A 144,179-nucleotide genomic window follows, 5' to 3' on the forward strand; every position below is an offset into this window, starting at 1 on the left:
CAGCAGGCCGAGGGGCGCCGCGGCACATTGGTTTTCCTGCTGACCTCCTTCACCTTCAGGGGAACACCGTGGTCAACCATATGCTAATACATGGACTGTAGCCCTAAATGAGTAGCTTTTCTGCTAACCCTGCTAATAGCACAGCGTATTGGACAAACAGTTGGATTGTACACAACCTTTCTGTATTCTTGTACTGTTGAATAATTAGTTCCTTAAAAAATATATTACTTATACAAGCAAGAAAAAATATGATTATTGAAGTGCATTTACATATTTGATTATATTTTTATTTTTATTTATTTATTTTTTTTTAATCAACCAGTGATACTGAACTGACTTGATGTTCACTTTGGCTTGATCTGGCCTTTCATCATAATAATTGTTAACATGACTTATGCATGATATATTTATCCATTTATTTATTTATACATCTTAATTCAGCTAAATTCACAGAGTTATACGTTTTTGTTAATGTTCTATATCTTTACAGATGGTATTTAGATAATTATTCACTCAAGGACACACCATCTCTTTATCTAATTGTGCTTTGGCGCCATCTGCTGTTCAAATGGATGAAACAATTTACTTTTTTTCCTCAAGTTTTGAATGTCTTCATTGTGAAATCAAGAAAGTTTCATCTTATCTTATCTTTACTTACACTTGTGTCTTTAGTTTGTGTTATATTCTTCTTATTTAAACTTTTTTTATTTTAAATTATACATTTACATAAACATGTACTTAGACATAAGGAACCACACAGACAAAAAAAAAATACAACAAACCTATTAAACACAAAAAAGAGAAACAACAACAACAAAAAAGATAAATAATATTATCAGCTCCTCTTTACAATGCTCAGGGCTTCGCAGTTTTTATTCGCATATTTTTTTTCCCTCTTGTATATATAGTGTCTGTTTTATTAATTCCTGCTGCCTCCTGAGCCATTGCATCCACATTTCATTTTGATGTGAATCTAAATGACAAATAAAGTCTGTCTATGTCTGTTTGATTTTCACTAAATCCACTTTGTTCTACCTTGTGTTCATAAGGTTTGTCGTCCAGGCAACGAGTAAAAATCCAAAATCAGTGAGTGTATTGGACTAAATGATGCTATAACTCACCATAGTGTCGCAGATGCCTTTTGCCTTTTTGTCAGAAGATGAACGGCTCACATCCTGTAGAAATCTTCATTAGTGTCTGTAAAGGACAAAGATGGAACAATATTACATTTAAAGTGAACTTGAGGCCATGGTTTATTGGCAGGAGGCTCTTGGTTCAATCCCAACAATCTAAATTAATGAAAAGACACAAGATACTTCAAACAACTGTCAAAGGCAACATTTCGTCCTCTAATTTATTTATTCATTTGTTTTATTCTAAGTCAATGAACAGAAGAAAAGTAAACTAAAGCGGTTCCAGTGGGGCGGGTCCGGCACCTTTCCACATTAACCACGCCCATTTCAAATTTTTTTGACCAATCGCGCAATGGTTCTCGCACACTGCACGAGAAATCTGTTCTAACAGGTGGATAACGTGTCGAGATTCTAGAACAAGTAGCGAAAACTCCTAAAATCGCAGCAAAAATGACGTCATGTTCTCGCAGCGCTGAAGTGAGGAGAAAGATTTTTGAAAAGATACATTTGTTCGTCTTCTGGAGGCGGCAAACACAATGACGAAGTTCGTTCTGGTCTGTATGAAGACTCAAACGTCAAACTTCTGGGTAGTTCTCCGCTCTTCCGCATTAACCACGCCCACTTCGAATACCTAGCCAATCGCGCAATGGTTCTCGCACACCGCACGAGAAGAACGTTCTGTCCGAAAGGTGTAGTTTCTCACAAAATACGCGAGAACAGATAATTTTCTTCTCACTCCTGAGGCTGTGAGAATAAAATCGCGTCAGTTTGTTGTCGCAGCCCCCGTTTAAGAGTTCGCGTAATTTGTTCTCAACACACTGACATTCTTCTGGTGCGGTGTGCGAGAACCATTGCGCGATTGGTCAGGTTTTCAAAGTGGGTGGGGTTAATGTGGAAAAGGTGGGGCATAGTGATGAGAAATCTGACTTCTTTGGTTCAACTCAGATAAAGAACCGACTCTTTTGGCAATTGACAAATATGAAGGCTGTGTATGTTATAATTACCTGATTTATACAAGCAAGAAAAAATATCATTATTAAAGTTAATGTATTGACATGTTTTAGGCCTTTTGGGGTTTCATTTTATATTAATTATATCTTTTTTTCTACAAGTGATACTGAACTGACTTTTGACACTGATGTTCACTTTGGCTTGATCTGGCCCTTCAACACAATAATTGCTAACATGACTTATGTATGACATATTTATTAATTTATGTATTTATTAGGTCTTAATTCAGGTAAATTCACAGAATTATGTAAAGTAAATGTAAAGCCTGTCTTTGTGGATTAATAGCTTTTAGCTTGTGAAGTAAGACTTTCTATAAGCTGTAATTGTTTTTCTTTATTTGAATTTATGATTGAATAAATTCAATTTATATTTATTATTATTGTTGTTATTATTATTATTATTATTATTATTATTATTATTATTATTATAGATAACCACTTGTTCATTGTGGAATCAATAAAGTATCATCTTAACTTTACTTACAGTTGTGTCTTTACTTTGTGTCATATTCTTCACTGTCATTTTTATTACTACATTATTTACAGTTTTTATATGCATATTTATTTATTTTTTTCTCTATATAGTGTCTGTTCTATTCATTCCCGCTGCCTCCTGAGCCATTGCATGCAAATTTCACATATATGTTTATATATGACATATTTATTAATTTATTTATGTATTTATTAGGTCTTAATTCACAGAATTGTATGTTTTTGTTAATGTTCAATATATTTACAGAATGGTATTTGGATGATTATTAACACAAAGACATATTCATTCACATTTTGCCCATTCTCCTGCCCTATCTTGCAGGAGCATGTATTAAACTTGGCAGAACATTCTTCTTGTGCGGTGTGCAAGAACCAATGCGCGATTGGTCAGGTTTTCAAAGTGGGCGTGGTTAATGCGGAGAAGTTGGCATTGAGAAAAATCAGACGTTTCAGCTTGAATGATACGATTTCTTCTATCTGTGAGTGTCTGCCCTGTTTTTGGGAACATTCTCTAGAAGGAACAGATGTTCCTGAATGTACAGTGTCCTCTCCATCACCTTCACCAGGCAGGGGAACACTGAGGCCCTCAGGTAAAAATGACAAACACAGAGTCAGACAGGATACCCAGTGATACACTGACATTACTGAAGGTATTTGATGAATGTTCAAGGTAAAAGCACTCACCATCCTCATACACACTCATACACACTTGTAACATAAAAGGATGTATGGGATGTGGATTGGGGTGGCCCAGAGGTTCAACAGACCAAAAAATTATCCACTATATTTTTTTTCTTATAATGGATAATTTTTTGGTCTGTTCTCTTTTTTTTCTTACAGTGGGTATTTTTTGGGCTGTTCTCTCTCTCTCTCTCTCTCTCTCTCTCTCTCTCTCTCTCTCTCTCTCTCTCTTTTATTTTATAGTGGATAATTTTTTGGGCTGTTCTCTTTTTTTTTTTTTTCTTATAGTGGATAATTTTTTGGGCTGTTGCACCTCTGGGCCACCGTAGTGGATGGAGACATAAATAATTTAAGAGAAATCCTAATAGAGTTTTGGATGTTGATCAGTAAACTCTGTGACCTGATGGACACAAAGCATATGAAGTTAAAGGCTCAGATTCATCCCATACATACAGGGTGTGGTGAACGTCAAACCTGAGTTCAGAGTCTGTGGAGGTTCTCCTCATCCAGGTCATGGTCATCTGGTCCTGAACATCCTTCAATATTACATCAGTTTTCCAGTTTCTTGATGAGGAAACGGACGGTTTCGTGATGTTTAATCTGATTTGCAACAACAGAGACTCACAAAACATCTTCAGGCTTGGCAGGCCTTCCAGTGTCCTTCAGATCACATCATAAGAATCTAAAAAATATTTATTAAAAATCTTCCTTCTAGTGTCACCACAACAAGAACACATCGTCCACATCCACCTTAGAGTGGACTTTTTTGGTTTCCAAACACATATAGAAGAAGCAAAACTGGTAACAACAAACAAACAAACAAACAAACAAATAAATAAAATGTGGAAAACATGCCACACTTGACCTCTGATCACTGTTTACACAAAGTGGATCCACCTGCTGACTAGGATCGACACCAGTCCAACAGTGCCCTCGTGTGGTGGAGAACAGGTACTGCAGCCTCTGTTCCACCGTTCACAACACAGGATCTGAACTAAAACACACATTTGTTCATGCCACTGATGAGCTTTTCAACTTGAAGGTTCTTTTGTTTTACTTTTGGATTTTTTTAGCTGAGGTCCATGACTCTTTTTTTGGGAAATAAATCACTAAATATCACTTAAAAGTATGATTATTTATTGTAATGGTCTTTTTGTGGAGTTCTCAAAATAAAAAAACAAAACAAAAAAAAGCTTAAGAGTTTCATCCAAAGCAACAATAAAAATATTAGACCCAAATTTAACAAAACTGATCAAAATATACAATGAAAATGAACAAAATGTGCATGAATTCAACAAAACTGATCAAAATATGCAACAAAAATGAGCAAATTAAACATTAATTCAACAAAACTGATCAAAATATACAACAAAATGAACAAAATACCTGTTAAATGAATGAAAATAAAGAAAGTATTAAATCAAGCACATGACTTTTACTATATCTGACTAAAATCTCTAAACTGGGTTTCATTTTGCTGTAGAATAGATACTTAAGTCCTGCTGCTCATTTCTTAATAAGACAAAGCATGTTTTTTGTTTTTTTTGCTAAAACTAAATGTCATTTATGTGTCGCATCAATACACAATATTCTAAAACGCCTTTAGATTTAGCTTCACATAAACATGATACATAAAAATGAATTAAAACATACCTTTTGCCTGTTCAAAAGGATTTGTTGGGTTTTTCTCTGATACTTAGTGATCTGACATTGCTGTGACAAGTATCTTAAGATGGTTTTTGATGTGATTTAAAGCTTCTATAAATAAATCCATCCATCCAGGATTTGATTTATTTATGTGTGATGTGTGAGGCTGTAATAAATCATGGTGTGACTGCATTATTGTTTCCGAAAGTTTCCGTTTTCGTCTGTTTTTAATACTTATGTCTCAGTTTTAACAGATCCTAAAATTCTAGGAGAGAATTCTGCTTTTCTCTAAACCCGTCTCTCTGTCCTCTGTAAATCTTTTCTTTTTTTTTGGCCTTGGTTTTAAGTGCAGAAACCCTGAAACCAGCGGCTTCACCACAGACATCCTTTTTCTTGAGTCTTGTTTTGCAGTACCAGTTTTCCGCCACACGAGGGCACCCCAAGACTGGTGTTCAACCTGTTCAACTGGTGGAGTCCACCCACTGTCAACACAGAGGTCAGAGGTCAAGGCTGTGGATGCCTGCCTGGAAACTGACAGCGACTCTTGTTCTGTTTTTGCTCCTTTTTAAATAAACTGATGTGAAACAAACGGGAACTGTGTCGAGGTTTAATTATAAAGTAACATCTGAAGAAATCATTCTGACCTTTTGAATCAGGACACCACAGACATTGAGTTTTCTGTTGGAACTAAAGTAATCCAAACCTTTAAAAAAAAGAGACATTTTTTCCATAAAATAGGGAATTTTACACAATTATGCATCAATGTGACGACTGTATCATCAGCCACCAGGACATTATCTTTAGTGCGACTGCAGCCACAAGAACGTCAAACTGTAAGTCATTGTTTCTGGAAAAAAAATAAAAATAAAATAAAAATAAAAACTTTTATACCAAGACTTTTGGAGTGAGAAAATAGTTGTTTAGGCATAAATATGAGATCAATTTATGTTTATGTTTATGCATTTGGCAGACGCTTTATCAAAATTGAACATCCTTTATTTTATTTATTTTTATTATTTTTTTTAAATTTTATTTGAAAAAGTGACGCAAACACATATTTACACAACCAACACCTTACAAAGATAGCTACATTTTTGACAAAGACCCTCAGATTAGGCTTCTACAAGTTCAATTTAAGACTTTTCAAGGCCTTTTTAAGACCACTTAGAACTTAAACACAACACAGACGTCCTCAGAACACAAGTTTATCTGTAACACTGGTCTACAATTTTTTAGAAATGATTTGCTTCAGAGATTAAATGTGCTAAATGTTACGTATTTTAATAAGATTAATTGGAAAATAAATGACAAAAGTGCCAGTTTGCTGATGTTTTCAAGGTATATGATTAAGTGTTATTACACATATATATTGGTTTATGTACATTTATATAATAGTTTTATAAATCTTCCACTGAATAGAACCTGTAAAGTGAATGTATTCTAATGTGCAGACAGTGTTTTGAAGTAGGTCTTGTAGCTCTGAGACAAATATTCCTTTTGAGTCAAACCCATTCTGTCGTTAATTCTTGAATTTCACATTTTGACCCAAGGCTGTATCTTGGAAAGTTCAGCCAACCAGCATTTTTGACTCGATTTTTCTTTATCAGTGACTCTCATGTGTTAAAATTTCATTACTTTTATTCTGGAAGCATTTTCCTTGTAGACCAGTGTAATCGAACAGTTGTGTATTTGCGAACTTTCCTCCATCGACTCCCTAACGTATTTCCACAATCCGACACGATATTTGATTTCAGTACCATTGTGCTATTATTCACATGTCATTTATATTTTTATACATTTTGTATATTCTTCAAAATTGGATAAACTAATGTCTAATAATAATGTATTTTCTTGCTATTCTTGCTTTTGTTAGGGTGAACCGGATTATGACACCGCGCCAACACAACAACCCGCATCAAACACATCACACAACTGCTAAACTATTTATTTACTATTTGATTGGGCCGGGTCTGACCTATGGGGTCTAATGGTCCCTGGTGACCTAATGTAACTGGGAACAAGATGAAGTGACACCATGATCAGGGGTCTCAAACCTGCAGAAAATGATGTCCGCCAAAGGTTCCAAAAAAGCCTGTGGGATGAATCTGCAAAGTGCAAGAATTTCACTGTCAAAGCAGTCGAACTCATTTTAGTTCAGGTTCCACACACAGACCAATACGATCTGAATGATGATAATAACCTACAAAAAATAATAGCTAATATTTTCACTTCATTTGATGTGAAAAAAATAATACATTACGCCAATAAATAATGACAACTTCAAATTTTTGTCTTTGTTTTAGTGCAAAAAATAACATTAACCCTTTCATGCACTGTCCACTCCGGTGGACAGTTCTTCTCCAGCTGTTCTCTTGTATATTAATAGGTTTTGTTGTTTTAGTTCCATATCAGCCAACACAGTGGACACTTATGCACCATCCCATACACTGTAATTCAGACCATTACTGTAACTTTGCTGTTCTTGATAAACCTGATCTGCAGTGACATGTTTGAGTGTAAATCAATTATTTGTTAGACAAGAAGGGTTTTTTTTTTGCATATTATCTCCATGAAATGAGTAATAACTAGCATTAGAATATGTTAAAATGTGAGAAGACATCAGATTAGCTGCATTAAAAATGTTTTTTTTTTCATTGTTTTCATATTACTTTCTGATATTGGGTTTTAAACACGTTTCTTTACTTCAAAAATTAAATGCATGGATATTTTTGTAACTCCATAGAAAAAAAAAACAAACTCGATCGCATTGTTTTTTTCATGGCTAAGGAGGAATAAAAACACTGAAGAAAAAAATCTTGACTAAGGTTCTCACAATTCATGCATGAAAGGGTTAAATTATGAAAATATTTACATTTACAAACTATCCTGTAACAATAAAACATGAATAACCTGAAAAAATATGAACCTGAAATGTCCAAAGAAAATTAAGCACAATTTTAACCAGTTTCCACCTGTTCCTCAGTGTTTAGTGTCTTAGTAGATCTGGTCCATAATGCACATGTAGAAATGATAAGTTGAGAAAGAATATTGTTAAAATTTCACTTATTTTTCTTCAGAAATTTCTTTTTTTTTTCAGGTTATTCACATCTTTTTTGTTTGGATAGTTTATCATAGTAAGTAATTTCATAATTTAATGTTTTTTTCATTTTTTCGTTTTTTTTTTTTTTGCACTAAAACTCAGACAAAAATTTGGAGTTCTCATTATTTTTTATATTTTTATTTTTATACTAATATTTTTCTTGGTCTGGCCAACTTGAGATCAAATCAGGCTGAATGTGGCCCCTGAAAGAAGATGAGTTTGAGAACCCTGCCATAGATAAAGTAGAATTTGTCTGTTAGTCGTCCATGTTGTTTATCATTTTGTTTGTGGAGCAGAACTACAAAGGCTTTTTTTTTTTTTTTTCTTCCACTAAATGTGAAAGTGGTAGTTGGTTGTGATGGTCTGTGTTCTTCAGGTGTGGACATGTACAGCAGAGTCCTGCAGTTTAGTCCGTCCTAACGGTGCTAATGGTGCGGTGGAACTGCTTGTGCACGTTGATGATCCTCAGATGATCCTTTAGCTAATATTAGCGAGTGTTTCTGCTGTGGAAAAAACAGAAAACAAGAAAAGAAAAAGCAAGCAAGCAAAATTATTTTGATGGAAACTCTGACCTGAGTCATCTGGATAAGAGTCTGAGGACTGGCAGGTTCCCAACACAGTCAGCAGAGGACCAGCGCCCAGTACAAAGCAGACTCCAACACAAACTTCAGTGAGGGACACACACCTCCCACAGGACCTTTAACGACATTAAACCCTAATGCAGGCATCGACACACACTGGATGAAGACTGATGCCCACACACACACACACACACACACACACACACAGGTAGGAGATTGATTTCCTGTGTGTTTGTTCATCATCCTAATGCACCGCTCTGTGCACATATACTGATGAAATGCTGAGTGTGTGCATGTGTACTTATGCAGAAATCAATGGATACACACACTGCCATTGTAAACCCACCGCAATAGATTTTTTCCCCCCAGTTTATTGTAACTGAAGCGTACAGAGATTCCGGTCAGTCAGTCTGGTGTACAGTAAATGGAAAGCAGAAAGAAAAAAAAAAAAAGAAACTAAACAAATACAACTGTTCAGACATCACCGTTTAATCCAACAAGTGTGCACTAACACATTTCTAAGAATAAATATGTAGAAATAAAGATTATCGGAAAGACAAAAGGAAAAAAATGCATCCCAGAGTACTGACTAATACGGTCCATTTTGGCAAAAGTTTGGACAAAAACTATCATTACATCTTAAACCAGCAGAAAGAATGGCCTACAACTACATTATAGCGGTAAGGAAACGCATTTGAATATATAGAATATGGATCCTGATCTGGACAAACTGTTAAACATTTAAGAAAAAGGCATAAATGAGTGAAAAGAATTAACAAAGAGCAAGAGAAGACAACAACAGATACAGAAATTATTCTTTGCTTCGAGTTTTAAGTTACTAAGCTGAAGGATTAAAGGTTGAATATGTAAAATTTGCACATGCTTTGTGTGTTTATATGCAGTTTGTATTGGAGTCTGTGTTATTGTTTGTTAACGTTAGAAGCTAACAGCAGCTGGTTTTGGTTCTAGAGCAGGGCTGTAAAACTCATTTTAGTACAGGGGCCAAATTCAGCCCAATATGATCTCCAGTGGGCCAGACCAGTAAAATAATGACAGTAAAAAAAGTAAAATTCTATTCTGATCAGGTTTACATCTATGGAGTTTCCTTAAAAATCTGAATAACATGAACAACTTGAATTGTCTTAAAAAAAACAAGTGCAATTTTGACATTTTAACAATATTCTGCCTCGGTTTAACAGTTTATCATTTACACATGTGCGTTACAATCGCACAAAACACTTAGAATCAGGCAGAATATTGGTAAAATTGCATTTACTTTTCTTAAGACATTTCTGTTTGTTCATATTTGTTCAGGTTATTCACTTTTTTTGTAAAAGTATAGTTTGGTAATGTAAACATTTTCATGTAATTTTACTTTTTTACTCCAAAAAACGCAAAGAGAGAATTTGGGGTTGTCATTATTTATAGGTCATTATGATAATATTTTACTGGTCTGACCCACTTGAAATCTAATTGGTCTGTATGTGTTTGTACGTGGAACCTGAATTAAAATGATTTTGAAACCACTGATCATTAATATCTTCTGTGTAATTTTTGCATTTCACAAATTCATCCCACTGGCCGCACTGGAACCTTTGGCGGGCTGGATTTTGCCCCCGGGCCGCATGTTTGACACCTGTGTTCTAGAGGATAAGGAAACAGGTAGTTACCGCATCTCCATGAACACAGATTATGTATATTCTGAAGTTTTGCAAAATCTGCACAAAGGTTTCATACTTGCTTGAGGTGGATTTTCTATTTTTGAGTTAATCTGCATAAGGCCTACGGCTTTGGCTTGAATTAGCGAAGCGCCTTGAGACAATCGTATTTTGTAATAAAACTGAAATGAAATGATGTAATAAACACTGTTCCTGAATCATTTCTGACTTCATGAAACTTTTTTTTTTTTGTAGTTTTGCAGGTGTTTGTTTATTATTATTGTAAAAAAGGAAATCAATTCTGGGGAAGGTTTTTTTTATATATATTGCAGTTCCAGGAGTGGCCACTAGGGGAAGTGACTTACACATCCATCGTCCTAATCATACAATGATCACAGCTGTTTTAGATGAAAAACACAACAAAATACTCTACTTATTCTACTGTTATAATTCAGATGTGTAACCTAGTCCATAAAACACCTACTGACAGAGCCTAGTTTACACACTTCAAATTTGTTGGTGGAAAAACATAGAATTTGCATTTTCTTTTTTGCAACTTTTCACATTTTAATCAATGTACAGATTTATGGACGGAAGAAATGGACACAGGCGTTTGCTTAGTGATGGAGTTAACTCATATTATAGACTGTAAAATAGCATAGATTTAATCACAATACCATAAAAAATTTTTTTTTTAAATTCTCAATCTCCCCCTAGTGGCTGTCTGCAGTATATGCGATAAGGCATAAATCCCGCCCCTTTGACGGCTGTACAGACCAATTACTGTCATGAATCAATCCAAAAATGGTGTTAAGAGTGTGGATGTCACACTTGAAGCTCCTGTAACTGTACGATTTTTACATTTTTATACATTACGCAGAAACATGGCATTTTGATCATTATATGGAATCTATCAAAAACCTTCACGTTCTCAATGCAACACAGACTTCAACACAAACTTCACATAAACACATAAATGCAACTGGATCTTCCATACAGACGCCTTAAGTGTTTTCATCCAACACTTCCAGGTTTTAGTTACATACACACATACCTGTCATTAATCTTCTCTCAGTTTCTGTACATATTCATACCATTTTACATATAATACACAGGATGTTAGTATTATACATGTATCTATGGAGTGAAAGATTACAAAAATGACAGGGACAAGTCATTAAAATGTTTACAGGTAGCTTATTTTATGGCTGCAAAATGTATAATTTCAGCATCGTAACTGTAATGAGAATGTGCACAAGAGTCAAAACAACATTAAAAAAAAAAAAAAGTACTAAACAGGAGTGTTTTAGTCTTAGCTGCAAAAATAAAAGCAGCTTAAAATGTTTGGAGTGATTATGGCTGAAGAAAGGCTGATATTTGACCATAAAACCTTCCTTTAGTCACTGCAGAACTCACACTTACTGCATTTTGTGTATTTCGCAGAAACAAATTGAAGATGCTAGTTTTTTTCATTCAGTTCTTCCTATCTTTGCTGAAAAAAGTCACTTTTTCTTCAGTTTTCTTTGTTTCGGACGTAATAACCCTCAACTTTAATCTAAGCTTTTATGAACATCTACATGATTAGTCAATTAAATATAGGAAAATACCTGATTTTCACTCAAAAACCCCAAATACAGAGGATGATGTTATAATAAATCACTTAAGAGAGGTTAAATAGAGAAAAAAAAAAAAATGCGGGAAGTGCCATAAAAGCAGTACTAGGTATTTAAGGGTTAATGAAGAAAATGAAGCTAATCTTCCATGTCTGAACTAACCTATATTAGATTAAGAAGGTCTGCACATGCTTCTATTTAATAAGGAATATTAGAAATTTTCTGTCTCATGAATCCCAAAACTATGATTATTTCACTTAAACGCCAGAAGCTACTGAATTAGCCTCGTTTTTCCGCACATATGGAACAAATTGGATTCCAGGTATGGATGACAGCTGGTTTCCGTTCACACATTCCATTACATCAGATGTGACTGATTATCTCCTCCGCACAGACACTGGTTGGTCGCCAAAAATCTATCAAATTAGAGATGAATGAAGGAGCTGGAGGAGGGTTGACGTTAATTCACAGTAATGACAAGGACGATGTTCAGGATTTTTAGTGTTGTCCTGCACTTCTGGTCTGGAAAGAAAATCCTGAGTCTTATTTGTCCGACGCCGAGTCAAAATATGGAGTTTTGGAGACGAACTACGGCACGAAACGTACTAAGAAATCTCAATTTAACATATCATCTAAAAGAAAATAAACAGAACTAAAAAATCCGTTAGTCAGAGGCAGGTCTGGTACACAAGTGGAACACATGCAAATATTCACAAGAAGTCTTTGACATCAGAGAGGAGAGGAAAAAAACTTTTTGCACGAGAGGGAATAGAATTGATCTGCAGTTCAAGGTGCATCTGTTGAGTGGATCTAAGCTGCTCTGACCCCCCTCCCCCCACCACTACCACTATCATCACCATCATCAGTTTCCATGGGTGACATACACTCATCTCACCACTAGATGGCAGTAATCGTCCATTTCCTCCACGCTGTGACCCCTGCTCAGTTCATCTGGATTTGATCTGCATGGAGAGCATCTTATTCCATCCATATTTACAATGAATTAGATCTCCTTCTCAGGTCTGGAAATTCACAAATTGTCGCCCAATGAAGTTCCTCATTCGTGTATCGCTTGGGGTACCGCCGCTGCCGCCAAGTCTCAAAACCATCCTCAAACTCGAATGATGCTGATGGAAGATGAGGCTCTGTGAAGCTGTGAGAGACGAACACACGAGTCAACACCGACACATACATGAACGTGACTCATAAAACCTCGGCGCGCGTGCTCACATGCCGCGCCACATGTCCCCAAAGACTCCCATCATGCATTTATGAACTAATCAATGACCTCCATCGCACGTGACAGATCTAATGGAACTAAACAGCTCCCCGCGGGCTCGGGTTAGGCTCAGTCGGGCTTCTCGATTGCTTGGTTTTGGAGTCGCAGGGACCTAGAAATGAGCGGCGGAGGATGAGGCCCTCCTCGTTATCGCAGCGAACAGGCATCGGCTGATTCATGTCTGACGCGTCTTTGTTGTTATCGCTGCTATCGCTGCCACAGGACAAGTTCCTAAAGTGAAGGATTCGTGCCTGTAAACCTGCTCCAGTTCTGTTTCTTTAATTAACTGCTGTATTATTTCATACCCGTTTAATGCAGCGTTTGTACCTTTTAAAGGTCGCTCATGGGTCTGTGTATCAGTCCTAATTAGGTCCCACAGATACCAACGCTGAAGCACCCAATGATCTTCATAATCAATTCAACACATCGATTTGTTGTTGCAGGTGCAGTAATGTCAGTTTCGGGGACGGTGGATGAAGAATCCTGCATTTTAGCGTCGCAGGAAACCCACTCGGGGATGATTGTGTCCGCTTAAAAAGTTGGGAAAAGCCAAAAAGACGGACTCGTAAACATTTAAGGAGCTGAAAAAGCTGCAAATCTACAGCTACTTATAAAAGCAGCACTCGATTTTTGGAAAGTGTCCGACTTTTACACCTTATGTTTTAACACAGGCTTGTTAGTTTCGGGGGAAAAGATGGGACAAAAATAAACAGAAAAGACTATATCTCACAGAATATATAAACCAGAGCACAATGAAAACAATGGAAAACACGTGAAAAGTTTAACCTCCTGAGACACAGTGAGAAGTTTCACAACAACACAATTATTTCATATAAAAAAAAGCTAAAACTTTTACTTTCCTGGGGCCGGGAGGTGAAAATATGACGTAAAAGAAAACAGAAAAGACAAAAATCACTTTAAGAATGTAATAAAATGAAAACAAAAGCAAACGTAACATGGAAACTATGTCAATAATTTAATTAAATGAAAACAAATACGGATATGACATCTCTAATCTCATTTTTCCATTGATCGACTGCCTTAGTAAAACATCATTTTCACATGTGCGTTACAACTCACAGATCACAGTGGATCTACAAATACATAAAACATTTAATATCAGGCAGAATATTGGTAAAATTGCACTAACTTGTCCTAAGGCATTTCAGGTTGTTCATATTTGTTCAGGTCATTCATATTTTTACCTCCGCTAAGGAACTGCGAAGGGAATGTTTTCACTGGGGTTTGTTTGTTTGTTTGTCTGTTAGCAAGATAACTCAAAGAGTTATGGACAGATTTTGATGGAATTTTAAGGAAATGTTGATACTGGCACAAGAAACAAATGATTACATTTGGGTGGTGATCGGGGCGGGAGGCGGGGGAGGGGACTGATCTGCCTTGGTGGAGGTCTGCATTCTTCAAGTGCTTTTCTAGTTTATAAAACATAGTTCGTATTTGTAATCATCAACATACAATTTTACTATTGAAATGGCTAAATTACTTATATCCATGTATATCTGCATGTATTTTATATATCATATAGGCTTCTAACTCTATTCCAGATGTCTTCACGCACATACACACGTCACTGTGTATAGAGCAGTTTTGACCTCTTCTGTGTTGTGTCCAGAGTAGAAGGCCAGGCCGACACATGGGTAGGATACAGATGATTTCTCACAGGGGTCTTATCTCTAAGTTCCTGGCGCTAACCAAAACACTCTGGACACACCATAATTTTCTCATCTTTATCTTATGGGAGACAGAAGACTACATTGTTACTTGTGTTTTTGGGTTCAGACAGCCTCAGCCTTTGTCTGAGGTGCATCTCTTTCTTGGAGCTCCAATAAAGTGAATACTTATGACACTGAACACTTGAACTGACCCTTCTTTATTGAATAGAGTATTATTTTTCCATAACACTATTTTACACTAAAACAGAGAGAAAAAATTGTGGTTGTCATTACTTATAGGTTATTACAATAGTGTTTTACTGCTCTGATCCACTTGAGATGGAATTGGTTTGTATGTGGAACGTGAAAGAAAATGCTTTTTTCCACAGGCCGAGTCAGAATCTTTGAGGGGTCGGTTTTGGCCCGTGGGCCGTATGTTTGACACCTGTGATGTAGAAGTTGACTGTGTTTCCACGTTCACTACAGAGCCTCTGAACGTCCAAATGGGTCATATCTGATGACCATGAAAAGACGACAAACTGCATTTTACACCAATTATCTACACGTATTAATAGGATTATTGGATCAGCAGGTATTGAACGGTTTAGATCAATAGATGGATTTGGTCGCCGGTGGATCTTTGGGTCTTTATGGGTTAAAACGACTGGGACTAACCCCTACTGGCAACTTCATCCGCCTGTTTTCAGTTTCTTCACTTATATTTGGAACAAACCTCCGTTGTCAGACCCGACAAGCGCCGCTGCTGTTTTATATTTAGCCGCCACGGCAGCAGCTCTGGTTGCTAGGGGAGATCTCTGATGCAACTACCAAAGCACTTCAGAGGAAACAAAATCTTCCTGGCAGCCAAGAATGATCATGCATTATAGAGCGATGCAGTGGTTGAATAATAGCGATGTGGAAAAGGAGGAGGGACGAGTGAATCACCCTGCTGCTGCGAACCGCTCCGTTGTGGTAGATGGGCGAGCTGCCGGCCGAAGCGTTGTAGTAGGACGACGTGGAGCGAACCAGCGGCCTCTTGGCTTTTTCTTTGGCGCCGTTGGAGTCGTTGTCTTTAATGATGTCGTACTGTCGGCAGAACAGGGCGATGACGGCTGACGGAGGAGACGGAGAGAGTCAAAAAACGAGAACATAAAAGCACCGATGTCCACACATGTACAGAGGCTCACCACGTTTTAGCTAAGATTCTGTTAATGACTTTAACTTTTATTACTAATAAGGTTGTGCTTTCAGTTTAAGTGACATTTTAAGTGTTTTTACCTCATCGTCCCTCTGAGATCTGGAGACTATTTAATCTTATTTTCATCCTCTATTTGTAACACCTGACGACTTTTTTTTCTCTACTTGTTTTTAGCTTTTCTTGCAACTTGTGTAGTTCGTTTTTTGCTTACTTCTGTAAAATTTGTTAACTTTTGGATGATTTTTAACTCATTTTTAGCTTTTCTCTACAACTTCTGGATGATTTTTTAGCATTTTTGTTGCTTCTCTGTAAAATCTGCCAAATTTGGTCCTTTCTTCATAACTTTTGGACAATTTTTAACATTTCTTTATAATTTCTTTGTAAAATTTGCAGATTTTCAGACTAGTTCTTAGTTTCTCTTGCGGCTGATTTGGCTTATTTTTTTTGCGTCTTTTTGTTAAAATATTTTAGTATTTTAAAAAAAGTGTTTCCCTGTAACTTTTGGATGATTTTTAACTCATTTTTAGCTTTTCTCTCTAACTTTTGGATGATTTTTACCATTTTTGTTGCTTCTCTGTAAAATTAACAAAATTGTGTCTTTTCTTTGTAACTTTTGGACCATTTCTAACATTTCTTTATAATTTCTCTATAAAATTTGCAGATTTTCGGACTAGTTCTCAGTTTCTCTTGCGGCTGATATTTTTTGCGTCTTTCTGTAATAATATTTTACAATTTTAAAAGAAAGCATTTCCCTGTAACTTTTGGATAATTTTTGACAAATTTTTTGCTTTTCTCTAACTTTTGGATGATTTTTAACATTTTTTTGCTTTTCTCTGTAAAATCTGCCAAATTGTGTCTTTTCTTTGTAACTTTAGGATAATTTTAACATTTGTTTATAATTTCTCTGTAAAATTTGCAGATTTTCTGACTAGTTCTTAGTTTCTCTTGAAGCATGTTTGGCTTGTTTTTTTTTGCCTCTTTCTGTTACATTTTTTAGACTTAAAAAAAGTATAAAAACCTTCTAGTGTTTCTCTTTAACTTTTGGATGATCTTTATCTTATTTGTAGCTTTCCTCAGTAATATTGGCAAACTTTCTGTCTGTCAAACTTTCTGTCTGTTTTGGCAGCATTTTTAGCTTATTTTTTTAATATAATTTTATTTAATTCAATCTTTCTAACTTTTCTCTATAAAATTCCAGTTTCACATCTACACATTTTTCTATATTTTTAGCTTGTTGAGGCTTCTCTATATAAAGGGTTCAGACTATTTAACTTTTCATTTTAACTTCTAAATCAGTTCCATACTTTTTTTTTTTTGCCAGTTTTTAGCTTACATCTGTAAATTTGCAGTCTTTTTAGCTTGTTTTTAGCTTCTTATTGAAATATTTATGGACTTTCTAGCTTGTTTCTTGCTCTTTATTTGTAAAATCCTGAGAATTTTACCTTGTTCTTACCTTCTATTTGTAAAACCTTAAGAGTTTCGCGCTAGTTTTAACTTCTTTTATCAACATTTTAATATTTTAAGCTTTTCTCTGTGAAATCTGCAGACTTTTTAGCTTCTCGTTTTAGTATCTGAAGACTTTTTAAGCTTTCTTTTGCAGGGTTTCATCTTGTTTGCATGTCTTCTCTAATGTGTGGTGTTTCTCTTGTGTTTGGATGTTGTGTTCAGTAAATGCTTTCAGTGCACTGTCAGTCTGTCCTGTCCTTTCAATAAAGTGACACTCAGACTCTGACCTGCCCACAGCAGCAGGACGGTGGTGATGATGAGCAGCTCTCCGGTCTGCAGGTGGGGAGTCATACCCAGACCTTCCATCGCTGGTTCATCTGAGGACAAACACAGCATCACAGTCCCTAAGGTGCATTTTTGTACAATGAGCGGATTAAATGAAATTAATCCCTGAAGGAAAACAGTTGGTTGTCAAATCATACACCAGCACAACAAACAACATAAACACATGGAACTATATTTCAGACGCTTTGCCTCCTGACACTGTAGCTTTTTATTCAGTCATAACAAATACGGCATGTAAAACTAACTGAAGTTGGATTTTTTTCGCTCCTCCACTACACAAAAGAAAAGTAAAAAGCCCTGTCAACCTTTCAAAACAGATTCCAGCCATCAAGTCGCATCCAAATCGCATCCAGCCTCCACCGTTACCAACTTCAGCAACACAGCAACACTATATGTGACTGACTTGCTGTTATTTGACACATGTGGGGCAGTTCAGGATATAAAAACTACATTAAAAACAATGCAAACAAACAAAAGAAAACAAAGTAGTGAGTGAACAGGTGCTTATGTAGGCCTGTCTACAATATTTCCCATTAAAGCTTCTTTCACAGGGCTCCATTATTTATAACCCAACACTAAAAATACATCTTTTAATCCTGTTTTTAGCTCCTACAAATAAAAACCTCTGAGATTGTTTGTTATCCTGTATATGGAAAAGCTTTTACATGCAGAAAACAATATATATTACAGCGATCAACTCCTATGAATAATATATGGCTTGTTTTTGCAGTGAAAATATTGAATATATAGTTGTTTCTAAAGGAAACTCCAGCAATAAGTTCTATAAGGAAGCACAGAAGTGTAATATAGGCATATATATATATATATATATATATATATATATATATATATATATATATATATATATATATATATATACATATATATATATATAAAATGGAGACTAAGTTCATTGAAGAAACCAATTAAAACTCTGCAGAAAATGACTTGTTATAAATGGGCATCAGTGTGTGATTGCAGTCACATGTTCTACATCTTTTGCACAGATCTGTAGATGCAGACGTGCTGTATATATCCTGCTATTTTCTGCTGCAGTGATCTGAAGTTCATTGAAACTTTTTTGAACCGCCTTCTACCGCGGAGTGAGATGACGTTCATTTAGAGACTCAACAGTAAAGCAAGAGAATATCAAAAGTCACAAACGCAGAGAAGTAAAAATACAAAAAAAGCTGCGGTTCATCAGTGGGACATGGAGGTGCAGATGGGTTTTTAAAAGCTTTATAAAGCTCAGCTCCGACTCAGATGATTAATTTCTAACAGACTTAGTTCTACAGCACTGCAGCATCAATCCACTGGGCTTACAAGCACATCTTTATTTAATTCAGTTTTTCATATTTATTATTGTTTCATAGCTTTCTGCTTCGTTTCTGCACTTAACCGTTGTCTGAAGTAAATATTGACCAATACATATTAGACAAAAATTTAGGTTTAGATTTGTTTGGGCGTGTACAACACTTACAATTTGGAAACTATCAATAAAATACTAAAAAAAAATTCACCCATTAACGCTTAAAGACCTGGAAGTATTTTATGTGGGGGCTTCCAAGTCAATCGTTTTCCACATTTAACCATTCCTAAGTGATTTATCACCATTTATTATAATATTATCCTCTTCTTTATATAATATTATCCTTTTTTTAGTAAAAAAAAACCTGTCATTTTCCTATATTTAATTTCCTAATCGTGTAAATGTTCATTAAAGCTCAGACTAAATGTGAAGGTGATCATATTGTCACCTTCTTATGTCATAATTTTCAGGTTTCAGAAAAATATCACATACTCATATATTAGAAAAACTTAATAATTATAACTCAGTCCATTATTTTAAGAGAGTGACTATATCAGAAAAGGGGAAAAATGAAGAAATAGTGACTTTTCCAGCAGAATATACCATGAACTGACCATAAAACAAGCATCTATAACCATCATCATTTATCAAACTCCATGGGTTTCTCTGGTGAATCAAAGTAGAAGATGACGGTGTTTCCACGGTAACAACAGAGCCTCTGAACATCCACATAGGTCATATCTGATGACCATGAAAAGATTAGTTGAAAGATTACTAGTTCTAAAGTCATTAAACATTTTATTCTCGTGTAGACTTTTATCATCTTTGAGGGTTAAATGCAGTCAAATCTAAAAAGAGGTGTTTTCTCTTTCATACACGGCTCATGTCAATCAGTTAAGTCTGAAAATAACTCTAAAGGAACATGAGTGACAAGGCTCCTAATACTTATTTATTTTAGAAATAACGTCAAATTCACTTTTATTGTCCCTTCAGGGAAACTCATCCTCTGCATTTAACCCATTGTAGTTTTCACATAAGGAGCAGTAACACCCTCTGGGGACACCCGGGGACCAAGAAGGAGAATAAATCTAGCATATTGGAGGAAACTGGAGGATCTACACCAGGGTTGTCAAACTCATTTCAGTTCATGGGCCACATACGTACAGCTCAATTTGATCTCTAGTGGGTCGGACCAGTAAAATAATAACATAATAACCTGGAAATAACGTCAACTCCAAACTTTTCTACATGTTTTAGTGCAAAAAAAGAAAAATTACATAATGTGCATGTTTTGTACCCTTTTGTTTTAGCTGCTTTTATTTGTATTTGTATGTTTACAGTACGTTCTGTATATGGCACTTGGCACTTTTAATTTAAGTACAATAAAGATACTCTCTATTCTATTCTGAAATTTCTTAAGAACAGTAAGTGTAATTTTAATGTTATGATGCCTAATCTTATCATTTACACGTGTATTACAATTTACAGATCATTCATCTGGAACTGAAAAATATACAATAAAATTTTATGATCAAAACAAATAGTCAAGACTCAGTGACACTCTTGACTGTTATCTTCTTCTTCTGTGTAATTTTTGCACTTTCTGCGCAAAATGGGGTGGACCGGATTGAATGCTTTGGAGGGCTGGTTTTGGCCCATGGACCGTATGTTTGACACCCCTGATCTAGAGGAAACCAACGTGGCACATGTTATGGTAAACCAAGTCTGGTATCGTAAATTTATTGAGGTTTTTTTTCTGTTTTTAAGAAAAATATGGATAATTACGGAAAGAAATTAAGCAAAAAAAAGTAAGGACTGATGTGCTGCGTTGTGTGTGCATTTATTTACGGTGGTCCAGGACTCCGGCTGGGTAGTGGTCACTTCTCTCCAGGGTCCGGAAGTGGACGGCTCGGCTGGGCTGACTGTCCCCGTTGGGCCCGACAGACTGAACCTGAAACCACAAAACGGAAGGTCTGTTTTACTGCTGAAGGTGGAACCAGAACCCTGTCATCACATAGACCAGGACATTACCAGCTGACATTAACAGGAGACGGCGTTATGTAAGAACCTGGCTGGTGAGGGTATATTTAGTGAGCAAATGGTGCTTTGGTTTTTTGGCTGTCGTCCTGAATGATCACTGGAGGACGGGCGGTAAAATCTAGAGTCACAGCGAAAGCTTAAAGGAGAAAAAGAGGAAAGAAGAGCAACAGACTGCACAACACATGGACCACCTCAGGATTATTATGGGATATTCAGTCTCTCTTTAGACCTAAAACTAAAAGGCTGACTGTTTTACTAAATCCTGTTTCCAACATATCTATATTAAATACACACATTTAAGGAAGTACTGATGTTTATAAGCTATATGGACAAAAGTATTGGGACATGTCATGTCTACAGCTGTAAGACTCCGTAAATCATGCTGATTTACGATAAAAATATCAATATTTCATTAAAGTTTAATGGGAGATTTTTCTTCCTGAGCGAGATGTGAAGAAAGTTGATGGTTAGTTCCATCCATCCATCCATCCATCCATTTTCTTCCGCTTATCCGGGGCCGGGTCGCGGGGGTAACAGTCTAAGCAGGGATGCCCAGACTTCCCTCTCCCCAGACACCTCCTACCAGTTGTGGTAGAAAATTACTATTTACATTCAGAGCATGAAAAATATTTATGAAATTTAGAGGTAGAACATTGAAAATCGTAGCTATGGATAAAAAAAAAATGTTGACAGAAATTAAGTGTAACTTTGGAAGCAAAGATAACAGTTTAAACAAAACTAACCAATGCAATGATATTTAACCCAATACAAAACTATATTAAGGCATTTGTCATTATTGTTTTGTGTCCCTGACCCCTGTTAGAAAAGAAACACCTGAATTTAATGTGTCCCAATACCTTAGTCCATATAGTGGATTTCTTCTGGTAATGGTTGACATCCCTATTCAAGTCAATATTTTACAGACATATTGTGTTAAAATTGGTCAGGAAGGTTCATTTGTGGGTTTGAGGTTGTTTTTAATCCACTGGTATCCAACCTAGAGGTCCTTTCTAACCACAGGAAACATGTAATCTGAGCAACGTCACAGTAATGTATTATTTTTTCATACGGTTTGTTTTTAACTTTTTTTTTGCATTTCATCAACTTGAGCCGTAAACAAAAATACTAAATAATCACTAATTGGCATATATATTTTTTAACCCTTTAAATAACATATTTGTAATTAAACAAACCATATTTTTTTAATGCAAAAATAAATAAATAATATATAACAGGAAAATTTTGATTATTTATTTTATTTATTTTTTTTATTTATTATGCAGCCTAGAATAAGTCAGTTATGAACAGCAACACTGATGAATATGCATTATTAATTTTTGTGCAAGGTCAAATGTTCTAAAATGTGTCATTGTAATTTTTTACTCACTTTGGAGACAGATTTAATTTTAGTCATTGAAACTGCTGAAGTTGGAAGTAGCTGCATTGTCAGGTGGGAATGAATCATAACAACATGAAACATTTCATTGATTCGTTTGACAGTATTTTATGTACATATATTATTCTATTAATAATAATACAATATTCACTATGCTATAGAGATTGTTAATTTTTGCTGTGAAGTTGGACATGTTAACATGGAGGTCTATGAGGATAGACGATGTTCAGACTGCAGGCAAATGTGGCCCAAATCTGATTTTTTTGCCCATATGTGACCTTGTATCCGATCTGTTAAAGTTTGAACAGCACAAATACGATTTTTTCAAATCCGACCCAGATCACTTTAATATGTGGTCCTGAATCTGAAACACATCTGATATTTTGCAATGGGACTTCATTCTGAAGAGCCAGGTCGCATTTATCCAACCTGTATGTCACTGAAATGCGACAAACATCACAATTCTGCATCCCAGGAAGGGGAGCGGCGACAAAAACATATTTACTTCCGTAAACACAGTGCATGCCTGCGTGGTCACGTATTATGTCAGGACCTCTTTTGCGCATGCGTGTCACTTCAGGGTCGCATTCAGTTCATACTCAAATTGCATTTAATGTGTAATATGAACGAGCACAGAAAAAATCCGAATTGTGAATTAAGACCTGCTGTCTGAACGTAGCCTTAGATTCTTTTTTCTTAGATTCTTCCAGCTTTTTTCATACAGAAACTTAATGGTGCATTTAAAGAACACCCTGTAAACTCTAAAATCTACTCAAATGGCGATGGAGGTGGTTGAAAATATTGTTTAAATACATGGATTTACATTTTAGTTTACACTCAAAACTGATAGAGGTCGCATTTAATGTGAAATATGAACGAGCACCCTAAAAAATGGGATTTCACCAAAAAATCTAAATTGCAACCTTAGAGTATTTCTTATACTATGTCCAACAAAAGAAATTACAGCAAGGAGAAAACAATTTGCACATCATAGGTTTAGTCAGTCCTACTATATAATGCACGTTTCGGCCCTGCCCCGTGTCCCCATGTCCCATCGATGTGTGTCCCATCGATGTTTGTTGCAGCACGGGAGGGCGTTTGTACGGGTTTTCCTCAGCCTTCACAGGCCCGATAGCTGCCAAACTCGCCAAATGAATACAAACATTACCTGACTATCTACAAGGCTCAATTTCATGTCCGTATTCAAATGTTGTGAGGTATGTTGGATGCTTTTAGCCTCTCATGCTATCGTACAATGGCACCACGGGTACAATGCTGCGAGTGTGATAAAAAACACCAAATGTTGTGGTGAAACACTGAAACATTCCTGCAGCCACTGAGGAGTTTACAGAGTGTTTAGTATTCCTTTCAATGACTATTCAGTTAGAAAAATATATCACAAAGGCACAATTACATCCATAAGAGGCCGATCTCGCTATTTCCACCTACACATTGAACCCAGAGGTTGAATGCAAAGAGTTTTCTCCAAGTCATTGTGGGATATGACTAACTCATGCAGAAGCAAGGAAGGTAAGCTGAGTTAAAGTGGACGCAGAACAGGAATTACACCACGGAACGGGTCCTTCACTGAATCCAACGGGGCTCAAGAGTCTCGTCCATCTCGTGTCTAATCGAAAAGTTGAGCATGTTCTGTAAAATCGGAGAACCGTCCTTGAATAAACCCGTCCTCATTTGCCCACTCATTCCATATAATGAAACTTCACGGGTGGGAAATTCTCTCCTCTACTTTGCGCCTCTTCCCACAGAGGTCAAAGGTCAGCCCAGGTGGAATTGGCAAAGCGTGTGTGCGTTGCGGGGACATGTGTCTGCTGACGGGCAGATTTAACAAAGTCGTTCATCTGAAGGGCGGTCCGCACCAGTCTGTCAGTCTATTAAGCTGGAATGGATTATAAAGAGTGGGAGTTGGTGATAATAGAGTCATATTAGATCCACTCCCACTGAGATCAGACACACTTTATTCTACCATTTGATCTGAGACACTTTCAGCTCCTGTAGCAGCTCCATACACTGGTTCTGTATATTCTGCTGATAACACGTGTACATTTCAACAGGCAGGGTTTTTTAGTGTAATATTCAGTGTTGCCAACTCCTCAGTAAGGAAAGTATCGTCTGTTATGGATCTGTCCAAATCGAATGCATAGACTACACACCGACCAAAGGGTCCGATCAAGCGAAAGTGAACATCAACATGAAAAAGTACATTTGCACGCATCATTTATCAAGTGAGCTCATTTTTTTAGCTAAAGATCTCTATTTTATGGAACTGTTATCCTTTCTAAAATACCACTTGTAGAAAAAAAGTTACAACCAATTTTATTGCTTGTACTTTCTACACCATAGCTCGAATTTGACGCTATAAACTATATCTAAAAAATTTGAAAATGTATTCCATCTGTTGATTATATAGATGATTATTAAGTTTCAAGTTATAGATTTTTATTATTTTGTGAATATTATTGACATTTATGAGTTTGAACGTTTGTGAGTTGCTTAAAAGGCCTTGTCCGCATGTTACCATAAAAATACCAATTTTTAATTGACAAGTTCCTTATAATTCAGATATTTGAGTGAAATTTTCAGAAAGTAATGGTCTTTTGTGGGACCTTTCTGTGTGAAGATTGCATGTTCTCCCCGTGTCTGCGTGGATTCTCTCCGGGTACTCCGGCTTCCTCCCACCATCCAAACACATGCACTGATGGGTTAATCAGTTAATCTAAATTGCTCATGGGTGTGAATGTGAGAGTGATTGTTTGTCTCTGTGCGTCAGCCCTGTGATGAACTGGCGACATTTCCAGGGTGTACCCCGCCTTCACACATAAGTAGCTGGGATAGGCTCCAGCGACCCCCCCTGAACCTTGTAAGGATAAAGCGGGTTCAGAAAATGAATGAATGAATGAATGATCTTTTGCTACATTTTAGGTGATGCATACAACGGTAAAGAGTCGTCCATGTGTTACTGTGGCAGCCTGTCCTTGGCAACAAAGAGTGTGTATGTATATGTGTGTGTGTGTGTGTGTGTGTGTGTGTCTCACCTGGACGCTGTAGTGTGTGTCCTCGTCCAGGTCCCACAGCATACACCAGTGGCTGGACGTGTTCACCTCGCGGATGGAGCGTTGCATCAGGCCGTCCTGTCTCTGGAGGACAGACAGATGACCGTAAGCATCAGGATACACTATGACGCGCTAAAAACACACTGTCATGATGGACCCATGATGGACACACATAGATGGTGCTGAAGGGCGTAAACAGGTTTATTAACAGAAATTAAACAAGAACATGAGTAACAAAAAACCTGAGGGTGGAAGAAACAGCAGATTAGGTGGATGATGAGATGGAAAGTCCGGAAGAGTCTGTGGAGATATAAAGCAATGATCTGGAACCGCACTGGAACAGAGGGGCCCCTTATGTGGGCCCCTGAGGAAGATCTGCTCCAGGTGTGGTGCCAGCAGGTGCCGAGGTAATTATCGTTAACGAAAACTAATGAAATGACAAAAACTAGAATTGGAAAAAAAAAACAAAAAAATTTGTTAACTGAAATAAATAAAAAACTATTATTACTGTATTGTGTGCTTATAAAACCAACTAAAACGTATACAAATTATGGATAAAATTCCCTTCATTTTTGTTTTTGTCAACGTCAGATTGATATGAAATCAATTTATTTCGCTCGAGCTATTTTAGCTGGCAGCATCATACGGTACTTCACGGTCCGTCACTTCTTGTCACTTGTCCTTCAGAGTTGTCTTCTTGTCCCCACTCTACCTGACAACATGGAGACTAAAGTTGGGAGAAAGCTGAAAGCAGCAGAGTCTTGTATGGGATTTATTTGAATATGACAGCGAGGAAGAGAAAAGATATGAAAAAAACTAATACTAAAACTACGCATTTAGAAAAAACAAAAACTAATAAAAACTAGCAAACCTGCTCTAAAAACTAATTAAAACTAACTAGTGAAATCAAATCAAGTTTTTTTTCAACATGATATAATGACTCATGTAAATATACTCGCCAGTTTTAATTGGCGTGTTGTCTGTACGCATTATAAGCTTTCCGTGTGTATGTTCTAAGGTTATTAACGAAATGACGAAAACTACAATTGAAAAAACATTTTCGTTAACTGAAATAAATAAAAACTATAATTAAAATAAAAAACATAACTAAGTGAAACTGTATTGTGCCTAACACGTATAAAAATTATGGCTAAAATTCCTTTAGTTTTTGTCTTTGTCAAAGTCAGATTGATATGAAATTGTTTTATTTTGCTCAAGCAATTTTCGCTGGCAGCACTTCACAGTCCGTCACTTCTTGTCACTTGTAATTTAGAGTCGACTTCTCATCCCCACTCTACCTGGAAACATGGAAACTAAAGTTATGAGAAAGTCCTGTATGGGATTAGTTTGAATACGACGGCGAGGAAGATAAAAGCTATGAAAAAACTAAGAACTAACCTAAAACTAAGCATTTAAAAAATACGAAAACTAATAAAAACTAGCAAATCTGCTCACAAATTAAAACTAACTGAATTGGAGAAAAAAAAGTCAAAACTAAATAAAACTAAACAATGATGAAAAATCCCAAACTATTATAACCTTGGCAGGTGCTGATGAGTCTGGGGGAGGGGTCAGCGGTGATGAAGGAGTGGACCATGACACACACGTCAACAGGAAGTCATCCATACAGTACAAGCCGCCGGTAACTGGTGTAGTGGTGTTTATCAGAGCGCCGCCATCAAAGGGTTAACACCTCATTTAAGAGTAGAACTGATTTGTTGAATCGCTTGATCATTATTTCACCAGCTCGTGACAGATGTTGCAAATGCAAATACGAACTGCACTTTAACAAGCAGCTTCACCTCATAGAAATTCAGCTCCAACCTTTTCTGTCCCAATGGGGGAAATTAGGTCTGCAGGCAAGGTAGCACCAGCTATCATCTTTTGGAAGACAGAGAAAAAAACATGTACAGAGAGCGTCTGCCGGTGCAGGAAAGTTTTTAAGTGATTGACTATGAGACAAGTTGCCCTATTTACCAAGTTTCTCCAAGGTAAAAAAAAAAAAAAAAACAAAGAAGTGAAAGAAATCATGTGTAGTCCAGAGAGTTTAGAGTAAAATCATTGTTTCAATACATATTTGTGTATTTATATTAGGGATGTAAACAATTAATTGACTACCAATCAGTTGCCAATAAGATTTGCTCGATTAAATTATTAATTGTCGGTTAATTGCTCTTTTCCACGGCAGGATTTGTGAACTGAATAAAATCTTGCTTCACCATGTCAGGTAGTGATGCAAAGTCAGAAATGCCCATTTCCTCTGAAGTGCCCCTCTTCAGATCCATTTATTTGACTGAATTTCTCTGCAGAATTTATTTAGTTCTACTCCATAAATGTCATTGCCTGTAGTCTGTCACCAATGGGAAATAAATCAATCATTAAAGAATATATAACATGCTTTTTTCATGAAGTATGTAAACAATAGCTTTTATTCGTATAGACCCTATCGAATGAGAAATTCAGGTTCTCAGGAAAATCGCCGCTTATTAATTAATTGTTAATCGGTCGATAAGGTCCAACTTTATTTGTAAAGCACTTTAAAACAACAACAACCAACTCAACCAACTAAAGTCAACCAACTAATGATTAATGGATTAATCGATAATTTACATCCCTAATTTATATATGACCTAGTGATCCCAATGCCCTCAGACATTCTTACATTGCTGATCTTACCTATTAATCACACCCAAAGAACCAAGAGATAAAGAGACAAAATGCAATATTTTAGGTTCTGATGTAACTAGGGCTGCACGATACAGAAAAAACTGACATTGGGATGTTTTTTAACCCTGCGATATGTATTTTACGATATGAAAAAATACACAGGAGGATATAATAGCTGTGTGGCGCCGACGTAAACGGTCAAACAAATAAACTGATGTTGCTTTTCTTTATGGCACCAAGTCTTCCTTTTCAGTGATTTTCTCTTGTTCGTTGCTCATTTTTCAATGTTGTTACCAGCGACTCACTCCATGTGCAGGGGCGTGGTCTGCTACGACAAACTGATTAAGAATGACTGTGGTTGGTGGATCGCTGTGTGCAGTGTGTGTCAGGTACCCAGGTTGAAATTAGATGAGAACACGTTGAGTTCATTTTCCTCCTACATTGCAAGACCTGTGATGTGATGACTGCACACACGTACAGTACATTGCGATGACAACGCAGCTCCAGATGTAACCTGTTACCGTCTAGGATGCTGTCTTAAACTAATTTGAAAACGTAATCATCTAAGGCGGGGGTCGCCTACCATTACAATCTAAATAGGTGTTATTTTACCCAGCATTGGCCTCTTTATAAAGACAAAATTAAGTTACTGCAATAGAGAAGTTTTTTATTATTTTTATTCTTTTTATTGCAGGGTGCCATTTCCAAAACTGATTCACTATGCAATGTACAAATCTAAATTAAGTTTGTGCTATTAGCTGTTGTTAAGAGGCTGCACACATTTACAAATGGACAATATCACACTAGCTTTTGGCCTATATGATATCAAAACCAACTAATTTTCAAAAAATAATGATTCGTTTCAGTGTGATCCTTGTATTTTTGGACACATCAGCAGGAAGCTGGAGAAAAGTTTAAAAGCCAAGTTGGGCTCAGTGGTGATTTAAAGGTTCATATGTAGTATTTGTGCTTTCAAATATAACAAAAAAATATCTCTAATTATAAACAGTGTTGATAATGCAGAGATGTGAAATTCTTCCAAAGACGCCAATGTACAGGGGTTGGACAAAATAATGGAAACACCTTAAAAAATCAACAAAATATAATTTAATATGGTGTAAGTCCGCCTTTTGCGGCAATTACAGCCTCAGTTCTCCGAGGTATTGTTTCATACAACTTGTGAATTGTTTCCAAAGGAATTTTAAGCCATTCTTCAGTTAGAATACCCTCCAACTCTTTTAGAGACGATGGCGGTGGAAATCGACATCTTACTTGAATCTCTAAAACTGACCGTAACTGCTCAATAATGTTGAGGTCTGGGGACTGTGCCGGCCATACGAGATGCTCAACTTCATTAGAATGTTCCTCATGCCATTCTTTAACAATTCTAGCTGTATGGATTGGGGCAGTATCATCTTGAGGTGAAGGTGTTTCCATTATTTTGTCCAACCCCTGTATTACATTGAAGAAATGTGAAGTGAATTTATTTCCAGAGATTGGCCTGTGGATTTATGTGACCACTAGAGGGAGTAGTGAGTCAAAGAAAGTGATCAAAGCTAGAAGTGCTGTTGTTGTTTTCTCCACTGGACACAGCTCTAAATGAAAAGAATGGAGTTTGATGTTGAAATGGCAGTGTTTCTTCAACATCGGTGACTTTGATTCTGAGACTTATGAAGGTATAAAGTTATTATGGGATGTTATTATTTTTGCTAAGTTGCTGTTATTTACTGATACCACAAATCATACAGAAAACGGAGGTGATCTGTGGTTTTACTGTGGCTGTTTTCAAGGTCAAGTTTATTTCTACAGTACATTTACAACAAAGTGCCCAAAGTGCTGTACAAAGACAGAGATAAAAATAAAAGATATCGTAAAAAATATGGACATAGAAGATAAGATGTACTAAAACTGATAAAACAGATACACAGTAATAGGTTTTCAGTCTAAAAACAAGGCTAACAGAGCTATAATGTAAACTATCAGCTGATGCAGCAAGTGAGGAATGTAAGACACAATGCTATTTTGACCAACTACGAGTTTTAATTTGAAGAAGAAAACTTGATACCATCATACAGATGTAAATGAGCTTCATATTTTCTTCAGTGAGTGATAGAGTCTGTGGATACATAGGGTTGATTTATTAGTGGTTTTGGTTCTACATGTGTTCTGGTACCAGACTGACCCCTGCTGTTTGGAATTTCAATATTACAAAGAGCCTAAAGGTAAAAGGTACACAGTGACAAACATGAATATGCATCATGTGATCTACAGTAAGTGGGTTCCATTTTTATTTTCATTTTAGCTTAAAAACATCACCACGGTCAGCAATTTTTAACACATTCATTGGAACATTCTTCCTGTTTAAAGTCCTTTTTACCACACTAAAACCTTTAAAATTACTTTTTTTTTTGTAATTTAATGACTGACTGATTCTTTTTTTATGGACTGTATATATTAGCTGATAAACCAAGTCATGTAAAATTGTTGTAGGACAATATAAGCTCGAGTTCTTCCTACTCCATTTCTGACATTAAGTATTGTTAAAGAGAAACAATGAAATATCTATACATTTGTTGATATTTGTTCTCTTTTTTGGTATATTGGAGTGTCCTTTTAAATCTGGAATTTATTTTGCCTACTTATGTTCAAAATAAAGTCTATCCATATCTGAAAAAAAAAAAAAATCTATCAAGAACACCACAGAGAGCCCAAAGTACTGCTGCCTGAGTCTTTTACCTGTTCATAAAACTTTAATAACTTTCACCAAATAGCTTCAGTGTGATGTTCCAGTCCGATCACTCAGGTCCTTCACTGCATTTCTTTAAAAAGCTCCAGTATGTGTCTTGTAAAGGTACCAGTACGGCTTCTTTCCGGTTTTATGCCTCTAAATGATGAAAAGCGCTTCCTCTGGAGGAATTAAATTAAAGACGTGTCTTTTCAGTCTGGAGAAATATTATTCCCTTAGTTTTGAAATTTTAATAACGGTTTCTTAAATTATCTTTATCCCTGGAGTATGTTTTTTTTAATATATATATTGGATTTTTAAATATTTTTTAATTTATTTAGGATTAGTTCCTCCTGCAGGATTTTATTAAACGTCTGAATTTGGAGTTCAAATATGCCGTTAAAATGAATGCTGTAAGATTTTGTTTTGTAAGATTGGGTGATTGTTGTCATGGTAACCGTGTTCTCACAGTCGTCTCTCAACAGGACGGTGACAGTGTGAAGACCTTCAAACAAGCGACAGGGAACATGGAGGGAGACATTTGGACGGAATTATGAGAACCATCTTCAGTTAGAAAAACAGTTAAACATCAGCAATCTATTTAACAGTCAGAGTATAGTTTATATACCGATATAGTTTAGACACAAACTAAAAGTGGTTTCCTTTTAAATGAGGTCTAATACATGCATTTTGACATTAATGAGGTTCTACAGTTGCAGAAAAAATTATTAGACCACCCCTTGTTTTCTTCAGTTTCTTGTTCATTTTAATGCCTGGTATTACTAAAGGTACATTTGTTTGGACAACTATAATGATAACAACAACAAAAAATTTGCAAACAAATTTTTTTTCCATAAGCAATTTATCACAATTTATTATAATATTATCCTCTGTATTTTGTGCTTCTTCGATAAATATCAGGTGTTTTCCCAGATTTAATTGACTGATCATGTAGATGTTCATAAAAGCTCAGATTAAAGTTAATTATCATAATATCAGAAACAGAGAAAAATGAAGAAAATGTGACTTTTTCAACAAAATATATCATCATCTGAATATAAACCAAGTGTCTCCATCCACTGTCACTGATCCAACTCCATGGGTTTTACTGGTGAATTAATGTTGTAGAAGATGACGGTGTTTCCACAGTAACTGCGGAGCCTCTGAACGTCCAAATGGGTCATATTTGATGACCGTGAAAAGACGACAAACTGCATTTTACACCAATTATTTACATGGACTGATAGGATTAGTGGATCAGAAGTTATTAAACATTTTATACTGGTAAATGATTTTGCTTGCTAGTAGCTGTTTGGGTCTTTATGGGTTAATATTTGACAGTAGAAATACTACAAATAGAACCTTTAAACATTTTTTTATAACCTTCTAAGTGAAAGTTTGCCTAGCATTCCATAAAAACAGGGTAAAATAATATCCAATATTTGCTTCCAAAACTGAAACAACGGTTCTAGTTATTTGCCATCTTGCTGCTACAAGATAAGCATGTATTGCGTCATTTAAATGTAAATATATTGGATTGAAACAACTGTTTGGTCAGCAGACGATCAACTTTCACATAATGTAGATAAAATGTACCATCCGGAGAGAGGAAGGTGGGTGGGTTAGAGTCCAGTTTACAATGAGAGCCTGTAAAAAGGACTAAAAGCCGAGGAAAAGTCAATAAATAGAAGGCTGGCAGGATGCTCGAGGCTTTCCAGATGTCTGAATCAAAGACTCAACAGAGGCAGAGTGGTGTCTTTTGCCCCTCTGGCAGCCCTGAAGCAAAAGGGTTTTACCATCCCATAACGCTGTAAGACTGTAATACACTAACCTCAATCAATACCAGCAACTCTGCAAAGATTTGGCCAAATCCTGTTTCAATGTTTACTTGATTTGGACTCCAGACCCACAAAATAAAAAAATTTTTAAAAAAATGCTGAACTAATTGATTGGCCTTAGAGTTCTGCAGCCACAATCCATAATCCAAGCCTTAAACCTCAAGGCAATGAAAGGGCAATATTTGTGTCTGCGCTTGTGATAAGCCAACTTTGCGAATTGTAATTGCTGTATAGATGGATTGTGGTGTGGAATTAGTTAAAAAAAATTACTTGTAGTTGCAGTTTTGATCAAGTTGGGTGAACTTATCCATTTAGCATCCAACTTTGTGAAATTCTGAACATAATATAAAAACTACATCAGTACAAACATGGTTCACATTGTGGGAGAGATGAAAACAGACCAGTCAAAGGTGCAAAAGGATGATCTATGATGGTCTGGGGCTGCATCAGTGTCCACAGGTCTGATCTGCATTTGTGCGAAGGCCTAGATCTAATTTTACAGAGACATACGCTGGTATCAAGTCGACATCTTTTTGCTTGAGTACATAGTCATTTCAGTGAGACAATGCCAGGACACATTATGAAAGTCAGAGAGCATGACCCTCTATATTTACAAAATACAATTTAATCACTGAAAACATACTTTTGTCACCTTAACTCATAAAGACCGAAATGTCCACCAGTGACCAAAAGCATATACTGATCTAAAATGTTTAATAACTTTAGACTCACTGATCCTATCAATACATTGAAATAATTCAGATAAAAAGTATTTTGTCATCTTTTCATTGTCATCAGATATGACCCATTTGAACGTTCAGAGGCTCTGTAGTTACCGTGGAAACGCTGTCATCTTCTACAACATTGATTCACCAGTAAAACCCATAGAGTTTGATAAATGACAGTGGATGGAGACTTTGGGATTTGACTAAAAAAGTCACTTTTTCTTCAGCTTTTCTCTGTTTATCATGTAATAACCCTCAAATGTATTCTCGGTGTACATGATTTGTAAATGAAAAATACATGATTTTCAGTGAATAATTCAAAATACAGAGGATAATATTACAATAAATGGTGATAAATCACCTAAGAAAGGTTAAATATAGAGAAAAATTTATTTGGGAACTGACTCAGAAGTAGAACTGGGTTAAATAAATATTCAAATTAATTAACTTGTTAACTCGATCTAGTTGAATGTTTGGTACATGTGATCAGGACTGTACAAAGTCCACCAATTATAAAGCCAGGAAAAACTTTGATAAATCTATTGATGCTACACAAAAAAAACCCATGTTCCTGTTCTTAAAGGAGCTCTTTCAGCTGAGTGATGAAGTTTATCCTGAATAGAGTGCAGCTGCACAGCCCGGAGATTCGAGTCCCATCGTGTCAAACTGAAGGTGACCTCGGCTGAAATGCGTTTTTCGGTGAGGGCTGACCCTCCGAGTCCACAGGTGAGCAAATGTTTCCATTACATAACCACATTCAGGTCACAACAGAAGTAAGAAGCCTAATGGATCTGAACCGCACAAAAAAACAAACAAAAAAAACAACAACACATAAATCTGTCATAGACTTGAGAGGATGTAGATATAAAATAAACAGTATGTGCAAAATCATGTTACTCATCAATTAACCTTGAATGTGTGATATTTTGGGATGTATGAATCAGAAAAAGGATTATTGTCGGTTTGTGTGTCTGTCAGATGCACATTTTTAAAGTGGGTTACTTCCTGTGTATGTGTGTGTGTGTGTGTGTGTGTGTCTGTGTTAGTTGTGTGAATCTCAGCAGTCGGAGCTGTGGGATTTGGAACGACTTCAGATGAGTGAAAGCAACTCTTTGTCTGAGCAGATTCACTCCGTCCTGCTTCTCCTTCACAAAACAGAAGGCTGGGCTTGTTACTGAAAGATAGAGTGTGTGAAATAATCTTCTAAACCAGTCGATGGGAGTCAAATCAAGCATGACGGTGGACACGGGGGCAGTGTTTCCAACCATTTTTTTCAGTCTAAAAAGCAGAATTTGTTCCGAAGAACAACCCCGCAGATGGGTTTGATTGACGGAGCGGCAGACGTTTATGTAACTGCACATCTTTAGATTTGTTGACGGTTCTGATGAGTAACAACAGTGGCAAAAAAAGGTGAAGTTCGCCCGATGAACCCTCCTGCATCCCGCCGCATCCACCTGCTGCGTCACCTCCCCCATTAATATTTGAGTGATGCTTTTACATAAGTGCTTTCTGAGGTTACGGCAGAAGATGTTTTGCATCCGTGTCCGGTGTTTCCTTGAAAATGCCATGAGAGGCTGATGGATTCTGAGTCAGACATGAGGCGACTTTGTAGGAAAAAAAAAAAAAAAAAAAAAAAAAAAACAGCAGCAGTTGTTTGGCATGGCGACCGCTGTGGATGTTCCTCCTGTGAGACGAGTCCTGGCCAAATCATTTCCACTAATGGAGACAACTCCCACTCAGAGCTCAGCTAATGTCTGCTACTGCTTTTGCCAAACTGTGGGTGGTAAAAACTGATTAGAACGAGGCGAGCTGAGTGAGCAGCCTGGGTTTCAGGAGACGTGAGACCAACAAATATGAGCAGAACAAAATGTCTATTTCATGCTCTCTTCTTATTACTTAACGATATTTCAGGGCTGAACCGTATTACATTACTAATATTTATCTTCTCCACTTGGTAATGGGATATGTACAAAGTTCCTTTTGCTTTCAACTTTTCTACAAAGGTGGTAAAAGTACATGTATAAGTACAGATATATACAGCACTTCACAAATTTATTAGCCCCGAGACCATACAGCCTCATGAAGTGCTTTAATGCAATACTAAATTCACCTTTTTATTCCTAAATCTGTGCCAGCTCACTGGTTTTCTTTAAAAAAAATCAGAAATAAACCACTAAAACTATTCAGGAATGCAAGTAAACAACTAGAATTTCACATCTTCATCAAGAAATAATTATGTGCTTTACTATTTTTTCTATTATTTTGCAAAACAGTAACTCTGAAAATTCCTGGACACCAATAATAATTACATTTTATCATTAAAAATATCATTTCAGTTCAAGAGTTTCTACAAACTAGTGTATTTACCATGACATAAACATTAAAAAAGATGTCACTAATTACCGACGCTGTTCATTTAAGGCAGCTGTGGCATAATCCTTACACTGTGGTCAAATAAATTTAAGCTTTACAATGTATTCTTCTACATCTTTTCTGCTTTTTTCTTTCTTTGTACTTGTCTGATGTTTTGTTTTGTCTTTTGCATTATTTCTATTGTGTTCCATCTTTATGCATGGATTGCTTCCCCAATGCATCACCTGTTCTATATGTTACTGTTCCACCCATTTATACTGAAATTGTTTTCGATGCTGTGAAGGTGTGTGATGATGCAAAATATAAGTGTTGCATGTTTATTCATTTAGTGTTTATTTGTATAGAGACAAGTATGTAGCATAGATTATTGTCATTATTATTGCCCTATCTGTTTTACAACACAATAAGATAAAGCCTATACAATCAGACTATACCTACATAATCATAGCAGTTTGGCAAATTAATATTAATTTCCCTCAAATGCATTAAAAGTGAAGAAATAAGACTATTCTGAGAATCTAAAGTATATTTGTGTTAAGATGCAGGGAGTAAAAGGAATAAAGTTGCGTAAAACAGACACTTGAAAAGTCTACTGAAGTACAGAAAGAAATATTTGTACTTTACTTCCCACCTCTGCTTTTATAAGTAGTTCATTTTTTTTTAATTATACCTCCAGCAAGTGTCACATCATCTCTTTTAAGTCATTTAAGTAATTACAAGCCAATCCCTCTGACATTTACCGATGTTTTTTAAGCTCACACCTTCAACCCGTTGTGATTCAAAGTGTCTCTGGGCAAAATCCTGGAAGGATGATGCAGCGTTTTACATCTCCATATAGTAGGACGGGAAAAGAAAAGGATCAGATTCTCAAGAGATAAGGATGATCACAAAAAACACATAACTCAACTCTGAAAGAAGCTGTTTTGGTGGCGTTCCAGTTTTCTGGGCATTCGATTCATAATTTATATGCATTCAATTTGTATCCCTGCAAATTTAATTGGCCTTCAACCAAATGAGAGCGCGAGGGAGAAGGGCTGAGATCAGGCTATATTTGACACGAGACAGATTGACAGAGTTTAATAAGGCGGGGAAATTATTTTTCATGCTTTTCGAGGATTAAAGTAATTCTTAAAAAAAATCACTCTTTCAGCTTACTTGCCATGCATATTGTATTCACTCCTGGGAATGAACTTAACACACACACAGGGCAGTGATGCGACCGTACCTGCTGTGACAAGGCGTAGCCGATGACAGTGTCCCCCTGAGGGACATTCCAGGTCACCATGGCCGAGTCAGCCCTCAGCTGGGTCACGGACACGTTCACCGGGGCCGATGGCACAGCTGTGGAAACAAATACCACCAGGGACGGTCACTGACAGCGTGTCACACAAGGCTCTGTCCTTCTGCACATTCATGGACAAACAGTTGTATCTGAAATGACACCTTCATACGTGTAGACATACATGATTTATGTCCCTAATGTTCTGTGTAGAAATGTCTCAACCAAATATCCTCAGTCTCTGAATACTATATATCATTGTGTAGTATTCACAGCCCTTAGGAGTCTGAGGACATTTTGGCCTTTTTTGAACACATTTGTGTTTGACTTTATATTTTTCATTTAAAAGCTGTTTACCTCGTTTTGTTTGGCTTTTTTTTTTTCAGCACAACCTCATCTGTGTGACTTTACAGTTACTTTTTTTTATTTGACATGCTGTATTAACACACTGAACTTAAAAATCACACAAAAAACATGAATTCCAAGTGGGAAAAGATAGATTCTTAACTCTTTTTCACCAAAAACATGTTGGATACACCACTTTTCTAACTAAGAATGAACATATACAATGAAATTTTTTTTTAAAATAATCACAAATCTAGCAAATAACAAACTTATATACAACTATTTACACGGAAATGCAGGCATTACCTAAATACAACTATTAACAAACTAATCTGGTATCACAACAAGATGCCACAAATATGTTCAATTAACCATTTTTAAAAATCAGAAAAATATAGATAACTGTTTATAAAAACAATCAGGTTTTACAAGACGCTTGGTTGCTGTAGTTCACTTTTTCACCTAAGAAGCCCATTTTTACCATCTCTTCCTGCACCAAACGTGACGACAATATTGCAGAAAATTACGTCTGGTTTTATTTCACCTTTCAACTCAGTTGACTTCACAGTTTTACTTTGACATCTGCACTTTCCACACAAGTCGAAAGGAAGACTCAGCGAGGCTCCGTCTGCTGCTAAGTCATCTTAAATATGATTTAGTCCAGGGATTCTTGAGAGTTAAGACTCATTACTGGTTGTCATCGCCTCACTCACCATTGTGAATTATATCATGCCATCTTTGAGTTCTCCAAGGTTTACCCTCTGGTTGACTTTGATCCACAAGGCTCATCTTAGTTTGGTTCCATCTTACCAAAGTTCTCATCTACAAAGAACCAGTATCCATAGAGTTCAGACTGAAATGGGGAAAACCTTATAATCTGATCTGAAAATATCAGAACTCATTTCATTTCCAAGCTTTTTGTTCCATCTTATTGACTAGACAGCAAGAAGCAGAAATTATTGTCTGTTTTAATTTGTTTTTACATCCTGTCATTTTAACGAGTATTTATTATGCCATGTGCTGAAGACCTCTTGGCCAGGTCACCTTTGTAAAAGAAAATTAAAGGTTAAAAAAAAAAAAAGATTGAATCCCCTTCTCAATTTGAAAGCCATTTCCATGTTTTCTTTTTCCTACAGAAAATACCAGCTCTTGGTCTCATTCCATCCAATTACTACATTAAAGATGAATCTACTCTTCTGAATAATGCTGGCTGTTCCACTTCTACACGTTTATGATAAAAGACTGTGTATATGAGTCATCAGGAAATGCTGTCTACTGTGATAAGGTCTTGCAAAACTTCTCAGCTAAATTAATTTATGAATTTCCCCCTTAGGGTAAAAAACAGTTAATCTCTATCTAGAATTGTACGATTATGATACTATCAATATTATGTGCAATTTTGATAGTATCATATCATGAGTTTACTCCCATCTCTAATAAAACCTCAAAACAGAAATAATTTGATGAAAAAGGATGCATCTAAAATGATTAATATAAAAGACATTTATTTATTTTCTAGAAAACACTGCTCCTAAAAAGGCAAAAGTGTTTGCTCTCTGTTCTGGGCTTCTTTACACTCTGGTCCACACTCATAGGACACGTCTTAGGTGAAAGTCATGCACCCTAACGCTGATTGCATCACATTATAAAACAGGAAAAAAAGAGGAAGTCTGTTGTGAGGGACTGGAGGCAGACTGTGGAGGTGACCTGCTCAATCTGTAACTGTACAACAACGAAAACACAACTATTCTCATTTTCAGTTGCCTATACAGTGATTAAAATGAATGATCAGTTATTTATGAATATCATATCCCATTTGTGTAATTACATCGGAACTTTACTGTTGCAGAGCATGCAATATTTCATTTCTTTATCCTTTGCCATAATATAAATCGTGTCACTGGCTCTGTAGGCTGAGGTATCTTCAGTTATCCAAAATGATTTATCATATTTCATCAAATTACTATTATAATAACTCACATGGATTATATAACAGCTGCCATCGCCATGTCAGGGAAGCCAGTCTGAAGTACTTAAGTGTCACCATCGTCCCTGTCTACATGGAAGAACTGACCCAGAAGTTGATTTAAGCTGCTTGTGTTTTCGATTTTTTTCTCCTACACTGTAAACTGAAACGCCTGCCCACTGTTTGTGGAGCATGTAACCAAATATTCAAGCCCGAAGCTGCATGTTTCTTTCTGAAAAGCCCCTCGAGAATCCGAGTAAAGTTCAACATCAAAGTTTTATGTCCACAGGCTCGTACAATCAAGTTTACAACACAGAAACATATTTCACACACAGTTGTTTATCTGGATTGATAATTCAACTGGGACAGTTTTTAAAGTGATAAGATTTCTACTGTTTGTGTTATTATGTTTGGATGACTTGTGTCCATAAATCATGTCAAATGTTCCCAACAATTCAGGGAGAAAAAAACTGAGTTTTATTCAGTTTAACAGCCCATTTCATCTGGTTGCCTGTCTATGGTGTCATATCCCAAATGGATAAAACATTATGCTAGCTAACTTTTAGCCTACATAGGAATCATGTAAGAATGTCGATTTAATTGTAATTTACAGCAGAAATACATATGTTTACAACCTGATACAAGACATGCTTTTTGTCCCGACAGCTAATTCATTCATTCATTCCAACTGTTTACGTATGATAAATCTTAAAATTATGACTAATGGTAAAGAATGCTAGTGACAAGTGAGTTCTGCTAAAGTCTTCTACATGGGCGAGCTCAGCTGCTAAACTGAACATTCAGTTTCCCAAACAGTTGGCTTTACTGTAATTGTGGTTGAGAACTTACACTAACAACACTGTCTAAGGACTTATGAAGTTTACAGATACTGAATAATAATACCTGGCTCATTAGCCTAATTTTTAATTCTTAATGGATTATATGGCCTGTTCGCTTGCCTGCTAATTAACCTTAGCATTACCATCATAGCATTCGTGTTTTTGGTAAGTGGGTGTTACCTTGGTGAGTTTCATCCACAGATTTTACATAATTAGTGGACACAAAAAACAATAGTCACCCACTGATTTCTGAAATACTGTTTTAAAGCCACTGTTGCCATGTCTTTGTAGCTGGAAGTGACCGTAAGTTGAATAACTGTTGAAAAGCAAAGGGTCAGAGGCATCTGTAAGGGATTCTGACTGAGAGGAACATCAGAAAAACAGTAAACTTAATCAAGCATCAACTAACAAAGCAATTTTTACTGTCTTGTTAGTGGAACCTAGAAAAAACTAGTTACTAAAAAGATTAGTTTTGTACAGAGTGGAGGTCAGTGCAATTCTATGTGATCCAGGGTTTTTTGGAGACAACATTTAGTGACTGTCATCAGTATTACAACTTTAACCTCGTGAGGCCCAGCAATGCATTTTTGTCCTCTGAAGGGGACGAGAGTTTCACAGCTTTACTTGGACACTGTTGATTTTCTTCAGTACGTTAAGGTTCTCTATTTAGGATTTGCATGCACTTGTGTGCTTTTATTATGTTTGTGCTGAGGTCTGTCCTGCCCTAGATTATTTTCATTCATATACAGTCGCAGGAAAAATTATTAGACCATCAAAAGTCATCAGAAACAATGGTTATGCAATCAAGTACTAACTCCTGTGTGTATCATGTGACTACAACAGACAGAAAAGAAAACATGGAATGCCTAAAAGCACTGTTTTTGGCAGTACAATGCCACATCTATTGAAGTAAGAACTTAAGTTATTTTGGTTATTATCAAGAAAACCATGGAAAATGGCAAGATATCAGTTCTTAAATTAAACTATTATGAGCTATTTTTGTTGATATCATTATATTTGTCCAAACAAACATACCTTTAGTTGTATCAGGCATTAAAATGAACAAGAAATTGAAGAAAACAAGGGTTGTCTCATAATTTTTTCTGTGACTGTATAAGAGACTTGGCAGTGATTTCTATGCAGATGATTCACTTCCGTTTTATGCAAAAAACAGAAGTGAATCATCTGCACAGAAATTATTCCTAACATTGCCTCACTTCTGCTCCTCTACAGCAGCAACACTGTACAACACTAACCATTTTTTAGCTTAAAAATGGAGTTCGCTAATGTCAATAGACAGCCAGTTTCCAGAACAACACATGACCAAACAGGGACTTTATGATCGATATTCAACCTATTCAGCCTCGCCTGGTCGATTGATTCCCTCATATTTTATTCTTAGTGGCCATATAATGAAGCAGTCAGGAGTCTCTGGTCTGAATTAATGAGTGTTGATTTGATTTGTGGTTTCATGTTAAGTCACCTGTTCATGTGTTCACCGGAGTGTGAGGATAAACTTTCAGGCAGCAGCTGGCTTCTAATCTCCCTCACTGCTCGTGGTGCGTTGGATTAGTCGGATGTCTTGAACACATAAATAACACCCTCACGCTCAGTGCATCTCTGACCACAGCTGGTGTTTTCAGGGTAAATCTTCCCCAGTGTCGTGGACTCCTGAACACACCCTCGCATATGGACTTTTTTGTCATGTGTCCTTGAGCCGTGATAATCATGCCTGTGTGGAATTGAAGTGTCGGCCGTACATACATGGCTCATATTGATGACTCTCTGAGGCTGAGTTTGAGGTGTTTACTAAGAGAGTAGTAAATCACAGTAAAAAGCTTTGACCTCCATGGAGAGAAGGGAAGAGAAAATAAATTAAAGAAAAAAAAGTAATGGAAAAAAAGAAGAAATAAAAATGAAAAAGCCTCACTATGGTAGTTGCTGGTTCTGTTAATACTGTACACACTAATAAAACACAAAACAAAACAACACAAGCCGCTGTTTTCTTCATGTCCCAAAGGTCCCAAATTAACCCATCCCTGGAAGGAAGGAAAATGTGTTTTTACAGAAACAAAGAAGCTAAAAACAGAAACCAGAGTTTTCTCATTTTTTTTCTCTTTTCTACCAATGGATAGAAGGAGGACAAAAGAAAAAGACACAAGGAGACAGAGATTGTTGAATATGTTGCCAAGTCACAGAAGAAATATCATATGTATCTGTTTTACTGCATTTAATTTTGTCTTAATTGTCTATCATTTGCTTCTTTTGTCGTTATTTCCTCCCGCATTGGCTACTGACCAAAATGTTATTTTAAGTGTTGATATTGTATTAGAACTTTGCAATCGATGCATGCCCAGTCTTTATTTGTCCCTGTTCTATTGGTCAAGTAACTCTTTAAAAAAAGATTTTAACAACAGCTGCACGATATTGGAAAAAACTGAAATTGCAATTTTTTTAACCCTACGATATACTGTATATTGCAATATGAAAAAGTACTCAGGATATAATAGCTGTGTGGTGCCAATGCAAATGGGCAAACAAATTAGTTGTGTTACCTCTCATTGTGGCAACAGGTGCTGATCACTGTCGACACAGAACATGTGTTTCAATATCATCCTTCTTGTAGCCGAAATAATTCCATTAATTATTTTCTTTTTGGCACCAAGTCTTCATTTTCGGTGATTTTTTTCTGGTTCGCTGCTCATTTTTCAATGTTACCAGCTACTCACTCTATGTTAGACATTAAATGAGAGCACGTTGAGTTCATTTCCCACCTACAACGCAGGTCCTGCAATGTGACTATTGCACACATGTACATCGCAATGACGATGCTCAAATGATATATTGTGCAGCTCTAAAAGAAATATATACATTAAATCCTCCATTGCAAAGGACAGTCCATGAAAACTGTTCCAATCAAGACCATTATTTAAAATAAAAAAGCCAAAACCTTTACTTTCCAAGGTCCCAGGAGATTAAGGCAGAGACATCCAATGTATTTCTCTAAATCGTCTTTACTAATCAGTAAATGCAGATATTTAATATGGAATATGACCTTTTTATGACTTGAACAGTTAACAACACAATAATCTTAAGCCTGTGGGGTGATATTTTAACATATTCCATCGGGAAACGCTGAATCGATGGAAGGACTAACACAGGGATGTAGAAGCAAAAAAGGAGGATGGAAAGGTGGAAAGGAAAAAGAATTGAGTGACTAAAAAAAGCAAAAAGAGAAAAGATCCATGGGGAGATGTGCAGGCATCTTTCTATGACAGTACATTTTAGTGATGATATAACATTAAATGGAATCGATAAGTGGATTTTACTGCCAGTCAGGGAATATTGATGACTTCAGTTCATCCATGCCAGCTGCTTCTTCTCTTAGTGCCGGACCAGAATAGCTCTCCACATCTCTCATCAATTTCTCTGGCTACAAAAAGTCATTAACATGTGTCCAGTGGAGGTTCCTTCTGTGCAACTATGTGTGTGTCCTTTGGCTTGTGTTCGCGGATTGGAAAAAGAAGTAAAAAAAGCAGAAAAAAAGCGCCTACACAGCAGCCAATTAGAGCTTCAAAGCTACAAACGGACAGTAAAAGCTGTGGTTTTATGGCAAACGGAGGGAATAAATTCTGACATTCCAGCTGATTTACTTTCTTTCTTTCTATTTTCATTCCTTTAATCATCACAGCTTCGTATTTGAGCCCAGTTTATTACGTCTGTGTCCTGAGGAAAGTGGAAAATGACAGCGGTATCACCCCCTCCTCTACCTGAAATACCAAGACAACAGCTCATTTCCGGACTCGTGGAGGCGGTGGACCTGACACCGGTACTCCAAGAACTCAGTGACAGACTAAAGAAACTCGGCCCACTTCCAAACCAAAAAGCATCCAGTCAAGCTCTGTGGAGTATGACCGTGAATGTCAAGCTCTATCTCAGGCTAACAAGCGAACCACAGCTCATTATGCAAGCCAGACATCTTCCTCTGGCTGCAGAAGAAAAAAAAAACAAAAAAAACACTTCCCACTGCCAAAAGTGGCTCCGAATCACTCAAGGGAAAAGACATTTTCTTTCACTCGTTTATCCAAAAAGATCATAAATCAGTGTGCTTTGTTAAATGCGCCTTGGCTGCTTCATTTAGTGATTTCCTACATATCCCAGAATGCTCTTTGACAGTGAACAAGGCAGGATTATAAACCTGTTGCAACCCAGTGTGTGTAGGTGGACTGAATGGAGACTATAGTGGGAGCTTCTTCAAACCGACTTGTCATGTGGCTGCAATGCATGCTGGTCTATTTCTTAATATTGTGGGTGTAAAAATTGGCCTGTGCATTGGGGGAAAAAAGGAAAAAAGAAAAAAAAGAAGAAGAGAGAATCCACATCTGCATTAAAGGAAAGCCGTAGGAAGCAGCTCCTGCTATGGGAAGTTCAGTGCAGTTTGTAAAAATAGATGAACAGTACATGTAGAGTTTACACAGTATTCCACTGACAAAGGGTCTGGACAGTGACTCCGACCAATGTCCTCATCACTATTTTCCACTTCAAAAGAACGGCTGTGTGTCTATGATTTTTCTTCTGCATTCTGACCAGAAGACTAGAACTAATAGAGCCTTACATGTCTTGTTTGGTTCCAAAATTCACACTTTCCAGTTTGAGCTGAATCCAAATTGCAGTTGAACGTTGGCCAAGACATGGTGGTCATAGTCTGGGTCAAACTACTGCATGAAACACTTTTTGAATTGTCCAGGATGGACATTTGGACCGATTATAGAAGTCACAGAAGGTTATCGTCTGATGCCACATGTAAAAGTTACCTTTAAAAACATATAAAACAAATGACTATTTTAATACATGTTCGAAAAAGATGACAGGGATTAAATATGAAGGGACAGGAGAGAAGAAATAGCATTTTAGAGGAAATGGAAATCATCTTTTCTAGCGGAAGATTCCACCAAAGAGACAACATGAAGATTTTAAATGTAAACCAATCTACAAAGCGTAAAAATGGACAAAGTGACAGCTCCTCAAAAATGAAAGCAAACCATCTCTATCTCCCCCTGGTGGCTGACCGTTGTATGATTCATAAATCCCACCGTCTCCATGTCACCCACAGGGACTTCCATCAAACTACAAACTCAAAATACACATCTAATCCAGTTTTTCTAAGGTGCTTTCAGTGTTTAGATGTATTTCCTTAAGATTTATTTGGGCTCAAATCAACATTGTTCTGATCATTTTTCTCTTTAATGAGTAATTGACTGGCATATTGACCAATCGCAGTTCAGAATATGCCAGCTTCCAGGCAAAAAAGCCAATCGGGAAGTTGACCAGTAGGTGTTAAGTCTTTTACTCAACATGGCAGCTCCTATATCTGCATGAATTTGGTTATTTTTACAAAATGGGAGAAAATAGTACTGCACCATCATCTGTATGTAGAGTCTATGCTTTCAAACTATGGTTGTTGTTCTTTGGGTCAAACCTTTTAGTTGCAACAATGGTACATAATCTGCAGAAGTATATTTATAACAAACTGTACTATAACTTTTTTGTTTGATTTGTTTCACTACATGATTCATGCTTTGTTGCTAATTTAAGATGCTTCTTTTACAGTTAGTTGGTATTATGTAAACATAAAATCCAGTGTCAGTGTTTTTCAGCCTACATGGTGAGACCCAGATCTTGATGAGCGAGGCCTTCCTTAAACCATAAAGACCCAAACAGCCACTGGCAACCAAAATCATCTACTGATCTAAACTGTTTAATACCTGTTGATCCATTAATCCTATCAATACATGTAAATAATTGGTGTAAAATGCAGTTTTTCATCTTTTCATGGTCATCAGATAAGACCCATTTGGATGTTCAGAGGCTCCGTAGTTACAGTGAAAACACCGTCATCTTCTACAACATTGATTCACCAGTAAAACCCATGGAGTTTGATGATTGACAGTGGCTGTAGATGCCTGTTTTTATGTTCAGTTATTCATAGCTTTGCTGAAAAAGTCACTTTCTTCAGTTTTCTCTTTTTCTGATATAAAAACCTTTGACTTTACTCTGAGTTTTAATGAACAGCTACATGATCAGTGAATTGAATATAGGAAAATACACAATTTGCACTGAAAAATCCAAAATGCAGAGGATAATATTACAATAAATTGTGATAAATCACTTAAGAAAGGTTAAATATAGAGAAAAATTCAATTGGGAACTGCCACAAAAGTAGCACTGGGTCTTTAGAGATTAAGCAGATGATAAGTACAAGAAGAAATATTAAATATCTCATCTGCTATGATGTCATGTTATTGAAACCAAGATGCTCAAAAACATGCTAATAATAAGTCCACATGGTCCTATTGTAGGTTTTGGTCATTTAGCCAATTGTAGGAACAAGCTGCAAACAATAAAATAATCCGTAACCTTGTCACATCCAAGAATTAGGATTCCTAGTAAAATGCAGAAACTGTAAGATATTCCCTTGGATAACAACATGCATATCTGACTTACATTTCCTCTGTTTAAGTCTAACCCTAACCCCAGCTCTCACCAAACAGAGTGATGTTACAAGGCTGAAGTGAAGTGAAAAAGTTCACTTTAAGGACATGAGGGATACTGAGGATATAGAGACTAGCAAATGCATCAAAACAACCATACCTTTATTAGTTAAAAAATAAACAAATAAATAAATAAATAAATAAAAATGCAGACAAATTCTATTCTAAACCTACACAAACATCGCAGATGAATGAGCAAAAAAAAAACCCAAAAAACTCAAACTCATGTTCCCTTTTCTCTGCCAGTGACAGTAAGAATTCCCCGAACTCCCATCACGCTACATCTGCTAAATCCCCACCGCTTTCATCTGCCAGGGCTGCAACGGCGTCCACGAACAGTCAAAAGACTTCTGCAATTACATTATACACACCAGGAGAGGAGATGAGAGGGGAGGCTTAGATAGAGTCAGCAAGACAGAGGAAAGACAGGACAGAGTGGGAGATAAAGGAGGATGAAAGACGACGGGGATATGACGAGTCCGACCGACAACGAATGGGAAGCGAGCAATTATCTCAGTGGATAACAGGAGACAGCGAGTGAATATTTCAGTCTTTGGGTTTTAAGAGTATGACAGACAAAGGGTAAAGTGAAACGGAAGGATGAGAGGCCAGGAAAAAGATCAATGGAAGAAGGGGCGGCACGAAAAATCAAACAGATCGGTCAGAGGGTGGAGGCAAAACAGGAAGTAGGAGGACCAGCAGAGTGTGAATATTGATTAAATAATTTAATATAGTTGTTTATGTGGATGTAAGAACACAAACATGCATATATACATGTACACAATCAGTGTTTTATGGCAGCTTTTATTTTCCTTAACACATTACAATACATTTAGCCACTGTTCACGTATAAAAATTTCCCCAATCGAGTCTTAAATGTTTAGCTTGTGTATTCGCAGCTTGCCAGCTAGTTAGCACACACTAGTCTCATACACAACTGTTAGGGTGTAGCACATAGCTAAAAACTGTTGATAGCGTTTAGCTTTTAGAGTGTTTATAGCAACCTAATGGTAGAATTAAATGAGAAATTTTCATAGACTGTCCCTTGCTATTTCCATATGTTTATGGTAATGTAAAGTGATTCATGAAAATTATTTATTTATCCTAATTCATAACATATTACAATGCATTTAGCCACTTTTAACTACTAAAATTGCTCTAAAATAGTCAAATTTACAATGTTTGACTTTATAATTAAGTTTTGATAATTGATGTTGACAATTATTAATCACAACTGTAGTTTTAAGTTTTAATATGTAGCTAAAAGTTCTGATATAACTTTTTCAAGTTAGCTCAATTGTTTTCCATTAGCTGCAAACTTAGCTTAGTCATTTTTAGACATCTCTCGTTGCTCTTCATGTGTTCTTTTAAAATGATCTATTTGTCCACATTCATAATGTCTTTAACATGTCATGACTTAACCATTTTTCAGGCTGATAATTAGCCAAAAACAAGCCTTGTTTAAAATATTTCTCTCTCAAATTAGGTGCTAGCCTGCACCACTTAAATATCTCTCTGAACTTTTCTTTTTTTGCCATATCTGTAAATTCTTGAACATGTCAGGATGCATTTAGCTACTTTTCAGTATTAAAACTAAAAACCACATTTAAAAAACTTTCTCTTTGAACTTGGCTAGTCTGGTAATTTCTTTTCTTTATACATTATGTGACAGTGTCCTTCACCATTACAACTATTACTAGTTACTGATTTGTTTGGTTGGTGTTTTCAGTGTTAACGCTAGCAGTAGCTTAGTGAATTTCACATGTAACTCTCACTTTTGCAAAGTATGTATTTGCAATTCTAAAGTGGCGGAAATTACCCTAGATTTCACATATTATCTCCTGGTTCCTAGAGTTGAGTATTAGATATGGCGCTACCAGTCACACAACTTAACGTACTGCACCATGAGCAAGCATTTAATATTTCCATTAGATAAAAACCACTGCTCTACAGAAGACTACATAAACAGATCAAAACACATGAGCTAGTAAGTATACCTGGGTTTAAATGAAAGGTTTTTTCATAAAAGTAAGTCTGCACAGATCTGCTTCTAACCATATATTTCAGAAGAGCTTGCAGGGTTGCTACAAGAAAGGTTTTATCTCAGCAGGAAAGGCAGCGCTGTTTTAACACATGCATCATAAATCCCAGACAAGTCTCCAGTAAATGAAAATCCACATTAACCTCAACCTCTGGCACTTTATTTACTAGAATATACAGCAAAATGTGAGTTAGCAACTTTACATTTCCCTAAAGTAGCAGAAATGGAACGTGCAAGAGCTCCATGTTCATATGTGGTGCGTTAGAAACTGGCCCAGGGTGCATGATAGGAAAACGCAAGCCTTTTAAACCATGACGCCTCAGTGGATTTCTGTAAAATCAGTGAATTTCTGACCGGTTAGAAATGCAGTGGAATGCCATTACACTTCTGACCTAAAAGGTTCCCTCAAAACATGTGCAACATCCCAATAAGGTCTGAAATCAAACAGTTTCATAGATAGATACTTTTTAAAAATATATTTATTTGCAAGAAAGTTATGTTGTGCTTTAAATATTAGTTGTGCTGCTTTAAACTGAATCAAATGTGGAAATTTTAGAGCTTGTATTTTTAAAGAATTCATTTATATAGTCTCTATATCCTATGTTATTTATCAGTCTGATGGCATTTTTCCTGCTCATATTGGTTTTATATGTATTTCCCCACACCTCAACACAGTAACCAGGGTTCCTGCAGGGTCTTAAAAAGTCTTAAATTTAGAAATCTGCATTTAACACCTTAAAAAAAGTCTTCAAAAGGTATTAAATTTGATAGTGGGTCTATATAGTGTTATAGTGGGTCTTAAGTTATGTTGCCATGAACTTGTTGGCTGTGTTGTGTTTAAGTGTGTCTGGGAAATGTCCAAGCTGCAAGGAAAGTAGAGTTAGTCTAGCCAGTTCCACTCGTTCCAACCTGACATTTTATATTAAAATTAGGAACCAATTATCGCTATCTTTGCAGCCCCTGGTGAGAAATGATCACAGAACATTCAGCCCAATACACGTGCAGCCGTTACCCGCCCGAGAAAGCTAACTTTGAGAACTTTAAGGGACAGTTCGCAGGTGAAAGTAAGTATGGGGAAGTGCAAATGTAATCATGCCTGGTTGGAGAAAAGGCCATTCTCGAACTGGTGGACACAAGTTTTATTAAATTCTTGGAGTCATGAATTTTTGCCAGTATGGCTGAGAAATAGGCTATGAAATGGGCATGAAATTCTGTTCTAAGTAGTCTTAAAAAAGGTCTTAAAAAGTCTTAAATTCAACTTGTAGAAATCTGCAGGAACCCTGAGTAACTCAAATACGGTAAAAAAAAATAAAATATAATAATAATAATAATAATAATAATAATAATAATAATAATAATAATAATAGTGCTTTCTGCTTGAGGACATGCCTTGTTTTTCCCAGGACAGCAATACTTTTTCATTTTAACTATCAAAAATTTAGAACATAGTTGTCAAACATACAGCCTGTGGGCCTAAACCGGCTTGTGGGATGAATTTGTGAAATGCAAAAATGACACTGAAGATATTAACAATGAAGGACATAAAAATCACTGTAGTTCCAGGACCACATTCACCCTAATATGATCTACAGTAATAGAATAGCATTATAACCTAGAAATCATGACAACCCCATTTTTTTCTTCTCTTTGCTTTTGTGTAAAAAAAGCTAATTTACATGAAAATGTTTACATTTACAAACTATCGTTCCACAAAAAATGTGAATATTCTGAACAGATATTAAAAACATTAGATGTCTGTTACTAAACATTTTGTGTATTTGTAGACCCACTGTGATCTGTACGTTGTAATGCACATGTGTAAATGATAAACTGAGACATAATACTGCTAAAATTGCACTGAGTTTTCTTAAGACCTTTTCAGGTTTGTCATTTTATTCAGATTTTTCAGGTAACTTTGTTGATGTAAACATTTTCATAGTATAATTTAACTCCTGTCATTGTCATTATTTTACTGGTTGAGCTCACTTGAGATCATATTGGGTTTCATGTGGCCCCTGAATTATATTGAGTTTGACATAATTTCTGTTCTATGTCATGTACAGTTTTATCCACAGTGGAGATGAAAACATCATCCATAACTGCATGTTTTGTTGTTTATTACTTAGAGACCCCTACTGAAACATTAACATATTTTAATCTCAATATTTTGACATTAAAGAGTCAGCTGAGTTGATTAGGTTTCAATCAGACCAGTTAGATATTCATGTCTACAATGTTAGAAAATAAGAGGTGAGTGAATATTTCAGTACAAAAACATAAACTATTTTACAGCTTTCAGATACAAATTATGTGCTAGAAATGACATCGTTACCTACTAATTACATTGCTATTCCTAGAAATAGTTCTTTTGATGTCATCAGTGTTTTATTACAGTGTCTAATTAAAGGAGCAACAGCTATGGTTTGACTTTAACGCATAAAGACCCAAACATCCAACAGCGACCAAAATCATGTACTGATATAAAATGTTAAATACCTGTTGATCTACTATCAATACATGTAAATAATTGGTGTAAAATGCAGTTTTACAGCTTTTCATGGTCATCAGATATGACCCATTAGGATGTTCAGAGGCTCTGTAGTTACCTTGGAAACACCATCATCTTCTACAACATTGATTCACCAGTAAAACCCATGGAGTTGGATCAATGACAGTCGAATGGAGACACTTGGTTTAGGTTCAGTTAATGACAGATTTTACTAATAAAGTCACTTTTTCTTTGGCTTTCTCTGTTTTTGATATGATAACCCTCAAATGTAATCTCAACGTAATGATTAAAGTACATGATCAGCAAAATAAATATGGGAAAATACCTGATTTTCATGGAATTAAATGCAAAATGGCGAGGATAATGTTATGATGAATAGTGATAAATCACATAAGAAAGGATTCAGTGGAGAGAAATTTTACAAATTAACTCTCACAAAAGTAGCACTAGTTCTTAATGGGTTAAAAATCAGGTCTGTTTAGAGTGCCTGTATATTGTAATAAATGTATTGATGACATGTTTTGAGAACATTTGAATTAATTAAAGATTATAATGTAAATTGTGTCTCTTATCACACGTTTAAGGGCTCCCATTTATAAGCTAAGGACTGCTTTTGGGGTGTCCTGTTACAAAATGTATCTTGTAAATGAATTGTTGGATCTTAACTGTAATAATTTTGTAATAAATCCATTGATTGATTGATTGATGATGGTGCATCCACAACTTGATTGACTGTCCATTTCTGAATCCCTGTCACATGTGAATCTTCAGGGCCAACAGGTTCATTTAGTCCAAACACGTATTCAGTGTAACTGGTCGTCAAACCTGTGATGAACAGCGATGAAAGGGCGCATTATCCCTTTCAACCGATGCTCTATACTTAATTGCGCCGTGGTGAAGCATTTTGGATAAAAGCACCCTCTGACACCACTTTTCCCATCCAAACCTGTTCCTCTGCAGCCATTGGAACCTCCGGCAGTGACAAAAAAAACAACAACATGGTTTGTGACGGCTGTTGTTTACATCCCAGAGCGGAGATTTCTGTGTCTGCTGTGACATACGACCGGACCTGGACGGCCGACGGTAAATCAGATGAAGGTAACAGTTTGCTGATAGACTCGGACAGCCTAATCTGGCTAATGGCTCCATACCATTCTGAGTGATGGATGGATGCCTGTGCACGAGTGTGTGCGCTCTTACTTTGACAGTCACAAGCCACACATGCTGATTAAGATACAGTAATATTGCATAACGCTGAGCAGGGTGGGATTTTTAAAGATAATAGCTGTAACATTTCTAATTTAACCCATAAAAACCCAAACATCCACCGGTGACCAAAATCAACTACTGATGTACAATGTTTAATACCTGTTGATCCCAAAAGTTTATCAATACATGTAAATAATTGGTGTAAAATGCAGTTTGTTGTCTTTTCATGGTCATCAGATAGACCCATGTGGATGTTCACAGGCTCCGTAGTTACTGTGGAAACACCGGAATCTTCTACAACATTGATTCACCAGTAAAACCCATGGAGTTTGATAAATGACACTGGCTGTTTACGCTTGCTTTTATGTTCAGTTAACCCTTGTATGGTGTTTGTATCTGTGGGACCCATTTTCATTTTTTATTTAAAAAAAAAAAAAAAAAAAAAGATGATTAATTATTATTTAATGAATTATTTCCTCTCATATTTCCTCTCATATCTTGTCCTGCTCCTGTTTTTAAGTAGTTCTCTGTTTTTAATTGTCTTTTTTATTTTTTGATGTTTCTGATATGTCCATTGGATGTTTCAAATGTCTTGTTCTGTCTCGGCTATATTGTAAATGAGGTTGCGTCCTCAATATATCTCCGAGTTTAAATAAAATAAAGGTTATGATGGTTATATTACATCTTACTAAAAAAACTAACTAAAAACGAGTAACACTTTAATTCGTAAATGTATTCTAGCAAAGGCAAAAATTAAACATATATGCTTTTTATGTTGCTTGTAATTGGGATGAAGTAAACATCTGTTGAGTATTTTAACATAAAATTGCTTGATTATGTTGAATTAAAAACCCACAAATGCAGCGGGTCCACCACACCCACGAACACTGGCTGAATAACAAAAAATATGAACACCACACAAGGGTTAATGATATCCTTGCTGAAAAAGTCACTTTTGTTCAGTTTTCTCTGTTTCTGATTTAATAACCCTCAACTTTACTCTGAGCTTTTATGAACATCTACATGATCAGTGAATTAAATATAGGAAAATACCTTATTTGCACCAAAACACAAGCCAAATAAAGAAGATAATATAAAAAAAAAAGTGATAAATCACTTAAGAAAGGTTAAATATGGAGAAAAAATAATTTGGGAAGTGATACAAATGTAGCACTGGGTCTTTATGGGTTACAGTATAGAAATTAGTTCTCAGAGTTGTTTACAGCACTTGCAACCAGCAGCCATGCATCTCTTCTATCATGGTTTGGTTGGTGTCAGATTGGCTCAACCAGAGTGATACACAACAGAGCTGAAAATAGACATTTTGTCATAAAGTTACTACTATATCAAAATATCTGCCAATATCAGTAGTATTCTAATATATAAAGCTGCAGCAATTGATAAATTTTGTACTTGATGAATCTATTGATTATTTTCTTTGTTGTGATTAAATGATTATTTGAATAAGTAACAAAACTTGCAAAAATGTGAAAAGGACAAAACAACCACAAAAAGTATAAAAGTAAAAAGATATAATATAAAAAACAGCACTAACATACAAATATATATATATATATAAAATCATGTAGATCTGTAACAAATCAAATGACATTTACAACCAATACGTGCCCTTCAACAAATTTGTATACGACTCATAACAACTTAAGATGAACTAACATGTAACTTTGTGCTGATTCTGGCATCACGTGCGTCAAAATAAGTGTCCGTGTGAAACATAAACAGCAGAGCCAGTTTTTACCAGTAGCAAAATTAAGGAAACAAAGCTTTGATTCAGGAAAATTGTAACTGAATAATTTTTGAGTTGATTAATCAGTTCAACATTGCAGCTTTACTAATATGTTTTAACCATACCTAGTATCTGACATTAATAAAAATACACACAAAGAGGCATCTACCATCTTAAGCTTCTAATAAATCATAACATTATTCATACTTGGATTTTCTTGATAGAAACTGAGTTGCATAAGCTAAGGTCCCTTCAAAGATACCAGACTACCGTGACAAAAACAGTAATTTTACCCACACCAACGCAGTAGTTGCAGGTTTACTGTGGTGTCAATGGGTAATTTTACAACGTTACAATACCAAAGTCACACAGTAAAACAAACTAACCGACAGAAGTAGTGATATAACAGAGATATAAGTGATGTAAGTTCTTCCATCATCTTACAAATGATGCCTTTAAATTTTGTGCTACTTCCTGTGAACTGTTTATCATTTTCGTCTCCCGCTGCAGCAATTCTGAACTGGACCCAAATACCAGCAATAACACTGTTTTGATTTGGTGAAATTATGTCCCACAGGTTTTTCAAGCTGTTACAAGTCCAGTTCAGCTGCTTTTTATTTCCCGTCTCTGATGCTGCACAACTGAAACAACTCAGGTAGACGGGAGGAAGGAAGAGAGAAACACGGATCACTGGCATTGTCAGGTTATCTGGGAAAACGTGAGTGAGCAAAGAGAATAAATGAAGACAACCAGCAATAGGTGCTGAAGTGATGTGAAGCAGAACAGCAATGGGAGAGAGGCTTCGCTGCATGAATAACAGTCACTTTGCCCTGCTGCTTTTCAGTAAAAGCCTGCCGTGGCCACTGTTGGTGCATTTACATGATCCCCAATGTGCTGCCAATGTTCAGCTGTGATCTGGAAGCTCTTCTCCAAAAAACCTTTGTAGGGTTTGTGTCCAAAGAAAAGGAAAGCCTCTCCGTCCCATCCCCAAGGTTTCATGTGATTCATAAAAAACACAACCCAAACTAATTAACCGAAGCAACAAATGAGTCATAACTGCTAAGAGCTGCATGCCAGGCACATAAACGGCAGCAAAGAGCGAATGAGTAGTAATATTACAGTAACTTGATTGATAAAAAAGGAGCAAAATGTCAGTTATCAGAGCACAGAAGCTGCATGTCCGAGGAATTACCCTTAGCCCATAAAGGCCCAGTGCTATTTTGTGGCAGTTCCCAAATGATTTTTTCCTCTATTTTTAACTTCTTAAGTGATTTATCACCATTTATTCTAATATTATGCTAAGTATTTTGCATTCTTAAGTGAGAATCAGGTGTTTTCCTATATTTAATTTACTGATCATGTATATGTCCATAAAAGCTCAAATTAAAGTTGAGGGTTATTATATCAGAAACAGAGAAACAAGAAGAAAAAGTGACTTTTTCAGTAAAATATATCATTAACTGAACATAAAACCAAGTGTCTCCATTCACTGTCATTGATCCAACTCCATGGGTTTTACTGGTGAATCAATGTTGTAGAAGATGACGGTGTTTCCATGTTCACTACAGAGCCTGAACATCCAAATGGGTCAAATCTGATGACCGGGAAAAGATAACAAACTGCACTTTACGGCAATTATTCACATGTATTGATAGGATTAGTGGATCAACATGTATTTAACTTTTTATATCAGTAAAATGTTTGGACGTTTGGGTCTTTATGGGTTAAGACAGAAAACAAATCTCTGAGTATTGATGCAGAAAGATGGGCAGTGGGATATCCTGACATGTCAGACCATGAAAGTCAAAATGAATCATTTTAAATATGCAGGGTCTGTTCAACTGGAAGACTAACAGTCACACTGAGCAACAGAGCATGCTCCATGGACCCAAAAATGGCCATTTTTGACTCAAGCCATCTAAAAAGTACATTTCACAGTCTCACTTCACCACCAAATCTTTGATCCTTTTTTGACAGTCTTTGAAGCACATATTCAAGTATCAAAGTAAAGGAGTCACATCATCAGCTGCTATAGAAGACATTTCCCTTCAATGCCACCTTACCGAATATCTGACCATACACATTGATGACACCAATGATAAATTAGTTTTATGTCTAATTCATCTGTTTAACATCCATCCACCCATTTTCGATACTGGGGGTGCTGGAACCTATTACAGCTACCTATGGTTTCTTTGTATATAGTGTATGTCACAGGTGTCAAATATACAGCCCTGTGTGATGAATTTGTGAAATGCAGATATTCCACTGAAGATATTAACAATCATGGATGTCAAAATCATTTTAATTCAGTTTCCACATATAGACAAAGTAGGTCAGAAAAGTAAAATACTATCATAATAACCTATAAATAATCACAACTCCAAATTGTCCTCTTTGTTTTAGTGGAAAAAAGTAAAATTACTTGAAAATATTTATTGTCCTTGTATTGTCCTTGTATTGTCCTCATGAAAAATATGAAGAAATATGTAAAAACCTGAAAAGTTTTAAGAAAAGTAAGTGCAATTTTAACAACATTCAGCCTGTTACTAATTGTTTTGTGTATTTGTAGATCCACTGTGATCTGTAAGTTGTAATGTACATATGGAAGTGATAAACTGAGGCAGAATATTGTTAAAATTGCACTTATGTTTCTTAACCTCCTGAAATCCAGGGCAGTACAAGTTTCTGATTTTTTGATTTTTGCATGAAAAAACTGTCTTGAGTGAAAACAGCCCGATACAACATGTTTCCACATATATATATATATATATATATATATGTATGTGTATATATATATATATATATATATATATATATATATATATATATATATATATAGATAGATAGATAGATAGATAGATAGATAGATAGATAGATAGATAGATAGATAGATAGATAGATAGATAGATAGATAGATAGATAGATAGATTTTTTTTTTTTTTACTGAATGTCCTTTGCAGCGGACTTTTTTTCTTTCTTTTTTTTTTTTCCTTAAATAAAACTATGAAACTTGTCCACAGACAAGGATGGAACATCCATAGCTGGGAGGTTAAGACACTTCAGGTTGTTCATGTTATTCACATTTTTAAAGAAACTTATTTCACAGTTCTGGCCCACTTCAGATCATATTTGCTGAATGTGGCCCCTGAACTAAAATGAGTTTGACACCCCTGGTGTACATGGTGTATGTGTATTGGTGTGAAATTTCTGCACATATAGTGCACAGATTCTTGATTTATGGCCAAATATGTATTTTGTGAGATCAGTGACATTGACCTCTGACTGTCCTCAAGGTTTTCCTGAAATACTGCATCCATTAGATTCAACAGACACGAGTCAGGGCGTTTTTTTTTAACATCATACGAAAGGTTTGCATCCAGTGTATATGTAGTATTACAAATCTGAAACATATTAATCACTGCAGTAATTATCCAGTGGAAGAGTCTGACATATTGGTCCAGATGGGGTCTATTTTAACTGGTCAATGTAGGAAGTGTTGCAAAGGTTAACCTACTTAGCAGTTTATGGATGACTATTTACCAAGTCAAATAACTTTTTAAAGTTTACTTCCGATTAATTTTAATTTAAATGTTAAAAGCTTTCATGCCTGTGTATGTGACGTTTGTGTTGAGCTGATGCTAGTTGACTGCGCTAAGGTAATGAATGTTCTAATTTTCCATATCCCTGTTTCCAGCCTGTACACTGATCTATGCTGGGGACTTGGGTTGTTTATTTCCAGAGAATTCCTTACAGTCCCTTTTTAGCATTTCAGTGCCTCTACTTTGCATCTCTGCAGCAGAAACAGTGAACAACACTAACTACTATAAGCTTAGACACTGAGTCGGCTAATGTACTCTACAAAATTGGCTTTAATCAGAATCATGTAATACTAATAGACAGGGATGTAAGGATACACTCAACTCATGATCCGATACGATTTTCTCATGATTTTTGTAACAGAATGAGCTTGCAATTATGACTGAAAAAGATTCCACTCAGACAAAAAATACATTTCTGAGGTAGTGTGTAACTGCAAAACACAAACTATGCAATGAATACATATTTAAAACACACGTGTGTGTGTGTACAAATATATATATATATATATATATATATATATATATATATATATATATATATATATATATATGTATGTATATATACATATATATATACACACACACAAAAATATATATGTTTTCTCTTATCCCTGATGTCACACTCATAAAAAAAAAAAAAAACTACTGCATTCTGGGTAGTTGTCGCCATTTCAAAGGGTAAAGTGCTAAACAAAGCTGTGCATCACAGATCGGATGAGAGCGTTACGGATTGTTTCTTGCATGATATGAAATAACACTGACTTGTTATTTTTGGATCATCTTTCAATGTGAACATACACTTCAATATGCTTTAGTGCGAATGTGGGAAAAGAAACAAACCGTCATCACTGTTTGCGTTTCGTCATCACTGACTGGGTTTTCTCACCTTGACTGTGAGGACTGTGTTTGCACAATTGTCCAGCTGAAATGAGTAAAGATCCTGCACCCAGCTTTTGGAGAGGTGTCCATGAGCATCAAGAGATTTGGAATTTTTAAACTCTTAAAAAGTGTAAGCCAGATAGTTAGTAAAGTCCATGGAGGATGTCAGAGGCAGCAGTGCTGTGTCTGCTTTCCAGCTGTTTTTCTTTTTCAGGTTATACGGATCGATGTTGTTTATAGAGGCCAACTTAGCAAAGTACCGATCCCTGACATCTTTGCTAAGTTTCTCTTGATATCCATTCCTCCTTCTTTTTTCCTCTCCATTATTATATTTCCTCTCCTTTCCGTTCATAAACAGTGTTTATTGTTGTTAGCTTACCCACTAAAATGGCGCCGGGGGTGTGTCTGTGACAAAGTAAGACGTCGAACTAGTGAAATCAAAGGTACACTGTGTCCTCTGCTGTTCAAAAAGAGCATCACGATTCATTTTTCATCTCAGCCGATGTGAACCACCACACATTTGCATTGATTTTTAAGTGTCTCACGATGCATCTCTCCATTCCTACTATTAGATGTAACTTGTTCTTTACCAGTATTGGACACAGCTGAAACATGCAGTCTGAAGAAGACACCCTTCAAACCTGAGACAACTGGGGCAGTTTGTTCATGAGGAGTGCAGCAAACACCTGCCGACAGGTGCAGAAGTCTCACTGAGAGTTACAGAATCACTTAATTACAGTGATGTCCTCAAAAGGCTGTGCAACAAAATATTAAGTTAAGGGTGCCACCATTTTTGTCCAGGCCAGTTTCAGTTTGTTAGTTTGTTTTTTAACATGATTCTGTTGAACCTCAATTCAAAAGCAATGTCTGATTTATTACTTTTGTCAGTTTCAAGTTATTTCAGTGACCGTCATGGGTTTTTCTTCCTATAACATAATTTCTTCCACATGTGTAAGATAATACATGAGCTATTGTTGTGCTTGAATTGATAAAATGGGCATTTATCACAATGTTTGGTTTGTATTTTCTCAGTGTTTGTGTCTGTCCTTCTCTCACTTACTCAGCTGACTGGCAACATTTTCATTCAGACCCAAATGAAAATACTGGATGATGAAAATCCATATTTTTGCAGTTAGCATTCCTGAATGTCAAGCTTCATTTCTAGCCACAGCAGGGCTAAAGAGCGGCCCGATGCTGCGTGGATGATGAGCTCCCCAAACAATTCAGTGTTTAAGTAAGTGAGGGCCGTGTAGTGGAGGCACACTTCATTGGCTAAATCAATACAAAGTCTCATAAACACAGATTAGCCGCCTCTTGGTATTCTGCCAAAGCGAAGCACCTTGATCTGGTTTCAATGTCTGTTTTGCATGAGACCTGGTGCAGAGGTACGGGTGGGTGAGCGTAACGGCGAGTCCGACCAGTGATTTAAGCGCACATGCATTTCTGCTACAGCTAATTAAACAGGCCGCAAGAGTCAGAAGGAGATTGCTTTGAAATTCTAATCCCCTGATAGACATTCTATTAAAGGCCTGACAGTTTTACAACAGCTGTTTGTCTAGTTGAAATATAAGGCGTAAATACGGAGCAGCAACCTGCACTCACCCCGAATCAAACAGATGAACAGACCGAGCAATAAGTAAATGTAACGCTACGCTCCTGTCATGTACTTAAATCTCCCATTTTTCACGGCAATTATTAATCTTTCCATGTTAATACTAATCTATACTTAAGTTGCGCGCCGTCTTCTCTTTTGGCTCTGACTAAATGAAGCCTTAAGGGCGTTAAACATTATTCCTCATCTACCCATCCATACATCGTTTCTCCGGCTGCACCATTCAGTCAAATGCAAATACTGTAAATGTTTTATGCATCACTTTGCCGAGTGATAAAGTAAAATGCCTTGAGATAATCATGCATTATGGCGCTCTATAAATAAAACTGAATGGAATTGAATTAAGGTCACATATTTGGTGTTTTTGCATTTAAAACGTCTCAATAAAATCAGAATGAAGCTCTTTGGGGTTTGAAGTAACTGGAGTGAGCAGGAATGACAGGAATGATATGTGAAATTTGCAAAAAAGACAATATTGTAGCTGAAATTATGTTAAAATGTACTGTTATTTCCATTTACTTTATGTGTCTTTTGTATTTTATATATTTAACTGTGAAACAATTGTATAAAACTATGAATACATGATGTAAAGTTACCTCTTATATATTTTAAGTCCTAATAAATGATTAAGTGATCTATTTATTATAGTCTTGTGGGTTTATTATAATTATAATTATTATATGTTGTCATGAAATGTTGAAATGTTCTGGTGTTTTAACTTATTCTACTCATAGATACTCTGATTATTGAACCAACATTGTATTAACTGTTGTGAATGTTCAGTGTTTTCGCAGTGGTCCGACTCTTCCATCGTCAATATGAGAAGTTGATCAAAAACTAATGCAGCTATGAAAGGAAATAAATGATGTGATATTTATTGTGACACTGCATAAGCACTGTGTGGGATTAACCACAGCAAATATGTTGTGTTGGGTTTTTTTGTCTGTTTTTGTCTGCGCATGTTATACAATGTAATATAACAACATGGTGATACTTCATACCCATAAGGTCAAAGGTCAATATCTCTGGAAGATCTTCAGGGATTTGACTCACATTTGGTATAAATGTTGTCTCGAACTCAACAATGAACAGATTTGAATCTGATGGCCAAAGGTCAATGTCGTGATATGCAGGATAGTGGATACATCTATTTCAGCCTGTGGTTCTTTTCTAAACCTCTTCATACATGTTACAGTCTTATGTTTCTACTCTGGTTAAGACATTTTTGAAGCATATCTGATGTTGGAAAAGTGCTGTTTTTCTATCTGAGGTTCACTCGCTAAATGTCAGATGCTCAAATCATATTCCACCCTGTTATTACTGACTGAAATGGGTGGAAATTTTAATAGACTGGGAATACTCTGTTTGGCATCTCTATTTACAATTCCTCTATAAATTATTATAATTTCTTGGTTCCCTGAGCCTTAACAGTATTTATTCCTAATAACTAAATGTGTCCCTCTTCTAATACGATGCTAAATCCTAAAAAAAAGCATTAATTTTTCCACAGTAATTATGATCCAAAGTGTTACTGTATAACAAGAATGACCCTAATCCTGCCTGACGAGGAAATGCGACAATTTAGTGAGAAGGATTAGGAATGAAGCTTCAATTCAGTTTTATTCATAAGACAATTTAAGTAAAAAATGAGAGAAAAGAGCATCTTATACCAACCTGACAGATTCGCCTGTGTTTTTGTTCATAATTAGTCCGTTTTAATAAATGTATGAAGTGGAATTGAAAACAATGTGTCCAGTTGGTGTACTTATACGAATCTGCTCATGTCTGCCTTTTTTTTTTTTTTTGGCTTTTTTTTTTTTTTTTTTGGCTAAATTGTCTGAAGAAAATATGCAATTTAGTATGTGATGCAGGTAAAGAGGCTCTGAAAAGGCGTAAAATTACAGAGCTGTTTCCAAACACTCTGCAGGTTGGCTTGATTGCACCTACAAGCCTGAAATTACACAAGAACTCACAGGGATGTTACCAGCAAGGCTTTATCTCAGCTGGAAAAGGCAGGGCGGTTTAACCACACACATCACAAATCCCACATGAGACTCGGTGAAATGCAAATCCACCTTAACCTCAAACTCTGACGCTTTATTAGCGTTCACTTTAGAGCAAAATGTAAACTAAAGATTTGCAAGTGGTAGGCAGGGTTCATCTGCGCTGCTTTGGAAACAGGCTTAGAGGGTAATATAAACGATGAGGACACCCAAGCCGTTTAGACCATGACGCTAGGGTGCATTTCTGCAAAATCGGTGGGTTTCTGACCACTTGGAAATGCAGCAAAGTGACATTTACATCCTGATGTGGCAGCTTCTCACAGAAAACCTCAAAAACTCATCATATCATTGTCTTGTGAAGAATCAAGAAAGTAGCAATTTTGTTTTTGTTGCATCTTCAGCTGAATGTGGCTACCTTTCACGCAAGAAGGTTTCTTTTACTGGATGATTTTGTGCAGCTTTATAGTATCTAAAAATAGCACCAATGGCCCTGTAGCTCACCGGCATTTTTTTTTTATTTTTTACCAAGAATCAATAACAAGTTGAATTTATGAGGTTGTCAGGTTCTGCTGCTATGTTAGAGTCCTGTGGTCTGGATGCAGAGGATCAATCTCCCAGTAGAAGTGGGTGGTACTTAAATAATTAAATGAAAGTCCGTATATGACTTCTTATCAGTGCTCAATAGTAACTATATTGATATCTGTAACCATTCCCATGTTATAAGCCATGAAAATATGGCCCATTATAAGCAAAGGCAAATTCAAAAAGGTCAAAAAATGTAAAAATCAAAATTTCTGAAAACTGTCAACAAAGTTTGTAGACACTGTCTCGAGGAAACTACATAAAAAATTTGACATGAATCCAACCAGCAGTTTCGTCGGAGAAGATGTTTGAAGAAATTGCAATTAAAGATGATGATGACGATGAAGATGACAACAAACACAGCACCTTCACAAAAGCTCATGGCCTATCTCCAGAGGAGCTAAAACAGTTGGCTTCCATATGAAAACAATACTTTTAAACCTGTGTGCTTGATCAGGATTCTCCGATTGAACAGGTATTTTACTAGATCATGATCTGTCCTAAAGTAGAAAACATCAGAATTTAGCTGCAAATGATCTTAAATCATTATTCATTATGCACTTTCAGCAAAGTTCTCAGTCTCTGCTTTAAGTGATTGCATGGAAACAATTACAACAAAAGCTAAAACTCAGTACATACATCACGTTTACTAGAATGATGACCTGAGTTTAGAACTGTTGTGTATATTGTACATTTCAATATTAGTTTTTTTCTCTTTTATTATAATATTTTCTATCACACTGCCTCATGGTCTTCATTGTAAATGATTTATTTCTCATTTGCCCTACATGGTTAAAAACAGGTCAATAGAGGTACACCGATATGGGTTTTTCTGAGGCCAATGCCAGTTTTTAAAAATGTGGTCCACTGATGGCCAATATCTACAGTCCATTTTTAGAGCCAGTATTTAAGGCTGGTTTTCTTTTTTTTGTCTTTTAAAGCACATTGACCATATAATACAATTGAAACACTCCGACAATTAAGATTTTTTTGCAGCACTATAAGTGAAATTATTAATACACATAGTGCTCTTTTAACATTTACTGAACTTCAAGTGCTGCCCACACAGGTGCCTGATCAAATGTCTTCTAACACTTTTACGACTAATCAAATATCAGTTTCCAAAAACAAAATTAAGGCCAATGGCTGATATTGAAAAAAAATTAATATATCGATCTACCTCTACAGGTAAATAACAATCAAATCTCTATATTAAGATACAACCAAGAAAAGTTTCAAGAAAAAATCCATTTCTACAAACTAAACAGTCAAGGATTTAGAGTGACCTTGATTTCCTCTTAACATGTCTTTAATCCTTTTGTTCAGACAAACTGAGATTCCCTGCTATAAATTTCAGGTTTCCTTTAACAGGTGTTTCTTACTGGTTGGACTACTTTTTGTCAAAGGAACAGACATCAGACTAAATAGAAGAAGCTGTTTAGTTCTCATTTCTTATGTGTTTTTTATACTGTTTCCTGTATTTTTTGTTGTATCTGAAGAAAACTGACAGATAAATAATATGTGTGCTCATTATATCCTGCAAAAACAACAAAGATAAAAATGACATTTTGCAGAGTAATTATGTATAACAGCAGTAGATGGATATGCACATACATTTGCATTTATTTTAGCTGATTTGCTGAAAAATCAATGAAAATTTGCAATACTACATATACACTGGATGCAAACCTGCCTGTGTTTGTTACTTTGTGTGAGTTAAACACAGACCAAAAACCAAAATGACTCATGTCTGTCGAATCCTATGAATGCAGTATTTCAGGAAAACCTCGAGGCAATTTATCAAAATTCAGCACAAATGGGTGGTCAGAGGTAGAAGTCACTGATTTCACAAAATACGTTTTTGGCCATAACTCAAGAATCTGTGCAGAAATGGCCAAAAAATAAAGTCCTTACTCAGATTAAACTGAGCAAATAGTTCAGATCCTGAAGTAAGAATAAGCACAGGTGGATAAAGGGATTACCCATCATGCCTACTACCTAGAGTACAAGCATGTGGGGGCAGTGTTATGATCTAGGGTCTGGACTAGGCTCAACAACGTTATGTGTCCAAAAAATTTGATTGTCTAATTTCCTTAGTACACTGAATAACCAGTGGATTATTTTCTTTGCCAATGACACTGGCATATTCCACCATGACAATACCAGGCTCAAACTGTTAAAGAGTCGTTCAGGGAGTATGAGATGTCATTTTCACACATGGATTAGCCACCATTGAGTCCACATCTGAACCAAATTGAGACTCTTTTGGGGTGTGATGAAGACTTTATCCAAAAAGTAATGCAACTCTAGACTCAAATAAAATCTAGTGACATTTAAATGAGGGCAGTGTCGTGATCTGGGGTGGGTTCAGTTGGTCAGGTCTAAATTCAAGAACATTATGTGTCCAAAAATGATGGAAATAAATATGAAATTGCATAAGCTTATTGAAACAACGCCACAGGGAATGGCTGCCATAATCAAAGTTGAAGGCGGTCCAGTTAAGTATTAGAGTGAGTTTTATTTTGGCCAACCTTGTCAACTGTGCTGCTTTCTGTTCTTGGTTGGAACTCTTGTATTCTCCATTAGTCCTTGCAGATCAAAAATAGAAATATAAAATAACCATCCTTTAACTCACATGTAGGTCTATGGTAAATTATATTATATTATTGGGTTATTAGCACTGAAAAATAAGACAAAAGTGAAGAGAAAGCACAGCTGAAATACTAAAAAAAAGCCCCAAATGTCACCCATCAGTTCAAAAAGTAATATTTACTTAATCCAGTATATTACACAACAATTCACAGTACAACTGATAAGTAAATGATTGTAATACATCAATAAAACAAGCTCTACAGGAACAGTGTCCTCCTGCATGGTACATTCCTCCAGAATGATAAGCTGAAACTATTATAAAGCAGTGCCTTACTCATTTTTGTGATATCACCCGACTCTTATCTTATCAGTTGTAATAGAATATTCTCTGGCTTATGCAGTTAAAATGAATTCATGTTCCAGGTCATTTGAGTTGACGGGTAATTCAGCTCTTTATCAGCAAAATTTAAAGAAAGTAGTTTTACTTTTTGTGTATTTTAATGTCTGCCTTCACTTCTTCTTATAACAAAAAAGCCATAAAACAATCCTTAACCCATTCATGCGTGACATCACTACAGCTATTCAGTCTTTAATTAAAGCAACATTATTTGCAATAATGACTCCAACTCTTAATTGTTGTGTGTTTTCAAATATTTTTACACTCACTTTACTGCAAATACTGTTGTGCCATTTGATTTTCCCCACTGTGGGATGAATAGTCTTATTGTATCCTGATATATTATTTAATAAATCCAAAACATGTGGTTGCAAAGACATTCTCTGATAAGCTACAGTTTAGGGAATAGCTTATTCACAGTTTAATTCTCATGATGTTTGTCATTTTGAGTCAGGGACTGAAGTTCCATAGAATATATTAACACTGATTCATGTCATTATTTCAGTGGACAGTTACATTTTTACACAGAAATAATGTTCTATTGAATAAATAAATAAATAAATAAATATTCTTAAAATTAATACCATTACATGTTAAACTGTTGATGCATGGAATCCACTACAGTGAACAGTAGTGTCTTATGTTAATTATTAGAAATAAGATTCAATCTTTTAATCTCAAAAATACCATTAGTTTATTAACAATTCATGCATGAAAGGGTTAAATGAGGTGATTTCTTCTTTATGGTAAATAAATCCATAAATGTACAGAAATAAGACCCTTAAGCTGTCATTTATGTGCATTCATGTTGATAACTGATGGTATAAACGTATATTTACCCAGGATAATTAGGTATTTTATTCATTTATTTATTTATTTGTTTTATTTTATTTATTTATTTTATTGGTTCTTTTTTGCATGCGTACTTTTTCATCTGTCATAATTCCTCCCAATAAATAAAAGTCATCACTAATAAAAGATAAATGCAGGGTAAAGACTCACTTCCTCCGACCATGCCCGGTGTTTGCCAGCAGGCCAGCAGCAGCAGCAGCAGCAGCAGCCCGTGTTCCAGGTGGACACAGCCGGTCATAACCTTCTCCGTCTCGGCGCACAAAAACACGCACCTCTGGCTCTTACGCTCACACTCCTCCTCCTCCTCCTCTTCCTCTTCCTCTTCTTCTCTTATGTATCTTTTGTTTTTTTCTTTTTTTTTTCACTGGAACTTTCCCCACAGGTTCTCCACCACCGTGTCCACAGCATCAACACCTTTCATGGTCCAGACTCCTCTTCCACAAAGTGCACGAGAAAAAAACCCGCGTCTGTTTTATTTCCAACTTGCACAAAGTAGGTCAGTAGGCATGCAGCTGCAAATAAATTCAAAGATGTTGAGGGAATAAGGGATGTAAGGGGGGGGTGAAATGGGGATTCTGATGCCTTCTGTTATGGTGCGTTTTTCCCTCCGCGCAGCGCAATCCTGCAGCCCAGAGACCAAGAAGAAGAAGAAGAAGAAGCTAACAGGTAGTTCGAGCCTCTCCTCTACTTGTCCTCGGCTACAGCGGCTTCAGATCTGCGGTAAAACGCGCAAGATTGAGTGGAAAAACAGCCGCGGTGTGTGGAAGGCGGTCCGAGGTTTCAGCACCACGGACAGCGCTCAGGTCCGGCTCAGGTCTGTCATTCCAGCCCGGAGGACCGAACCGGATCCGGCGGCGGCATCCACGGATTCACCCCCAATACATGGACACAATAGAATTATAACATCTAGACCCCCACACCACCACCACCACCACCACGACCCCCTCCCCCCTGAGGTGCACGCGCGCAAAAGGTGGTCCGCTCCGGTTCCTAATCTGAGGATTGTGGGGGATCAGTTAAACGTCTCTAGCCTGCGGGAGCGTTCCGGGCTAACAACTCCATTCGCACGGGTCCGCACGGGTCTGCCTTCTCTCAGACTGACGTTACACAGCCTGTCACTACAGGGAGGATGGTGGAGGAAGAGGAGGAGGATGAAGAGGAGGGAGGAGGAAGGCTGCGTTTCAGCATCGAATCACCTGCAGACCGACTCTAATGTGATTAAACTGGTTTAAGTTCGTCCTGCGTAACTGGAACTCTACATACATGACCCTTTGCATCAGACCAAGTTTTAATCCACGCTCTGGACTTGCTGCCGCTTCACGACAAAACAGTTTGCAATGATAAGGGATCAGTCTGTATAATCAAAGAGAAGGAACAGTGAATATATTAGGAGGATGATGAAGAAGAGCAAAGAGGAGAGCTACTTTTGTATCGACTTTCAAATGAATCTTTATCTAAATCCAATCCTTCTTAAGTGATTCATCACCATTTATTATCATATTCTCCTCTGCATTTTGCATTTCAAATCAGGTATTTCCCTATAGTTAATTCACTGATCACGTAGATGTTCGTAAAAGCTCAGAGCAAATCCAGAGGTTATTAAATAAAAAGAGAGAAAACTGAAGGAAAAGTGACTTTTACAGCAAAACCTGTCATCAACTAAACACAAAAACAAGCATCTACATCCACTGTCATTTGTCAGTCTATATGGGTTTTACTGGTGAATCGGTGTTGCAGAAGATGACAGTGTTTCCATGTTTCTGAACATCCGAATGGTCACCATGAAAAGATGACAAACTGCATTTCACACCAATTACTTACATGTATTGATGGGATTAGTGGATCAACAGGTATTAAACATTTTACATCAGTGTACGCTTTTGGTCAGCGGTGGTTGTTTAGGTGCAGATCAGGTCGAAGATGTTGCTATTTGAAGTGATTGGAAATGAGCATACTCTGTATTTGAGGCATTGGATGAAGCATTTGTATTGTCATCCATTGGACGTCAACTCTTTCCAGTCTCCACAACCATCATCGCATCACAACACCAACAAGAGAATATGTTTCAGAAGAATGGTTTTCCATCCACTGAGTAGAGTTCAGATTGAAGAACTAATACCGAAGAGAAATAAAGTCATTCCAAGGTTTCACAAGCACACTTTGGTTTCCTTTCACTTGCTTTATCATTGTCAGAGCTGGCCTTTACTTGTAACATAAACTATCTCTACCTTTATAAAGGATCTAAAACTACACCATTTGTGACCTGTTGTTCATACATTATCAAGTTCACAGCTGCTCTGACATTTCTGTAAACTGAGCTAGAAGGAGGAAAAAGTGTCATGAAACCCCTGAGAGCAAACATTTTAACAACCAGGGAGATGTTAAAAATAGGACCAAGGGTTCTGTAGTCCAACGGCATATTTAAAGACATTAATTGACATTCGATTTACCTCTCAGGGTCACTCAAGGTCAAAGGTCATGGCACCAAATGAAAGTCCATATGTGACTTCCTATTTATTGCCAATAGTAATTAAATCAATATCTTTAACTGTTTTGAAGTTATAGCACTTTGAAATGTGTCTCATTGTAAACCAAAGGGGATTTTTAAAATTTCAAAAATTCATTAAAAAAAACATTTGAAAAACAATATTTCCCAATTCTTTGAACAAACTTGGTAGACCTTACCCCAAGGAACCTCTACTATGAATTTCAATTCATTCTGCCAAACAGTTTCAGAGAAGAAGCTTCTAGAAACCTGGGCATAGATGACCTTTGGTTTGACCTTTCAAGGTCAGTCAAGGTCAAAGGTCATGGCACCAAATGAAAGCCCATATGTGACTTCCTATCTATTGCCAATAGTAATTATATCAATATCAACTGTTTTCAAGTTATAACACTTTGAAATGTGTCTCATTATAAACCAATGTTGTTGTTTTTTTAAATTCAAAAATTCTTTTAAAAATCAAAAATCAATGTTTCCCAATTCTTTGAACAAACTTGGTAGACCTTACCCCAAAGATGTTCCACAAAAAATATCAAATCATTCTGACAGACAGTTTCAGAGGAAGATTGTTGAAAAATTGTTTACGGATGGAGGACAGACAAACGACAACTGATACCAGTAGTCCATCGGACCTTCAAGCCGTTGGACTGATAAAAATGCACTTAAAAAGGGTGATATAAAGTGTATTTACACCTTCATAATGCACTAGTTGAAGACATGACATGAGAAAACACTACGGTATCCTCTACAAAGCCTTATTCCTCAGGGTTAGAGTTGAACAGAATGGTTGACTATGAGGCTAAGGAGGATTTTTTCATGCTTATTTTTAAAATGGATAAAAATTCACAGGTGGTAACTACGAAGCCATAACACTTGACACAGCATGTTGACCTTGCTTGTATATTGACTTCATAATTGAAGCACAAGATTCCCGAGCCGCTGCAAAGCCTGGCAAACCTCCCAGACACAGCGAAAATAAAGGACCGTTTATGGATGACACAGTTTCAATCAACATGTAGTTTTTTTCTGGATTTGTATCCGCTGCTAATTTCGGGTGAAAGCTTTATAAGTAACATATGTTTTGGATTTGTTTTTTCCCTTTGCGTGTCATTTTTCAACAAATCACACAGCCTCTCATTTTTGACATTACATATTGATTCAAGGCAGATCAAAGGTACACTGAGCCTTTTTCTATTGATTTTCTGGGATGAAATGGTACTAAAATGTCTTAACAACCTTCAAAAGGGCACGCCTGAAAGCAGGATTTTTATTTATTTATTTATTTTTCTGTAAGGAGTACACTTTTTTCTTGAAAACAAAGTAGACAAGTGTTAGAGTTGAATACAGTTTTTGAGGAGGCACAACAGAGGCGGCAGGTTCAAAAAACATCTGTTGAGTTTCAACATGTGAACGGGATGCTAAAGTGATATTTTGTGCGCATCAGAGTTCTACAGCGGCTTCCTGCTGGGTCTGAAACTCACCTGTGAAAGCAAATAAAGGCCAGTATTTACTGTGCAAAGCAAAAAAACAATGGCACTAGCTCTTATCTATTCAAACCCATGTCCTGTGTTCTATGATAACAGCGGGTCATATCTGATAGAACAAGATATTTGATGTATCTTCGGAGCAATCATCAGGGGTGCTGTTACCAATTGTGGGCCCCATGAAAGGATAAACATTGTGAACCCATCATAAATTCAGTATCTTCTCAATCTCTGGGGGGGGTGCGGTCCATAAATAACGCCACTTATGCTAGCGTGAAACGAAACTGAAACTTAACATGCTTTCAACGTCCGACTCCCAACTTCTATGCCTCTCTTATACAGCGGGTCTTACATGAAATTTTCACAACTTCTAACCTGTATCCACTGGACCCCCTCCACTGCTCTATGGGCCCCCCACAAATGCTAGGCCCCATGAATTTGTTATGTTTACCCCCCACCCCCTTAACAGCGCCCCAGGCTATCACAGCTCAGCAGATGAGGGAACTGTTAACGTCACCCATTGGTCAGAATGGGCTGGAAGTCACCGAATTTGGACATAAGGGGTGGAGCTGCATGAGCAAAAAGGGGTCATAACCATCTGCAAGGGTTCAGAGCTGAGCTAATGCTAAATGTTTCCTTACTGACTTGGAAAAATGGTGAATTTCATCATGGATTGGACAACAAAGTGATTTTAAAGACTTACTAGTGGAAATTATTTACTATAATAGAGTTTTCTGCACAACAACCTGGAGGGGGTGGGGCGTGAAGTGGCTCATTTGCATTTAAAAGGCCAGCGCTCATAACAACCTTTCTGGTATCATTACTCAGAAATAGGGTTGAAGATGGACCTGTGGAGTTGAATTAATGAATAATTCAGACCCAAGCAGAGCATTTACAGTTTATGTAGACCACAGGGAAATGTTGGAAAATGCAGAATTCAATTTAAAAAAGTAATATATCACTCCTTTAAATTCCTTTTTTTTTAACAGAAAACACCAAATCAGGAGGAGTATTTATTCATATTTAACTATTTGTTTCATATCACCACTGTATTAAAAAAAAAAGGAAATTGATAGAACAAATAGGAAAAAACACACTCAATATAGATCACATTGCAGCTTCAACAGTGATACCGATCCACTACTGTGAGACCAAAACATGGTGAGTTCATGAGTACTGGCCCGGGTACTGGAATCCAACCCTGCTGCTTCAACACAGGAAGCAAACAGAGGAAGGAACACTGAGGACATCAAATAGTCTGACACACTGAGGAAACCACAGCACTAACAAACAAAGATTTAGTCTCAAGCCATCTGTATATCAGTGGAGATCCACATAACACCACAAATAACACCTACACATGTCACAGTAGAGTCTCTAAAGCTCTTCAGAGGAGAATATTATCTCTAAACCACTTACATTATGTTAAAAAAAAAACAACACTGGGGGAATAAAAGAAACCTCAACATCAGTTTGGAGGATCTGGTCCAGGCTCACACTACTTAATGGTCACTTTCTATAAGTCCATATTTCTGCAGATTTAGCCTGAGGGAATTACCCAGAGTTCATAGCACTGTGATGATAATCCAGGAGGAAGCCCCACAACTGTGGTGGAAAAAGGAGCAAATAAACAAGAGTGTATATAATGTTGGTGTGTTCATAGTGTTCAGTTCAGTTTGTACAAAACCTACAGAATTTCAGAATTTTCCTTTTACACATTGAATAAACGACATAAACGCTATTGCACAGGACGAGTATTGCCCAGTGATCTCTTCAATAATAGTGGGGAATGAGAATCAGCCATGTCTGTAAACTGTAAAGGACAAATTCCACTGTTCACTGGGTGTTATAAAGATGTACAAGTATGTGGTTTGTGTATATGTATATATATCTGTGTACGTATATATGCTATTGTATAATGTGTTTATGTAAATTACATTATATTTGTATGTAATAATATAAAGTCAGAAACAAAATTATTTAACAGTAAGTATCAGGCATTAGAGTATAGACATGTTTAGACTAGGAAGCCTATTATTGTTATTAATTATCTAAGGAGAGGGGGTGGGAGTTTATAAGTTGTATTTCTTCTCTCTCCTTTTAAAATATATATACTGTACTGTATGTCTTATGTTTAAATGTTTTGTTTGTTTATTTATTTTTCTTCTTTTTTGACATTCATATTCAAAATAAATGCATCAATAAATGCAATAAATGAAAGTAAATGGCCTTCATTATTATAGCAAATTCAGAAGTCCTTTGATCATATGAGTCCAGTACAATTCAACATTTTTTGTAATTTGGGATGTGCAACATGTGTTTCCTCAACACTTGGGATCAGCTTGAGATCACTGAGTTCCACAAAGCAGTGTCTTATCTAAACTTGTGAGCCATTAATCCCATCAATACATTTACAGAATTCAGGTTAAATGCAGTTACTCTGCTTGTCAGGGGAGTCAGATGTGTCTTTTTTTTTGGATGTCCAGAGGATAGAGGGGATAAACATTAGTACAAATGGCTTTGTCTGCATTAACTCTAACATTTTGCATTAGATTGGAACAAACCTGAAGGGAAATAATGGTGAGTTAAAGCTTAAAAACCTATGATGACTTCCAAATGATATTTTCACTACATTTAACCTTTCCTAACTGATTTATTAGCAGTTTTCACAATATTATCCTCTGCATTTTGATTTTTTTGTGTGAAAATCATGTATTTTCTTATATTTAATTTACTGATCATAGGACCTCAGAGTAAATTCAGCAGTTATTATATCAGAAATAGACAAAAATGAAGTGACTTTTCACTAACTGAACATAAAAATAAGTGTCTATGGGTTTTATTGGTAAGTTAATGTTGCATTAGATGATCATGTTTCCATGTTCACTACGGCCTCTGAACAGCCAAAAAAGACACCTCTGATACCGGCTGAGAAACAGCATTTTACCTGAATCATTAACATGTACTGATAGGATTAGAGGTCCAAACGTTACTAATCTTCGTAGATCAGTAGATGCTTTAGGTCTTAGAGGGTTACAGGAGTGTTTGATCCACATGCTGCAGCCTCTGAACCTGGTCGTCATCTAAATGTAATTATAGGACATTAACAGTATTGAGGAGGAGTTTAATGTCACCGCCTTGTTGTAAGCTCCGCCTCCAGACTCACCGCCCTCTTTGCTAAGCAGCCAATCTTTTTAAGAAGCACATTTTTATACTACTTTTATATTTTGAAATGTTACCCTTTCATACAGCATATCACGAATTTGCACATATTTGGGTTGCACACTTCCTTACATCTTATATTTTTCTAATACATTTCTGTATCTTATTATGTTGTTATTTAGATGTAAGTGCACTGTCACTGGCAGAGACCACCTGCAGTTTTGTTGCACATAAAGCCTATTCTATTCTATTCTATTCTATTCTATTCTATTCTATTCTATTCTATTCTATTCTATTCTATTCAATTCTCAGGGTGCTTGCTCTTTAACCACATAAAAATTCCAGACTTTTTCAAAACTGCTATTTTTTCCCCCCAGACCATGACTTTATGCACTTTTATACTTGCATGCCTACTTTTTTGGTTGCAATTGTACCTGTTGCGTGTAGTAGAAAAGTTCATTTTAACAGAAGTATGTATGAATCAATGTATAATTGGGAGTAAATTATGTTTTACTGACAGAAATGTTTTCAAAACATATGAAAATTACAAAAGTGGATATCACACAAACAAATGTCACTAGAATCATTCCAGTGCTGAGTGGTTAATGAAATCATATCAAGTTTTTTTTTATATGTTTTCCTTATGGATTTCTTATCGTACAAGTTTATGTGCCTTTGAGCATACTTTAATATTCAACTATGAGAGAAATTTTTTTCCATACTTTACTAAGATTTTCACACAAAATTCCAGACTTTTAAAGGTCTAAAAAACAGCGTTCAAAATTCCATACTTTTTAAGACTTTCAAGACCTGCACAAGAAACCAGATTCTATTCTATTCTATTCTATTCTATTCTATTCTATTCTATTCTATTCTAAGATGTTCCATCATGGTTAAATGTTTGTGTATGTTGGAGATATTTAACCCTTTGTTGTAATGGAAGCTCTGTAACTGTTGTAAATGTCGTCTTTACTGGTGAAACCCAACCAGACGTTAAAGGCTTCGCAACCAAAATACAGAAATGATATGATGACGTCACGTGACAGATAATCGAAATCGTTAAGCAAACAGACAGGCGATTCCAAGGAATTATGCGCCTGTACATGTTTGGTTTACAATAGACCAGGGTATAAACATGGACAACACTAACTAAAGACAACAAGAAATGTCTTCTATCTTTGTAAATTTCCTCCTTAAGACGATCATTGTAAATTAACTCAACACGTGTTCCACAAGCTGATTCATTGCCATAATTGTCTGCAGCTGTAACCAGTATCTCCTACACTCTGCAAGAATCAATCCATTTTTTCTCTCCCTCTGCTTACTTTTGTCACTTTGCCAGTCGACTTTGTTTTCTGCACCCCACCCCACCCCTCCGCACCCCACCCCACTCCAGATTCATTGCAGATTGTTGGCATAATTACAGCTTGTAATGTCGATGTTCTTTGTGAGTGTTCGCTGAGGAAGTCGACTATTAGTGTGATCTGATTCTGTCATGAACATTATGAGGCTTTTGTACATGTGGAGAATTAGTAACAGAGGGTTCAGCGTCATGTTTCGAACATTTGTTTGCATATAAAATGAACTGAAACTCATATTAATAGAATTTCAGGACAATTAAACCTTTAACAATGGCAATCTCTTCGATGCTTCAGTTTGCACTTTACAGCATTCAAATTACTGTAACTCCTGAACCGTTTGTGCTATCCACAATATTCAAATGGCATCGGAAAGCTGAGATCTGGAGCTTTTCAACACTATATAACACTTCATGGCAGCAATATGTGACTGTATTACAAGTAGAGACTTCCACACAGGCTAAAAAACGCCTGGAAATAACAACAAATATGAAGCCATTATATGGAAACTGAACATCCCAGACCAAAAAGCATGTTTGAGCAGATGGAAAATAGTTGAAAGTTTATTTCTACAATCTCAAAAATATTCGTAATGGACATTTACAGTTGTTTCTGATAATAAATATGCTAAATACTTCATGTCCATGTTTTTCTTTTGTACTAAAACACATTATTTTAAGCATGTATTATTTTTAATAATGATAATTAATGGCCAGATATTGAAAGTTAAGTTCTTCCTGAAAACAAAGGTGCAAAAGAATTGGCAATAAAGACATTGTCTGTGCAATGTAAACATGAAGACACTTAGGCAGTCTGTTATAATGGCTTAAAAGGGTTAAATCAGTCTTGTATAATGTTTTCAACCTGTTGCATGTTTTGCAATGTTTATGTCATTGCCTTTATTTTGTGTATTTTTATGTCTTGTGTTTTTTCCGTCAGATGTCTATTAAACAGTTTGTGCCTTTTATAATACTTTCATCTTGTTGCATCTTTTATTGTGTCTTTTATGAGATTTTCATTGCAGATTTTATGTCATTTCATCTTGTGTGTTTTGTGTTGTTTTCATCTCATACATCTTTTATGAAACTTGTGTCTTTTTACAGCATTTTGTTAAGTTATATTTTTTTATATTATTTACATTTTTTCTTTCTTCAATTTTTCCTTGTTTTTTTTTTTTTTTTTTTTTTTTTTTTTAATCTTTTACAACATTTTCATCTGTTTTTGTATTTTTTGTGTGTTCCATAATATTTTTTGTTATAACTTTGGTAATTTTCGTCTTTTGTATTTTGTATAGTTTCAGTATATGTCAGCATGTGTTATATTTTCATCTTGTTGCATCCTTTACCATATTTTTGTTGGATCTTTTACATAACATTTGCCTTGTTCCATCTTTTACATCATTTTTGTCTCGTGTACTTTATGTTGTTTCACATGTTGTCATTTTTTCCTTTCACATCTTTTATGTAGTTTTTTGTCTTTTACAACATTTTGTAGTTTTTATATTATGTCATTTATGCTTTTTTACATGTCTAACATAGACTGGGTCTTTTCCCATATCATCATCTTGTGCCTTTGACAACATTTTTGATTTGTTGTGTCTTATGTCGTTTTTGTCCTCTGCATTTGATACTTATACGTATATGTATTCACACACTTATTATTGCAAAGTACAATATACTCATGTGTTCAAGAAAGTTCTAATATTTACAGATGCTTATTACCAGTTACATGTAGGGAGAAAGTGTTAGAGGGGAAAATAATAAAATAAAATAAAAAATACAGCAAACTACATGGCAACATAGGCAAAGCAGTATAACAAAATAAGACAATATTGATAACACTGACTCGGAATGTGCAATGACACTGGGTGGTTTTATACTGTATTTATACATGTGTGTGTTTGTTCATGTGTAAATACTCCTCTATAACAGTCATCCATGTCCTTAGAGAGCCTTAACAAAAATAAATAGCTCATTGTGATTTTCTGATGAATTTTCCAAAATTGTGTTGCTACAGATGATTATTTAGGCATATTATTTTATTTTTCACATTTTTTTAAGGTCAAAATTCTAAAGTTGTTCATTTTTGTATGATTTTTAAAATTCTGATCCATCCAATAAAATCATCACTACAGGGTGTTACTACACTAACACCCTTCGACCAAGTGAGTACCAGTGAGTGAGTGAGAACCAAGTGCATGCAGTGAGGACATCAATAATAATAGTACTAATAATTCTTTGTATCTGCGTCACAACAGCAGTCGTATTATCATAAATAATGATGCAGTCGATCTGCACTAGTCGGAGGAGGAGGGGTTGAAACCACACAAAGCACTATGGTCTATTATGTTATGATTTTCTTCTTTTATTGCAATGATGAGTGTGTATTTTGTTGCATTTTTTTGTCAGTTTTGTGTTACCATGTTGCGTCTTGTTTTTGTCCTCTGTCCTTTTTTTTTTTTTGCTTTTTATATCTTTTACATCGTTTGGGTCTGTTCTATTTCTACTTGCTGTGTCTTCTATAACATTTTCATCTTGTTGCATCCTTCGCTGTTTCTTTTACGACACTTTAATCTTGGGTATTTTGTGTTTTCATGTCTTACATCATGTTTGCCGTTTGAAGTCTTTTACATGGTTTGGGTCTTTGACAGAATTTTAGTTTTATTGCATCTTTTACAACATTTTTGCCTTGTGTTTTGTGTGTTATTGTTGTCCTCTTTATTTTACATTGTTTTCATTGTATGTCGTTTTTATCTTTTGCATCTTTTACAACATGTCTATCCTCTGGGCGCTAGGGCTGTTTTAGTATATGTAGGGGGCACTAGAGAGCACGTTTTGGCACCAAAGGGGTTAGTTTTTACATTTTATCAAATTTTTTGACAGATGTGACATGCGTGCCAAATTTAGTGAGTTTTTGAGCATGTTTTAGGGGGTCAAATTCTAGCTTAAATAATATAAAAACGAACGAAATACTAATAATTCTACTGAAATATATTATAACAAAAGCGTAAGAGAATGCAGAAATTTGTGTTAAAATAAAGTGTGCAAAAGTGAAAAGTTGTAGAAGTAGAAGCTTATGTAAGGCACAGTTACCTGAAAACCTTAGTAATGAATTATAAAGATGATAAAAGTCATTAAATGAAGACCAGACCGGAGCTGAATTCTCTGCTGAAAGACAGTCAGGGGGCTTTGAGGAGGTATTCGGTCTCCAGATCTGTGAAATTATTCATTTTATGGGAGCGAAGGTGGAGCAGGCATCTGGTCGGGATGCCTCTGTGTGGTGGATCCTTTGAGCTGGATCGCCTTCTGGACCGGAACCGCCTCAGGTAACCCCGGTGAACGATCAATGACGCAGCTGAGAAACAGGCGTTGTGTTGCACCAAACTCTGATTTGATTCCACAGCAGTGAACAGATGGGACAGTCGACCAGGAAACCAACCTGGATGTGTTCATTACACTTAGTAAAGTTCTTCATTATGACGGGGCGTCTCCTAGGATAACTTGTTGGCAAAAATTAAGTTCTGCGCTGATGTTTGTTGCAATATGCTAATGTGGCTCTGCTGTGTAAAGCTCTTAAAAAAAGAAAAAGAAACAGGCCCCGAGTCATGATGCAGAGTAGAAGGATTAAAGACGAGGCTGCTTTGAATAACACACAAAGCAGAAGAAATGTGTTTCCAACTAATTTTAGGCTTTGGTCTGACACTTATTTGACTCTGAAGTTTTTTTCTTCAGATGAAACAGATATCGTTGCTCCGGCTTTGACTGATTTTGGTTACCAGAAATCTGACTGATGCTAATTATCGCAACGTTCCTCATGAATATTTTGACTGATGATTACTTAGTCAGCTTGAAACATGGACTGTGATGGATGGAGCTGAATCACTGCAGATTTTAGCTCAATTGGACTTAAATACAGAGACGAGGAATACCCCAGTATCATATTTCACAATAATAATTTTGCTGGTCAGGATAAAATATTATGTAAATACTTTAAGCCCCTAACGTTAACTGTCACAAATTTGCCTCAGTTTCCATATATTCGATGCGTACCAAGTCAGGACACTGAAAATAATCTCCTTCTCCTAGGATGAACAAATCAGCTTTTTTACTTTTTCATTTATATTGACCATTATGTCTGTTGTTGCAAATTTGCATCATCACCCAAATTCTATTTGTTTTATGTTACAGTCAAATTAACAGTCTCGATTTAATTTAGCATCTGCCTGAAAGCAAAAACAAATATTTTCTTTATAAATGCTTGTATATAAATTCAGGCACTACAGCATTAACACCTTACATTTCTGTGTAGCCTATTTAAAAATATTTAGAGGTTCAATATATAAGAAAGATTTGTGTTGCTATGTGTTGGTTTGTTAATGTTTTCTAACTCCATTTGTAAGCTAACATTGATTTGATTGATTTATTTGATTGATTTAGTGATTTATTCCAAACATGCAATGAAATTTAACATGTATGCAAACTAGCAAAACATACATAATAGTACAAATATCAAGAATCATAACAATCTTAGACAGAAGAACAGCACAATAGTTTCATTTACATGCCCGAAAAGGGGTGGGAAGAAGTGCAACATTAACTAGTTAAAGGGGTCATATTTTGCTAAACCCACTTTCATTAATCTTTGGAACATTTATTTGTGTATTTGGGGACCACTAATAGTTCAAAAAGTTTGAATTTGAACCCTCCAGGTGCTGCAAAGCTATCTTGATATTCATTTTGGCAAAAATCAAGTGGATTTTTACAACCCGTTTTAATCCCTTCTTCATTTGTTACGTCTATAACTAGTTACATCACGACATTTGCACATATAAGGTCAAGACTTCCAATGAACAGTTTAACAGTTTATGTAGACCACAGCGAAATGTTTTAAAATGCATAATTCCAATTTAAGAAAAAAAAACCCAAAATATCACTCCTTTAAGGTTAAGGCTAACTCTTTATAAATCCTGTAGGAAATTCAGTCTGCATTTTACCCATAACAATACACACACAGTAACTAGCATTAGCATTAGCAATTAGCATTAACATATACAAGGAATATTACATGGAAAATAATATTCCATTATTAATTTGAGTTTTGAGTGACAGGTAACATGTAAACAATCATTTCTGATTTGATATTCTGAATTAAACCCATTCCGTATATAGAGTTTTCTGATTCAGACTCAGGGGGACATGCTGATATTGTTCTGGATTTATGAGGATTACTTGTACATGTAAACAGAGACAATTAATAATTGAGATAATTAAGATAAATACTGCTTTTTAGTGCAGGTTGCAACACATGACCCGTGTTCCTCAGCAACTGGAGTAAAAATAAAAATCAGAAGAAGAAACAAACCAACTTAAATTTTCTGACAGAGATTATCAACAGGTTTTGTGGTATAAGCGAATATCAAAAAGCAGATTTTTTTTCCAGATGGTTTTTGAAAGAACAAAAGGAGGAACATCTAACACTAGAAGAAAACATTTGAAGAAACCTTATTTTAATCGGGTATGAACAGTTGCATGTAAAATATTAAGAGTATTCATTTTTCATTGGCCACATAAACAGCTTATTATTTATTATAGCTTTTTATTATGATAAACAGGGAATTAAGAAAAACCTGATTATTAGTATTCATGTAAACAAAGTATCAGCATGGTAGTGAACATTTAAAAGCATGTGTATGTACATTGGAAACCACTAAAAATAGATCATTTAGAATTCAGTATACAAGATTTGTGTTTCTTGACATTATCCTCCACTTTTCTACGCTAATAGTCATGTTGAGCGTTAGAAATGCTGTTAGATAATGTTATTAGACTTTAGAAATGGAGTTAGCTAATGTCAACAAACTTGTAAGCGCTTGGAAATCTTACAAATTGAACCTTTAATATGTCATTTTATTCCAAATAAGGCATATTTTAAACCACAAATTTCAACTGCAGAAAAAAAACCACTAAAATTTAGCCTAATCATAGTCGTCTGCTTTCACATTTCATTATTTATGGTGTTACCATCTGCACTGTTTTACATATAATTAATTCCTAAATATTGCTTTCATTTCTTATTTTGAACTTTTCATGAGAACATTTATCCCATAAAGACCCAGTGCTACTTTGGTGGCAGTTCCAGAATATTTTTTTCTCTGTACAGCTTTTCTTAAGTGATTTATTGCCATTTATTATGACATTATGCTTTGTTTTCTTGTGTTTTTTTCCGTGTACATTAGGTATTTTCCTATATTTAATTTACGAATCAAGTGGATGTTCATAAAAGCTCAAATTAAAGTTGAGGGTTGTATCAAAAACAGAGAAAAAAGAGGAAAAAGTGACTTTTTCAGAAAAACATAGCATTAACTGAACATAAAAACAAGTGTCTCCATCCACTGTCATAGATCCAACACCATGGGTTTTACTGGTGAATCAATGTTGTAGAAGATGACAGTGTTTCCACAGTAACTACGCAGCCTCTGAATGTCCAAATGGGTCATATCTGATGACCATGAAAAGATGGCAAACTGCATTTTACACCAATTATATACATGTATTGATAGGATTAGTGGATCAACAGGTATTCAACATGTTACATCAGTAGATGGTATTAGTCGTCAGTGGCTGTTTGGGTCTTTATGGGTTAATATTAGAGCAAGTGTAACCCATGGCTTCATTCCAAAAAAGGATTAATTTCAGATTGTAATGTGGTGAATATTGTAACAAAAGTGTCTTCATTTAACTTTTATGATGTACTTTCTGTTCTGAGTGCTGATGGGTGTTGTATTTGATTTAACATTATACATTTTATGAGCAAGTATTTTCTCATTTGTAACAAGATACTTTTGCTTGCACACATAACGATAAATCAGATAAATAAAAAGGCTGGAGGTGAGTGGGATTTGGTGCTAACTGTGTCCACCAGGGGGAGCTAGCAGATAGCAGGAAACTATTTGTCCTTCAGCGATGCCAAGATATGACTCAACCCACTTCACAATGTGCCTCCTTCCAGCAGAGCAAACATACTCAGTACAAGTCCAGTGGAATAAAAGTGGATTCATGCTGGTCACTTCATAGACATACAGTATGAGCCGTGCATTTGTCAGCCTCATGAGTAAATGTCAGAACTTTACTCACACTCATGCATTAGATGAAGTAACATCACTGGGAAAAACATGATCAAACCGTACATATACAACGGGCCTCATCAAAATCAGTGCACAAATTCAACTTTGCTGACTGTTTTGTTGATTAAATATCATCCCAAATTGTATTAATTTAGCATATTTCTGGTGCAGTGCTAAAACAGTCCTTTTAGAAGCAAATTTATACAAATATGTCCTTGTTAAAACAGCACTGAGCTGCAGGGTTACATCCAATTTTTCACAGCTGAGTGCTGCAACATCCCTCAGAAATACTAACATAAACTGCAATGAGAGGAAAGAATTAGACACTGCAAATGCTCCCTGCTGGGCTTCGACACATTCATTTCCAGTGTTTTAATACAAAAAACACTGTCCCCATGTGGCTTAACTGTCTCTGATCGACTCCGTTGGGTTACTAATTGGGTTCCGTGTCCACGTTTTCGCAGTGTTTCACACCAGCCCACATCTGCAGCACCAGAAAACCTCTGGATCTGAACCCGAGGCGGTGAGAGAACGCTGCATGTTACCAGGCCTAATTTGACTTCCTTTTTTTTTCTTTTTAATTCTTTGCTAATGATGAAAATCAGCCATGCATGGGGTAAGTGAACAGCTCCACATATGGTGCCGTGTTCGCTGCAGCCACGAGGAATGTCAGTTTCACTAAGCAGCATCACGACCATCCTGCAGGACACATTCCATTTTCAACTCAATCTGAATGCAAAGAGAATTAAGAAAACTACCTCGCTTCCCTGCAAACCATCAAATAATCAGCACCGCAACAAATATAGTATAACACTTAGCCCACGACAAATGTTTCGGTGCAGACACAATTGACTTACATGACCTATATTTGATGTTTCATTTGTATCGTCATGTGCAAATCTGGGCGTAAGCATCATCGTTTTCCTTCCACGTAGACTCATACACATCATGTTTTTAGAAATTTCCATTTTTGTGCCATAAATCACTATTTACATATGGACACGAGGCCCAAAGCTGCAGAAAGAACAGATGTATGTGTGTTTTTACCTTTAAGAATGGTTTCAGTATTTGTAAGTAAGGGTGTGTATTGGCAAAAAATCCCAATATTAGGATCGTGATACGATATATCGCAATATTGTTAACAAGGTGATATTTTTTCGTTTTGTTTTCTTTTTTAGTTTGTTTCCTGGAAAAATGGAATTACACCAGAAATATGCACAAATTCTAACCATGTTTATTTGATCAGAACAGGATCTAATGCCAAATCACAAAACTTCCCTCTGTAAAAACTTATATCAATTTGTACGGACATTACAGTTTAAGATCCTGCTCAAATGTTCATATTCTATTAGTTGTGTAAAGAATGCATAGAGTACAGTCCCTGAAGCATCCTACATCAGACCATTACTTTTGTGCAATCCCAACAAAGGAACTAACATCTGCCTTTCAGACAGTAAAAAGTGCTTTTAGGATGCTTGAAATAACCATTATTTAACAAAACAGCTGAGTAATAATAAATAAAAAAATCACCAAAACCAAAAAGCTAAACTGAACCCTCATCATGTCTGCATTTGAATAAATACCAAAAAGTATCCATACAGTAATTTTAATACGATACAGTATTGTGAAATGAAATATCGCAATATATTGCAGAACCAGTATTTTCTTGTAAGTGTGATGTTATAAAACTAATTTTGTTGTTTGATTGGTAATATCACTATGTTGTCACACAATAGAGAAAAAGAAAGCATTATAGAAAATATTACAGATCACATGCAACACCTTCCTGTTTCTATTTTTATATATTTAAAGATGCACGGCTATAGTTTAGATCAAGCTGTATTTCTGATGTTTTGAGACGCTTGCATGAAAAGTAGCATTTGTTTCTAGTTTCACAACCATTTCAGAGATTTGCATGTTTTTATTGTCAACCCTTTATCGAACAAATGACTATTTTTGGTCATTTCCACACACGTTACAAGGCAGTGACAGTAACAGTTACAGTGAGGACAGTGAGGCTAAAATCCCAGGTTCAATGTGGTCTACGGGGTCTGTAAGGTCCACCTCTACAATAATAATAATAATAATAATAATAATAATAATAATAATAATAATAATAATAATAATAATAATAATAATAATAATAATAATGGATTAGATTTATATAGAGCTTTTCTATAAACGAATACTCAAAGCACGTACAGTGGAACCATTATTCATTCACTCACACATTCACACCGTTGTGGTGGTAAACTACAACTACCTAAACTAAATCTGCATGGACAGTGAGTGTACCTGCTTTGTTAGGTACCATGAAGTAATGGTACTAATGTAAGGAATGATGTTCAAAGGGATCATGTGGATGTGGACAGGTGTCTGGATCAGCACTAATATTGGTCTAATGTTCTAAAATACATGTTCCTAGCACCTTACACGTGTTTTTCTTGTATTTTTTTAAAAAATTTACTTCTTGTTTTTTTTTTGTTTTTGTTTTTTTTGCCACTTGCAGGTACAGAACCAAATATGGTAACTTCATTAACCCTGAATGTTATGTCCTCCAATAACACACAACGGTTGACATTTTGAATTCCAGAGTATTTCTGAGTGTCCTATAAAGGGTTAAGACGTGTCCTCATGGGGAGTCTGATGGATCCAGTTCAGGCTGTTTTACACTTCCACAAATGTCTTTATTTTCAACATTGTGTCATATTGATTGTTTTCTTTTTTTTTTTTTTTAAAGTCATATCTTTTTCTAACTCCGCGACTCAGGGAAACGCACAAGAATTCCAATGGACCTATCCTGCTATGTATCTGTGCAAATGGCAAATAAATTCTATTCTATTCTATTCTATTCTATATGAAAAACTGGAAATATTGCAACTTTATATTGCAACTGTATATGTGGTTAACATCATGGTTCTACAGGCCTCATTTGTCCATTTATTATACGACTCAATGCAATATTTGTGTGGTTTTATATTAAAACCAAGTACAATTTTTGTGTGTTTTTACTTTTTGGACTGAACGTGAAGTGACTGAATGTGAAGTTTGCATGTTTTCATTTTTTAGATTACATATAATATTTTATGCGTTATGATGTTTTTAGACCATTTGTAACATTCTGGTTTGTTTTTACGACAAGTTGTAATGAATTGAAACTGAGTGGAATTGCATGTTTTTATGGTTAACACCCGTTTTGATATTATAAGAACAGATGTGATGTGTGTGATTAACATTTAACACCACAAATTTGATTTTTTTAACATCAAGTGTGAAATCTGTGTGCTTTTAAGACCAAATGCCATGTTTGTGTATTTTTACCTGTAGAATAAGTTGGGATATTATATGACAACGTGCAAAGTTTTAAAAATCATTTAATATATACTGTACATGTTTTAACCTTTAAGACAACTTGCAACTTTTTAAAACCAAGTGTAATGTTTTTACCTTTTGGACTAAGTATGACCCTGCAACATTTAAGGGTTTAACCTTTAAGATCAGGTGCAACATTTAGGTGTTTTAACACTTAAGATAAGTTTTAATATTTTATAACCAGATGTTGTGTTTTAAAACCTTTTTGTGACATTTGTGTGATTATCCTTTAAGATGCCTTCTGATGTTTTAATCATTAAAACAAGTTGCAATATTTTCAATATCAAATGTGATTTTGTGTGTTTTTAGCTTTAGATAAATCAGAATATTTTACGTCCAGGTGGGATTTTTGCATGTTTTACTGTTATGACAAAATGCAAAGTTTGGATGTTTTCATTTTCAAGACCAGTTGCAATATTTGTGTGCTGTCTGTTGAGGTAAATGGATTTTTTTTTTTTTTTCTAAGATAAGTGGAGATTTTATGATCAGTTGCAAGTGTGTATATCAGTTGGTATATTTTATGTCCAAGTTTTAAAACCACATTTAACCTGTGAGACAAGCTACAATGATTTAAGACCAAGTGTGATTTTTGCAGGATTTTACTATCGGGACAAAATGCAAAGTGTGTGTTTTCATCTTTTTTTTTTTTTTTGTTTTTTAATTAAGATTAAGATTAAGATCCTTTATTGTCAGTATGCAGTAGAATTTACCACACACTGAAATTCAACCTCTATTTTTAACCCGTCTCTAGAACATGCAGGAACACAAGCCATAGCAGGCGCCCAGGGAGCAAAAGGGGGGTTAAGTGCCTTGCTCAAGGGCACATCAGCCAACAACTTTTTTTTTTTTTTTTTTATCTTTAAGACTAGTTGCTATATTTGTGTGTTTGGAACCTATGCATTTTTTATATAACAGAAGTTGAGATATTTTAAGACCATCTGCAATTTCTACATTAAACCTTTCAGACAAGTCGCAGTGTTTTAAGAACAGATGTGATGTTTCCATGGTTTTTTTTTTAATCCATTAGGAAAAATCATGAAGTATGTATGTCTTCATCTTTATAACCAGTTGCAATATTTGTCTGGTTGTACTTTTATCTGGTGGAACATATACATTTTTATTTTGTACATATTAGATAACTTGAGATATTTTAAGACCATCTGCAATATTTGCACATTTAACCAGCAATTTAAAGACAAGTGGCAATGTTTTAAGACAGTTTATGATGTTTGTGTGTTTTTATCATTAAAATCGAGTGTTTGCATTTTAGACTGTTTTTATTTAATATTTCTATTGGATGTTTTTTCAGGTTTTTAATGGGTTCAATTATACAGTAAAAGGAGGAGGACAGTCTGAGCTGCTAAAACCAGAGTCCGGCAGTGAACGGATCAAAACAGATGGGCTTTTGTCTCAGTGTTGAGCGTTTTATTAATGCATGGAACAGTCCATTATAATTTCATAGCGACACAAGCACTAAATGTTCCCGTCCTGATTCATACATGCATCTGGCTCCATCTTCTCTGATTGACTTCTCATCTACTTCCTGTAGTTTTCTTGCTCACATAAATATGTTTTTCACTTTTCTTTATGCTTAATGAGCAGGTGAGTGGGCAGCGCATTTGCATAAAGTCGGTTTGGTTCATTATTTAAAGCAGAAAAAGAAGGCAGCTGTCAGAATTTGATTGTGTGGATTGGTTTGATGTATTGTAATTATGGCTCTCATTTTCTAAACGCTGGACGTCTTCATGAAAACTGTTGTTTATCTGCAAAACATTGTGGACTTTATCATCCTCTGGGGGAAATTTGCCTTAGACTCAATGATAAACACCTCCACAACAAAACATATATACAAAACTGCACCCACTGCGCCAGTTACAACAAAACACTGCACATAAAATACTGTACAAAAACACCCTGAAATCAATCCACAATCCCTACAGCCTTAAGCAGTGCTGGTCAAAAGTTTAATAAAGGTCAGCACAAATGAGATTACTTTATTGAAGGGGATTCTGTATCGAGCTCATATTCTGTGTGGTGGACATGAGATAGACAAAAAACATACAAGATAGAGGATCAGAGGTGGAGTTTTCAGGTTTCTGTACTTAACTTTTTCCTTTTACTCCCTATATTTTAACACAAGTATCTGATCTGATCCTCAAAACAGGCTTGTTTCTGTAGTTTGAATGTATTTTTGAAGAATTATTGATTACTTTTATTTGGCATTAGTGCATCTTTACACCATAAAAGGCTGATTTCGTACAATTATGTATAGTAAACATGATCCTTTAGTAAATCCATTGGTGCATGTAAGAAAATAAAGGTACAAGAAGATTAAAACAGAGGAAAAGATGCAACAAGGTTAAAATAAGGGTGGAAATTAAGTAAGAGATGAGAATGACTTAAAATAGATGCAAAGAAATGAAAATGTTAAAGATGAGTAGGAGGAAAACAATGTAAAGGACACTAACATATTGAGCAAAACTATCATTTTTCTCTGCATTTCAGCCTCTTATTCACATGTAACTTGTATTCCAGTCAGAGGGTTTGTGTGTATTTTTGTGGAAAACAAAGATATTATTAAATGATAGTGTTACAGCCCAGTTTGTGCATTCATATTGTTGTTTTGTGTAATGGACATGCACCCAAAACATGAGCTATAGATCATATAGGCATATAAATCAGTGCATGACCTGCAGTACATCATATATAACAGAATGTAAAGAACATATTTACACAACCCCAACCAACACTTAGCTTTAGAACTGAATATGTCGTTGTTACTCACCTTCATGACAGATAAAATCATCTGCATCTGAAGTCCAGTGGGAATAGTGGTTTGGACCAGTTTGGAGTTCCTATGTGGACAGAAATATTTTGTGAAATGACGATCATGAGGATGGAAAAAAAAAAAAAAAAACTGTAGAAAAATGAACATGAAGAAATACAAGACAAACAAGTAAAGCAGAGTGAAATGGTTATATCAGTAACAATAAATGTCTGTGAATTTTTTTATATGTACATTTTGATAAATCATATTTTTATTATACTCTTAATAGAAACTGTTTACTTATCCTCTCTGAATACAGGTAGATACTGCATTCACTTTAAGAAAAAGCAGTATTCCGAACTGTGGCCGTCTGTTTTACTGGTTTCTTTTGCATTAATAAGTAAGTGGAGATTGGATCTCAAAGAAAATGTGTCATGATTGGATCTCAAAGAAAATGTGTCATGATTGGATCTCAAACAAAATGTGTCATAATACTTGGAATTCTGTCGCTGATTTGCACACTGGAGTGAAGTTTCTAATGTTTCTTGGAAAATGTTTATCATTATTTTCAGTCTGCTGTTTTTGATTTACTTTGAAGACAGAATAGTTCCATAGTCTACACATTATATTAATATGATAATGATAATAATAAGGTCAACTGTAGACTTTTATACTCTGAGGACATTTCAGAACCTTTACTACTTTTACTGCAGTAAAAAAGTTGAGTCAGTGCTTCTACTTTTACCACAGTCTGTTTTTAAACTGTGAACCAGCTCTGCAATCAGAGACATAAATTAATGCAAGTGTAGACAGAGATAACTCTTATGCCATTGCATTAGCATTGCAAATGCAAAACTAGAGGCAGTCCAATGAAATATGATGTGTATCCTCACCCCCCCACCCCCAAGTGTATCTGAACGGTGTATATACCTACACGACTAAATTCACTCAGCAATTTTGATGCACAGTCTTAATTCTTCTATATTCCCTTGTATTATGCGCTTCAAAAAAGCTTCATATTATGTTTTCTATCAACATGCACACACTGTACACCACAATGCACACCGATTGCCCAGATGTTGCACATGTACATAAATATATATTTTTCTCTTAGTAATAGTAGTTTATATTTTTTTTTTAATATTTTTTATGCTCTTTTTCTCTTGCATGCCTTTTTTTTGCTAAACCCACTTTTATTGGTCTTTGGTACATTTATTTGTGTATTTGAGGACCCTAATAGTTCAAAAAGTTTGAACACAAGTGACTGAACGGGACAGAGCAACAACCTGGAGGAGGCGGGGTCTGAAGTGGCTCATTTGCATTTAAAGGGCCAGCGCTCAAATAACCTTTCTGGTGTCATTACTCAGAAATAGGGTTGAAGATGGACCTGTGGAGTTGAATTAATGAAGAATTCAGACCCAAGCAGAGCATTTACAGTTTATGTAGACCACAGGGAAATGTTTTAAAATGCCTAATTCCATTTAAAAAAGCAAATTATCACTCCTTTAAATGTCACTTTGTTTTGGTTGTTTCAATTTCTATACTTACACTTTTATACTTATCTTAAATTTATTTTATTTTATTTATTTATTTATTTTGAACATGCACAGAAACAAAATAAAATTCTTGTGGCATTCAGCGTGGATGGCAAAGTAAGATTTCCATTGTATGGGGAAACCTGTTTCTTTACTGTACACATGACAATAAACTCTTTGAACCTTGAATCTGTACATATTTAGCTCCATCTATATTTAGCTCCATCTATAAAGGTCCCACTTAAGTAGTGTGTCTTCACCTTTCTCTGCTTGTTACTACACTTGGTCCTCATAAGTGTAGTATTAAAAGAGCGCATGCATACAGTATACAGACGCTCAAACACACAGCCACATGCAAACAGTGACACTTCCAGTATATTCAGGGCATCAAGGCTTCAAGTTCTACTGACACCCAGGGGAACTTGTGTCCTTTGTCAAAGCAACTGGTTCTGTCGCACTGGCAGCTTCAGCTAGGAGGCAGCCGGGAGAGTGTGTGTCCGTGTGTGTGTGTGTGTGTGTGTGTATGTGTGTAGAAGACAGAAGGAAGGAGGGGGAAGAAGAAGAGCTGTACTGTATGATCATGAGGTGCCAAGGCCCACCATGCAAAACAAACACCTACAAACTTTATCAGCATAAATCCAAACAGAGAATAACCAGCGGTCCCACTCACAGCCGTTTGATTGACAGGTAATCGCCGGAAACGCTGCGGATACGGCGGGACTGCTTAGCAACAAGGACACGGACAAGATGTATGAGCACTTCATCTGTCATCTTGGAAAAGGAGGATTTTCCCAGCAGGTACTGCGGCCAAAAGAAGACACAAAATGATGGCGTTATGTCGGAAACCTCCACATTCAATTACAAAGAGCCAGCGGGGTCGGGCTTTTCATGGGATTATTAATTTCAAACGAGAATATACGCTCACAATCTGAAACTATTAGAGCTCGACAGTTAATTCTACCTCAAGATGGATGTCAGCGAAAGTTTTACTATTTTATTAGACTGTGACCTTTTAGATGTTTCAGATCTGAGTCTGGTTTTTATGGTTTCTCAGAAGGATATTATTCAATTGGATGGTGTCTCTTATCTGTAACATATGTTTTAGTGGAAAAAATAGTGATTGTTGTTGAGTTCAGAAAGACTTTCAGTGCTGTTCATTAATACACAGTATAAAGTCCTTTTAAGATGTTTGTGTTAATACTATAACACCTGGCACTTACTACATTTATTGTCAGAATCAAAGAAATAAAGTATTTAATAACTTTAATTATGCATTTTGCTCACTTTCAACACTCACTTTTTAACTTCTACGAAATAAATAATAAACATAATAATCTATTGACCTTTTTTGTTTGTTTGATGAGAACAATGCATATGAATGAACACTACAAAAACATTACTTTGTGTAAATGTGCCGAATTTAGCTGTAAGCTATTTTCCATCCATAGTCCTCCACATTTAACCCTAAAATGCCAAACTTATCATATTTGATTCATGAGTTTTGAAGCCCTCTGCATGATCGGTGTGATTTTTTTTTTTTCTTGAAAAACCTGATGTATACAATTCGATACATGCAATACACAGATAATCCCCCAGGGGGGAGGAATTCATTCACCAGAGGCCTTTCCAGTGGCACTACAAGATTAAATTAATGAGGAAGGAGGAAGAACTTTGCCAATTTTGAAAAGGAATTACCAGTTTGTTGGACAGGTTTGTGTTATATTATGTTTTTGTTTGTTAAAAAAGTAATAATATTTGAGCAGTGAGACCCGATGTATCAAATATGATACAAAATTTAACTCGTACATGGAAATTTATATTTTTTTAAAAAAAATTGGGGGGTTGCTCAGATGGACCAATAAAGGCTCCAGTTTCAAAGAACTGGAATTTTCTGTCAATGATTTAATGGTTCAGGCTTTACAGGGTTAAAGACAGACTAAACATACAAACAAGACAATACAGTACATACAACTCATTACTATATAAAAGGGTGCATCACACAATACACTGTTAATCCAATGAATACAGTATAAAAAAAAGAATAACTACTGAGATGAAAGTGAAATGCTGATAACTTTTTTTTTTAGCTCTTTTTTATTAAATGTAGAAATGGTGCAGATTTGTTGAAAAGTCCTTTGAAGACTATCTAGCTCTTACTGCCTATAACAGAGACGGGTTTTTGTCCTGTTTCAGTTCGTCTGGACAACCTGCTTTAGATCAATATTCCAACTGTGTTAATAACTGTCAAAAACATGATTCAAACCTGGAAGGGTAGTCGTGAAGGATCATCTTCAAGGAAAAATATAACTGGTTAAAAATCATCAGTAGAACTCATGACTTTAAGAGTCAAAGTAAGACTATTTTTGCTCAAAAAATGCAGAGAACTCAAAGGACTGCAACTAAACAGCTACATCGCATTAGGAAAATCACTTATCTGTAAAGATAATCTGAAAAAAGGTTTTGGAAATAGGTCATGTGGTCTGATGAGTCCAGACTGACCCTGTCCCAGAGTGATGGATGCATGAATATACTGAATGACCACGTTTTTCCATTGATGGATTTTCTTTCTTTGCTGATGACGTGTGCATTTTCCAAGACAATAATGCCGAGATTTATTAGGCTAAAAACAGTCAAAGAGTGGTTCAAGGAGTCCAGACCTGAACCCCCATTGAGACTCTTTGGGATTTACCGAAGTCCAGTCTGCAGTGGTCTGACTCTCCATCATCTATACAAGATCTGGGACAAAAATGAATGCAACTACAGATGGAAATAAATAGTGTAACATTGCATAATCTGATACTATGATTACGTAAGAGCGCATATGAGTTTCTCCATTTGTTACATTCATGGTAAATACACTATCAATAAATGGCTGGTGCAGAGCACATTCATTTTTGACTATTTTTGTCTTAGAACACTGCAGAAAGATATAAGCAGTTAGTGAAAACTTTCAAATCTCTTGTGAAAATACACCTTCACTCATGTGGATGAAGTATTTTGGTGTTGAAACAGGTTTAACAAAGTCTTAGCTTCACAAAAGCAGTTGAATCTATGAATAAAACAATAGGTAAGTGTAGAAAACATGTCGAGAATAAAACTTTGTAAAACTGTTTTTTGAGCACAGATGTTGTCTCTTGTTCTATTTTCACCAAATGTCTCAAATGTGAAATAAATGAGGCTGAATAATGACTTTATATTATAAAGCAAGATTCATTAGATGTGTGCAAATAACAATATTATATTATATTATATTATATTATATTATATTATATTATACATTTACTGAGCACACTTTACAATAATTACATACTGTATAATGATTTCTTTTTTTTGTCTCTTTTCTCTTTTTTAAATGTGATACTGCATACACTATGATTATGTAAGAGCACATATTACTTTCACAGTTTTCCACATCCATGGTAAGAGCCTGTACACTGTCATAAACGACTGATTCGGAGCACAAAGCAAAGACACCAGACCACAAATACACAAATCTTGCCACCTTCCTAAAATACTGGCCCAGTTCATCATTTGTTTTGCCTAAATCATCAAATACTCAATTTCTGGTTCTGTTTTTGGTATTTCCAGAAAAAATTGACTTGGGCAATTATTTTAGGAAGGTGACCATATTCACATTTTAAAAACAGACATTTTGAGTATCTTTGTGCAGCTCCAAATGGCTTAAAAACACACATAACAAATGATCCATATTAAACCTGAAAATTTAGATCTACCTGCTATAATCAACTTTGATCTATTTGCATGTAATTAACTGAACGCCTGTTGAATTTACAGTAAATCTGCAGCCTCTAAATACATGCAGTGACTTTGTGGCTCGACATGGCTGCTACTTGAGGCCCCTGCAGTCGTCTGGAGTGTTTGTGCTTATAACAGGCCCTCGAACTTGGCTAGCATCAAAAACTGTCCTTCTGAGCTCCTGTGATGTTCCTCCATGTGCCTCTGGCGTGGTCAAGACCGATTTCTATCACTGCGCTCTATGGACGGCCTGAGAAAATGGTTCGTTCTGCCACTGCAATGCACCAGTCGTCCATTTGTTCATTTAACCACAAATACATTCAGATCCATGAGGGTGGACTATTCTACATCCGTCTTTTATCCATCTCTCCATCAGTTCACCCACACATCCGTCCATCAGCTCGCTTTTGCAAAATCATCTCCATCCCAGATGTGTATTCTTGCACCGCCTGCCCTGCAGTTACCGTACCCATAATCCCCTGGCTCATATCACTGTAGTTCAGCACATGGTTGCCCTGCTCATCATCCTCATCTGATTTCACAGCTGTATGTGCCCCGCATCTTAACATGTCAGATTTCATCGGATGGTATGAGTCTAAATCCTATCGGGATTGTTCCAGGGGAGCCCACGTGCCGATGCGTTGCGTTGATTAAAATAGATTTCCGTCATACAGTATTTGTTATGACTCAATACCAATGTTCTGTCCTGTATTATCACCAAGGTAATCCTCGGATTGAAGGAGGCAACCCGAGAACAATTGTGTCACTTTCAACATGTTTGTGAGTCTGCGTTGGAATATCGCAGAAATGGAAACAACAGAAATGAAAAAAAGTCATGATTTTTGTTTTTTCCAAACTGTTTATCAGCCTGAACTGCAACAGAATATCCTTTAACAGATGAGGAGCCTGATCATAACGCATACATTAGGCTTCACTGCAGCCTCTTAAATCCAGTTGCCCCCAGTTCCGTCTGTGTTGCCATGGCAGCATGGCAGCTTACAGCAATATACGCATTCTATACTTCCACATAACAAGAAGAACATCAGCCAAATGCTCAACAAAACCAACCGTCAGACAACAGAACACAACCAAACAACAAGCACTTAAATGTGCAAATATGTAAACCAAGCTTACAGTCTGAGACGAGTGTATGTCATGAATAATTCAATAAAACAGACCAATGAGACAAACTTTGCAGCACTAAGCTAACACTAAGGAGATCCAACAGTACAAGTATTATTTCTCTACTGCTAAAATTCACTGAATGAGACAAAGAATAAAAATAAAGACCACATTAAAGTGAATTTTGTCCTAACTTTGCTGTTTTTTTATCGTAACTTGGTTTAAATAAATGAAGCTTCTGCTATCGGCTAATCCATTTTTTTGTGTTACATTGAAATGATTCCCACTGGAAACAAATGTCCCGGTGTTTAACGGGTTAACAGGGAGCATTTTCTACTTTTTGTGTTTAAAATGTGGCTAAATGTCAACCTAATCTAACATTAATCTTTAAATGGCTGGAAAATAACCTGGTGAATGTTCAGAAATTCTAAATACAAAAAGTGAACATCTTTACGAGGTTGAAGCTTATGTTTGTGAACATCTAAACTCATGGCTGTGTGGTACCAACTTGATGTGAATCTAGGCTTTATGGGTGTTTTTCGACCTGTAAGTCCACACTAAGGTCTATGCTTTTTGTCACATTGCATGCATTTATTCCATTTAGTTTTGCTTTCACACTACAATTTCAGCAGTGAATTCTAGTGGACTATGTCCTGCTGTCATCATCTATGTGTGTAGCATCGTCCTGTTTGTTTTCTTCTTTTGTTTTTTTTGGTAGAAATCACCTTATGTGCTGTTGGTCATAAAGTGTGAACTATGCAAAAAGTGTTAGAGCCAGAACGTGACCAACTCTTTGGTAGGAACACAGACCAGCTTTTTGGTTCACACTGAACAGATCTGATCTGGGAGAGGACCAGCTTAACCCAACCTCCCTGTACATTAGACAGATGCAGAGGATAACCAGCCCATTATAAATGACCCCCACTTCCACCCCCACTCTCACTGTACAGAAAGTTTTAGCTTTTTTCCCTCTGGGTATAGATTTGAGGTCCCTGGGTATAAAGCATAACTTTGTTCCACCAGCCATTGCAGAGACAAATAAATCATCATAACATTGCACAAACAGTTGCTTTTAATGTAATTATTCAACTTTTATTGGTTTTTAATCATCATTTTTCCCTATTTAAATTCTGATGATGGAGCAATGTCTTATTCAGTCATGTCTGTCTACTGTCTAAATGTGCAGCATGATGAATACAAGTCACAACAAATAACGTAAACTGAACCTGAATCTGCTTTTCACATGCAAATTCAACAAATCAACTTGGAAAGTCTGGCTCAAAGGAGGTACAGTATATGCAAATGAGCCGTCGGACTCATTGGCACCAAATAAATAAAACTGAGCTGAACCAATTTGTGCTGTTTCTTTGCAATGGAAAAGTAAGGACTAAAAGAACTTTGGGAGTCTTTTTTTTTAATGTTGATTTTTTTTTTGGATGTTGGTCTTCTTTAAGGTATTCTTTGTGATGCTAATGGGCCTAGACTTAACCAGACCATTGCCATAATATCATCAAAGCCTAAATTAATTGGAAATGTTAGTAGATAAATGTCTTTTTGGAAATGGTTGGAAATCAGTTCCCCGCCTTTGCCAATTATTAAATTATTAGCCACGCCCACAATCCACATAAAGACTACGCAGTTCAGAGGAAGGAGGTTTGGATGGATGAATGGATGGATGGATGAACAGATGGACAGACATCAACTTCTACTGTTATCTAGGTCCAAGTATGTGGTTAAAAAAGGTATCTGTGTTTCTGGGATCAAAAATGGGGGTAAAACATGTATCCGCCTTTAAAAAACTACTTCCTAAACCTTTGTTGAACCCATTTTCACAATAAACTGGTGCTCATTTTCAATAATAATGCCTGTTCTCCCCCTTCAGAATCCTACTTAATGTTTTATGCTCATTAAAGTATAAACGCTGTCCCTTGTGCCTGATTTATTTTCAGTGGTGAAATCGAAAACTAAACTTCCTCACAAAGTCTTGTATTTTGCCTCTGCAGAGACATATGTTCTTGTTTTTGTACACTAACAAAGACAGAACAGAATCGGAGCGTTGAAGAGCCAGACACAGTCAAAGTTCCTCACCAAACAGAAGTCTATTCATCATCGGTTTTTGCCAGAAGGCGATGTGTTCCCATTACTGGCTGCATTGACCACATCAGTGGACAGGGTCAGGCAATATTTTCCATTAGGGACATGGAGTTGCTTTGTGTGGAGCAGCTTTAGAGTAGTGGGAGAAGGCTTTTTAGAGCGTGCTGAACACCTACGGGACGTTTATTGTTGCCAAGACACAAAAGTGCTCTGCTTATGGCTATTGGGGATGAAGTCAGAGCACAAAAGAACTGAGATAAACTTATAAAAAGGAAAAGGGTTCAGAAAAGGAGCTTCTTTTCAGATTACATTTACTTATGTTTAAGCCTGGCTTTCCCTGTGTGTATTTAACACAAAAGTTATTCCCTCATGTTGTAGAAACTGAAAACATATCTGCTGTGAATGTTGGATAATATGATGTTCTGCATAAAGAAACCTGCTTTAAATACTTTCAGTTCTTTTCTTTCTAATTTCTAAAGAGTATATTTCAATGGTTTTGTATTGAAATGATTATGTTAAGTGATATTTAATTCTCTGAAACATTTGTGGGTCTTGTAACTCCAAACTGTCTGACTTGTGTTGAATTTGTCAGTAGCTGCTGAAAGCAATTCAAGATGCCAGGGTCGATGTAGAAGAGCAGCTGCCAAATAAATATCATCAGTTTCCAAGTTTAAACAGCCAGGCTGCAGGAATACATTTACTACAGATTAAAGATTCAACTTTCTGACATTTCCGACAAAAGACAAACTTCAAAGTGTCGTTATCTTGTCTGGTACCTTTGCTCCTCTTTGCTCTTTCTAATCATTTAATTTATCACTTATCTGCTAAATGTGAGATGATGCTGTTGTGTGACTGCAAAAGACGAAGAAAAATGAATAAGTCTTAATTTGTCAGGCATCCACATTTACATTTCAGCATAAATATTGGAAAGGAAAGGATGTGGAAAACAAGGATTGTCTTATTTTATGTACATTGGTCAGCTGATGAAGGTGGCTGATGCAATTTGTATGCAATACTCAGGTAGAGCTCTGCACTGTCCAAGTAATTGGAATTGTATGACATCCAGTTTTATCCACAAAAGGACCTTAAAACATCAGCAATAAACATAACTAGAAAAGCACTGGGAGAGCCAGTATCAACATTTCCTGAAAATTTAATCAACCCCCCCATCCCCGCCCCAGTCACCACCAAAATTTAATCATTTGTTCCTTGTGCCAGTACCAACAATTCCTGAAAATTTCATCAAAATCCTACCATAAGTTTTTGAGTTATCTTGCTAACAGACAGACAAACAAGCAACCCCCCCATCATCAACAAAATGTTATCATTTGTTCCTTGTGCCAGTATCAACATTTCCTGAAAATTTCATCACCCCCCCACCCCCCCCACCCCCGATCACCACCAAATTAATCATTTGTGCCTTGTGCCAGTATCACCATTTCCTGAAAATTTCATCCAAATCTGTCCATAACTTTTTGAGTTATCTTGCTAACAGACAGACAAAGAAACAAACAAACAAACAGACAAACCCCGATGAAAACATAACCTCATAGCAAAACGAAGCCAAACCACCAAAGCCAAACAAAGTCTCAGTTGGTGAAGAACAGTAGGCAGAAATACAACAGACAAACAAATCAACAAATCCACCACATCATATGATTGTTTAGATGTAGACCATTAAGATTATCATGTGGGAGTGACCACTACAGTTTCCAAGAACATAAAGTTAAGTGTCATCAGCGTAAGCAAGCAAATCTTACAAATGACCCAAATTAGACTCAGATGTACAGCCTGGGTTGGACCAATAAGGTTTGATTTAATCTAAGATTACGTCTAATCAGAGTTCAGCAAAATAAATCCAGATGTAATATTAAGCAGAGCTGTGTTGCACAATTTACAAGAACCGTAAATTCAGTCAGATGTTGCCACTATCCTTGCATCATAATCTGGTCATTCAGGCCCATCAGTGGAGAGCACTTATAGTTAAAATGGGTTTTGTGAGGTGGCAGTCAACTTGTCTGCAAAAATCCAAGTTCATTCTTAAGTGCAAGTAGATGTTTATGTAAAATTGTTCTGTAATGCTGTTTCTGAGATGTGTGTATGTGCAGAAATACAGATGTTTAAAGTGTTATGCAGACTGAGATGTGTGGATGCATGCACTGTATATTGATCTAAATCTAAATTAAATGGGCTTTAATCCATATGGTGATATGAAAACCCAAATTAAATTACATTAATTAACAAGAAAAGCACTCGGAGAGCGCAGACCCCCGCCAAGGCAGATCAGTGGGCCCCCGTGGCCCCCCCTCACCCCCAATCCCCACCAAAACTTAATCATTTCTTCCTTGTGCCAGTATCAACATTTCCTGAAAATTTCATGAAAATTTGTCCATAACTTTTTGAGTTATCTTGCTAACAAACAAACAAACACGCAAACAAACATGCACACACGCATGCACACACGCACGCAAACACACAAAGCAAAGTGATCACAATACCTCCTGGCGGAGGTAATAAACTAAAAAACTATTTCTCAGTTTTTGGACTCTAGTGAGAGTAAGCTGTTATATCATTTACATCCTAGTTAACTGAATCACAATGGCTTGGTCAGCAAAGAAGCTCTGAATATATGCATATGAATAAATGAAAGAGAAAAAAAAACATTGAGCACTAATGAGACTTCCCTGCAGCAACTGTTTCCAAAACAGTTTCCCAAACTAATATATTCACAGAAATCCAGTCCCATCATAAGGTTAAATTGGGTTTTCTTCAAGGAACTCTGTTATTTTTGCAGTATTCATCTCATAAAAGTGGCCTGTAGCCTCTTAAACCCAGTTGCCCCCAGTTCCCTGTGTGTTGCCATGGCAATTCTATGCGATGCCTGTAGCAATATACACTTTCCACACGTCCACATAACCAAAAGAAGTTCAGCTAAAAGCTCCAAAAAAAACAATTGTCAAAAAACAGAATACAACCAAACAACAAGACTAAATATAATAATAATAATAATAATAATAATAATAATAATAATAATAATAATAATAATAATAATAATAAAACAACAGACCAACGAGGCAAACTTTGCAGCACTAAGCTAACACTAAGCAGATCCAACAGTACAAGTATTATTTTTCTACCGATAAAACTCACTGAATTATGTAGTGAATTATTGCATTATGAAGTGATGATCATGAATATTATCCTACCTTTGTTGTATTATGATCATAACTTGGTTTTATATGAATGAAGGTTTTGCTAAGGGCTATTCTGTTTTGTGTTCCACTGAAATGATTCCCACTGGAAACACAAATGTGCTTTTCTATAGCCAAAAAACAGTCAAGAGGAGGTGCAGAAGTCTTGTGTCCTTTCAGATTGTTCAAATATGCTGAAAGGTAAGTGCAGTTTTTTTGCTTAGTGATGCTAAAAAAACATTTTGCTCTTGTGCCAACTCAGCTGTAGTGATTAAATCTACAGGGCTGTTGAAGGAGTTTATTAGAAAGTTAATTATATTCAAAAGTAATATCATCAACCCTGTCTGTGAGAGAAGACTGTCTGAATATCCAGCAGTTTATATCATAAGGAAAAGGATTGATGTTCATTTAATATCTGGCTGTTGTCTCACTAACAGATGCTCAATAGTTACATGCTGATGGCTATTCATGGAAAATCAACATCGACTGTGGAGGCGAGTGAGGCACAAAAAATTCAATACTTCCTGTCAGTATTCTACTCTGCTTCATCTGCTCACATGATGTTCCCTGCACTTATTTATTTACTTCCTTTTTTTTTTTTTTTGTTCGGATGAGGTTTATAAAGCCAAATAATTACCACTTGTAATTACTCCTTGATTTTACAATCGACTTTCACACATTTCTCTCCGTGGGTCAGCTCAGACCACTTTGGCGGCCATGCTCCTACACTTGTCAACAATCAGTCGGATTGACTTTCACTGCGATCCCCCTCACTCTCTCCTTCACGCCCTTCTGCCTCCATTAGGACCCTGGCACCCTGATAGGACACATGGGTGGCTATGAGGACAACCTCTAGTAGGGGCGGGTTGTAATTGGGGGCCTGCGTTGGCTTGAGCAGCCTGGGTTCATCACCTTGCTGGAGGCTATGGTCGAGAAAGGGGGGGGGGCTTGGGAACTTATAGGGCCATGCTAGCTTCCTGACCCCCTTAGTGTGCCCATAATCTGCCATCTTGGTCCTGAACTCCCAGACTGTACCTCCTCTATCCTCATCAGGAGCTTCCCTGCATCTTCACCGGTAAGCAGTTTGACCTCTAACCCATGGATGCGCTTCATTAACCTCATCGGAAATGTTTGACCCCTGATATCAAAACAAGAGGAAGGAGCTCTTTATGACTACAGAAAGCTTATTATAGTACTGAGAAATTACATATAATCTGTCAAACCACTATTGAATGCTCAAAGGGCTGAGGACAGAGCGCAGTTAGCACTAATGAAGATTTACTCAATTATACAAGAATATTATGTAAAGTAGTTTTTGTCAAGGGCTACCACCGCTCTTGGTTTTGGATTTTGAAGGTGAGCCAACAGTGCCATTCGAATATAAAGCAGATTTTGTCTGACGTGGCGCTCTATTTTACCCCACACACTCTTTCTTTGCCTTTTATGATTCAATGTGGAGCAAATTTAATGCTCTATTTGTATTTTATCCCATGGGCCATTTTACAGTCGGGTGCGTAGGTGGAGTCATGGTTACATTTTGCATTGTATAGGTACAACAACTAAAAGCACATGTTCTGAGTCCATTTTTTATATAGGTCTAAGAGGATTTAGAGTGGTCAGCATCTGTGCCTAATGAAAACAATTGACAATGAAGTAAAACATGTTCTTCATTGTCTGCCCTGCCACTAATCCAGTCAGCATCGCCCCACTGTTTGCTTTCCCCTGTCAGCCCCCTTAAAGACAGTGTTCTGCTACTGCTGCCGTTCAACCCTAATAATGTCAGATTAAGCTCTGCACAACTGTCCATCTGACATGAGGGTTGGATTTATGCTGGATTGGAAAATCTGGGATGGGATGCCTCCAAAGCTCTGTAATTCTGCACGTACACACTCATAGACTCACACTGAAGCAGATTAAAAAGCAGAGGAACAGAACGACTGGGGCTATGGGCGTCACAGCGCTGTGTATGTGCACTGTGTGGGTTGTCTGCAGGCCTAAGGGGGATGTGATCTTGGCTTCTTGGGGAGTTTGGGTGCATCAAGAACCAGGTTCCTCAGTTGGCTGCAGGTGCTCTTGATGGCTGCCCATAAATAAATGTTTTTACGATCTAAGACAGCATTATTTGAACAAGTAGACCATGTTATTTTACTGTGGATTGTTATCAGCAATGACAAGGACAATAGCTCGGTGGGTCTGGGGTGCTCGACCCTCCTCTGGGACAGATGAATGCCCTGGAGGCTACAGTTCTGATTCAGACCACCTCATCCCCAGACATGCCCCCACAATGCCCGTGTGCCTCGCTGGGCATGCTTTTCCTATTGTTGCAGCTGAAGGAAGGGGGGGGTCGTCCAGGGCGGTGGGTGATGGTCACCCAGATTACGCATCATCATACGGCCTATTTACACTTGACACCAAACAGTATGGCAAACAGAGCATCGCACCACAGGAACCAAAAACTGCGGTCACTGAGGATGCCACATAGTTGCGTTTCGTCATATAAGAGATTCGTCACATGCTCGGCTGGTTGCTCATGTGACTTGTTGGTATGAACCAATAGGGTGGCATGGTTTGTCCTGGGCAGAGCAAAAGGAAGAGGGGGGAAAAAAATCATTTGCCTTTGCGATATTTAATCTTGCAACGCCGAAAGTGGTCGTCAGCTACCATATCCTGCGCTACATCAAGGTAAACTCTTTATCCCTAATTGTTCTATTGAAGAAACATTTGCTTAAGTTTTTAGAATTTTTCCAAAGAGGCAATCATTCATATACAAAATGAATACATTTTTAATTCTGAACAAAAACATTGTCTTTAACTTGGTATTTGTGTTTGCAAAAATATCAAACTGTTGAAAACTTGCATTAAAGGCATCCTGACTTGGGTTACCGCATCAATAATTAATTAACTCGACAACTTACCCACAAGCAAGAACAACCATTATGTTGATACTGAGCTGTGACATAACATGATTTATCGACTCGTTACCTAATTTGGTTATTTGAAGTAGATCAAGTTAACAATTTCCAAAACGAACCCTCGCTGTGCCCAAAAAAGGTGGCTACATGCGGTGTGGGAATATTTCTGTTTTCCCCAATGAATAGTCCATTTTTCAGTCAGTCGATTTTGCTTTTGAGGCTGTCTTGATTTTCTTAAGTCTTCATTGTCTTTGATTCAGGCATGAGCGAATTCATTGTTGAAGAATTAGTAATACTAGAAAAGCACGCACTGAAGACTTGTTTGTCGAGTGTTGTTAGCATGAGGGATTGACCTTTTTTACTAGAAGAATGACGGTAAGTGAAATCGATATATCAGTTCCCCCCAAGATCGTTATTCCAATTACCGTCACGCTGATATTAGCGCTGTTGATGGCCTTGTTCTCTTCTGCTCATAGACTAAAAATGTCATTCATTGTTACCTCAAGCGCTATTCAATGTGTTTGGCTTGAAATATGGGAACAAATAACTCCTTTGTTTGGGTGTTTAGCAGTGAAAGTCTGCTACGTTCATTAGTTTACTCTTGATAAGTGATAATCCTAGAATACTGCAATGTTTGTAAAGAGTAACAAGCAAGACAATTTGCTAAAAAGAGGGAAACTACGGAAAAAAGGACTCATTCTGCATGGCCGCTCGGTGATCGGCGCACGTATGGAAGCCATGACTTTGTGACAAGCAGTGATCTCACATTACAATTTGTGGCAAATCTAAAATGGCCGACTTAACGCTCAGCTCTTAGCGCCGCATTCACAGCAGAACATGGTGTGCCTGCATTGTAAAGCCTGTTACACTGTGCTGAGGCCAGTGTCGATTTGCTAGAACCCCCACCCCCCTATGGTCGGTCGGACTTTCCCCAGCAAACATGAGGTACTTTTAGAGCTACTCGCTGATAGTTGGCCTCCTGTTGTATTCTCTGACTCGACTGGTCGTGGCGAGTATCTAGTGAAGATGTAGTGGCCACAGTTTTGATTGTGATTTGGGCTGAGCTATCAGGATGCTGGGCTGCTGATGTGGGTTGACAGCTCTTGAGAGCACTGTCATAGTGGCGTATAGGAAGGCCGATTGGGTAGACGCCCCCCTCCAGCCCGCACCACATACAACAAAAGCCTACGCCAGACGAGACAAGAGCTGCTCATATACCAGTAACTTCTCTCGATTTCATTCGACTCCATCAGTGACTATTTCTGACAAGGGCAGCCATCACCAGCAATTACTTAGCATCCATCTTTTTTTTTTTTCCCCCTTGCTCCTCAGTCTTCCACATTCACGCTTTTGCTGTCAAAAACTTTCTCTCTGAGAGGGGTTCGTTCTAAATAAAGTTCAAACGCTCCAAAAATAGTGGCACGTTCCTCCATGGAGAACTGAACTGAGCTTTGAACAATTCCTGTGAAAACATATGGATCAACCAGGTCACCCTCTGTGCTCCCCCTCTGCTGCCCTATATCCTCACTAATTTCCCTTTTGTTCAACCCTTAATTGGAGCACAAACATGCACATCAGAGGACTCCCCCAGTCATGCGATAACATATTAGTTACATTGGAAGTAGAGCTTTTCCTTTGGCCTATTTGATGAACTGAATGACTTGCAGTAGTACTCTGCATCACAATTTCCCAGAATAACCAAGATTTCTACATTATTTATTAATATACACAAGAACTGAATGGGGGTACTAAAGGTGATATGACAATAATAAAATATTACTTGTTAAATTACAAGTTCGCGTTCAGTACAAATCACAGTACATCCAACTATTCCAAGAATTTGCATGTAAAAACATCCCAAATCCAGCAGTACTTCTTGCAAACTAAGTTCATACATGCAACAAAATTGTAAGGAGACATGGTTTACGATAAAACCAATGGTGTCCATATTATATTTTTCTTCAACAAAATAATTAAATGTTAACAGATGTTAGAAGTTGTAAAGATGTTGTTGCTGATTGTAAATGTAGATTGTTGGCAGATATTTTGGACTAAATTCCAGTCGTCTCTAAAGATCCGGCAGCTCGATTTACAACTGATTTAGATGAATTTGGCAATATCAGATGTTTTATGGTTAGTTTAATGCTTTAAAACCTGACATGTCATCGCTGACACACCCTGTGCATTTGCAGTTGGGATGGCTGTAAGTCTTTCACTGTTTGTGCAATTGGAAAAATTTCATCGGTTTCTGAAACCTGAGATGTTGCACTTTATAGGCTTTATTGGATCATTACAGTAATTTCACCCATGCCTATACTAGAAGCTGGAGAAGATGTCATTTTAGCAGAATTATAACATGCAGTAAATTGCAAATGATTGCTAAATTTTGCAAGATCTGAAAAAAAAAGTGCTCTGAAAAAATGGGACTCACTCACAGCCTATTTTCTAACAATTTTATAGTCAAAATAAGAAAAAAAAAAGCCCAGGTGGACCATTTTAGGCTTAGGATTTAAAGGGTTAAGACATGTGGTAATGTTTAAGTAAATATACCACATTTTAGATAGAAATGGCACAAAATATTAAGCATTATTTGGACCAAATTGTGATCTTTTCCTAACATAACCAAAGCAATTGCAATGCAAATTCTGGTCTCTGGCAGAAAAATCCTGGATTTTATAAATCCACCACCACCACCCAACACATCCACACTGGGGTATAGGTCCTTCAGTGAGAAATTATACCTATTCATAGGAAAATCAAGGTGAAAATTACATTATAGTTGTAGCAAAAGGCAGCTGGCGTTGCATTTATACTAAACAATAACTGGATTTTCAGTTCAGTGTTTCAAGAACCTAATTTCCTCTTGTTTTGCAAAAATCTTACAGATAAATCTGAATAGAAATTTTTTTTTGTTGTTGTTGGGATTAATTACCGGTAGGCTTTTTTTTTTTAATTAAGGGAAATTCTCCTATGAGGCCAGATGTTGACGCCCCTCTGAGTATCCCCAAATGCAAACTGAACTAGAGCACCCACGCTGGTACTCACTCTATTCTATTCATGGTTTTACACTATACACGCATTGATGTTTAATCAAGGTTAAAAAAAAAAAAAGTCTTCAAAGCTGTTTTGCTATTAAAAGTTCTAACAGAAAAACGCCCTCAAAAGTAAAACAGAATAATAAAAAATGCGTACAAGCCCATGAGTTAAAAATTCCATTGGGTAGTTTTCTGAATACATTTTGGAGAGACGCTTTATCACTGCAGATTCAATTTACAAAACCTCTAGTGGCAGCTTCGGCTCAGGCTCCGTCGTACAGTCAGGAAAGGTTTTATATCAAAACGTCATAATGACATATCTCTAGATATGTGGATTAGGATGGAACAGATGACAGCGGCTTTGGTCTAGATTATGCTGCAGGCCGTCCATTTAATGATTTTCTTTACAGGATTTCAGTCTCTTTCTGTTTCTCTTTTTCTCTGTTTGTCAGATATTTGTTAACTGCATCTCTGGGAGTGACTCAGTGATACTTACAGAACAACAGAATGACATGATAACTTATTTAAAGATGAGCAACATGCAGGAAAACATGCGAATGGCCTACTTTATGAAACAACTTCTATGATCCACTGTTGTTTGTCTTTGAGAAGAATGATTATGAATTATATAAAAGCTGAATCTGAATTGGAAGGGATTATTACTGGCATAAATTTGTGTCGACTGGGCTGCAATCACATAGAGAATTGAGAGTCTGTTGAGACTGTTTGTCTCTCAACTTGCTATGAAATGCAATGCAATTTATTAAAAAAAAAAAAGTTCAAAATAGAATAGGAATAAATAAGTAGTATAAACTATAATAGAATATAAAAGATATACATAAAATCTATTTACAATAGCAGCAGTAGTGCAATACAGCAGCAGATATGACAGGTACATATTTGCAAATCCTCCCATTGAAAAAATGTTTTTCTTTTTTCTTTTTTTTTTATGTTTTATATTAGTTTTGAGTAATCATCCACCCTTTTAATGTAATTGTGTAGCCCAAACCCTTGGGTTAGAGTTACATCTGAGTCATGTTTGAACTGATCTGGGTTAGCTTGTATTTTAGCCACATGCTAAATACAGAAACTACAACATGTTTCCTCACTAACCCAAGCCCTACAGTGGGTCACCAGGGGCCTGATGGGTGTTTTAAAGTCCTTAAAGTTATACAAGAGAGAAAAATTCAACACTTTTTGATTTGTTTCTGATATTTTCAGCTAAACATCTGCAGATTTTCATGTTTCACCATCTTAAACTGCAGTGGACAGAATGTTGGGGTCCTATGTCAAAGGTCCAAGCCACTCATCTGTGCAGCGGTACTCTGCCTGGAGTGTACTGCACAGTCATTTTTATGGAGTGGGTACTTTAATGTGATTCATTACAATCTGTGCTTCATAGCTGTTTTTGAGTCAAGGGATCAAAAAAAAAAAAGCAGATAAACACATAACTGTGACGCCGCTCTGCTAAATGCACTTCCACAAGTATCTGCCCTTAGTTTGGGCTTTTTCCATTTATTTCTAAGGGTTTTTCCATCATTTACAGACCAGTGGGTCTGCAGAAAAGCCGGCGTCTTGTCATTGTTAGCCGGACATAAAAGGGACCAAAAAGCAGAGACCTTCGATTCAAGTTTCTTCAAGAGCAATGCACAAGTCTTTTCTGTGGCGAGCGCTCAGCAGACACAGGGGGAGATGGGAGGCGAGTGCGTATGTGGGGAGGGTGGCAGCGGCGGCGGTGGCGGCGGTGGTGGTGGAGGTGGAGGGGGGTGGGAGTGGGGGGGAGAGCCATTTTGTGTGCTGCGTTGTCCAGCCGAGCGTAAAGCGTGATTAATTCAATAGCCGCCATAGAGGAGGAGGCTAGCAGCGCTGCAACACCGAGCATGACCCACTTTCCCCGTCAGATGTCATGAAAAATTCTCTACCATCCCTCTGTATTTCTCATACCGCCCCCCCCCCTCAACTTCCTGCCTGATTAACAAAGAGACGGGGGATGAAAATTACAAAATCGATGTATGCACAGTATGGTTGAAATGATCTGCAGAGCGGGCTCAGAGGACGCATGGACCTCAATTGTCTAAAAATACATATGTTTTTGAAGCTTCAGGGTACGCACTTGGAGCTTTGAAATCATAAGAAATTCAGAAAATGTAATTTAAAAATAGTAAATAGGTATTTGCTGGAGGGTTTTAGCCCATTGGGGCAAATGATTCATGGGGCCTTGACCTAAATTCTATTATGCTACAGGATGTATGAGCAAAATAGTGTCTGGGAGGACCGCCGTTGGAGTGCAGCTCTTAATGCTGACCTTGTTCATCTCTGAGGTCCAACACGGTAGTTTTTGTTGACCTAAATCTGCGGAGCACAGCGGAGTATCCCAGTTTCAGTCTTAATCACAGTCTCTTTGAAGATGTATTCAGTTCATTACTGTGCAGAGTGGAGAACAGAAGACGACGCAAAGTGAAGCAATTGTTTCCTCGCCAAGAAACTCCCTTTTGCACCCCAAAGTCTGCATTTTGTCATGTTGAAGCAGATGAATGTGGTGCAATTTATCATCAATATAAGCTTGAATCCTCTTGTCAATCTTAAGGCTTTTTTTTTTTTTTTTCATCCCCACCACCCCACCCCCTCTGCCCCTGGAGAGGACCTGCACCGCTGGCTTGGGTCTTAAACCCAGATTAAGGCTTTTTATGTAATCTGGTCTCCTCTGGGAGATTGGAGAGACAGCTGGCAACAGAATCCCCGTCCTTATCTCTGAACGAACCTCCCCTGGCCTCCGACCAGCACATCTCTTAGCGCTCCTCTCCATGCTGCATAGATTAGAGGGGCCTCTGTCGGATGCTACAGTTTGTTGGAATATATGTTACTTTGAACCATATCTGTCGCTCTGCTCGGAAAACACACGTCAACATCACAGTAACTGTATTTTGCAAACGGGCATTGAAGTGTTGACACACTTCCCATCTGCTTTAGCATCTTTTAATCAAGAAAATAAACAATTAAGTGTGCGATGTTGGTAAAATTCTTCTTGTTTCTATAGCAAATATATGTACAATACAGTCAGCAAGTACTTCTATGTTGGAGCTTGGATCATTTTGTCGATTGATACTGTAATATGTTAGAACCTTCGGGCCATAACAGACATATTCACACATGGAGCAGAAGCTGCAAAAATTTCTAGTGCCCCTAGTACATAAAAAAAAAAAAAAAAAAAACTAAGTTCATTCATGAGGTCTAGGTCAGCTAGATATACCAAATCTGGAACACACATGTATCAGGACCAGATTCAGAAAAAATCCTACTGGACCCATATTTTAAGACTGTACTTTAATGAAGTCCTGAATTAAAAAGTGACGTCCATGTCTGGTCAGTTTCATCTGCAGACATTTGCGATCAAAACGTAACATATTGGTGCCTTTTTGTTGAACAGTTACAGTATAAAAGGTGTAGTAAACTTGCTGTTGGACCAGAAGAGGCTCATTAACAGCCCCCGAAGAAATGTGAAAAATTAAACCCACCATGAGGCTTTAAATGTGGAAGACATACTGTAAATATCAGGCCTGGAAGCACAAAAAACAGGTCTTAAATGCAATTTTTCCTTTTTTTTTTTTTTTTTTTTTTTTTTTTTTTTTTACATTTCCAACACTTTTACTATTAACAGGATCTCCTATTATAACTCCTTTGTAGGATATCATACACAAGGCCTGGACTTAAGATGTCTGCACGAACAAATTACACATTTCCGAAGCATCTTTGAGTTCTTTACCACAAAAACAGAACCACACTTAAAAACAAGGTAGTGACTAAAGGTGAAGTAAACTAAGAAAACAGCTCGACCTCATCACAGAAGTAAGAATAAGAATGAGTCAAACTGTGTGAAGGCTTAAAATGACCCATGTTTAATGTAATTTGGTGATATTTTGTGATCATAAAAATACAAATTACAAAAGCCAAGCAACGTAATTATTAGTATTTCTACTGTTATTTAACGGGATTGTCTATATTTACTTGTCTTTCCTTGTTTTCTCTCTTAGTTAGACCTTTCCCGAATACTTTTCCTAACCCTAACCAAGTTTTTTAGTTTTATACTGGACCAATTCTTAGCTATAATAAAATCAGCTTAAATACAACAGTTATGCAATATTTTATTAATGCAATCAGTGGTATTTTATGTCTGCATATACGTCGTAATGGAAAAGAGACGAAAATAGTCTGCTGCAGAAGAAACGTCATCTGTTTACTGTTATGTAAATATGTATATAGACTATAGAGTTTTATCACTAATTATTATTATTATTATTATTATTATTATTATTATTATTATATTGTTTCTTATCTTTATGCAAGCAAATTTTTTCTTGCGCTTTATCCTGTTGCTGCCTTGACCAGTGAATTTCCCCATTATGGGATCAATAAAGTCTCATCTAATCTCAGATGTAATTAATTTCCAGCCCTGACACTGTACTTCCTGGTGTTTGATTTGACTCTTGTTCATGAGGTTAAAAAGTATAAATAACTTTTGACTCAAGCATCTACCACAAGGGTGTCAAAGTCATTTTACTTCAGGAGCAACATACAGCCAAATTTGATCTGAAGGGGGCCAGACCAGTAAAATAATAGCATCATAACCAAAAAAATAAAAACTCCAAATTTTTCTCTTTGTGTTAAAAGTGCAGTTTTACCAATATGACGCTTCAGCTTTTCATTTACACACGTGCATTACAACTTACGGATCACAGTGGACCTAAAAAGACACAAGACATTCAGTAACAGGCAGAATATTTTTGAAATTCCACTTATTATTGGGTTGTTCATGGTCATTTAGATAATTTGCATTTTTGTGAAAAGATATTTTGGAACTGTAAGCATTTTTATCATGTTATTTTACGTTTTTCACACAAAAACAAAGAGAAAACTTTGGCAGTTTGTCATTGTTATATTATTATGCTATTATTTTACTTGTCTGATCCACCTGAGATCATATTGGTCTTTAAATGTCCCCAGAACTAAAATTATTTTGACACCTTCGACTATTACTGTCTTCAATCCCATGGGCCAGACTGGACCCTTTGGTGGGCCGGTTTTGGCCCCTGGGCCGCACGTTTGACACCGCTGATCTACTGTCTACCCCCAGTTATCGAAACTTGGCATCGTATTAAAAAATAGGAATGGTGTTGTGATCCCGACAGTCGATTTCATCAAAGCGGGCAACAGAGAAGTGAGAGAGTGAAAAGCCAGATATAAAAAAATGATTTCAGAAAAACTCTCCTTCCATGCGGCGACAGAGCGCGTGATTGGCAGACGGTGACATTCTGTGTCTCTGCAGTCAAGGTCAGCGACAGCAGGAGCTCGTCTTCTTCTGCCTCTTTGTGTTTTCCAAGCACAAGGGGAAAAAAACCCACACACACACACACCAAAAAAAAAAAAAGGACTTCACTTTGCTCTTTCATTGCCAATAACAGACGTTGGTTACTCCATCTCAGCAGTCAAACACAAAAAGAACATTGCAGACTGTGGCTCGGCGTTACATTTCACAGTGCTCTCTGCGCCAAGCTGTGAGATATCAAACACAATCATCAGTGTCTTTGACTTTGCTTGTTCTTTCATGACGGCCTGTTCTATTTGTGAGATGCAGCAGCTTAGAACAGAAACAGCAGTTTATCTCAACCTGCTTCCATCTGCCATCGTTTCATTTAAGCCTTCCGTGCAACAACAAATCTGCCATATTGCATTCAATTATGTCTCATTTGACCACTTAATCATTACTATTTGCAGAAATTCCTGGCTTTAATGTGTGATATAAGTGCATTCAAGCTGACTTTAACTCGCCCCCTCCATATCACACCATGTGCATGTGCAAATGCATTGTAAATAGTTATATAATATTTAAATTTGTATCTAAATTTACATAAATAGCTCTTTGTATTTTATGTTGCACAAGTGTATATTTATTGTTTTCTGTCTTCCCTGCACATGCTGTCAACTGTGTAACTTCCCTCTGGTGGGATCAATAAAGTCTTATCTTATCTTAAATCAAACTGCATGCTGTAAATCTGTAAAATGTCACAGTGTTAAGATGTTATCAGTTTGAAATGTAACATTAAATCATCCAGTGCTCTGAATACCCAGCCCCTGAGTCAGATTTCAACATCACGGACTAGAGTGCCCTCCTGTGTCGCCTCTCATTACTGCAGCATTGAGTCATTACATCACCTGTCAGTCGGAATTAAAGCGCGTTCCGGCTGAAATGGGTTTGATAAAAATAAATATAGAGCTTGACATTCGACGGCTCGTCTCGCGACCAAAGAGACATATGCTGACCTATATTTGTTTTTTATTGCAATGTGTGTCAGGCTCTTGAACAGGGGGCCCTTACGTGTTTGGAAATAACATGCCACAAAGCTCCTTACAAGATCTATAAACTATTTACACATGTTCATTAGAGGATGAAGTTGGAATAAAATGTTGTCTCATGAGGAGTCAAAGCGGTGGGTTTAACCTCCCGAAGGGTCCTACAGGCAAAAATAAACTGCTGAGCCCCTGCATCCATCCATTCACTCCAATCTCTGCAGTTTTCTTCATGAGCGTTGCCCTTTCCAAGTTGTACTCTGGAGCTATTTGACTAAACACTTTAATTTATGCAAAGTATAAGCACATAATTGCACAAAAAAAGAACTTGCTCTAAAAGATCAGGGCTGCAAATTCAGGCTTTTACTTTTAAAAATGCACCTTCATCTGTTAAGACACTACAATTCCTTTAACTCTCTCTCTTGAGATGTTTTAGTTTGTTTTATTCTGCATAGATTGTTTCTATTGTTAAGCCTTTTGGAAAGGGAATGAATATATGTATAAACTATAAATCATTGTCAACATAAGCCAGGAAATAAACATCAGAAAATGAAAAAAATTATATTTTAAACCTTTGAATGGATGTGTTTACATCCAATTAAATTCACATTTCAAGGCATTACAAGTTCATTTTTCACAAGTAATACAACAAATAAAGTTTCTAATGCCAAATAAATAGACATTTCAAGGCATTTTCAGCCTTTGGTGTTTTTAAAGACAGCAGAACATTCAAGATGAGGCATTCAGGGACACTATCTTGGATATTTACAACAAAACAGCACTATTAGCCAAATAAAATCCATAAGATTCAACAATGTAATAACCTGAAATGGTAGTCATTAAATCAGGAGTCTTTGCTATCTCAGCTCTGATAAGTTCTTCCATCAGAAAAATAAAACACTATAAGCTGTAAATCCTCCCAAAAACAAATAACTGCCCTCAATCAATGAAGCAGGTTTTGGAGAAATCATTAAAAGTGCAAATTACAGACCAATGGAGGCCAGCATTTTTTTCTTTGGAGTCCTTCTTTTATATCTAAGCAAAACTCGTACAGGGACCACAAGAATAAAACAATTAAATCCACTTTTTTTTTTTTTTTTAAATGTCAAAAATAAACCTCAGTTATCACAGTTAAGGGCCTGCTAGGGCACCCATGGCCACCAGAGGGCCCTCAGATGCACTTTATATCTCAAAAGAAAGCTTCATTATTATTTTTGTGATAAGGAATGTCTATTGCAATCAATCAAAATTGTATTAACATTAACCGATTTTTAATAGATTCCTGTGCATTAGAATGATGGATGTAATACAGCCACAACTCCTTAAATGAATCAATAAAGAGTGAGTTAGATTTATAATAGGTCTACAAATGATAAAGCATTAACCATAGATGATAATATTGGTGGTATTAGGGCAGGGCTAAAAGCTCATAAAGACTTAGAATGGCTGAGTCAGGTATTAACTTTTGTTTTTCTCTCTTTTGATAGTCTTTGTGAGAATAATTAACATTCCTCTAGTGGATTTAGACCAAATGGGTCAGAACAGTGAAATAATAACATAATCACCTATAAATAAATAATGACAGCTCCAATTTTCTGTTGAAGTGAGGAAAAAAAAGTCAAATTATTTAATGAAAATGTAATTATGAAAAAGTGAATAACCTGAACAACCTGAAAAATAAGTGAATTTTAACAACATTAAGCCTCAGCTTCATCATTTACACGTCAGTATAACTATCCTAAAAAATAGATACAGACCAGACATGCATTTTTGTCCCATGTAGGGAACAAGGGTTTCAAAGCTTTAAAAATATAAATATATATTAAAAAAATAAATAATAAAAAAAAAAAAGACGCTGTCTGCAAAGGACCTTCCTTAAAACACAACCAACAAAAAAGAAAGAAAATATATCTGAAAAAAATGTTGCATCATGCTGTTTCCAATCAAGTCAATTATTTAATGTAAAAAACCCCAAACCTTTACTTTCCTGGATCTCAGGAGGGTATATATTTTTTTAACTTTATGATCAAAACATGTTGTCAGTGACACCCTTGACTGTTAAAGTCTTTGGGGTCATTTTTGTACTTTACATATTCATCCCCATGGGCCGGATCGGACCCTATGGTGGGCCAGTTTTTGGTCCACAGGCCGTATGTTTGACACCAATGTTTTCATAGGCCGACTACTGAGTGCACCCCCATTTGACCTTTGGTTACCTAGAACCTCCTTGATAACCCTCTGTTTTTATTTCAACTGTCTTTATGAAAGATAAAAGTCAATGTGAACCCTACTGAATGCGTCTAATCGTCTTTTGGCAGGTGACCGGTTGGCTGACTCCACCATCACACTCGTGTTGGCCCTTGAACTCCTCTGCCACGTAACCACGCCCCTTCCTTCACATCCAATCCCGACATGGAACCCATCAAGGTCCAATCAGAAGGCGGGCTGAATGTGACCCTCACCATCCGGCTGCTGATGCACGGAAAGGTACGGCATGAGGTTCACCATCCAATTACCTGCTGTTAAACTGCTTTTCTATCCCTAGGAAGTCTAATTCAGTTCATCCGATTCATCCACTTATCTGTCAGAAAATAGATTCTAATTTCATGAGCCCCTGTGGCACGAATGGACCTAACAATGCTTTTGTGTTTCCGCAGGAGGTCGGAAGCATCATAGGAAAGGTACTTATCACAAACACAAGCAGACCATGTAAAGACTATAAAGCCTCGAGCAAGCAAACAAAGCCTCTCAATTATGTTTCTTTTCTTCTTCCAGAAAGGAGAAACAGTGAAGAAAATGCGTGAAGATGTAAGTCCAGCTTTTCCATTATTCTTTTATCATGGTAATTCTTAAAAACTTGAACTATCGACCAAGGCCGTGATGACGCATGTAATGGTTAGAGTTACATTTGAGATATGGTTGTGTTTTAGCCGGTGTTATACACAGAAACTAGAAGATACCGCCTTTCATATTAAGTCTGGAACATGTTTTGGCCTAAGATAAACTACCGTGGATTCAGGATTGATGGTTTTCCAGCCGCACTAAGTGTTTTGTGTTAAATGTAGAGAGCCGATGTTGTGGCAGGGCTTTCATTCGAATTGGAAATCAAACAGAACAGATGCAAACTTAACATTAGGGGAAATTATGTGTATGTTCAGGATCAACAGGAATCTAAAGCTACCTGAAAACTTCACTAAAAGTACCTGGGACTTGTAGTGTGAGAATATTAGCCCCAGGAATTACAAGGTTCTGTCAGAGTGTCAGTTTTCTGTGTTTCTGATGTGGTCCAAAGAGCCACCAAGATTCAAAATGAGTACCTTTAGAGCCAGTTTCTATGTGTCATATTGTGCTTGGACCCTTTTTCACAAGTTTTCCTTAGAAAAGTGTTGAAATACATTGGAAAACAACCACTAGATCATTGGTAAACCACTGAAGGGTGATGTTAGAGTCATATATAAACTGATGTAGCTTGGGTTGCATTTAGGTTGAACACATATTACACACAGAAACTAGAAAATGAAGTTAGGAAGAGCCTAGAAAAGTTTAATCAAGGGGTGTCAAACTCGTTTTAGTCCAATATGACCTGCAAAATAATAGAAAAATAACCTATAAATATTTTGTTTTAGTGCAAAAAAGTAAAAGTAAATCATGAAAACATTTACTACTAATATTTAAAAACTATCCTTTAACCAAAAATGTGGATAACTTTAACCCATAAGGACCCAGTATTACTTTTGTGGCAGTTCCCAAATTAATTTCTTTCTATATTTAACTGTCCTTAAGCGATTTATCACCATTTATTGTGATATTAACTTTTTTCAAGGGAAAATATGGTATTTTCCTACATTTCATTCACTGATCATGTAGCTGTTCATTATAACTCAGATTTAAGTTGAGGGTTATTATAAGAAAAACTGTGAAAACTGAAGAAAAAGTTACTTTTTCAGTAAAATTTGTCATTAAATGAACATAGAACAAGTGTGTCCATCCAATGTCACTGATCCAACTCCATGGGTTTTACTGGTGAATCAATGTTGTAGAAGATGACGGTGTTTCCATGGTAACTACAGAGCCTCTGAACGTCCAAATGGGTCATATCTGATGACCATGAAAAGATGACAAACTGCATTTTACATCAATTATTTACGTGTTGATAGGATTAGTGGATCAACAGTGATTTAACTTTTTATATCAGTAGATGATTTTGGTTGCCATTAGATGTTTGGGTCTTTATGGGTTAAGAAACTGTAATTTCTTCAGAATAATAAGCGCAATTTTAACAATATTGTGCCACAACGTTTAATTTATACAGGTGCTTTAGAACTTACAGATCACAGTGGATCAACAAACACACAAAACATTTAGTAAAAAGCAGAAAATTGTTAAAATTTGAGAGCTTAGAATTTGGATTTAACATCTTCAGTGTATTTTTTGCTAGTTTTGGCCCTTGGACCATATGTTTGACACCCATGGTCTAATATATGCATTGTGGCCTCATATTTCTTGTATTATAATACTTATCCCTAATCAGGAAACTGTCATATAAGGTGTTACGAGGTTTAAAGGTTTCTTTTTTGTTTTTTTGTTTTTTTCAGAGTGGGGCCCGTATCAACATCTCAGAGGGAAACTGCCCTGAGCGGATAGTCACCATCACTGGGCCAACAGATGCGATATTTAAGGCCTTTGCCATGATCGCCTACAAGTTTGAGGAGGTAAAACGGTCACAGTCCATACACAACAACAACAGTCGACTTAGACAGTAAGTCGACCGTGGCGATGCTACAGTCTCATTTCCAAATGGAATACAAAGCAGCCTTGGCCCTGTTATGTAGGACAGAAATGTGCTGATCTAACCTTGCAGCACCCTTTGAAAGTGGGCCAGTGCTGTGTTTTGAATCGGGTGCCGTATCAGCATGCTTCCAGGCGGACCGAGCCAAAGTGTCTCCAAGAAACACTAAAGATTAACCTCGGCGGGATGGAGCATATATACATACAGTAATGTGGAGGGCAACAAGCGAGGCATACACAACCAGAAGCAGACAGCCTCAGAGAAAACACCTCAACAAACACTGTACGATAAGGCTCCTGACGGGAAGCACAGAGCCCAAAGTAAAATGAGGTCATGCACAAATATGACAAAATAAAGCTGATTTTTTGAGCAACATTAATGTGAAGTCTGCAAAGAATGTTAAACATCCATAATTGACCTAGTGGGATACACTTAAACAAATATTATATGTCAAATTTACATGTTAAAATATAGAAAAATAACTTCTAAATGTTTTTTTTTTTTTGCTTTGTATTTATATAAAATATGTCCAACAATTGAGATAAATCACTTATTTTATATCCCATTTTTATCACTAAATTGAATAATAACAGCAACACAGCAGGATTTGACACATAATAAATAATATGTAATATTTTTTGTCCTTTGGCAACACACTAATCCAATTAAAGTTGGATTTACTAACATATTTCAATACCAGCCTATTTTTGATGATGTGTGACCGGTGGCTAATGTTATTGTGTTTGGTACCATGAAGTTATAAAAGATAACTTCTCTAATGTTACGTTAGCTATTATTATCATTATTATTATCATTATTATCATTATTATTAGTAGTATTAGTATTATTATTATTATTATTAGATAAGGGTGTAGGTGACCGTAAAGGACAGGCCAAAGTGTGTGTGTGTGTGTGTGTGTGTCCCAGTAATGTTCAGACTAAAAATAAAATTTACATTTACATTAGTTTACATTACATTAGTACATACATCGTACTTTCTTACTACTGCTTTGCCATCATAAATAGTGTTGATTTGTATTTGTATAAAATAAATTTGTGTGCCAATTATATACTGTATTATTGTGCACCTTCATAAAAAGAACAATTACATTTAAATTAAACATTATATTAGCTGATGTAACTTGTGCCTATTTTGTATCATTTTATATTCCATAGTTAGTGTTACATCAGACAAGTCAACTTACTACTAAGTTCATATTTAACATTATCTGAACTCATGTTAGTTTGACTGTCTATTTAGAAGTGACATGAATATATAATACATCACTGAAGTTAGTATCAATAAATCCTTCGTACATTAGTTTGTTTGTAAACCTGATTGTCAGATAGATGTTTATTAATTGACTGCGGTGGTGAAAACAACTTCCCATGATCCCACGGTCCTTCGCAAAATCAAGAAATCCACATTTTGTTTTGTTTTGTTTTGTTTGAGAGACCCCGTACTGTGCATTTAAGGACTGGCTTCTAGCGTTGAACTAACAAAGAATTCTAATCGGACTCTGCAGCCCCGTCTCCGTTTTACTGCACTCACTCTGCCTTTTACCTTCAGTCACAAAACATTTTGCCTCTTATTCACCACACATTTTCTGCCCTGCTGGAAGCTAAAACCCACACTTAAGTACCTTCCCAGCACCAACTGACGGGAACAATAAGTTAGCCACTATAACTGAAGATGTTTTGATGCTGAATATGACAACACAGATTGTAAGTTGCATGAAAAGTATTAAGTGCTTAAATCCCAATTTTGTGGCATTTTCATACTACTTCAGCACTTCTTGGAGCCAATTCTTGTACTTTGTCAGCCGAGGATTCGACTCAGATATGACAATACTGTTATAGATTAACCCTGTGGATTCCAATTTTATTGTCCTGTGGTGTCTTATGAAAAGCAGTGCATTGTGGGTCCACATTTGTCAGGTCTATACATTATTAACTGCTGTACCGAAGAGTGAATTTCCCTCTAGACTCGTATGTTTTATTTCAATGACTGTTCAGAGATTGGAGGGAGTCAGAGGAATGTATTGGACCTTTTTCCTCTTTATTCTCCCATCAGACACATGATGAGCCCTCAGATTAACCCAAAAGTTCCGATGAGTAATAATCTCAGGGTTTCTGCAGGTATCACCAAATCTAATTTCATGCTTTTTAATGTCACTTAAAACTAATTTAATACCCATGTCCAACTGCAGATACACTTTCATATATATAGTTTTATGGTGGTTTACCACTGATAGGCTTTAATTAGGTTCTGAATAGTTCCTCCTCCAATCATTTCTGCTGAAACTTGCATTTTCCCATTTTTCCCACATTTGTTAATATTCCCTTCCCTCTTTCGCCGCAGCATGAGCACACTCACAGCACGTTACATTCCTAGCATCTGGTGTTGTGACTTTGTGTATCGGCTATAAACAATAGGCAATTTAAGGGTTCCACCTGTCAATCATCACACTATACTTCTGATCAAAATTATTTAATTACTTATATAATCAAAATAAATCATGAATAACAATGCTTTTTTTTCCATCAAGTGTATTTAATTTTTGAATGCCTGTGGACATCGAATTTCATGCTTTTTAATGCCATTTAAATTTCATAAAATCTATTTAATGACTTTTAATGCTTTTTAATGACCCGCAGAAACCCCGTATCTAATAGTGTAAACCAGTGGTTCCCAACCTTTTTTGGTTCGTGACCCCATTTTAACATCACCAATTTCTGGCAACCCCAGACATTCAAAACTGAGACATTTTTCTTTGCTAAAATTAATTTGTTTTCGATCATGTAACAGTTTGCTACACTATGTTGCAAATAAACATTAATTTTAGATGACATTTAGTCTATATAATGTATATTATTATGGACGGAGGCAGAAAAGCCAGGTGTAGATTACTGCACAAAGTGAGAATTTTATTTTCCTTGGTCAGGATATGTACAGTCAGTCTAGCTTGGATTTACAAGGCTGACAATTAATACTGAACAAACAATAACTCAAACTATGAATTATGAAAGAGCTGCAGCATCTGAAACGGACCACAATGAACATTTGACAGATAAACAGTACCACAGTGCTTCAGTTTCAGACTCACAGTTTGTCATGTCTTTTATATATTGCGATTGTCTATCTCAACTCACCATATACTTTTTATTAATAAGTTTTTATTTAGTTTTTCTTAATTAATTACTAGAAATATCAGGCAACCCCATTTGAATTCTAGGTGACCCCAAGGTTGAAAAACACTGGTGTGAAGTCGGTACTTTTCACAATCGGCGAAGTTTTACTTTACTATGCTGGAACTTTTATGTCCTCCACCACTGGAGGTTCTGCTCCACTACTGTAATATATTTCTGTATGTGTGTGTGTGTGTGTGTGTGTGTGTGTGTCCTCTGCAGTGCTGATGCCGGTTTCATGCATGACGATGAAACCCACTGTAAAGGACACAGCATCAGTGTGATAAAACCCTCGTCTGTCCTTTCCTCAGGACATAATCAACTCCATGAGTAACAGTCCGGCCACCAGTAAACCCCCTGTAACACTCAGGCTTGTCGTCCCGGCCAGCCAGTGCGGATCCCTCATCGGCAAAGGAGGCTCCAAAATCAAAGAAATGCGAGAGGTAGGAATTTGAGTAAAAGTGATTAACACTGCTAATTTGTTCCATCTTTCCTAACAGTTTCCAGATATTAGTAAACACTTCATTTGCTCTTGGTTTTGACAACGTTCCTTTTTGAACGGTTGAACTCATGAAGATTAATCATGCGTATAATCTCATTAATTAAACACGCAGCCACAAGATATTACAAATCTCATGTTTATCCTTCATATAGTTCCAGTGTAAGCCTTCAAATCCATATTTATACTCCGTATAGTTTCCACTAAAGCCCAAAGAGGTGCATAATCCCACTGAACACAGCAATACTCAAAGCTCATTTTACATTCCCACTCGCTGTTTTCATTCACACTTTATTCACTTTCTTTCCTTCTTTTTTTTGTTTTTATTGGTCTTCTTGTACAATTACTTCCCTCAATGTACCCTCATGTAATCACTCCCAGTAATGACAATAACACCTGTATAATGCCAATTATGTGCAATAAATTGTGCGATAATCCTCTTTTCTGGCAATAACAATGCAATATTTACTTATTTGTCAGACATAAATGCAGTATTTTTATGGAGTCATTCAGATGTACATTATTACCTCCGCCAAGGAGGTTATGTTTTTGCCAGGGTTTGTTTGTTTGTCTGTCTGTCTGTTTGTCTGTCCATTAGTGTGCAACATAACTCAAAAAGTTATGGACAGATTTTGATGAAATTTTCAGGATTTGTTGGAAATGGGATAAGGAAGAAATGATTAAATTTTGGTGGTGATCGGGGGTGGGGGGGCCCACGGGGGGCCCATTTCCAACAAACCCTGAAAATTTCATCAAAATCTGTCCATAACTTTTTGAGTTATGTTGCACACTAACAGACAGACAAACAGACAGACAGACAGACAAACAAACAAACCCTGGCAAAAACATAACCCCCTTGGTGTGGGGGGGCCCACGGGGGGGGCCACTGATCAGCCTTGGCAGAGGTCTGCGCTCTCCGAGTGCTTTTCTAGTTGTTAATAGTGTCAATAATGTTAATATTGTGTCTGTTCATATTTTATGTTTATTTCATGTTCATTTTAGCTCTCCTCTTATTTTACTTTTTGTTAAATTCATATTCTATTTTCTTATTTTACTCTTGAGTTTTTGTATTTTTATATCTGCTCTATTTTATGTTCTGACATTGTTTTTTTTTGTTTTGTTTTGTTTTTCAAATATTGTACTTTTTACAGCACATTTGTACCCTACAAATAAGACTATTTGACACAAGGGATAAGATAATAAGCATCTAGAATACAACTAAATGCACATTTCTGCATTACATACAACATGTTCTCCAAGTATTCCAAATATGGTAATAATTTGACAAGTGTCATATGAAAAGCATATTCCATTGGATATTCTGAATTAATTAAGATAGATAGATAGATAGATAGATAGATAGATAGATAGATAGATAGATAGATAGATAGATAGATAGATAGATAGATAGATAGATAGATAGATAGATAGATAGATAGATAGATAGATAGATAGATAGATTTCATTGCACACACAATGACAGTAAAGGCTATTCTGAGTCTGATTTATGTATTTGTGTGCTTTCCATCATCTGTGATTGTCTTTCTCACCTTCAGTCCACAGGAGCCCAGGTCCAGGTTGCAGGGGATATGTTACCGAACTCAACCGAGAGAGCGGTGACCATCTCGGGGGCCCCTGAAGCCATCATCCAGTGTGTCAAACAGATATGTGTGGTGATGCTCGAGGTAAAGTCTGGACAGAAAAAAGCGGAAAAACAAACAAACATATTTTAGTTGCATCTTTCATGTGATTTCTGCTTATTTCTGTGTATGTATTACAGTGTCTGCTGCAAACACACCGTCTTACTCACAAGCTGAAAATATACCAATACAGCTGCATAATCTTGGATATTTTGCTTGAAGTGTCCTATTTAACAGCTAAATCTCCTCGACATAGAAGTCAGGGGTTGCGGTCGAATAGTCTTTGTGCTTTTGAAGCGTCTTAACCGAGTGAAGTGACCTGGAAGTATCCGAGCGGCAGCCGTGATAAGAGCCCGTCAAATTCTCTAAATGATAAGGACGGGTCATTCAAAGCTAAATTCTATATCGAGATAATGCGGTGCCGCGGTTCCTCGCAGAAGCAGCGTCTCAGAGCTCGAATGTACCTTATCTAGTCTGGACTGTGGCCCATTTCGGACAGTTCCAGTCAGTTAGATCGGAATTTGTAAGTGTTAAACCTTCCCCAGGGTCACGGGATGAAACCAAAGAGACGATGGTCGAGGGTTGAGTAGTTCGGACTTTCAGACCATTCAGACGTTACTTTGGAAGATATGTAACATTATTAGTGTGAAAAGCAAAACAAGAAGACGACGATGATAAAAAAAAAAAAAAAATGAGGCAAATTACATTATTTTTTTTGCAGTAAGGGGAAACATAGGACATGTGGTGATAGCAGGGTGTAACCAAATGTATGCACTGTACAAAAAACATGATCCATCATTCAGACCTTGGTTTGAACTTTTCAAGGGTGAAAACGTCCGAATTTTCATGAAAACGAACGTGACCAACCTTGTATTATGCATAACATGTTAAACCGGTGGATGAATTATGAACATCAAACTACAGTAGTGATGATGCTCTGTTCAGTTTTTAGTTATTTCCTCATTCTGAGTGTTGGTTTTTCCAACCTTATGGAACTGCATACTGTAGCTAAAATAATCAATCAATCAATCAATCAATAAAGCCAAATTACACTGAGAATAAGGACAGTGTTAGAGAAACAGAATTAAATGTATCTAGATGGGATGTTATAAGTCAACCCTCAAACTGTAGAATAATAGAATAGAATAGAATAGAATAGAATAGAATAGAATAGAATAGAATAGAACAGAACAGAACAGAACAAAACAGTTACATAGTTACATAGCCTTGTATAAGTTGAATTCTTTTAGGGCATCTTTCACTCAGATCTTAATGTTTTCTGTCAATTTCTACCATAAAACCATAAGGATACATACATTTTTTGACTATTCGACTGCAACCTTAGAGTGTTAGATCAACGGCCTGCACACTTTTCAGGTGTCTCTGCTCTTGTTGCACCATTAATTCTAACTATCTGCACAGCCAGTTCTCCATTGGGCCTTCATGATGGCACCAGCCATGGATACTAGGACATTTGTGACATGACTGTAAGTCTCTAGATTACAGACTACAATTCATACAAAACAGTATTCTGAATATGTAGAGTCATCATTATCCAGTTGAAAGTGGTGTTTCAGGTAAATCCAAGTTTAGTTGTGCACTGAACCACAGTCTGGACAGTTGATGTCAGCATGTAAACACAGTGAGGAGCACTTTTGTGTGGGTGTCACAGGTCGTCCTCCCTACGGCACTGTCCCTCTCGGTCTCACTTTATGCAACTTTCTTTCTTTGTCTTTCTGTCTTTTCTTTCTGCTCTAACACTCTCTCCACGCCCCCACCCCTTCTCCCCCCCTACCCCCACTCTCTCCTCCTTTGCTCTCCTCAGTCCCCACCGAAAGGTGCCACCATCCCCTACCGCCCCAAGCCTGCCTCCACCCCTGTCATTTTTTCAGGTGGCCAGGTAAGAGCAGACCCACTGGGGGCGTCCACAGCCAACCTCAGCCTCTTACTGCAGCACCAGCCACTGCCTGTTAGTGTCGCACCAGGTTTTACTCACTCTTCCTCCCTTTCCTCACTCCCCCACCTGCCCCCGATTAGCATGACACCATCACTGCCATCACCGTGCCCTCGCTATCATCCATCAGCCCCGGTAGAACTGAGATAAATACCATTAGTCATTACAGGGGAATCTGAGGAAGTTCGGTGTCAGCTTATGGCATGATGTATCAGAAAAATGTATCAGGGGTTTGGACAGCGGCCAACTTGCCTTTTAATGATGAAAACCGTGAAGATTGTGTGCTCCACATACATGGTTGTGTGCGTTACACCTGAACAGAGCAAAAATAATGTTAGATTTAGCTTAAAAATACATTATACTTTCGACACTCAATCACAAAAGTGACAGATACTTTATTAATTCAGAACAGTGGTATGAATGTATTGACCCTCTGGCACACTCTCCTCTCTCTGGGTAGTATTTCAAGAAGAAACTGTGAGGAATTCCTGAGATTAAAGTAATATCACAAGAAAGATATTCTGCATATCCTCACAAACTGAAGTGCTAAATTTCCAAGGGACAAAAAAAACAACAACACAAATTTGGGTGAAAAAACTTGCCCTCTAAGATAATAAAGTAATACCAATGAGAGGAAGAAATCAATTCTACAAGATGAAACCTGCAAGTAGCAACAAATGCAACATGGACTAAACAAAACAATGGAAGAAACTTACTGATTTGGCAGTACAGTGAAATGACAGTCATGATTTATACATGTAGTAGATGCTGCATTCATCACTGTGTTGTCACTGGTACATCGATACATTCGCCATAGAGAATTCTTCTGTGAATACATATAAGTGTTATGTACCTCTGCAAAAAAAGATTCTTTAATTTCTGTACTTTCCAGCCTCTTCAATTATGAGAACTTAAGACTCATCTGACTCAACTTTGACTTGATGACTTGACAAGTAATTTTGCTCAGAAACATATTGAGAAGTCACATTTGATTTTAAAGTATGATTGGGTGACTTCCAATGTAATATGTGTCAAGGATTGTGAAAGCATCCTTCAGTTGAAATAAAAGACAGTGATGGAATGAAGAATGTAGTAAACTATTACTGTGAAAATACCAGCGACGCTCATTTGTTTGTTCCTCCATTTCCTTTTCACTGCAGAAACTTGGACTTATCTGGGACGTAAACATTCAGACTTGACACTCACACATATGTGACATCCTCCCACTTCTGCCTCGACTCCTCCTGCTTCTGACCTTGAATCCATCGATTATTGAAATGCATCTTGAGAAGTGAGGAGGCTACAGAAGATGATGCACAGATGGATGTTTTGGTGGAGGTCTATTCGGCTGCTGGTACCTAAAAGCATAAAAACATAAAAAGAGGCATGATGAAATAAACAAAAGTAGGGGAAACAACTTAAAAAATGAAAAACCAAATGATAAAAAATGTAAAAATACAATTAAAAAATGTAAGTTTCTCTTATTCAGAAGTTGTGTTGTTCAATTAAATTTTATTTGTAGAGCCCTATATCACAGCAAGGTGTCCTCGCAGGGCAGAATTAGTTGAATATGAAAATAAACAACAGTCAAATAAACAGTAGATGAAGGAAAGGGATTAATGTCCCCCGTCCTTAGACCCTCCTTCTCGGCAAGAAAAACTCCAACAACCCAGTGGGAAAAGAGAAGCGTCATCAAATGTACAATTAAACCTGACATCCCTTTATAGACTATGTTATTGATGACACCACAGATGATATAGCTGTTACATGTGTCACTTTTAATAGTCTTCACTGTGATGTTTTACTTTTCTAAAGCAAGTAGAAGCAGTTTGGTGTCGTTCGTTTATATGGTTTTAGGATACAATATAAAATAATCAATAAAATAATAAAATGCAATATTACCAGCAACATTAATGCATGCATGTCAGAAAATAAAAATAAGAGACAAAAATATACATAGTTATAGCATGTGCAAAGGTTCTGGACACTTAACTGTTCGAAAAACCTCAGATTCTGAGTTATGAAAATATAGTACTGCAAATATCATAACATTTCCCAATCTTCTATTATCTTTTATTGGTAGCCATTTCCTTTTTTTCTCCCAATACAGTTCTTCTCCAATGAACTATGGCAGTCGAAAAAAGTAGATTTTCACCAGATATCATGCTTATTGAGTTTTCATCCTAACCTACTGCACCAAACATAGAAATATGGTATTATCAAGTACCAGTGAAAAAATATGTGAATATTTTGGGATAAAGTGATATGTATATTTTATACTGACAATATGTATTTTATATTTTTTCACCAAACACAGCTAAAACCTCTATATTTTCCCTTAGTGGACACCCAGATGACATGTTTTTGTTCATCTTTTCTGGGTTAGTTCAGCTCCACTTGCTGCCTTGGCTGACAAAATACGATTTAGCTCAGTTCTGACCTCTGTGGCCTCTATAAACACACCTTCCAACAGGTCAAGTTACGTGACTCCTTTCAGGGCGACTCCTCTGATTTTTCTCCACGCCCCCCCCCCCCCCCCCCCATCCACTCACCTCCCCACTGTCTCATTTGTCCCTTATTGATTTAGTTCAACTGGATCTGATTGATGAATTGTATGAAGGAGTGCATGACTTTCTTGTGACCTGAGCTCCAGTGCAATAGTCGACTTCAAATCCCAGTTATTTCAGTGTAATCTTATAGTAAAACCTATGTATACATGTATATGTACAGTATGTTTTTCATTTATATAATGACTGTTTGTGGACTTAAGCTGATGATGTAACGTGATGACAATAAGCTCCTTCTCTCATGTTTGCAGGCTTATACCATTCAAGGACAGTACGCCATCCCACATCCAGATGTGAGTGCTAACCACAAGGCAGTCCACACTGCACTCTCCAGTATTCTGTCTCACTACATCCACAGGCTCTTACTGTCTTTCAACCCTTATTAATATTAACTGTTAATATTAATACAGCTTTTTTCTGATATGTAATTCCTATATCTTCTAACTTTTCTGACTCCCTACCCTGTGTTTAAATCTCATGGGGCTTGGCCTGAGGCACATTTAGATACAAACATTAGCATATTTAAAACTGTTTTCATGGGTCGTCTGATGATTCAGTTATGTTTTTATAGCAGCTAAAGTGTAGCTGCGACTATGTTAAAAGTCTCAGATGGAGTTTCAGGGGCCATTAGGGGCATTGTATTATGTTAATATATACAACATAAATACTCTCACACAAACAACAGAGAAATTATACATTTACATCAAGTAGCAACTTTGAGCTAAGCAGAAGTGCAAAATCCTGCAGTTCCCTGAATGTCCACTAGAGGGTGACTCCAAAATATGAGTCGATCCTATAAACACTACATCAAAACACTTAATTTTGCTGAGAAAAAAAGCTGTTTTGGTCTGTTTGACCTGCACTGGTGTATACTTATCGGTACTTTGCCTGATGTTAGCATTAATTCTGTATTACATGGTGTGTCAGTCATCCACTTAAAAATCGAACTAACAGTAGCACGAGTTAGTAAGTTATTTCAGAGTGGGTACCATTTTTTTTCTTAAAACTCTTCCAAGCTAAATTTTTAATCTTTTTTTTTGTAACACTGAATCTACAATGTTACTAAAAATGTAGGTTAAAACAAACGCTTGTAACAAAATTAGAAAACCCACTTTTGGTCTCCACATGGCCTTCAGAAAACCCAGATGATTCATCTTCCACCTGAATATGGGAATTATGGAATATTCCAAATAATTTAGAAGTGAGAATGTGTTAAAGTAACAGGATTGAGAAAAAGTTTAACTAAGATATTACAGATTTCTAATGAAAAGTTAGATTTGTTTTTTTCTTTTTCTGTTTTTTTTTAAATTAATGTTTTAAAGTATTTACCTTGATTTTGCAATTTGTTCAATGTGGAGGACATTCTGCTTGATAATAAAATGTATTTTATTGTTGATTTTTATCCACATATGTAAATACATGGCACCCATTTGGTGAAATGTCTCTAGCCTATTTATACATAAGGTAAACTTGACACTACCACTATCAAACACAAATGCACATGTTTTTGTGTTAGCTTGGTCTTCCTGTTCTTCTTATAGTTAGTTGTTGCTTTAAAAAGCAACTTAGCAATGACTAAAATCCACACCTAAGGGTCAAAAAAGTAACAAACCTATGGATGACACTGACAGTCATAACTTGCTTTTGCAGATACTAGCCTAATGTGCATTTAACATCTCATTTTCTGTTTGGTACCTTATTGGGTTTTATATGTGTATCAATTACATTTCATCACTTTCTTAAAATACTTGCCTAAGAAGTCATTTTTTTTAGTTTTCAGGAAATGCAAAAAAATTAAATAAAATTAAATTAAAAAAAATTTCAAAAAAAATGAAATTGGGAATTTGATGATTTAGGCAAAGAAGTCATGTTTTGTCCAAAAAAAATGACAAGTATTGCAATTATTTTAGGAAGGTGATGATACATAGGTAGTGGGAATGTGAATAATGCTCTTAATGGCCCCTCATAAACCACTGTGTTATTAAGCTGTGATGCAATTACATGACAGACACTATGTTCAATGTAAAAAAATCATCTTTCATGGTTTTCATGACTCAGGAAGAGAACTGAGACTCCATTTGTCTGCAGAGAAGGTAGGAAATGCCTTCAAAAAAAACCATCCAAATCTAAATCTTGGATCTAATTGGAAGTGGACACCACTTGACACGTCCCAAACAACTCCAATCACAGGCCAAGTCCTCTATGAGCTTCTTCTCTTCTTCTTCTCTCTTGATTTTTGTACGTCACCTGTCTGTGTTGTTACTGTTCCTGGATCCTCTCTCTACTCTTGTAGCGATCGGACAGACCTGTGTGTGTCTGTGTGTGTGAGCGCGAGGTTTGGAGTGAGAGTCGGAGTGTGTTTTTAACGATGACCTCATAGCTCTGCTGTCCTCCTCCTCCCCCCCTCAGCAGTTGAGCAAGCTCCACCAGTTGGCTATGCAGCAAACCCCCTTTACCCCCCTCGGACAGACCACCCCTGCCTTCCCCGGTACGTACCCACCTACACGACGACCCTCTTTACCAAAGCTCCTTCTCTCGTTTTTACCTGTAGAGACAAACACATTCTCTTCCTCCTTTTTTTTCTCTTTCTCTTCCTTTCTCTGTCCTTTCTCTTTTTCTTCTTCTTGTCGTTCTCCTCCTTCTGGTCTCTGTGGTGCACTGCAATTGACATGGCCTGCTGGTGGTCTGCTCTTGTTGATGTTGAGGTTTCTTTTGTTCGTTGGTTTTCCCTTAGCATCCTTTTGTTAAACGATGCAGTCACCTTAAGGTTTCCCTGTAATGAGAATTAAAGAATTTCAAGTGACAGGTGCAGGTAGTACAAGGCTTTCTACTGATTAACAGTGATAGGAAGAGGAATAAGGAAGTCCTCTGTTTTCTATCGGCCGACAAGCCTACAGTTTTGTCAATGATGTACTGTTCCTCAGTGTGCCAAACTATTTTATGTCCTCTTCCTTCCCTCCTCTGTTTGTCTACTTCCTGTGTTCAGCAGCAGGTCTGGATGCCAGTAACCAGGCCAGTACTCATGAACTCACCATTCCCAATGATGTGAGTACATTTGTCTCGATGTCATTCCGCCATTTTGCCACAATAAAAATGATACAAAGCTGCTAACAACAGTGATTCAGTGACAAATTCATCATTGACACAGACAGAAACCTTCCATTTTTGGATTACAAATATTCATGCACTGTGGACACTTTGGCAGAAATACCGCCTGTTGTTTCTCTTGTTATAACAAGCACCATTATTCTGCTGATTTATATTTTTGTGGCCACTTGGAACTAATTTGTCACTGCCAGCAAGGTGAAACCAAAAACATTTTCAGAGGTTACACCATGAGACAACAAAAAATCAGCTGGGTTGGTAGACAAAAGTATTACCTTGGGAAATGCAGTATGTTGTTTTTTGGTTAAATGTCAAGAAATACAGTGATCAAAAGCAACAACTTAAGACAGGATTAGAACTATAAATCTAATTTGCATGTCATTAGCATTTGCTTAAAAGGGAATGTCTACCATTTTCTGCATTTAACAAGGTAAACTTTATCAGTTTAAACATGTAAACCTAACCCTAAAATGGGTCATTGATGACCTGGTGGATGTTAAAGTCACATTCAATTACAGCTTTAAGTAGACGTTTCCAGTGATACAAATGACAGCAATTCAGCAGCAGCCATTGAACATTCTTTTCCACAGTAGAAATGTGGCACAGCCTGATGGAAAAGGCTTGTCAGACCAAGTTAGAATTATTCAAGTTAACACTGAAAGGCTTTTGATGCCTGGGGTCAAAGATACCCAGTCAACCAAGCAACACGCCAACATGTTGGTATCTGTTTTTCTTCCAAGCTCTGGCAATCCTAAATCCACGCTCCCATTTTCTTCCCAGCTAATAGGCTGCATAATCGGACGCCAGGGAACCAAAATCAACGAGATCCGTCAGATGTCTGGGGCGCAGATCAAAATTGCTAATGCCATGGAAGGGTCATCGGAGCGCCAGATCACCATCACAGGGACACCCGCCAACATCAGCCTGGCCCAGTACCTCATCAATGCAAGGTAAAGGCCCATTGTGTGTTAATGAAGCTGAATTCATTCGTTTTTGAGGTCTTCTTGAAGCTCAAACTTGGAATCCTTTTAGCCTCTAAGCCTAGTTGCCCCCAGTGCTAACAATTCCATCTGTGTTGCTGTGTTGTGCAAAGCTTGTAGCAATATACACATTTTATACATCCACATAGCCAGAAGAACATCCAACTGTCAGACAACAGAACACAACCAAACAAGAGGCTCTTAAATTACCAAATATCTAAAACAAGCTAACAGTCCAAGACCAGCGTATGCCTTGAATAATTTCATAAAACGAAAGACCAGTGAGACAGACTTTGTAGTGCTAAGCTAACATTAACAAATCCAACAGTACAAGTAATATTTCTCTACCGCTAAAACTCACTTAATGAAAGAAACATATAGCTGATGAGGCATAAATTGGTTTTATTCTCACATTATTATCAAAAACCATCCAACATGCCTACTGAAATTATCTCATATGAATTGCATTCTTGAAATTAGAGCTTATGTGTTCGTAGAAAGTCTTCCTATTTCAGAACTTTGTCACTGAGGAGCATGGGCTGTTATTGCATTGACTCATTGATTATGTTGTCTAAGGAATTCATAGTCATGGACCAGATTTAAGTGGTTTTGGTAAACCTGTGGGACACAAGAATTTTAGATGGAACCTCTTTAGGGATGGTAGTGTCAACGGCTTTGTTGATTAAATGGTACCTTTGGCAGAGTCCTGATTCACATCACAGAGCAGTTCAAGGCAATCCGCTTGGCTACCACTTTTATTGAGTAACCCGAACCCTGATATTTTCAATGTACACGCAAAAATATATATCTTTGTAGAAGTAACTTGAATATTACCTGAGTGTTGCAAGAACTTTCTGAGAAGTTGCAACCTTATCTGGAAGGTGGTCGTATTAATCAGTTAGGTTCTTTAATGACTTGAAGTATGGCCTTTGGTGATGAAGATTTCCCCCTCTCGATAATCAAAAGGTTTATTTCTAAAGTGTGAATACCATCCATTATCTAAATTTTTACTGACCAGAACACATCATTAAGTGACAAGGAATATTCCTGATAATGCTACTTTTCGCTAATGGTATCAACTCAACATGCCATGACTCGACATGGCTTTAATTGTTTTTCCATTGCATGAGAGTGGGGGCCATCAGATGCCATTTCCACTATCACCTTTAGAAGGTCCCAAAGGAGCCAATGTGATATTAAATGGGATATGAGATCAATCTAGAGCCATTGCAGCATCAATACTTGTGCGTTATCACGTCACGATGCAGGACACTGAGCAAACTAGCAGGAAATCTCCAAAAACATTGATCAAGTAGGTTCTATCGAAGTCTAAACAGCTACATTCTTGCTTGGTAAATCTTCTTCATTGGTTATTCTTGCCTCACTCATAGCTGATGCATATTACGTTTGTTTTGCTTTTGCGCTGTTCTGTGTTTTCCATAATAGTGGCTTTTGAAGCTGACTTTACCACCTCAGCTGTGGAAATGCAGTGCTATAAACACTCCCAAAAAACACCATGCATTGTGATTTCTTCCTCTTTTATTGCCTCCTTTCAGGTTCAGAGACGTGGCGGCCATGTGGAATGACCCATCTTCCATGACCACATCCTGAGCTCCCTGTCTGGCTTCTCCGTTTGGCCCTTTCCAGTAACCGACTACCGCAGACAACCCTGATGAAGCCCTTCGGACTCTGGCTCTGGCTCTCTGAAAACTCTGACCAACCAGCCGCCCTGGTCAAAAAGCCATGAATACATCAGGGAGGGCTGGGCGCTCATTTGTTTCTGAGAACCATCTGAAATTAAAAAGTAATCTAAAAAATAACTTCTCTGTTGATTAGGTTTTTAGAGAACTGTTGAAGCATGTTGAATGTTTATTAGCAACAACTTGTGTTTTTCTTTCTTTCTTTCTTTCTTTCTTAATTTCTTTCTTTCTTTCTTTCTTCTACTGCCTCTTTCTATTGCTTTCTCTTTCTCTCTGTCAGTGCTGCGTCATAGAACATCATTTAAAAAAGAAATAGTAAAAGACTGAATCTTTGTAGAACGTAGTTATTTGCTTATTACAGCTGCTCAGTGATGCTATCGGCAGAGTGTGTGGTGGGATGTAGCCAAAATTATCAAATTTTGATAATATATTTTAAAAAGCGATATCAAAAAAAAAATTGGACTGTTCTACTTTTGTCCTAATTTGCATCTGTGTCTACCCATAACTCTTTGCTGCATCACATGGCCCTATTAAGCCAATGGTATCACTCCTAGAGCCTCCCTTCTCATGTTAATTTCCTATATTTACATTATTGCTTATATTGCATGTGTTCAGTGTTGTATCGTTGTGTATTTGAGTAAACCTGTTCAGTGTATCTGTGTTCCTACAAATGTTATAATTATATCTTTGTGCTCCTGTTCTTTTCCACAAACTTTTTCAATCTTTTTGGCCATTCACGTCTAGTCCTATTCCCTGCCCAAGCAACAATTTTTCCGACATAGCCTCCCTCTATCAACACCAATTATTAGTATATAGATGCATGAATGGGAATTAGTGAAAAATCAGTGGATAAAACACTGCATCCATGACTTAAAATTTAATGATTGTTTACTAACTTTATTATTATACTGTATTTGTTTTGTACAAGGACTATTGTGACTTAGCACATTAGTCGACTACGCGGCGCTCATGCAATAGACTATTCAACACATTACTCTGGACTGCCTCTGATGTGGGAGGAATAAGTTGGACTTAAAAGCCATGAGTTGCGTCCAAACCTTTAGGCTTCCTTACCTTATCCGACGAGTTGTTTTTTTTTTTAGACCCGGTCGGACATTTCTAAGAGAATCCAAATAGGAAATGAGGCCTAAACGTTTGGACGAAGCCGAAATGGTATTTTTTGGGCCAAGGAATGTTCAGGGGTTCATTGGGGGGAACCCACAGGGCCTGGGCGGACGTGACCACTCAGTCTCTTTTTCACGATTGTTCATCTTGTCATATTCTTTTTTTTCTTGATTTGACGCTTTCGGTTTGAATGTCTTTTTATTGTCATGACTATGTATTTTTATTTGAAAAGGACCGGTTGGATGACAATTCCTGCTCGACTGGTTTTGCTCCATAGTAACACCAGTATGTATTTATTTATGGAGATGCACATATGACGTTTGTTCGTTGGTCATAAGCTAAATAAGTTTAGCTGTGTTGCATTTACTTTGAGAGGGAGGTGTGGATGATATTGGACTCAGTATTTCAACAATCCCTTATACTCATGAGGATGCGCTAAATATATTGGACGGCTTGGTTTCATTTCTGAGCTTCAGCTGAGCTCAGTTCAGTGTTGACGCATACTAACAGCTGTTGAATGTTATTGTCAAACCATTATCTACTGTCCAACACAGAAACTTTCTGTCTCAACTTCCTCCTCATTCAGTCATTTTATTTATTTTTTTTTTAGCAGCCTACGCTGAGCTAAATGTCGGGTCTTAAGCGCTTTGATGACACAAATGTGATTCTGTAAATGGACCAAATGCTGTATCGACATACTGAACAATGCATCGTCAATGATTATTCTGCAATAATTTTTACAGTTTTGATGTGAAATTGAAGTAGTAGTACTAGCATCGGGAATTATGGCTTTGTGTTTCTTTTCATTTGAGTCTTAGCTTAATGGAATGTTTGTCAAATGAACAAGATAAGTTGTGTTTTTGGCAAACTTAATTTTTGGGAACAGTTCTTTTCAGCTCTAAGATGTAAAAGTAACACCCATGAGGGCGTTCTTTCTCTGGTGTCCACATACTGTAACCGAAAAGAGCATCCTCAAGGGTATTATGGCATTTATACAACAATTAACAGTGCATGTGTACCACTGAAATGTTTGCTTCGAACTAGTACACAAAAATGTGGAAAACAGAGCTCATGGTTACTAGCGTGCATTTGACAAAATTAGATCTTGTTGAGTTGAGACGTCAGTGATGGCAGTGTGATTTTCGATAACATCAATATTCATGTGTTACTCAGTGTTTGAAAACAGTATTTCCATTTGTGTACATGCCTGAGTATATGACTTTGAAACAAACTGCAACTAATGCAATAATAGGGTGCAATGTGCAATTATCTATTGAGTTATTTCCTTATTAGCATAGAAACAGAGAGCTGTGTAGCTTGTTGGAACTTTGACATTTTATCCACTTTTCATTGTGGCAGCAACAGCAGGAAAAAAAAGAATGACTAGACATGGTTTCGTTTTCAGCTTCTGTTTGTGTGTATTGCAGTTTTGGGAAAAAAAAGTGATAGAACTTTGTAACTATTTTGAATTGATTTATTTGCTATGTGCAGATCTATATTAGTTGTGAGTAATTACATAGGTTTTAATTTCAAAGTGTTGGTAAGTATAAAAAGAAATAAAGTTTCATTTTTGCTTTCTGTGACTTGTTTTTCTCTTTCTTGACCTCTTCTGCTGTTCCTGACATTAAATGACTTGAGATTATTTCTGCATCATCCCCATGCGTGCATTACAACCTGATGAACCATTAGTTGCCAGAGGCCTACATCAGGCTAAAGTCCCTCTTGGGAAACTTTGATAGCTATTGAATACAGCTAATTACTGTACGGTAAAGTGATTATGGTAATTACATGATGAAGTTTTAATGGAAATCTAATTTATCCTTCTTTAAAAAAACTCTTTAAAGCAGGATGTTTCATTAAAACAAATATAGAGAATGTTATTAATAGTACTGGATGCACAAGCAAGAACTGGAGTCTGCTTATTGTTTATAGCAAAAGGGTGAGTTCAGGGACATTCTGTGATTTTTAAAGCACATAATCATACAACCCTCTGAAAACCACCATTTGTACAGAACTGTAACCTTAAGGGGAGGTTCAGGAAACGTACATTTATTCTGTTACAAACATAAACCTAACATGACATTTCATATTAAAATACATGTATTGTAAGTGATTTAACATTGATTTTCCGCTAGTTTTTCTTTTTAATATTGGGTTGAAACTGAACCTCAAGTACACCAGTTCAAACATGGTGCAAATGTAAAATTACAATGATTTTCATGAAATTTGGTGGTGGTGGATTTTATTCTATTCTAGCAGAATAATAAAGTGTGTGATAATATTCTTAACAGACAACTCCACTGTTATGGCTAAAATTTTACTCTATCAACACCATCAAATTATGTAATACGGATGTTAATGATGAAGTTACTGTTTTACCAGATCAGTAGGTTAATCATTCTCATTAGCTCACCAAGAACACTTATGACACCATAAATTCAAGACGGTTAAGGCCAAAATACAAACTCATAGCTTCACCATTGCAGTCTGAAAACTGTGGCTCAGGTCCTGAAATACTTTTAACCTCTTAAATGATGACACACATGGCTTTGTCCAGGGACCAAAGTAAAAAAATGGCAGAAGTCTACCTACTTTGACTTATTTTGAGTGGTTCTATATCACTACACTATATATTCTATATCCACTAGGGCATGAGCCACAGTTTTCAGACTGCAATGTTGAAGCTGTAAGTTTGTATTTTGGTCTGTACCATCTTGCCTTTTTGGAGTCGTAAGTGACCACATATGGTAACTTAAGATGGTCACACAGCTGTGTCATGGGTGAGCTAATCTAAATCATTAAGTGACTGACCCGCTGAAACAATAACTTGATCACTGTTAACATTTGCTCAATATAATTTGATGGTCTTAGTAGTATAACATCTTAATCATAACCACAGGTCCTCATGAACTTGAGCCAGTGAACTAGACATAAATGCAGACAAATAAATCTGAATCACAGGCAGGTTTGGGTGAATCGTCAACGTGAGGAAAATCACTGAAAGGACAAATTTAACTTCAAATCCAAGACAGGTGATAGTTCCAGTGTAGAGTGAAAGCTTTATTAGCCTCCAGATCTGTAGTTAGCCCACAAAAACTGTACCATAAAGGTAAACTGAAAATGTTTTCTGATGAAAAACAGCACTTGTTATTTCTTCCCTACACTTAAAAGGGGTCCATTATTTTTTGTGGTTCCAGACTGATTTCTTTTTCTCTTTCTGGCCAGGAAATTGATCTTTAGATAGTAAAGGATGCCAATCTCAATATTTAATCCACGTTTGAAAAATCACAAATTGCAAAAATCACAGTTTGAAGGCATCTGGAAGTATCTTAAGGTGTGATACCACTGACGGACGCTAGATCCTGGCTAATAGACTCAACTTCTCTTTAAAAATAATAAGCAAATACATTTTTTACAGGAGTCATTCGGTCTGATTTAGTTTATTTGAAACTTCTGTAACATTTAATTTGAATATTATTTTATTTCCAAATTATTAATTTTTGGGTTTTTTTTTTTACATTTGTTTATGTTGTAATTTACATATTATTTCATTAATTATTTAGTCAATTTATATTATATATTCTTTTATTATGTTTCTTCTTGCCTTTCTTAATATTTTGGTTCCTGCCTATTGTTTGTGGTATGACCTGTTTTGGCGTGACACAAGAGAGTTTTGAGTCCATGGTGGGGCACGATCAGTGCATGTTGTCCTGAGCTGCGGACAATAAAGCTTGCTGAAACTGTCCTGCCGTTTGGTGATTATTAGCACGGAAGATAGCAGAACATATCACCACCAAGAATACCATTGTAACCCGCCTTACCCACAGCCCTGGTGAGACAAGCAGTATTCTAGGGTTACACTTCTAATATTTCTAATATGTGTACATGTGGTCTATCTTTAAATTACTCCTCTATCAGTGATATTTTATGGTGCATAAATGGCTTTAATGTCTGTTCTGTCACTACTTCAGAACTTGTATTTATTGAGTAAAACATATATTTTTACTGCCAACTGGACCTTCATGGTTAAGACTTTATAATGTCAGAACTGTCATAAGATGAAATGCAAATGTTTTACCATCACAGTAAGTTAGCATTAGCTCACTAGCTCTACCATTTTGTCCAAATATGGTCACTTATGGGTTCACAAAGCCACAATGGTGACTACCAAATTGTAAACTCCAAGCTTTACAAGAGCATTCCAGAAACAGATGACGTCATTGTGTCTGTATCCACTTCTTATATATGGTATAGGATGAATCCATTAAATTTTGGAGCAGATCCAGGAAAAGGGGTTAGATCCTTGGAACTAACATTGTGAAATAGGCTTTGGATTTAATTATCTGAGAGTGTATGGCGTCTTTCACTGCCTCCTAAACCAGACAACTATTATAATCACAGTTCTCATCAGAGTCAGATGATACGTACGGCTATAAATCAATGACAAGGGAGAGTGTGAAGTCAATCCAACAGGAGAATTTAGCAATGAATATGTTTCTGTATTGCACCTTACATGTGAGAGTTACTTTTGGAAGGAAGAAATTTACTTTAGATTGGTAGCTTGACTCTCAGCAAAGAACAGTTCTGTATTTATAGCCTGATGATGGCAAATGACAGCATCATTACATGGGTTTTCAACTAAAGACTGTATGTCAAGATGGACAGATGACAGCTCCACAACAACATCTTCCAAAACGACCTATATCCTCCTAAATGCATTTTATCAGACTGATTTATGCTCAAGTCTAAGATTCAAAACATGGACTGATGCCTATAATGCCCAATGGACAGTGGCCTTTTGTGCAAGTTATAAATGAACAATAATGCATGTAATACATTTAAAATCATGCAAACAAATATCACTTGGGGTGTAGATTTTGCAAACTTTTGGCTGAACCAAATTAGCAAGTACATCACAGCTGCTCAGTTTTATCATCAGCTTTGGCTCTGAGTTATCAACTGGGTGTTGATTGTCATCGGAGGTCATGGGTTCCCTTGTGGCCAGAGTTGGAATTAGAAAAAAGAAACTAATTTGGAGGTAGACAAGCAGCATTATTTCTATTCATTCCTCAATTCTTCCATTAAAAAGAATAACATCAACTTCAGACCAACTTCTAACTAAGATAACTTCTTAAAATGCATGAACAGTATTTGCTATTCTAAAGATCGGCTAGCCATAGACAGACAGATGGTTCCATCCAGGTTTTTCCCGCCTCTGCTGAGCACCTCATTTTAATTTCATTTCAACTTCTTGAGCTAGTCCACCAAACCTGCAAATTGCCTTGGCAGAGCGAATGTTGAGCATTCAGACTGCAGACGGTCTCCAGCAGTGTGGGAAACAAGTGATTCAAAACTTTAGATTCTTATGCCCTGTTAAATTATGCATCTGCAGAAACATGGGTCAGATTAGACAGACCACAAAAGATAAATCCAGGAGAGACTTTTAGCTGAACCTCAGGAGATATTTGCAGCCGACTGTCTGGAAAGGTATAAACACAAGCCGCAGGAAGCTTTTATGCTACGTGACGCAGCAGCAAAACCATCTACAAGAGCCAGAACACAATCAAGTGTGTCTGATGACTTTAAATTGTGCACAAGACAATGCCAGGAAATTTCAGCTTCATGCTCTTGGGTTGGTTTTAGCAGAACGGATGATAGTTTCTGGGTCCAGGGCTGGATTCAAGGGAAGATTACGAATTTTTCTTGTGAGAGCCAAAAAGCTGTCGGAGAAGCTGATAGGTAGGCAGGCCATAATTGTTGGCAGAGGTCCAATGCGGAGCTTTGCAGTGTGTTTCAGACAGGCTGGCCCTGCAGCTGAGTGAAAGCCAGACTGAGGGATATCTGCTACATAACAGACATTTAACATTTATACTTATAGTACTTTTAACTCAGCACAATGCTGCTAAATCTTTTGCTAAAGAACCTGAATGTGACACGATAGCATAAGCCACCACATACACCGAGCCTGCATCACAAGCAGAACATTTATAGACAAAAGGAGGTGATACTTCTAGATGTTTAACATGCAGATGCTCAGTTACACATTTAACTTGTTCTTTCTTTTTATGTGATTTACTTTTCAGTTCATGTAGTTTTAATCAAGTTTGTAGCTTGAAATACCTTAACACCCTCAGTAAAACTTCTAAACTTCTGTGCATTACAGGATCATATATTCTCCACATAACAGGTTCCTACATGGCACCATCTTTAATTAAAATAATAAATTTCCATGACTGCACTTATTGTGCATCTTCAGTCACTACCTTCTTACAAAGTCTGTGCAACACATCTGCAGTATCCTTAAAAGTAAAATATGTCACATTTCTCCATTAATATGTCCATTGATGACTAAGATTGTAATATATTTTGCTGGAACTTGGGTAATTATATTGAATGTATTATATTATATATTATAATATAACATTTTAATGCAAATATCTCGTAGTTCAGAGAAACCTGTAATTATATTACATATTATGGCTCATTACATTATCTTATACAATCTAAGTCATCTCCATAACATGGTAGTATTTCACTGTATTTTGCATTGTATTAACCTATTACAAACTTAATTTACTGATATATTTCAATAGTGATCTAGTTGACTACAGTACGCAACCAGAATCACCAAGCTCATGTGCACAGTCACGTAATGTTAATTCATCTAATGTTAAGTCAGTACTTCATGTGGCCGTTTCAATAGAATGGAAAAAATAACATGAATATATGACATTGAGATTTTACTGAGAATTAAACATAGAGCTGCAGTACTTGATATTTTTTAGTCTCACTCGGCATAAATTCCATAACTTCCTTTCAATATATTACATAAATTCATGAAACAATATCAGGTTGTCTATTAATGAGTCTTTAGATTTGGACTGAGCAGCCAAAGCAAGGTATTTAAAAAGCGCAGAAGTATAGGATGCAAAATACAGTGGCATCTAGAGGTGAAACTGCAGATTGCAACCAAATGAGAACCCCTTGCCTCAGCCTCCCCTATGGTGGCTACGGAACATGGAAAAGGTTTTCAGTGTTGGTTATGTTTTAACTCTAGTCGTCACTCAAACATTGTAGTTGGTAGTAATACATCTTAATACTGTATGGTACGTAAAAAAAATAATAAAGTAGTAAAAACAAGTAAAAGTATGCTTTAGGTTACTATGGAAAAATAGCGGTGCAATATGTCAACTTTACAGAAGCAACTCACTTCCTCTGTGGATGGCTTAAAAATAGCAAACTTGAAGTTAAGAAAACACATAATTCATTTTTCAAGGCTTATATTTCATCTCTGCAAAGTCCCCATAAAATCTTGTATTGAACCTATGAGTTGGCAGTTAACGTTACATTAGCTAAGATTACTTGTGGCTTTTTCCAATAAGGATGTCTGCCTGAGTCATGTCAGATGGATTTTCATCAGTGGTGATTGATTCAGACACCCTGAGTGGCACAAATTAGGTGCATTTAAGGATAGGGAAAGCTTCAAGTTATGCAAAACAAACAGCAGTGAGGATATAATTACAGTTTGGCAGCAGGAATGGGTGTTCCGGTTCAGAGAAGACTGTGGTTGCACTTAAGACATGAGGTGGAGAGACACTCCAATTAAAAAATGATGCTTATGTCTGTGCTTCAATCTAAGACTTTAACATTAATGACATAAACAGATCAAGAGGACGATAGACTGGCTGTGCATCAGACTTGTGCCGAGTTTGTCCGACTGGTGGGTCCAAATTGTAAAGGCATTCTCTGTCCCAGTGTTTGGCTTGGTATCAGAGCTGGAGCTGGTCCATGCTATCACTCAGCATTGCTGTATAAGCTGGTCACAGACAACCTTTTGTATAATGCAGAGCACTGATGTCAAAGCAATGAGAGGGACAACGTGCATATCTAAAAGCTGCTATAAATGCCTTCAAGTTGGGAGTCTCTGGAAGTCTACTGCCAGCAGATATGCAGTGCTTTTTCTTTTTCGCAGGGTTTGGACGTGGGGTCACTGTGCTAAAACATCTTGCCTGCATCCTCCCTTGTCAGTGGAGGCAATTGCAGGCAGAGTGAGCAAAATCCAATGTCAGATAGTCACTGCGGCAGGAAAGCATTATCAAATGTACTGAGCGTGGCTTTGGAGAGGTCAATACATACTGTAGGGCAGCAGAGTGCTGCTTTCACACACTCACAATGTCATCTGTAACAAGCCATGCAAAAAGTGCAGATGGAGGAGAGTGATGTCAAGATATCTACTTGGGATTCTTTTCTTAATGGAAATTGAGACGACAAAGATGAAATGAAAATGTGCCGAGCATTGTGATATGACAGAACCACTCCAGCCTATAAAGCCTATACCTGACAAAGCCTCCCACACCAGCTCCCACACTATGCTGGCTCTGTTCCATATCATTGTGATCCTTGGGGAGGCGCTGGAATTTATTTAAGAAGGGTTACCATTCAGGAATCGTGCCAGAAGTCTGACCGAGGGATGTAAAACAAATGCCTTGGCAAGTCCGAAGAAGCCACGGCTTAAACTGAGGAGAACGTGAAGTAAATCTATCACCCTGATTATCCAGGAGAATGAAGCTGTGTTGGGCTCTTTTGACATTTATGAGTGTACTTTTGATTTTTAATCCTGACTATAAAAACAAATTCATGCACATAAAATCTTAGTGTAGTCACTATGATCAATGATTTTGCCTTTCAGTGAAACTGACAGGGCTGATCTGTGCATATGGCTGCCATTTAATCACACAGAGGCTTTGGCTTCATTCATATCTACACATTCGGGGGGTTCCTTCAGAGCTCTTTTGTCACCGTGGGTGTGACAGGCCCTGTACTGAAGTCCTAAGTCAGAAAAAGGACGACTGTAATCAATGTTTATGAAGAATGACAGAGTGTGACACACAGGACGAATAATCAATCAGAGGCAGAGCATGAGGAGAATGAGGAAGAGGGTTCCCAAAACAGGACTGGGGTACAGCCATAGGGGTTTAGAGTGGGGTGTTCGTGAAACACAACAAAAAAACTTTTCTATGACTTTTAGTTATCTTTGAATATAAACCCAGATGCCAGAAAATGTTGCCATTGTGCATTTTTGCAAAACATGGATAAAGACACTAGTGCCCACAGCATTGGAATAAAATATTTTTACCTCTTCTCGTGAAATGTTGTGACAATATGATTAATTCTTGACAGACAACGTGTAATTATAATCATCGCACCTGGTCAAAGGTGATTAAATCAATGTCTTACGGATGTGCAATATGATGACGTTAGACAGTGAAGGATTAGAACATATTGACGATCCGACAAAGCAGAGACATCGTGGAATCATCTATAATATGATGTAGTTAGAGCCATAGAGTATTCAATGGCTCTGGATGTAGTTATATGCTGATGCAGACACACATCATGACAGTTCACGTCCATATCATGTGGATTTCATGTTGTGTAGCGGGAGGCATGGCTGAAAGCCAAATGGATGAGTTGGTTCCTAAAAAGAACTCTACTTCCATCTCATGGAATTGGTTTGGCTTTTCCCGAAATGACAAAGCAGATGGGTTAACTGCATTAAGATTTTTAATTAGATTAGTCATGATGATGGATTAATCGACATTAGTGCGTTAATTTTGACAGCCCTAATTCATATATATGTAAGGGTTAGGTTTAGACACTGACATAATATACAAGGGCTTTGTTTAACCCTTTTGTGAATAGCAGCCACTACAGTGGACAGCGGTTCTCCAGCTGTTCTCTTGTATATTCATGGGTTTTGTTGTTTTAGTTCCATATCAGCCAACACAGTGGATGCTTGTGCATCATCCCATACACTGACATTCATATAATTACTGTAACTTTACTGTTCTTGATAAACCTCATCTGCAG

The 144,179-nt window shown here is 36.7% G+C and overlaps 2 protein-coding genes across 10 annotated transcripts; one reads left to right on the forward strand and one right to left on the reverse strand.

Moving 5' to 3' along the window:
- Nucleotides 1-12,210: 12,210 nt before the first annotated feature.
- LOC115436075 (fibronectin type III domain-containing protein 5-like) lies at nt 12,211-68,287 on the reverse strand. The gene is made up of 7 exons (XM_030158795.1): nt 67,153-68,287; nt 37,223-37,338; nt 25,652-25,753; nt 21,011-21,113; nt 17,796-17,885; nt 15,810-15,976; nt 12,211-13,068 (listed from the first exon to the last, which is right to left on the reverse strand). The coding sequence occupies exons 1-7, from the start codon at nt 67,238-67,240 to the stop codon at nt 13,027-13,029; spliced, it is 708 nt and encodes a 235-aa protein (XP_030014655.1). The 5' UTR covers nt 67,241-68,287; the 3' UTR covers nt 12,211-13,026.
- Nucleotides 68,288-101,415: 33,128 nt separating this feature from the next.
- LOC115435609 (poly(rC)-binding protein 3-like) lies at nt 101,416-135,892 on the forward strand. Of its 9 annotated transcripts, none has more exons than XM_030158148.1 (13): nt 101,416-101,544; nt 115,080-115,248; nt 115,419-115,442; nt 115,537-115,569; nt 117,357-117,473; nt 121,051-121,182; nt 122,795-122,923; nt 124,704-124,847; nt 127,651-127,692; nt 129,809-129,887; nt 130,386-130,444; nt 131,285-131,454; nt 133,041-135,892. In XM_030158148.1, the coding sequence occupies exons 2-13, from the start codon at nt 115,174-115,176 to the stop codon at nt 133,093-133,095; spliced, it is 1,059 nt and encodes a 352-aa protein (XP_030014008.1). In that variant the 5' UTR covers nt 101,416-101,544; nt 115,080-115,173; the 3' UTR covers nt 133,096-135,892. The 9 variants fall into 9 exon arrangements, with proteins under 9 accessions (XP_030014008.1, XP_030014071.1, XP_030014062.1 ...); XM_030158166.1 differs by lacking the exon at nt 101,416-101,544 and adding an exon at nt 102,954-103,151 and having other exon boundaries at nt 130,389-130,444; XM_030158173.1 differs by lacking the exon at nt 101,416-101,544 and adding an exon at nt 102,954-103,151 and having other exon boundaries at nt 129,812-129,887; nt 130,389-130,444.
- The last annotated feature ends 8,287 nt before the right edge of the window (nt 135,893-144,179 follow it).

The sequence above is a fragment of the Sphaeramia orbicularis genome, chromosome 2 (genome assembly GCF_902148855.1).
Source record: "Sphaeramia orbicularis chromosome 2, fSphaOr1.1, whole genome shotgun sequence".
Lineage (NCBI taxonomy): Eukaryota > Metazoa > Chordata > Actinopteri > Kurtiformes > Apogonidae > Sphaeramia > Sphaeramia orbicularis.

Coding starts and splice junctions, on each gene's coding strand:
- LOC115435609 (XM_030158148.1), top strand. CDS start 115,174: ATGGAACCCATCAAGGTCCAATCAGAAGGCGGGCTGAATGTGACCCTC. Junction 127,693..129,808: donor ACGCCATCCCACATCCAGAT/GTGAGTGCTAAC, acceptor TCCCCCCCTCAG/CAGTTGAGCAAGCTCCACCA. Junction 131,455..133,040: donor CAGTACCTCATCAATGCAAG/GTAAAGGCCCAT, acceptor GCCTCCTTTCAG/GTTCAGAGACGTGGCGGCCA.
- LOC115436075 (XM_030158795.1), bottom strand. CDS start 67,240: ATGACCGGCTGTGTCCACCTGGAACACGGGCTGCTGCTGCTGCTGCTG. Junction 25,754..37,222: donor GCTACGCCTTGTCACAGCAG/GTACGGTCGCAT, acceptor TCTGTCCTCCAG/AGACAGGACGGCCTGATGCA. Junction 13,069..15,809: donor GAGCGGTTCGCAGCAGCAGG/GTGATTCACTCG, acceptor CGTCTCTCACAG/CTTCACAGAGCCTCATCTTC.